The sequence below is a fragment of the Sus scrofa genome, chromosome 8, assembly GCF_000003025.6.
Source record: "Sus scrofa isolate TJ Tabasco breed Duroc chromosome 8, Sscrofa11.1, whole genome shotgun sequence".
NCBI classification, from domain to species: domain Eukaryota; kingdom Metazoa; phylum Chordata; class Mammalia; order Artiodactyla; family Suidae; genus Sus; species Sus scrofa.
This window is the reverse complement of record NC_010450.4, coordinates 34,429,185-34,573,363: the sequence shown is the minus strand read 5'-3', so window position 1 is coordinate 34,573,363 and position 144,179 is coordinate 34,429,185.

Below are 144,179 nucleotides of genomic sequence, written 5' to 3'. Positions count from 1 at the left end.
ACATTTTTTTTCCCACCCTTTGTTCTGTTGCAATATAAGTATCTAGACATAGTTCTCAATGCTACTTAGCAGGATCTCATTGTAAAAAGTGACAATTTTCATTGGCATTGATTAGCATGAAAGAATTCAATATAGCTTCAGGAATATAAGGGGAAAAATGATTACGAACAAATTAAATAAATCTGGAAAAATAAATATTTCTGGATTTCCTGTCCAATGACAATCCAGAGAATAGTGACTCTATCTACTTCTATATACAATACCTACCATATTAATAGGACTTGATAAAGATAGCAATAAAGTGTTTAGTTTATGTGAAAGCATAAAAGGAACTTCTCGGAGTGAATCACTTGATTCTGTATCTTAAAATTTTATAGAATATTGGGAGTATTATATCTCCAAAATGAACTTCAAAAATCACTGGCACCATGAATTTTAAAATGGTTTTGCATGAATTCATGCACGAGTCACTTAAAAAAAAAGTTGTTATATCAAGCATTTCATTTAAAAAGCAGCTATTTCCACAGAAGTAGAATAATCAGAACTGTGCTCCTATGAGAAGCTACAACACAAACACGGTATAGAACTCAATTTAATGTAGATAAAATAGATTCTGGCAAAAAACAAATCCACAAAGTCATCACAAAAAGTAAATATATGTGAAAAATGTTGTAATTCAGAATGTATATTTCTTATAGTGCTACTGAAAACATGGCACCACTTAGGAAATCGGGATTAAGAAAGAGTTTCTATGTTCATAATCACAATCAGGTTATGAATTCATCTCATGTCTGACAGACATAGAAGTAGAAATTTTTATTGCAAATATTTATTCAGAAAATAGAAAAGATGATCTATTCTAAATAAAATATAGAACATCTTTTGTTGATAATTAGGTAGTAGATTAAAACATCATAGGTATACAATTATGACACATAAATCAAATTAAAATAAATTTCAAATGATTAAATATTTAAAAAAATCTTTAATGCTACTCTGGCTCCCAATATGAATAGCCAGATGACAAAATTCCTTATTAAGAGAGAAGAGGATTTTCTAGTATTAAATCATAATATCATTTATCAAGTACATTTTGTTGGTTTATGTTATAAAAGAAATACAAAGTATTTTTTCAGCATGACATTTTTGAATTAGCCAAGCTTGGAATTTACACAATTATTTCAGATAGGTTTCCTGAGTACTAGAAATTATGTGTCTATATTACAGGAAACAATAGTCTTTTTTTCCAGAGAGGGTGATTCTCTAAAGACTGTTATTGAAATTGCCTTTAATTGAACTGAATAGTTTAGAAAAACAAGCTAATTTTCACCCCAGGACTGTTTGTGCACTTGTTATTCCTATTTAAAATGATATGAGTAACTTAGATGCCCTGTTGAGTATAATTGTACAAATTATTTATTTATGTTATCACAATTTCAGAAATTAATCTTTGTCTGGGCTATTGACTATCCATAAGTAAACACAAACTAGGTAATTCTAGAAATCGTTTATAAACTGGCCATTTACCTAAATACAGTATTGGAACAAGACCTATAATTCTTCTTTTTTAAAATGCATTTATTACACTTATAGTTGTACAATGATCATAAAAACCCAATCTTATAACATTTCCATCCCAAACCCCTAGCACATCCCCCCATCCCCCAACCTGTCTCATTTGGAAACCATATGTTTTTCAAAGTCTATGAGAGAGCGCCTGTTTTGCAAAGAAGTTCATTGTGTCCTTTTTTTTAAGATTTCACATGTAAGTGATAGCATTTGATGCTGGTGGTTCCCTGCCTGACTAATTTCCCTTAGCGTGATAATTTCCAGGTCCATCCATGTTGCTAAAAACGCCAGTATTTCTTTCCTTTTAATGGCTGAGTGATATTCCATTGCATATATGTACCACATCTTCTTGATCCACTCTGTCGATGGACATTTATTTGGGTTGTTTCCATGTCTTGGCTATTGTGAATAGTGCGGCAATGAACATTGGAGTACATGTATCTTTTCAAGTCATGGTTTTCTCTGGATAGATGCCCAGAAGTGGGATTACTGGATCAAATGGTAATTTTTAGTTTTCTGAGGCATCTCCATATTGTTTTCCACAGTGGTTGCACCAATTTACATTCCTACCAACAGTGTAATAGGGTTCCCTTTTCTCCACACCCTCTCCAGCATTTATTGTTTGTAGACATTTGATGATGACCATTCTGACCAGTGTAAGGTAGTACATCATAGTGGTTTTGAATTGCATTTCTGTAATAATTAGTGATGTTGAACATCTTTTCATGTGTTTTTTGCCATAAGACCTATACTTCTTCCATACTTTGAATCATGCTGTTTTCTGTCCTAAATTACTTTTGCTCCTATTCCTCTTCAATTTATATGTGACCTACACTCTGAATAATCCCCAAATTCCTAGAGCAAATTTGCTGCTTCTTTCTATATTGCTCCTATGGATATTTAATCATCATCTTAACATCTATCATGTTATATGGTTCTATTTTGTTTAAAAATCTGACTTTCTTAAGTTTTGACATCTTAAAGGCAGGAACTCTATTAAATAACATTATATCACCCAGTAAGGGGAAAATAAGATATCCATAAATAATGCTTATGTATCTTATTTGTTACAGTAATATAAATATGTATACACACACACACACACACACATATATATATATATATGAGAGAGAGGACCTCATAGAAGCTATTTTTAACAATGAAGAAAGAATACTAGACAGGTTTTGTAGAGCCCGAAGCTTCTATAAATTGAGGTTCTTTTTAAATAAAAAGAATGTAACATTATAAACAAAAATGATGAATGAGGAGTTCCCATCATGTCTCAGTGGTTAACGAATCTGACTAGGAACCATGAGGTTGTGGGTTCGATCTCTGGTCTTGCTCAGTGGGTTGAGGATCTGGCATTGCCATGAGCTGTGGTGTAGGTCTCGGACGTGGCTCGGATCCCGCATTGCTGTGGCTGTGGCGTGGCGGGTGGCTACAGCTCCGATTTCACCCCTAGCCTGGGAACCTCCATATGCCATGGGAGCGGCCCAAGAAAATGGCAAAAAAAATGAATGAAAACAGGTCATTAGAGCATTCTTTGAGCCATTCTTACTTCCAAATAACCAGCACTAGCACTCACTATTCATCTAAGGGACAGAAAATCATATAGGTATATTCCATATGCCAACTAAATGTGTATCCTATTCGATTTCCCCTCAACTGATGGCCAAAATGTCCCTGACCACTTCAAAGACACAACACAATGGGGGATGTGATGAAGGGATGGATAGAGTTGAACAAGATCATATTATGAAATAATTAAAGTTAAGACACTTCTGCAAAATTTACAAAAATAATAATTTATGCAAATGTATTACTGGACCACTCCTAAAGCTTTGGATGGGGCCACCGAAGGCTTCACAATGCTACCACCTCTAACAGAGGGGAAGTTAATAGACTTCCTGAGGAGAAGTTAGGAGACTTTTACTTAAGTTCTAGTGTTTTACTTACCAGTGTTAATTTTTTCTTGTTTTTCATATTTCATTTTTTTCTGTAGAATGAAAAATCCTAATGGACATTCTGGTTTTGGATTCTGCTATCACTTTATAAAGCTGTCATAGTATTTTACTATTCTTTAAGTTAGTTCATTCCTATTTGATAGATGAAAAAACCTGAGGCTTATAGAAATTAAGAAACAGGCCATGGCTACAGAGTAGATAGCAGAGTCAAATGGAGAATTTAAACCTAATGTGTTTAGTACAAAACATACTGCCTTTCATTAGTCAAACTGAAACTTTTATAAAATTACTTTGCAGAAAGAATCTGAACTAATGCAATCAACTTCACCAATTCTTTCAGGAAACTGAAATGTAGAAAGTATAATCGCTCTTTGTCATTCAAATGAATTGACTTACAAGCAAATACAATTCTTTGTAGCTGTTTAAAAACTGATGTTTATAAGGCATTACTGTAAAAATTGGATCATTTCCGTAACTCGCTATTTTAAATGGTAATAATGTGTCAGAAAAGTAATCTCACATTTCTACAAATGCAGAAATACATTATCATTTAAATGGTTTGCATGAATGTATAATCATTTGTTTAATTTCCTATTGTCACATAATCTATTTTTAATTTTCAGTAGTATAAATAACGATGACACTAGTGACAATGTTTTCAAAACATATCTTTTTAAGCCACACTTTTTTTTTTTTTTTAGATCCAAACCCATATATCAAATTGCTTTCCTCCTTCTCTACTTGGATAAAATAAGAGGAGTAGAAACTCAAGATGTTTGAAACCAATGAATGACATTCCATCTCTATCACTGTCTTCTTCCAGAATTTCTTCTTTGCTTCCAAGAATGAACCCATTACTATATTTTTATAAAAGCCAAAGACTAAAAAGTTATTAGAAATTCCCTTTTCATTAAATTCCATATGTACTTAAAATATGTTCCTGATTTTATTTTTTACATAGCTCTCAAAATTCTCACCTTCTCTCCACATCCACAGCTTCCACACTGAAGTCACTGTTAAATTTTGGTTGGTTTCTAGGAAATCTTGTAATTCCAAGAAACTTACAGCCATCAACTACTTCAAAATATAAACCACACCTCCAAAAACACATTTTTGAAACCCAAATGTGGTCATGCCACTTTCCGCTTAAAACCTTTCATGGGTTTCTTATTGTTATTAGAATGAAATAAATGCCCTGAGATAGCTCCTAAGTCATTGCATGTCCTGACTCCTCTACATCTCACCATCCCTCCTTTCATAGCACCAACCACCGCACTGTCTGCACCTCTCCGAGTAGTTTTGTTTCTCACATTCACTGTTCTCTCTTCTCTTTCAAAATGTACGGATACTTTGTTCCATTAATATTCTCTTTCATTTTGACAAAGAGATCAATGAACTATTGTTCGGCCCTCGACTACCATGAAACTGAAATTAGTAAGATGGAGACTAACAGGAATTGAAGAAACAAAGAAATCTAAATGATAGGATTTTAAATGCAAAATAAGAAAAAAAGTCACAAGTTTAAATTCCTCTTATATGAGCTATCTAAATAGTCAATGGTATAGTAGTAGAATAGAAAGATGGTTAGCAGAGGATGAGGGGAGAAAATGGGGAGCTGGTGTTCAATGATTGTAGAGTTAGAGCTATAGAAGGGAATAGGTTCCAGCGAGATCTGCTGTATACCCCAGTGCCTGTAGATGTTAAAAATGTATTCTCTACTTAAAAATTGTTAAAGGGGGTAGGTCTCATGTTAAACATTCTTACCACCACAACAAAAATCCACAGGGCACAGGGAAACTTTTGCAGGTGATGGATATGCTTGTTACCTTGATTTTGGTGATGGTAACATTAGTGTATACAAATGTCCAAACTCATCAAATTATATATATTAATTTTTATGGGCAGTTTTTTATGTACCAATTATATCCTGATAAAGCTGGAAAAAATAAAAATATTAAGAGAAAAATGAACATACTTAGAAAAAGGAAAGGATTCCAAATAGCAGATGGCAATGTGATTAAAATATTATAAGAGAATTCTAAGTGCAACTTCAGGGTTGGAAAAATGAATGAAAGACTGCTGAAGAAGTGATCTCTTGAAAAAATTAAAAAGAACCAAATTAACCCCTAAAGAATCAAAATATTTCACCATTTATCATTGAAAACAATGAAAAAACTACTGAGACCTACTTTTAAAAGTAGCATCAAGGCCAAACACCAGTTATTTCCAATATTATTTAAACAATACCAAGCCCTAAAAGATAGAAATACACAAACTACTGTTGTGGAAGGTTTGAGTCCACCAAAAATGCGTATGTTGAACTTCCAATCCCCAAAGAGGGTGGTATTAGGAGATGGGGCTTTAGGAAGGTGATTAGCTCATTATGATGGAACTGTTGTGAATGAAATTAATACTTTCACAAAAGAGGCTCCAGAGAGACCCCTAGCTCCCTTCTGTCATGTGAAGACAGAAAAAAAGCACCAGCTATGAACCAAGACGATAGCCCTCACCAGAAGACAAACATGCTGGCCCCTTGCTCTTGAACTTCCCACCCTCTGGAACTGTCTGTTTTTTATAAGCCACCCAGTCGGTGAAGTTTTGTTATAGAAACCCAAACAGAATAAGATAAAAACATTAGTAATAAGAAGAATTTAAAATAATTCAGGGATTTCCCATCATGATGCAGTGGAAATGGATCCAACTAGGAACCATGAGGTTGCGGGTTCAATCCCTGACCTCACTCAGTAGGTTAAGGATCTGCATTGCTATGGCTGTGGTGTAGACTGGCAGCTGTAGCTCTGATTGGACCGCTAGCCTGGGAATCTCCATATGCCATGGGTGCAGCCCTAAAAAGCAAAAAAAAAAAAAAAAAAAAAAAAATGTCAATTTCAGGGTTCTTACAAAGGATAAAAATTTGATACATGTATTTTAAAAATGATATAATTCAATGAATGATAGCTAAAAATGCTTTTGTTTTTTGTTTTTGTTTTGTCTTTTTAGGGCTGCACTTGCGCATGTGGAGGTTCCCAGACTAGGGGTCTAACCAGAGCTGCAGCCCTGGGCCTAGGCCACAGCCACAGCAATGCCAGATTCGAGCCACATCTGTGACCAACACCACAGCTCACGGCAATGCTGGATCCTCAGCCCATTGAGTGAGGCCAGGGATTAAACCTGAAACCCGTGGTCCCCAGTTGGATTAATTTCCACTGTGCCATGGAATAGAAATGCAAAACCCACAAGTATAGTATCAGTAAAGGGAATCTAACAAGATATCAGAACAATAAGCTATGATGAAAGTAGGGTTTAGTCTAAGAAACAGGGATAATAATAATTCAATATCAAGAAGTTTATAAAAATTCATATGAAGAAACCAAAGAAAATAATTTCAATAAATGTGAAAAGAAAACGTAAAGCCAGCTGATTAGCAACCTTATTTTATCGCCAATCTTGTTTCCCATTTTGTATACAATATAACTTATTCTTGAATTCCTGGGATTAAAACATGAGCATCACTGAAGGGCTGATTACCACTGTGAGGACAGTTTTACATGAGTGTGTGTGTGTGTCTTATTTCTTCTGCTTATATCCTTTACCTTGAGATAGCTCCCTTTTTTATTGATTTGCCTCAAAATCATTGTATGATTTCTTCACACAAAATCATCTTAAATTTTGAATCTATTACAAAATTAATTCTGCCAAATAAAATTAAATCTAAGAATCTTAAAACAGCATCCAGTGTTAATCACACAGAAGCAACTTTTCTAAGCTAAACACCTATTGTGTGTGTGTGTATTTAATTCAGTTTAACCCCGTGCTCAGGTCAAAGCAGTAAAATTTAGAATTATCTCAGTTCTCATTTAACATGTGGTTAAATATTTTTAACAATTAATTAAACAAGTGCATAAACTACATTATATCTTTCTCCTTTAACCCTTAATGTATTCAGAATAATTGGTGAACTGGCTGATTGTAATATGTATTTGCTCAGTATGAAATATCTATTTGCTTCCCTCGATATAGTAGTCAGCACTAAGATGATCTCAATTATCTGAGTCTCTTGGAATTTACATCTTTGCAGAGTCCCCTCCCATAGTTTCATTGATCTGTGTGAGCTTTGGCGTATGTCAGAAATGATCGTATGTCACTTTGGAGATTAGGTTATATGAAAGCCACTTAGATTCTGTCAGTCACTCATATTCTTTCTATCTTACAGGTCACTTTCTCTGGGCAAAACCGGATAGTTTATCTGAAGTATCACCATGGAGAGTCCCACATGGTGAAAAACTAAGGCTTTCAGCCAAGAGCCAACAATGAGTTCTCATAACAGCCATGTAAGGGAGCCTTTTTGCAAGCAGATCCACAAACCTTAGTCAAGACTTTAGGCAATGCAGTCCCATTGACAGATTGACTGCAAGCTCATGAAACACTCTTAGAAAGGACTGCTCAGCTAAGTTGCTCCCGGATTCATGACCCTCAGAAACTTTGAGAGAACAAGTGACTGTTATTTAAGCTATTAAACACTGGAATGATTTGCTCTGCCGCAATAGTAACTAATGTAATCACTCTAGTTACAAGGTAAAACAGCTATACAATTTGCATTTCCATCTTAAAGTGGGGATGATGAGAATAGGCAGCACAGTATTTCAGGATTAATAGAGGAAAGATCTTTCTAATTAGAATACATTTATTTTTAAATTGTAGCCCATCCTGCCTGTTTTATTAGAGTCCAGTATATTTCAAAAATATTAAAAAGAAGAACTAGAAGCAAAAGTTAATTGACTAAATGTTTTGCATTTAAAATCTTTTGGGTATTTTTGATTATTTGATATCCTTACAGCTCTTGGCATGTGAGACCAGGCCTTTGGCAATTTCATACATTATCAGCTTTCAGTGTTACCTCAAGAGTCTGGCAGGTCAGGCTACGGAAATCATTTTGAGCAGTTCTTAGCACCTCAATGATCATATGGCTTCTCCTTTACTGCACTTTTTTTTATCCTGCCACTGTGATATCAGTCTCTTTGTTTTCCTTCAGTAATTATAAGGGCTATTCCAGCTTCTGCTGGAGCTCAGACTGATTTTAATTCTCTTCCACATTCTGTTGATGTATCATTTGTCAGGTATTCAGGTCTTCATGGAATCAGATTCAAAGCCAGGCTCATGCTTTTATTGCCCAGAAGGATCCCTTTTAATGTAACAACACTTCATACGTTTTTTTTTAACGATCTTTATGTATAAATAATCCAACTCTTAGCATTCACCTTCAAAAGCTAGCAGACATAGTTGGGAAAATGCCATGTTGGGCAATAGAGATTGGATAATACAGATTTATTCTTAAAAATTGCTTAACTAAATTATTGATTCTGCCAAAATAGCGATTTGACAATTTTTTAAATTTTGTGTTAAGTGGTGAGTAACTTTGTCATTGAAGCTGGGAAGCATAGTTTTTCAATTTCACTATTCTCTAGTATATGAATTTGGTCAATCATTTACATTACCATAAACTTCCAGGATTTAGAATTTATTCCTGGGGGAGGGGGGTAATCTAAATTTTAGTGATTTATTTGCTTTTATTTATCTTTATATTCAAGAAAATGCATGGCATCCATGGCTTTATCAGCAGTTTTATTTATATAAGTATAATTCTGTTATAGGAGCTTCTTGAGAAAAAATATAAAGGGAATTTAGAAATAAAAAACCAACTGGCATGCTCTAGTGGCTGTATATAGGAATTTTAAAATAGGCTGCAATGCCCCCCTTTATGTAAAAAATTCATTTATTTGTAAGTTTTGCCTCTCAAAGACCTTTGATCTGAATCCTATTTCCCCTCTTGCAACTTCAATATGTATAATGTTGATTCATTATTTTCTGACATTTTGCTTCCTAGTGAGCAGGTGGAACTCTAAAATGGCATATAAAAGCAATTTCTGTTGGATTTCCAACACTTAGGAGGCTATTTTTCAATGACTCATTTGAATGCAGAATCTCAGGTTTGAAGCGCTGAGTGGAAAATTTCACAAAAGTATATACTTTTTTTTTTTTTAACCCTACCATTTGAAAGAGGTTTGATGATTTAAAAAATCTCTGAGTGTGTGAATGTAAATTTTTACTATGAGAATTAGAAAGTACTCCTAAACACATTGGTTAGTGTGAAGTTTAGGACTCCATCACTGTTGCCTGGAGCATGATCATTACTTTATAGTGAGTGATGCTGAATTTCATAACCTTACCCAGATTTCACCGCTTACTGAGGATATGAAACATAAACCAAATCACATTTGATTAAATATCAATGCTAAAATAGTTGTTGCCATTTAGTATGGTTAAGGAAAAAAAAAAAAAAAAACAAACCTTGGAATATGGAAATAAGGTAGAGGTGACACTGACAGCACACATGGCCTGGACCTAGCCAGAACACAGATTGGGACTTGAACCCGTGGTTTTAAATTAGAATCACTCACCTGGTGTCTGGAATCACTGAGGTTCAGGCTCTTCACGCCTCTACATAGAAGGAATTCAGTGAGAGACAAAGTGAGGCAAAAAATAGATTTATTAAGAGAGGACGCTTGCGAGAGATGCAAGTGGGTAGGCACGGAAGCTCTGCCCCCCAAGAATCTGGTGGGCTACAGTTTTATCATCCAAGGGGAGTGGGGTTGGAAGAGACCACGCCTTCCTCTTTCTTTGAGCAGTAGCTCCTCCTTAGTATCCAGTAAGGTGTGCATTCAAGTCAGCAGAAGGGTGGTCCTCAAACTCCTGCCCTTGGTCTGAATCTGAATGCAGGCCTCAGCCCATCCCCCACACAACACCCTGAGACAATTCTCACACCTCCGCTGGTCAAGCAAGCCTGCCTTGTTTTTTGGATGGCTTTTCTGAGCAATTTATTAACTTACAGTGATCTCCCCAAATCCCCTGAGTTTCCCTCTTTATCTATGGTCCCTTATTGGGACTTCAACAACTACCTATGCCTACCCCATCCCTATCAAAGGGAGGGTAGAATGTACCTTCAAACTCATTCTTGGGCATTGTTTGACAGGCCAACTTAAGGCTTATTTAACTCTCGAGGAGAATGTATTTGTGTTTGACTTTGTCATTTACTCTTGATTAGGACCCACACTCTATGGAATTATAAATTAACTTATAGATTTTCATCTGACAGTTATGCAAATGATTTGTTTCTGATAGAAATTTTAGCATCAAAGGTTAAAGTAATTAACTAGTTTATATAATGTAACAATTTTGTTCTCATATTTATTTTTTTTTTCATATTATTTTTAATTGCCTATAAATTACTGGATTTCCACAAGTAATATTGAATCAGCTTTCCTGTCTTGACAGTTTCTTTGTGGATAAGTTAAATAACTATTTGACAAGTTTATGAAATAAGTTCAATATGGTTCATTAAAAATTAGGAGACATTCTTCAGGTCATGCTACATCTATATAAGAATCTTTCTAAAAAAATTTGGAAATTATAATCTGACATTTTCAATATGATTGAAATTAATTTTAATATGATTCCATTAATTAAATCTGTTTACATTTGGTGCCTTTCTGAACTTTTTTCATTATGGCATCTTTTCACAAAATATGCATGAAATTCCATACTATTAGTAATGCAAATTGCCAAGAATATGGTTAACAATAGCAACCTACTGATCCTACAATCTTGGTGAAACATTCCCCACCAAAATGACTAAATGCCTTGGCTATTGCAGTGTATCCTTTAATGCTTTAACACTTGCCCATCAGTCCATATCATCCTACTAAGCATTTTTAAATTATTCCCACACATAAGCATTACCAGTGTCTCATTTTCCTCAGCAAGCAAGTTATGAGCAATCTTAAATTAAGTGATGTTGTCAGATATTACCAGGAATAACTGGTACTCCTGCTACTAATTATTTTTTAGTTTCCTGACGGGAAAAAGATAGATGCTTAAATGAAATACTGAGAGAAAACATTAATGAATTATTTACAAAAGTGTAGTCAGGGTTAAAGGAGACCAGGAAGGAGAGTCGAGGCACTCGATTACTTGCAGTAACAGGGAGACGTTACCTAAAACCAAATGGTAAGAAGGCAGGGAAATGAACCCGCATTTTCCCATGGTGACTGTCATTGGAAGTCAGAAGTCAAGGGCACTTAGCTGATGCCACAGAGGTGGGCTTCACAGGGCATGGCCAAGAATGGAGAGTGGAGATTTAAGGGAAAACAGAATATTCGGGACAATTCTTTATCATCTGAAGTTTGCAAAAAATTCCCTGGTCAGGGATGTCTTCATTTTTAATTTCAGGTCATCATTTCTAGAGAAGACCTAAGCTTAAGGTATAATTTGAGAGTCCCAACATTTGAACTATGACTACATGATTTACAAACAACTTGTCAATTCTAGAATGAATAGCATTTGATTAATTTTTTTACCAAGACAAGATGAAGTGTTTTGCATTGTGAGCCTGGTATAAAAGAATCAACCACCATTCTTTGACTTTGCATTCAGTCAAAGCAGCTTAATTGACAAGTATCCTTCCTCTGTAACTCTATATCTTAGAGAATTCCAAAAAACAGAAGGAACAGGGCAAAACTCCCCCATTCCTATTTAAAAAGGCTCTTTTCTTAGATGGGAATAAAATTTACCTAAATAGTGAGATATTTGCTGGATTGATTTTATGAGAGCCCTCGACTGGTTTCTGTTTCCTGAATCTTCCGTTCATTTGCCATTTGAACTTTTTCACTTTACTAGAATAATTTCTTCTTTTTAAAATTCTTATGATCGTGGTGCTCACTGATGTTAATGAGGAGATACCAGTGGGAAGATAATGGAGTTACAGTTTAAATCCTATGGCAAAAATCCAGGAAGTGTTGTTTGTTCTTTTTCCTTGTTAACTTGTATCTTCTCATATGGCCCATACTCATCCTACGTCTTTAAATTTTCTGTGATCTATTGCGCTCTAGGAGCATCAGGCTCAGGATTGTACTGCTAAGAATTATCTTAGACTCCAAAATATTCTTGACCCCTTAGTATATGCAAAGTTAATAGTAGCTTCATGAAATTCACACATGTGAATACACATTTCAGGATTAAAAAAACATATTCATGTAAGTTCTCTATAGTCAAATGACATGAATTAGAAAACTGAGTATTTCTTCTAATGTCTGTTTAATGGTCCTATAGTTCATTCCTACTTACCCCTCTAGCACGTTATGTACAAAGAAGCAAATACTTAAAACAAAAAAAAAGGGTTAAACAATTGTCATCTGTGAATTCAGGGGAGAATTTTGGATCAGTATGAGGGTTCTGTTTCCCTGATTGTACCCTTTGAATAAATATAGAGTACATATGAAAAACAAAGTCCCAATTCTCTTTTTATCATCAGCTGATGAAAGGATTGATCTAGATCTGTGAGATCTGTGTTGTATTTTTGAAAGTTGTTTCTTAAAATATTTATATCCATTATTAGAATTATTAATCTTTGAAGTTGTTTTTAAACTTTTTGAGAAAATGAAGCTGTTTTTACTTTTTTTATTGGTACTCTAAGAGCAGACTTCAAGATTCTAAAAGCTTTTTGCATTTAATATGGGCAGCATCATAACAAATATGATGCTATCCAATTTAAGCAAAATGCAACACAGGCTTTGTCATGTAGTAGGTATCCTTCTGGTGTCTCCTTTGCTGGTTCTAGCATCATATGTTCAATGCACAGGTGAGGTGAAGGTAGGGGTGGATGGGTCAGCTTTCCCTGAGTCAGTAGGTGAGGTGGAATTCTTCCTCCAAAACAGATATACCCACCACCAACTGCCAGTTGTATCATCTTGTTTTTCTTAGTGTTTTCATTTCCATGGGAAATAATTCAAGGGCAGTGTCTAGACAGAGAATACAAAGTTTTAAACCAACTTAATATTTGGTATTAGTATGTGATTTTCTTGTTTTATTCCCATTAAATCTGAGTTTTGAAAAAAGTTAGGATTAAGATATAAGGATTTGATCTTTCACGTAGAATATAATGAATTTCACAACTAGAAGAACCCACTTTAAAAATCCTCATTTCCCATATGCAGATTAAATAATGTAGGATCAATAGGCAAAAGGTGTCTTTATTAAGGTTTTTTTGGTAATGTATAATTAAAACTCATCCTAGCTGTTTGTTTTTTACAACTTTATTGAAATATTATGTACATACCATAAAATTCACCCATTGTAGTGTACAATGGACCAGTTTTCAGGAAACTTATAGGGATATGCCACTATCACTGCAATTTAGGGATTTCTTTTTTCTTTTTTTTTATTTAACATTTCCATCAACCACACAAAATTTCAATGAGCTCTTAACCACTCCTAACCCAGGCCCCTGGCAATTGATGATTTGATTTCTGTATCCACAAATTGTTTTTTGATATTTCTTCTAAATGGGCTCTTTGGTTTCTGGCTTCTTTCACTTAGCATATTGTTCTTGAAGTTTCATCCATGTTGAAACATGATCAGTATCCTGTCACTTTCTGATTGCCTTTTTGTAGATCATTCCCACAAACATGAAAACACGCTGTAATTTTCCCAGGCTTAAAAAAGAAACAAGCAGTAATTGCTCCCTTCACCCTACATTCTGTCCCACTGTTTTTCTCATCACACAGAAGTCTTCAAAAAAGATGTTGAGACTATTGTCTCCATTTTTTTCCTGTCCTTTTTCTCTTGAACCCCTTCCAATCTCGGCTTTTCCCCCACCCATCCAAGTAACTGCTGTTTTCACAGCATGCAATGAGTTAAGTCTCAATTTTTATTTTACTTTACAAATTTGTTCTTGGGACAACTAGAAAAAATCCTTTTTAAACATGCCTAATTTCATCCTTCCTCTACTTAAATTCCTCCAATTCATTATCATTTCACTCAGAGAAAAAGTTAAAACCTTTGTGATGCCCTATTATGCCCTATCTGATGTGAGTTCATGTTCTCTCTCCTGTTCCCATCCTCTCCCTCTCGCCCCTTTGAGCACCGATAAGAGACACAGTGGTCTTCTGGCCATTTTGGGAAGACATCATTTATGCTTTCACCTTTCAATTTGCTGTGCCCACTTTCTGGGAGGAAATTCATATATACACATGGCTTAACCCTTTCTTTTCATTATCTGTGAGGATTTCCCTGAATGTATATTGAAGACATTCCATTATCATGGTTCTTAATTTTTCTCCTTAGCACTTATCAACATCTGACAAACTGTATATTTTACCTATTTATGTCTTGTTTTTTTTCCCTGTCCCACCACCCGTATGCACACTCTGATGGCATATATTACTAGGCACTTAATGAACATATGATGATTGGATGAATAATTTCAATCTTTTTTTCCATTAAAAAGGTATTATTGAGAAAAAAAGAAGAAATAAAAGGCCCATGAGAAAATAATAAGTAATAGGATGGTGGAAGACTGTTTTCATTAATGGCACCGATTTTTCATGCTTCTCTAAATCCCCTCCTTTTGGCAGTTGCCAACCTACATTGACTCTGCACTTGGCTATGGGAATAGCTGTGATTGATGGATTAGTAGACTACTTGACATAAGCAGATACTAGAAAAGTACTTGCATGCTCTTCTTTTCTACCTTGCTCCACTATCCTCTCTACCAGAACATCCTCAGTCCAGCCAGTGGGAAGATGAAACATAGAGAATAGCACCAAGTCAATCCCAAAGCTCCAGCCTAAGGCTCCAGGCATGAGACAAATCCCAGCTAAGCTCTTCAAAACCATCTAGTCAAACCACTGCTGAGGACAACTGCATGAGTGAGCCAGACTGAGCCCAACTCATATAAAAACAACTGACTAGACAATTCATTGACTAAAGAGCAAATATAAACATTTATTATTTCATGACACTAAGACTTTATGTTGTTTGCTCTACATCATAATAGTGGAAATATCTAGCTAGCTATACAAGGATGATTTTATGCTAGAAGGTCTGAGATATAGCTGAATACACCACATATTGATGTAAAGATGCTGACTCATTAGATATGAGGATGTAAAGAATAGACATAAAATATAAGTTGAAACACATATAATATAAGTTGAAACACATTAAGCACAACACTTAAAGAGAGCTTTGAGGGCCATGTGATGAGAAAGAAGGAACAGACTGAAGTATTAACTTTAAAACTCATACGTAAAAATGGAAGTATCTATTTGTATATATAACTTGTTCAAAATATGTATACAGATATAAGTATATGCTAGAAGGTATACAATAGGTCTAAATGGACTCTAATGCTAATATATTAAAGTAATAACACAAGTACTTTTCTCCCTTATAAAAAGCAGGAATCCAGCCTTTAAGTATTCCTCATACTATTTAATCTTAAGAATTAAAAATGTGATATTTCTTTCTTTTTTTTTTAAGGGAGGAAGTCATCCAAAAATTTGATATTTCTTTATAAAACAAAGAAAAATGTAACAGATGATGGAAGTTTAAACTCGAATTGATGATCTCTTTTCTTAATCAAGGAAAGGGCATATACCAAAATTCCAAATTTCTTAAGACAGTAATACAGACAGAGAATTATGAATATAACAGCAGCATATGGGCAATGTCTTAACCAGAAAAATCTGCCAACAGAATTCTAATCTATAATGAAATGGCCCAGATAATGAGCTATCAACTATGGAAAGAAAAACACAAACCTATGCTTTAGTTGATTAATCTTTTTTTCACATGCTAATCAAGTTCATCTCTGTTTAATAGAACAGATTGCTCATTTTTCCAAGCCATATTCTGCTAATGGATGACAGGAGATAAATACTTGTCCATGATCTAAACCAACCTGTTAGCTACATTAGGAAAGGTATCGCAATTAGTGTGATTTGATCTCAATATGAAAGTTAAACAGGACAGGAGACAAATGAAGAAATACAGAAACTGGGATCTGTGGAATCCCTTTGAAGTCTGCTCACTAGCTCATTATCTTTTTGTCAATAAAGACTTTAGAGTGTTAAAATATTGAGAAAGCTAACCAAGACAGACCTTCAGGGCAGCGGGTGGAATCAGGCAGCAGTCGTTTTCTACTTTTATGGTTCGGGCATCCTCTCCCTTTGTTTGCAACTTCTTCAAATCATACTTAACATCAAGTATCAGAACAAACTAAAAATGCCCCAAGGTCTTAAATTTTGTCCAATTTACCATTTTCTCCCCAAATGGTGATATAGGTAAGACTTGCCTTTGGACTCATTCAGGGTTGCCCAACTCTTCCTTGGTATGACTTTTCTTTATTTTCATCCCCATAACAGTTATTTCATGTCACAGTTTTTTTCTGGGGGGTGCTTCCTGGGCCAGGAATTGAATCCTAGCCACAGATGCCACAGTTTCAGCACTGCCGGACCTTTAACCCACTGTGCCAGGGTGGGGATCAAACCTGCCACCTCGAGGCAATGCCAGTATATCATTTTTAAAAAGGTTATACATTCCAAATGGCCTGACCAAAAAAAAAAAAAAAAAAAAAATCCAAAGTAATATGTTTAGGGTTGACAAAGGTATGCTACTTTTCTAAATGGTTATGTTTCTTTTTAACATATTTGCACTTTGTTATTGGGCTCTGATGGGTTAACCTGAAGCATAAGTATTTTGGGAGGTATAAACTCTTTGGTGAAGATAACCACTTTGTGGCTAGGCAATACTTTCGTTGTTTTGTTTTGTTTCTCCATAACCAGAATGTCTAGCCATTTTAGAATTTGGGTAATTCTAGCTAATATATTAGCAGATATAACTCATTCCCAGTAAAGAATACACCTTAGGTGAAGAAAGTTCTTTAGAAATAAGGATAATACTGTTTTATTAATAGGCTCATTCTAATACTCTTAGAAAACAACTAAAATTTATGCTAAAATTTATCCTCTTTACATTTTTTACCTCAATTTTTCTTCATTAACACTTAATTTCATTTATTAACTTTTATAATTTTGCTTAGTAAAGAGATATTAAAAGAAAAGCTCAGAGTTTCCATTAATAAAATCATTTGTAAAATATCTCATTTATTTCAGAAATTGCTATTTAAAAATAAATCTCCAGAACAAAAAGGATATATGAGTTAAAAAAAATACAACTGATGAATAGTGATAAAAATAATCCAATTTTATGTACCTATGTGTATTTTAATCAACTGAAAACTACTGAGTTTTATAATGTGCTTATTTTTGCAAAAGAAAAGCACTGATGATCTAAGAAAGGTATGATAGTTATAAATACAATTGTGATTTATAAATACATAACTGTGATCTTATGTCTGTATGACAACTTATTATTGGATTGATATTCATTTTTGGATATCTACATAATGTAATGCAATCACCTTTTTATAATTCAGCACAATGTGCTTAAGTAGATTCTGAAAATGGATAATGTCTTGCAGAAAAAAAAATCTTACCTATGGAATGGAGATGTTCACATTATAAAAATGTTGTTTTCCACTACATGCTAGAAAAAAAGTATCTTTTATTATCACTTAAAAATTTCATCCAACATTTTTCATTTTTAATAAGTGAACTTTTATTTTTAAAAGTAATTAAAATACATGAGTTTGTGTGCGAGTGTATATTTTAAAATGCAGAAATATGTCCCCAAATCAACCACTTTTAAAGAGAACTTCTATAGTTATTGCAGTCATATGAATAAGTCTGCACTTGTTTAAACTCACTGCTGGAATGGTCCAGAAGGACAGAGCTTATGCAAATTGGTTGGAAGTATGTTTTAATTGGAAAGTATGATGAAAAAATAGGAATTCCTTTTGTCAAGAGAAACTAATATTTCAATGCACTTTAAAAATTGTATTAGGAAATATTTTTAAACTTAAAACAGGAATCGATTATACAGATGTACTCTCTATCTAGATTTGCTAGTGTAAACTTTGTATGCTATTTGATTTTAATTGTGCTTCCTTTCCTCATTTTTACTTGCCCGGTGTTTGAGCATGATTAAATTCAGTTATTTGTTACGGACTGAAGTTTTAAAACGCAAAACTGCACACTTTGTGTGTATTATATCTATGTCCACACTATGTCCATCTGGTGTTTACTGGTTATTTTTTGTGGGGGGGCCCACACTCGAAGCATATAGAACCGAGGCCAGGGATCGAACCTTGCCACTACATAGACAATGCTGCATACTTAATTTACTGCACGGCAGTAGGAACTCCTGGTGATGTAAATTGGTCAGAGTGTTGTCTGATTTTCCATGCAATAAGTGCCATTTTTTTCCCCCTTGTAACTACTAAGAAATCTGTTGGGAGACAAATAATCTTCTCTTCATCAAAATTTTACCCTAGATTTATCATCTATCCATAATTCTTTTCTAAATGAATTTTTAAAATGATGGTTGCAAAATGGTGACTTGTCTGCCCCATTTCTTCCTTGTTAATTAGTTGGCACTCCGCATTCTTAGTCAAGAATTCTTCTTTTTCCCTTTATCTGTCTGTCTGTCCATCTATCCATCAATTAATCTATCATCTATCCAACCTATCAATCATCTATTATAAATATAAACTCATGAAATCCTACTTTTCCAATTGTTTTTAATTCATCTCTTGACAATTTTGGTACTTAATCTGATGTCCCAGATTTTCCCATAGGAACTTCTTTAAACTAAATCCTGTATCCTTGTGACATGTGCCCATCAATTTTTGAGCACTTCTTTTATTTCTAGTAGAAAAAAATGAGCCCAGCTCATTTTGTACTTAGCCTGCCATAAATCTGAGAATAGCAAATTCTTCAAAAAGCCCTCGCACTTTTTAGCTGGAAATAATGTTAGAGACCTAGATCTGCGTGCTAGCTTTGCTCATTATACTGCAAGTATTTGCCCATTATTTGGACAGTACATCTATTAATCTAAACTCTGTAAACATATATACATGTGCACAGTGTTGAAGGATAAGTTCTTTTTAAAAGGCAAATCCAAATTCCCCATCAAATTTGAAACGAGCACATGTAAAAGATTTCATGTAATTTTTCAATAAATGAGGACACAATGTATTAAAATTTGTTCAAAAGAGAATTCAAAGAGCAGGGACATATAGAAAATAAGGACTTTTGAAGTTATTTACAAATAGAGGCAAAATGCATCTGCCAGTAGGGCAATAAGCAATTGCATTCTTTGGACACTGAATTTGCACTTTTATTGATAAAAATCATTCACATTATTATTAATTTTCAGCAACTTACAGATTTGTAAAATGGCTTAAAGATAAAGGCAGAAAGAGTTCCCATTGTGGCTCTGTGGAAATGAATCTGACTAGCGTTCATTAGGATTCAGGTTCCATCCCTGGCCTTGCACAGTGGGTTAAGGATCTGGCATTGCCATGTGCCGTGGTGTAGGTCACAGATGCCGCTCGGATCTGGTATTGCTGTGACTGTGGCGTAGGCCGGCGGCTACAGCTCTAATTCAACCCCTAGCCTGGGAACCTCCATATGCCACGGGTGGGGCCCTTAAAAGACACACACACACACACACACACACACACACACACACACACAAACAAGGTAAAGGCAGGGAAAACTTAGGTGAATGAATTACACAGGACACTCCCACTAATGTATTTTTTGCACATGGTATGCTCCTATGAACATGCCATGTGGGTGCTCCTGTCCCTCTCTCTCTCTCTAACACACACACATACACACACACACACACCTTTTTTGGCTTAGTCTTATAGCACATTTAAAATAGTTTCAATTTTAGGAGAAAATTCTCTCCAAGATCTCCCTGTGCTTCATTGGAAGCTGACTTTCATCCTGGGGTGAGCATGACAGTCTGTCTCAGCTAATAGGATAATTTCTCTCTTAAGCCAGAAATAAATACAGAAAAAGACATGGAAACCTAAATCAAACTGCTAAGACCAAATTCCAGGACTTCAGTTTGCAAACTGGTGGCAAAAATATACTCTTTCTCTTAGGCAAGAATGAGGAAGAATTTACCGCAGGCATCGCTGGCAGTGCGTTTGGGTCCAAAAGTACAGCTATTTGAAGAGTATGAATCCCATGCTAAGGCAGAGGAACCAAAATAGAAAAGCTTTAGTTCAAAGTCTGTACTACTTCTGATGATTCTATTTCTACTTATAACTACTCACTTTTAGAAAATTAGACTCTGGGTGGGAAAAAAATAATTGATATTGAAGTAAAAGTTTTTGCCACCTATTGTTATTAGATATTCCTTTTGTTAGTTAATACTCTGATATATTAAAATACTGGCTGTGATTTTTCTAAAGCATACTTTTAGTCAATGCATTTCCTTTGAAGTTTTGTGAAATGAAAATTTATTCTAGAATCAATGAACCTAAAAAATTTTTTTGAAGGTATTTAATGGGGAAATAAGCCCTTAAACTTAGTAACCAAAGTATACTGTTGAAATTCTCTCTCTCCACAATATAGAGAACATGAGATGAAAGGGCAGATTAATATATCTGTTATGAAACTTTTATCATTTACAAAAATTCCATGGAGTTCCTGTCATGGCTCAGTGGAAATGAATCTGACGAGCATCCATGAGGACACAGGTTCAATCCTTGGCCTCTCTCAGTGGGTTAAGGCTCCACCGTTGCCGTGAGCTGTAGTATAGGTTGAAGATGCAGCTTGGATATGGCGTTGCTGTGGCTGTGGCATAGGCCGGCGGCTACAGCTCTGATTTGACCCCTAGCCTGACAACTTCCATATGCCATGAGTGCAACCCTAAAAAGACAAATAAATAACTAACTAACTAACTAAATAAATAAATAAATCCACAATTATCTATTAACATACAGGAAATCATTAATGACTCAAGAATTTATTACTTACTGAGTCAACAGCATCTAAATTTTTGTTCTTGGAAATTTTTTAAACTTGATTTAAGATTCACTGGCAGCAAAATTCACTGGCAGAGGAATATGAGCAAGAGACTTGATATCAATTATACTTCTAATATGATTTGATGCTCTTCAAGAGAGAATTGTGCTAATTAAGATTATCATATTTTTCGCTCAAGTTAAGGCCAATCTTACATTGCTGTTGCTCTTTTCCATACAGTTTATAAAAGCATAAGCTCCAACAGAAAATCTTGCTTATAACTAGGGGTTTCCTCACAGAAATTAATTCCATTCTTGATTTGAAAAACTCAAATTATTATATCTAAGTTATTGCAAAGCTTTAGGCTGATTAACTGGTAAAAGAAAATGTGCCATGGCCTTAAAGAAAATTCTTTGATCAGAACTTTTTTTCCTTTAGATTCTACCTGTGCTACAAAATTTTCAGTGGAGGAGAACCGAATATGCTATTGACATTATGCATGTCCCATAAAAAAGCTACAGGATTAAAAATTCAAGTAAACCACAGAACTTAAAACTTCAGAGACACAAGATGAGTCTCATCCAGAACAGAAAATTCAGAAATACATAAATAGAACCAGAAAATGAATTTTGTAGAGCACAAATACTCAAATACTCTCTCTAAAACTGTAATAAACCAGGAGGCTAGAGTAGAATCTGGCTTTCTGCCAAAAGAGCTTTTCAATGCTCCTGAAGTGATTCATTTCCATACATGAAAGAAAGTAAAGAGAACATGATTTCCAGCCTTGGAAAGATACCATCAATGCATAGATGTTTCTATACTTTTTAAATTAAACCTCGTAGCATACAAACATATATCAGTAACAAAGGTCTAATCTTTCAGAAGAATTTTGGATGACATGGGCGGGAAAGCCTGGTTAAAATGATGCTTCACTAAAAGGGGATTACTTCTGGAGAAAAACATAATTCAAAAAGATACTTGCACCTCAATGTTCTTTGCAGCACTATTTATAATGTGAATGTCAAAGACATTGTAAATAACTGCCTAAATGCCCATTTATGGATTTGATAAAAAGATGTGGTATATTTACACAATGGAATATTACTCAGCCTTAAAAAAGAATGATATAATGCCATTTGCAACAACATGGATGGACATAGAGATTATTATACTGAGTGAAGTAAATGAGAAAGACAAATACCATATGATATGACATGCGTAGAATCTAATAAAATGATACAAAAGAACCTATTTATAGAACAGAAACAAACACAGATTTCAAAGACAATCTTATGGTTACCATAGGTGCAACTATTGTGAGGAGGAAAGAATTGAGAGGGTGGGAATAACATTACATAATACTGTATAAAAAGATGATTGATGAGAACCTCCTGTATAGCACAGGAAAATATACTCAATAGTTCGTACTAATCTGTATGGTAAAAAAGGTTGGATGTATTTATATGTATGACTGATTCATTTTGCTGTATACCTGAAATTAATACAACATTGTAAATTAACTATAGTCTAATAAAATTAAATTAAAAGAAAAAGGGTGTTTCCATTTTAATTTGAACTCCTTTTGTCCAGAAATGTACATTTTAGTTGCTAAGTAATGCTGACGTCTTTTGTGAACACCCGGAAAAGACTTGGAGCTGGATCTTCATCTTATTTCCTTTCTTGTTCCTTTTTTGTCTATTGAATTCCTAAAGAAAACATAAAAACACTCATTTTATTAAAAAAAAAAAACCAAGAAGAGAACAACAAACTTGATATACATGGTGTTTTAAAAGTTAGTCAGCTTTAATTCTGGTGAAGTACTCTCTTAGAAATGACCTAACTTAAAAAACAAAAAAGGAGTTCCCATTGTGGCCCAGTGGAAACGAATCAGACTAGTATCCATGAGGATGCGGTTTTGATTCTGGCCTCGCTAAATGGGTCAGGATCTGGTGTTGCCACGAGCTGTGGTGTAGGCCCCAGATATGGCTTGGATCCTGCCTTGCTGTGTCTGTGGCATAGGCTGGCAGTTGTAGTTCCAATTCAACCCCTAGCCTGGGAACTTCCATATGTGCAGGTGCGGCCCTAAAAAGCAAACAAAACAAAACAAAAAAACCCTATTCCATGACGTTGATATATTTATACTGTATTGAATTTAAGAGAAAGACTGTGAAACATATTTAAAAATGTTCATTTTATATGTGGTAAAATGTCACTGCAGTTATACTTAATGCTTTTGGACACCTATTCCCATATCAGAATTTAATATAACCTTTAGCTCATACTTTTTTAATTTTTTTGTTTATTTACATTTTGGTCTCTGAGTCCCAAGACCTTTATTCCCTTACTTCCAAGTGTATTAAATCAGCGTTTTCACTACATTGAATTATTACTGCCCTTTGGCTTCTCAAAGTTCTGATACATCCCCTGGGTGATCTTTAGATATCAAGGAGAATATAGACTCATCATTTTTTTTTAACAAGGTATGTTTTAATGGCCCTTACTTCATAATGTTTTATTTTTTGCCTCATATTTTTTCAGGTAGTCTGACTCTGCCTCTCTATTATCCAGTTTTTTCCTCTGTAAAATAAATATAATAACTGCCTTAGAGGGTTGGTGTAAGTCTCAGATGAAGGTACATAAATTATCTAGCACTGTGCCAAGAACAAAGTAAGTATTCTATAAAAATATATAGTTATTTTTAAATTTTAGAGGATTACTTGAGACTTGTATCTCCTACCAATATGTTCAGTAACATCTGATACAATGAGAAAAATGAGCTGATCTATTTGTTTTTAAATAACCAAAACTTAATTTTGAGTCAATTTAAAAAATATTTTAAATTAGAATCTCTCTAAAATGTAACATATATTTATATTTTTTCCTTTCTAAGTCAAACCACATATATAATACAGTAATTATATTTTTTTTTTTTTGTCTTTTTATGGCTGCGCCCGTGGCATGTGGCATATGGAGTGTCCCAGACTAGGGGTTGAATTGGAGCTATAGCTGCTGGCCTACACCACAACCACAGCAATGCCAGATCCAAGCCATGTCTGTGACCTACACCACAGTTCACAGCAATGCTGGATCCTTAACCCACTGAGTGAGGCCAGGGATCGAACTTGCATCCTCATGGATGCTAGTCAGATTTCATTTCCACTGAACCATGACAGGAACTCCTACAATTGTTCTTGATGATGAGATCTTCTATGAGTAAAATTTATGGATATTTTACCAGTTGCTTATTATGCCAGGCCCTATACAAAATAATTTCACACTTTTTCTCATTTAATTTTCCTCAAAAATGTACAAATCAGGTATTGATAACACAGGTATATATAACTGATTCTAAAATATTAAGAAGCCTGTTCAAGGTCAGAGACAAGGAGTAAATAGCACAGCCACATTTTAAACCCAGATTCATCCAATTTGAAAATTTGTAGGTTTGATTACTATGAGTAAGATTTGTTAAAATTTGTAATAAATAGTAAACCGTATTATTTTCATAGCACTTTCACAAAGTGCTTTCATCTATATGAGTTTTTATGGTCAGGCAAATAGAATTGTGCATGCTTCTTTTGCATAATGGGAAAATTGCAGTTCTAAGAGAGTATATGTCTTGCTAAATGTAAATAGTAACTAGTAGATATATCGTCACTTTTTTCCCCCAGTATAATATGTGGTCTAAATGAGAGATACATTGTGTTAGGATATGTGGATCCAGTTTTCACTGAAGTTAATGAGAAGCACTGACTCTTATTTGGTGCCCTACTCTTAGTGTAAAAACTAATTGTAAACTTGGACTGTATAGATACATTTATATAGTATGAGTTAAGCAAGTCCTTTCTTTGTTCCAAGGTACTAAGAATAATATTTACTACTGTTGGTAAGATTTTCAACAGGACACAGTCAATGAAGACAAATTGAGAACAGTGTGAACAATATAATCAAATGTTTGTAGCTCCTCTCACTGAAGAATGCTGGCAGGTACTGACGATACTCAGCTTTAGAGAATTTGGCAGCATGATTTCTGCTTTCAAGTATTTAAAAGTCTGGAACCCTGAAAGAGACATTGGAAGTGAGGCTCCATAGAGTTATGGGAATGATTAAAAGAATGGAATGGAGACAGACTTTGATTTCAATAAGGAAGAGTTGCCTGGCTGAGCTATTCAGCAATGTAATGAGTCGCTTATATGATTAGGAGGGTCTCAGCCCTGGAATGTTTTGTCTTTTCAATAAAATATGTTGTAGGTTATACAAAATTTAATTGTCTGTAAAATATATGCTTAGGTGACTGTGATTTTTTTTTTTTCTCATCCTGAACATCAAATTCGTGCTCATTACTTTCAACTCTCAATTCCCTCTAGAAATGGAAGGTAGGGAGAGCACATTAATAAAATCTAGAGAAAATCCCCAAATCTCATTTGAACAATTAAATTCCAACTTCCTTCCTTTATCAAATTCTTCCTGGAGTTGTTAACAAGCAGGCCTACCAGACTGATTTACATTTTAGAGCTTCTTCATTTTCTGGTTTAAGCAAGGATGGGGGAATGGGGAAGACACAAGCAATAGGAAAAAAACAGACCACAAAGATGTTATTTTTAAAGGGTTAATTTGTTTGCATATTGACTTTCCATAGTACAGAGTCTACATTTCATATATTCTCTATTTGTAGATATTTGAAAAGTTTCATAGAAATTATTTTACCCATTTTCCTCTTTGAAAACAACTCTTCTTTCATCTTTCCCTCCTCTGAATAGTTTTCTAGGTCATTACTCCTCAGCAGGTGATGTCATGTGTAATTTAATAAGAAAATTGTCCATTCCTTCATAAAGAAACAATGTTAAATTCCACACTTACAATTTAACTTTAATTTATATGTCTTTGTCTCCAGCTGAAAATACTCCATGGAAATACCTCTCAATGAGTGGTCCCAGGACCAGAAGCCTTACCATCACCTGAAGCTTTTAGAAATGCAGAATTTCAAGTCCCATCTTAGAACTTACTGAATCAGAATCTACATTTTAACAAGATTTCAAAATGATTTTATTCTGAATTAAAGGCAATTCTCCATGCCTATCCTCAGGTGCTTTCAAGGCTTCCAAAACTTTAATTTTCACTTCAGTGCTGATTTGCTTGTTTCAGTAATTTTTTCATTACAGAAATATTTTTGAAGACCGATTATGTGTACACTATTTCAAATGTTTCACATACGACACTTAAAAGTATAAACAAGACCCTGGCCCTCTAATAGTTTATATTATAGAAATGAACAAATAAACAAAGCAGTTTTAGATATATGTTGACAAATACTTGCCCGAGTTTGTGGTTTCCCTTTTCATTCTCTTAATACTGTTCTTTTTTTTTTTTTTTTGAAAGGCAGCAAAGGTTTTTAACTTTAATGAACCACTTAACAAAATTATTCTTTTATGAATTGTGCTATAGTGCTGTAGCTAATAAACCTTTGCCTAGTCCAAGGTAACAAAATTTTATTTCTTTGGGAACTGGATAGATTTGAATTTTACATTTAGACCTATGATTTATTTTTATTTATTTTTGTTTATGATGTGAGGATGCATGAAGGTTCATGTTTTGTTTTGTATATGAATATCCAAAATTCAACACCATTTTTTGAAAAGATCCTTTCTACACTGAATTAATTGCCTTTGAACTTTTGTCAGAAATTAGTTGTCCATAAATGTGTGGGTCTGTATTTGGATTTCTGTTCTGTGCCTTTGATCTATTTTACTACTTTTGCACCAATATTGGATTCTTTTGATCACTGTAGCTTTATAATAACCATGCCGCTATTCATAGAATCAGGAGTGTTAGCTCTCCAACTTTGTTATTCTTTTTCAAGAAAAAGATATTTTTTGTTTTAGCTATTATTGGCCCTGAGTATTTTGAATTTGAAAATCAGTTTGTTGGTTTCTATTAAAAAAAATTTAAGAACTTTGATTGGTATTGCTTTGAATCTATGCATAAATTTGGGGAGAATTAACAACACTGAACACTGAGTTTTCTGTCACATGAACAAAGCATGTCTCTTCATTTATTTAGGACCACTTTAAATTCCCCCAGCAATAATGCATAGTTTTTATGGTATGTGATTAGCATATAGTGATTTTATGTGAATATTTCATATATTTTGGTGTCAGCATAAGTGGTATTGTTTTTACTTTCAATCCATGAAGTTTATTACTAGTATATAAAAATACACTTTAGGAGTTCCCTGGTGGCTCAGTGGGTTAAGAATCTGGCATTGTCACCACTGTAGCTCTAGTCCCTGATGAGACATGGATTCCATCCCTGGCCCAGGATCTGCTGCATGCCATATGCGTGGCCTAAAAAAGTACTCCTCATTTGCATATTGAGCTTATATTCTGAAATGCTGCTTAACTCATTTATTTGTTCAATAAGCTATTATTTTTGCAGGTTCTATCAGATAGTCTGCAAAGATAATCATGTCTTCTTCAAATAAAGCAGTTTCATTTTTCCCTTTCCAGTCTGGATGTTGCCTGTCTTTTTTTCATTTTTGCCTGATGACACTGACTAGAACCTCCAGTACAATGTTAAATAAATGTGTATTTTTAAAATTCACTATTAAAAAACAACGCATACAATTTTAAAATGGGCAAAAGATTTAAACATTTTACTAAAATTGATATATAGATGGCATATAAATACATGAGAAGACAGTCAATATCATTAGTCACTTGGAAAATTGCAAATTAATCATCTAGTGAGCTATCACTGCATACCTATTAAATGGCTACAATTGAAACAATTGACCATTATAAGTGTTGGCAAGAATACAGAGGAAAGGAAAATCTGATACATTACTGATGGACATAGAAAATCACACAATCACTTTGGAAAATTTGACATTTTCTTAAAAAAGCTAAAATGCACCCACCATGTGATCCAGGTTATAAGTATTTATCACTAGAAAGCATATTTCTTTAAATGAATGTTCAGAGCAGCATTATTTCAGGAAGAATCAAACGCTCATCAACAAGTTTAGGCTATGGAGTTCCTGTTATGGTTCACTGGTTGACAAATCCGACTAGGAACCATTAGGTTTTGGGTTCAATCCCTGGCCTTGCTCAGTGGGTTAAGGATCTGACATTGCTGTGAGTTGTGGTATAGGCTGAAGATGTGGCTTGGATCCTGCATTGCCGTGGCTCTGGCATGGGCTGGTGGCTACAGCTCTGATTAGACCCCTAGCCTGGGGCAGCCCTAGAAAAGACAAAAAGACCAAAAAAACAAAAAACAAAAAAACAAAACAAAACCAAAACAAAAAACAAGTGATAGGCTAAATAAACTATGATATATAATAGAGTGGAATACTACTCAGCAACAACAAAAAAAGTAATAAACTATTGGCAGTTGAAAGAAAGTAAATGAATCTCAAAGTAATTATGGCAATTGAAAGAGCTTCAGACAAAAGAGAGTGTGCACTGCTTAGTGCTGTGTAGGTAAAACACATCTATTAACAGGGAGGGACTGGAGAGAACATTACAAACTGGCAGGAAGAACATTTTGGGAGTGAGAGGTATGTTTATTGTTTTGATTGTGGTGTTGGCTTACATCTATATACACATATGTATACAAAACCATGTACAACTGCAGTCAATTAATCTTTGACAAAGGAGGCCAGAACATAAAATGGGAAAAAGACATCTATTCAGCAAAAATTGCTGGGAAACCTGGAGAGCTGCATGCAAATCAATGAAACTAGAACACACCCTCATACCATGCACAAAAATAAACTCAAAATGGCTGAAAGACTTAAATTAAGACAAGTCACCATCCAACTCCTGGAAGAGAACATAGGCAAATAAAAAAAAAAATTCTCTGACATCAACCTTATGAATATTTTCTCATGTCAGTCTCCCAAAGCAACAGAAATAAAAGGAAAAATAAACAATGGGACCTAATCAAACTGACAAGGTTTTGCACAGCACAGGAAACCAAAAAGAAAACAAAAAGACAATTACAGAATGGGAGAAAATAGTTTCAAACAATGCAACAGACAAGGGCTTAATCTCTAGAATATACAAGCAACTTATACAGCTCAACAGCAAAAAAGCTAACAACCCAATGGAAAAATGGGCAAGAGACCTGAATAGACATTTTTCCAAGGAAGATATATAGATGGCCAATAAGCACATGAAAAAATGCTCAACATCCCTGATTATTAGAGAACTGCAAATCAAAACTACCACAAGATACCACCTCATACCAGTCAAAATGGCCATCATTAATAAGTCCACAAATAACAAGTGCTGGAGGGAGTGTGGAGAAAAGGGAACACCCCAGCAATGTTGATGGGAATGGAAGCTGGTATAACCACTATGGAGAACAGTATGGAGGTACTTGAGAAATCTATATATAGAACTACCGTATGACCCAGCAATCCCACTCTTGGGCATATATCCAGAGAAAACTTCCTTAAAAAAGACACATGCACCTGCATGTTCATTGCAGCACTATTCACAATAGCCAAGACATGGAAACAACCCAAATGTCCATTAACAGACAACTGGATTAGGAAGATGTAGTATGTATACAGAATGGAATACTACTCAGTCATAAAAAAGAACAAAATAATGCCATTTGTAGCAACATAGATGGAACTAGAGACTCTCATCCTGAATGAAATAAGTCAGAAAGAGAAAAACACTGTATGATATCACTCGTATTGGAATTTAATATATGGCACAAATGAATCTTTCCACTGAAAAGGAAATCATGGACTTGAATAATAGACTTGTGGTTGCCAAGGGGGAGAGGGAGGGAGTGGGAGGGATTGGGAGCTTGAGGTTAACGGATGCAAACTATTGCTCTTGGAATGGATTAACAATGAGATCCTGTTGTGTAGCACTGAGAGCTATGTCTAATCACTTATGATGGAACATGACAATGGGAGAAAAAATTATGTATACATGTATGTGTAACTGGGTCCCCATGTTATACAGTGGAAAACAAAAAGTGTGTTGGTGGAAATAACAATAAAAATAAATAAAAATAAATAAAAAAATAAAACCATGTATATATATGAAACTAAAACGATAAACTATGTATATGTATGTGTGTTATGTATTCATCTAAATGTATGCATATAACATACATGTTATTCATGCATATATCCATATATATGCATATATGTGGTTTCATATATAGTACACATCAAAATGTAAACTTCAAATGTTGGCAGTTTTATCATAAAATACTCTCATCATTAGATGACATAACACAGAGTAATAGATTTGGGGGAGCAGGGAAGGCTAAGTCAATGATTAACCATTCTGCTAAATCTGAAGCATGAATTGGAGCTAACATTTTGTTACAGAGTCCATTTTGTTCTCCTGAGCCTAAGTGCTATTACCTACTAGATATACCTGTCCTATAATTTGTATTCAAATGTGAATGGGTCATCTCCCCAAGAAGATTTTGGTGTCTCCATATTTTCTCATTAACAGTTATGTCTATCTATCTCTCCAATTGCTCACACTTCCATGTTGCTGTATATGAAGATAAGCAGTAAATATTGCTTGAGGAGCAGACAGAGAGAGGAGTTCTGAACTTATCCTGGAATTTCCTCACTATGACTCACCCCACTTTAATTCAATCACTAATTCTATTCATTCTACGCTGCAATGTCGTTCAAATATGTATACTACTCTTCTGCCATTTTCTACTTCTTTCATTCAGAACACTTTCCTTCCTATATTATAGTACCAGCTTCCTAACTAATATCATTATCTCCTGTTTTTCAGCCTCTGCAATCAATTTTCTGCCCTAAAGCCAAAATAATCTTTTGTTTTCTTTTTTTGCTTTTTTAGGGCTGCATCCATGCCTGTGGAGGTTCCTAGGCTAGGGGTTGAATTGGAACTGTAGCTACTGGCCTACACCACAGCCACAGCAATGCCAGATCTGAGCTGCATCTGTGACCTACACCATAGCTCAAGGCAGTGTCGGATCCTTAACCCACTGAGTGAGGCCAGAGATCAAACCTGCGTCCTCATGGATCCTAGTCAGATTCGTTTTCCACTGAGCCACTGCTGGATCTCCAGAATAATCTTTTCTGAACTGCAAATCTCATCATCTCAAGAGCCAGGGATAGTGCCTGGTATGTGGCAGGCGGTCAGTAATTATTTGCTGAATAAAAGAATGGATGAATGGCTTTCTCCAGATTAAAATCTTCAGTAGCTCAGCTTTGCACTCAGGTTAAAATTAAAATTATCATGCATAGCCCAGTAAATCTTCCCAATCTCATTTCTCCCACACCCCCATCTAAAGCTGATCACTATTTTGAACTAAAGCAGTTTCCTAAATGTATCCAGTTTTGTTTGGGTCCAGTCTTTGCACTTGCTACTCCCTGTGTTGTGTTTTCTCTCTTTAATGGCTTTCTCTAATTATATTTCAGAACTCATCTAAGAATGTCTCTGCCCCACCTACTCCTTGGGCTATTTAGATTCACCCATGTGTTCTCAGGTCATTCTGAGAATGGAGATCCTATCCTGGTAATTCATAAATCTCTGATTACACAAATATTTTAGAATACAGAGGCTATGCTTTATTTATTGTTCTGTCAGCACTGAATAGCCTCTGAACCATGTGCGGTATTGTATTGAAATTATTTTAATAAAGAAATGAATTATTTCCATCCATCCCGTAATCTCTCTGGTAAGACTGGTAGTTGGGAATAAGTTTGGGCTTGAGAAAAAGTGTATTTTACACTCCTCTATGGAATTACAGAATCTTTGCAGTTACAAATGGAAGGGAGCATCTACTAGTCCAGGGGGCTGGACGAATTGGGAAGGTGAAGCAACTAAGCCTGAGGAAATAAATTAACTTAGATTTGGAATTTTATCTGTTTTGTAGTATTGTTCACTCCAGTGCCTTAAACTGTTATCACTCATTCATTTATTTGTTCATTCATAAGTTCAGTTGGTATAGTACACACTCCATTAATTGTTAATTTCTTATAGTATAATGTCTAAAAACAAAGAATTGGGGCCCAAACTGCCTGGGTTCACCTCTGATTCTACTACATAATACTGTGTGATCTAGAACACATTGCTTAACCTCTCAGGTTCCTCTTTATTTATAAATGGGTCTAATAGTAGTAGTACCTCACAGAGACCTTAAAGGTCTCTAAAGGGCAATAAATGTTTTTGATGTAATTAGGCATCTAACCTGCCAAGCATTTTGTAAATAAACATACTCACTTTATTTAATACTTTTAAATACAATTGCCTGTCATAGATTCACACTCGCCCCCCATTCATTCCATCAATTTTCTCTTTGGATATAAAAATTTAGGCTCACAAAATAAGTGTATAGAACCTAAAGGGAGTCATTTTCAGCTGAATGAATTCAAATTCTCCATATGCACTAGGTGGAGAATGACATAATCAAAAGGGAAAGATTTTTAGTAGAAAACCTCATCCAGCCTCGTTCTCCATTCAAAACCTATGAATATAATAAATGATGCTTTCACAGCTGAAAATCAGCAGGCATTATAAATACTTACAAAGTGGGTTAAGAAAATGTTTTTCTTCTTATGGGAGCTGTAGTTTAAAAGGCCTAATGATGCAAATTATTATAAGTAGCTAGTAAAGGTTTCATTAGAAATACTGACCCACAGACTTAGTAGGTGCTCATTAAATGTGGTAGATTTTACTTTTAATGATTACTTACCCCCTTGTAATATCTACATATATAGTAAAGGAAAAGATGGCACTAAATATTTTGCTGAGAGACTCATAAGACTTTGAAAACTAACATTAATGTTGTAGTAGAATGTTTTGATTTTCTAGGCATGAATTCTGAAAGTTAAGTCTTATGCAAGCATACTTTTCAGCCACAAAATTATATTAAGAGAATGTCATTTTTAGGTAAATTATTTAAAAGCTCTAATATAATTTTCAAAATTCTGTAATTTTTAAAAGTATATTAATGAAGGTTTGATTAAACAAGGGACATTTTGGAAGCAACTAATATCTCAGTTATTGTTATCTTTTATTTATTTAGGATTTGGAGAAGAAATTTTTCAAAAAAGACTGTAAAGTCTGAGTTAAAATTCATCATGTTTAATGCAGACAAAAGCAACTTTTAAAAACCCAGCATGGGTTTGTTGGCATGGCTGTGGCATGGGTTTGATCCCTGGCCCAAGAACTTTTACATGGCCAAAAAAAAAAGCTCAAATAAGCTCAAATATTATTACATTTGACTCACCAATTTCATATGGTCCATGTGAACATCTTGGAAATCTATTCACATTAGCACCTGGAGCGTTTCCTTTTTTCCTTTTTCTTTCACGTTTTCAACAGTGGCAGGCATTCCAATGTGTGGCTCTTTCATAGTTGACCAAATCAGTGCCATATTAGTGAACACTGGGTTGTTATCAATCCTTTGACTGATCCTATGAAATTATAAATAAAAATTAACTACTAAATTCTTGAATGCATCTTAATCATATGCAATAATATCTGCAAGATGTACTCTTAGAAGTGGAGTTATATAACTATATTTTTAATTTTGTTAGAGAAAGATAAGATTATTTTAAGATTTTCCATCAATTATTAACTAAGAGTTATAAACTGAAACTGCAGCACAGTTGTGGCAGCATTCCCCTGGCCAGCACTTCTAACTCTTGTAGAAGTAACTTCCGGGTACAGCTGGAAGTCTCTAGGTTATACTTTATTTGACTTAATACATTGTGAACGTCTTTTCTTCAAAAGTAGCTAAAATTTCTGATAATTTTTTCTGCTCAAGTACTTGGTTTAAAATGAAACTTAAAAAAACTACTAAACTATTTTCATTAGGGAATACTTCATAAGAAACAGAGTATGCTTCCTATCCAGGCCACACAGGAACTCAAGCATAAATAAGCACTATCTAAATTAGGAGTTTGGGGACCTGTTTTTAGTAGATGAGGGAAATCAAAAATTAGGATATCTCTGTTTACATATAAAATGGCACATCAAAAATCTGTTAACTCTGTTTATATTGTCGATTTTAAAGTAAAGTTATTTTCCCTAGGTAATCATGAGTTCCTTTCAAATTATCACAAATTTTGACTAAATGGGTTCAAATTAATAATTTCTATTCATGGAACAGGCAAATAATATACCACATACACTATATTCACATTGACTTCTGAAGTACGGCTTCAATTATAAATTATATTGCATAAGATTCCAAGGAAGGACTTTTATTTCAAATGGTGAATTTTTTTGCATCTGATAAGGGGTGGGCTTTTTATTTATTTTTATTCTCTATCATCTTCCACACAAAGGATTGATGCTGATGAATTTGTAAACAAAACAGAAAATAATTTACAAGATACTAAATTATTATTATTATTATTATTATTATTTTGTCTTTTTGCCTTTTCTAGGGCCACTCCCTTGGCATATGGAAGTTCCCAGGCTAGGGGTCAAATGGGAGCTGTAGCCACCAGCCTACGCCAGAACCACAGCAATGCAGGATCCGAGCCTCATCTGTGTCCTGCACCACAGCTCACAGCAATGCTGGATCCCAACCCACTGATAGAGGCCAGGGATCAAACCTGCAACCTCACGGTTCCTAGTCAGATTCGTTAACCACTGCGCCACAACGGGAATTCCAAGATATTAAATTTTAATTCTAGAAAATAAATCTTTTTCATATTGCAAGGGCTCAAGAAATTAAACTTATTCAATATGGATGCTTTATGATGCTTCAATAGCTTAGTTCAGAAGAGTGCTATTTACATCCTCAGGATCTGTGTTCTAAGCAGCAAGATGGAGGAAGAATTGAAAATAAAATAGCAAAACTTACACCAGATGTCTTCTAAGAAAGTCTCCTGGAATCTGCTACATTGTAATCCCACTGGCCAGAAAATCTTTTGACCATGCTAACTAAAAAGAAAGGTTGAGAATTATAAATTTCTTGCCGAGTAGACATTTTCCAAGATGAATATTAATATGATTGAATAAATAAGCAAACCAGTATTGGGGGCACCAGCAATTTCTTCCCCATGTCCTTATACAATTCTTGAGAAAATATTACATGTATATAACTAACTGTATATTAAGGCCAGGTTTAATCCCAGAAAATAGCATCTCAAAGTAATCTTTTAATTCTAAACCAAACAAGTGTATCTTCCAAAATAAAGACAAAATGTTGTTTGACTCACAGTCTCTGAATTTCTGGCAAAAATAGGGAGGTAAAATAAAAAAGTTAAAATATTAAAAAGATAGAAACTCATGAGTGCTTCAAAAATTAACATTTTTGGTTAGACGTAGTCTTTGAGTCCGAGAAGACTTTCCATTAACAAAAGAACTTCACTGGGAGACACATGGCAGATTTAAACATATTTTATTATTTAATTCATGCTACCTTGATCGAATCAGGAGAACCTCCCAGGATTTTATAAGGTTTTGAGTATTTAGGTTCTGCTCTTGGCCGATAAATGTTCGGACTACAATTCCCACAAAAACCAAAGTGGTGGACCCATCTACGGCATAGTGCAAACAGGGAAATAGATTCCTCACAAATAAAGCCTTATAGGAATTCAGTAAGCCTTGATAGGTCTAAATGGGAGAGATCATTGCTTTTTCTTGTATATGGTCATATGTGTTTACTAAGAGGGTAGTTTTGTTTATTAATTTTGCATGGTCATAAAACACTTCAGTGGGAAAGAGGAAATATCTACCTGATACCGGTAAAGATATTCATCTTTATTGGTATTAACTGGCCAGGCACTGTGCATATCAACTGGTTCTTCACTTAACTATCTATGAACAAGATTGTATTACTTATCTATTCAAGAATACATTGAGCTTTTTGCTAAGCAGTAGGCATCAAAATAGCTGTGATTCCCACCTAAGTGAAAGAAGTCATCTGTTTTATTGGGCAAGAGATAATTTATCCACTCCTTCCCCTTCATTGCTTTATGCATATAGGCAAACTCTTGCACTAGATAAAATATTCTTAGTTTGAAGAAAATAAACCACCGTGGGGTCTATGTCACATAGACTATCTTATCCAGGAAGTTCTGGTAACATATGCATGAGGATATGGTTAAAGAGAAACCGTTTTGAAATATTTTACAAAAGTATGTGGAGAAAATTGTAGAAAGTTGTATGATGATTTCACTAGAATGGATGAAAATGTATAGGAAGCAATAAAGAGAAGTGTACTGAAAATCAATTTAGCTAAAGTGGAGAAAGTTGCTTGGGTTCAGAAAAGTATTTAGACAACTCAAAATTCGCTAAGCACATAAAAGTTAAATCAGAAATTATAGAATAAAATAATAGAAGAAAATGGAAAAATGTATGTGTAGGATAATATTATGAATGTTTCTACAAAAATAGTGGTAAAGGAAATAGTTAAGAAAGTAATCAGGAGGTCCTGTGGTGGCACAGTGGAAACGAATCCGAGTAGTAACCACGGGTTTATGGGTTCGAACCCTGGCCTCGCTCACAAGTCAGGGATCTGGTATTGCTGTGAGCTTTAGGTGTAGGTCTCAGATGCAGCTCGGATCCCACGTTGCTGTCACTGTGGCATAGCTGGGGGCTACAGCTCCCATTTGACCCCAGGCCTGGGAACCTCCATATACTGTGGGAGTGGCCCTAAAAAAAAAAGAAAAGAAAATGAGTAGACAAGATATATACACAAAGAAGACAGCAAAGTCAGTTTTAGACTTGTATATGCCTAAATGAGTTGTAGTTTGAGGAAAACTTTAGCAGCTAAAATAGAACTAAGTGTTCTTTGTATTTTGGGCAAAGTTAATGAAAGAAACATGATCCTCATTATTTTCAGACTGCATTACTTGATCTGTAGAAAGTCAGTGAAAACCAATGAGAAAAACTGTTAGAATTATGAGTTTATGAAAGTGACTGATAATGAGATGAACATTAATAAGCACACACACACGTGGCACGTGTACACAAAAATAACAAAAATGCTTTCTTATGTACAAGCAATAATAGAACAATGGAAATAGTAATTCTTTTATAATAGAAAAATAAATATTAAATATATATGCTCCAGTGAGACCTATAGTACCTGCCCATCTAGCATGACAGCCACTAACCATATGTGGCTATTTCAGTTTAAACTACTTGAATTGAAATACGATTTAAAAGTTAGTTTTTCAGTGACTCTAGACACATTTCAAGTGCTCAATGATCTCATGTTTTGTTGGTTATAGTTTTGGACATCAAAGATATAACAACTTTATTACTGCAGAAGTTCTATTTGACAGTGCTGTTTCAAACATTCAGCATTTCTTTTCTTTCTTCTTCCTTTTTTTCTTTTTTTTTTGTCTTTTTGCCTTTTCTAGGGCCGCTCCCACGGCATTTGGAGGTTCCCAGGCTAGGGGTCTAATCAGAGCTGTAGCCACCAGCCTACGCCAGAGCCACAGCAACGCGGGATCCGAGCCGCGTCTGCAACCTACACCACAGCTCACGGCAATGCCGGATCCTTAATCCACTGAGTAAGGCCAGGGACCAAACCCGCAACCTCATGATTCCTAGTCTGATTCGTTAACTACTGTGCCATGATGGGAACTCCTCAGCATTTCTTTTCTGTTTCAAAAGTTCTCTTAATTCCAATGTTTATTGTAAATTTTCTCCATCCTTTCCAAACCTCTGATTCCCTCTTTACTGCCCTCTCTACCGGGCAGATGATAGTTTTATACTTCCTACGGAAAAAATGCAAATCATCGTTTATATATTTCTTTCTCTTCTTATCCCAAACCTAGAAACTAAAGTGAAATCACAGCATCTCCTACTTGAAGCTCCCTTAATGCTTTAAGTTTGGCTATATTTCCTAGTGCCTACCAAGCACTCTAGAAATATCTATCAAATTCTAAAGTTGAAAGTATATCCCTTCATAGATAAAGTTTTTCTAGAAAATCTTAGAGGGATACTCCCAAATCACCACTATCAATGGGCTGAGCTTTAAAAAAATAAGAAGACAGTGATTAAACATGAAGTCTTTTTGATGGGACACAGATTATAGCCACTTACTCAACCCCTCTTTCTTTGGGAATGAGTTAGTAGACTAGCTTATGACCTGATCTTTAACATCAATATACATACTCCTCTCTTTCTCTGGCAAGCAACTGACACTAAAAAAGCTCTTTCTTCTGCAATCACAGTTATCAAAATCTTATACAGATTGGCTTTTATGTGCTAGACTCTGTCCTAGTTGCTAGAATGTAGTAATAAGAAATAAGGATTTTCCCAAAGAGGTTGTAGGATAGAATGAGAGACAACTAATGGACACACAAACATATATATAGATAATGAAAGATACAACAGATATTAACACATGTTATGAAGAAGATTAAATAAGATGTTCATAGAGATGCTCAGTGTCAATGGACAGGGAAGGTTTTAGAGGAGAAATCATCTGAACTGAGACCTGGACTAGGAAATGGAAGCAGCCTTGTGGAAAGAGCTTGAGAAACAGGAAAAGCAACTTCATAGGTCCTGAAATGGCAAAGTATTTTTCATGATGAAGGAGAGGAAAACAAAACCAAAACCAAAACCAAACCAAGAAAAATGCTAAAGTTACTGATGCTTAAAGATGGATGGGAAGAAAGAAGGAAGAAGTTTAGTGAAGCTATCAGAGGCCAGATAAAATTCTGGCCATTGTTAAGGAGTTGAATTTTATTTTAAGAATAATAATAAAAGGAGTGTGGGTGTTCAATGAAACTGTCAAGCTCTGATTTATATTTTAGAACAATCATGCTGGCTGACATTTGAAGGGGCAATAATGGTATCGTGGAGATCAAGTGATAAGCTATTTTATTTTATTTTATTTTTGTCTTTTTGCCATTTCTTGGGCCGCTCCCGCGGCACATGGAGGTTCCCAGGCTAGGGGTCGAATTGGAGCTGTAGCTGCCGGCCTATACCAGAGCCACAGCAACGCGGGATCCGAGCCGCGTCTGCAACCTACACCACAGCTCACGGCAACGCCGGATCCTTAACCCACTGAGCAAGGGTGGGGACCGAACCCGCAACCTCATGGTTCCTAGTCGGATTCGTTAACCACTGCGCCACGATGGGAACTCCCTGTGATAAGCTATTTTAAAGCTAGATGTTAAAGAGGATGGTGACTTGAACTATAGTAGCTTGACATTAGTAGCTGAAATCTTGAGAAGTGATAAATTTTGAAGATATAAATAGTATGACTTGCTGGTACACTGGAAAAATAGAAAAAACTGTAAAAATCAAAGATGTTAACTTAATGAATAATGGTATTTATTGAGTCAGAAAAAAACCTAATTGAGAACCATTTCGATGGGCAGTGTTAAGACCTCTGTTTCCATCATGTTTAAATAGAGATGGCTATTAAGGCTTAAAATTGAGTATTAACATTAAAATTAATTGAAATTAAATTAAGTAATTATATATATATAATGATGTATGTTTCAGGAATGGAAGGCTCAGGAGAGATATTAGAATCATATTTGAAGATGTTGAACTGGATAAAATAATTTAGAATGCAGATTTTTTTAAAAAAAGTAAAGTATCAAAGATAGTATTTTGGCTATCATAAGATTTAGAGACCTAGGAAGGACAAAAAGCCACTAGTAAAAGCCATGTGTGAGAAGGAACCCTATGGCCATAAAAAAGTGACTTTGCGAAAATGTGATATTCTGGAATTCCAGAGAAGAAAGTGTTTAAATGCGGGACTTGACACCTGTGTCAAACATTGAAGAGGTTTGAGTAAGATGCGTCAGGGAATTGACTGTTGGCTTTTCCAAGAGTTATTGAGATCCAAAACGACAATGACAGCAAAGGCAGAATACCTCTTGCATTATTGCAAGAGGAAAGACAGAATATGTGGCACAGATATCAATGGCTTGCTGGAACAGACAATAAGAAGAGGGCACCTCACCGAGTACTTATATTTTTCAATGAAAATTTAATTTCATGAAAATTTACCTGAGATTTAGGAGAACAGGAAGTAATGAAGCAGTAAGAATGACATTGTGCAAACAGTCATCATAGATTGTGGGAAAATAAAATTTTAAGGAAAGAACAGTAATGTTTTATGTTAGTGTAGATCATTTGATATTTACCATCATCACTGCCAGTGAATTCAGTCAAAATGTCTGTATATTTTTCTATAGTAAGTTTTGGCTAAATGGAAATGAGACCTGGGTTTAACTAGGGTTAACATTTTTTGTCTGGGGAAAAAGAACACGGAGAGATAAGGAAAGAGTTATAGGTTTGCAAAGAAACAGATGTAGGACAGGACCACACAGTTTGAGATGGGTTCTGAGGAAATTGTGGACATGAGACTGTAATGTGTCCTGGAAGAGTCATTGTGTTTATACTTGTCAGAGGGAAGTAGCAGTACCTTAAGATGAAGGGTGAAGATGATGACCAAAAAGAGAAAGTTTTGAATTGAACCACTGATATAGATATGGAGGGTAACATTGAAGGCAGGTAGATATTAATTGAGGAGATCAAGAAGGTGCCAGTTATACTTCAATGGACCTCAATGATCAAATTTCCATGGATCTTAATAGTGGGGCAGTAGAGGGAGGGTGTCAATGACCCAGGTGTTGGAGTCTTTAAGGAAGGATGGAGGACTAGGATGTCAGAAGGCTCAAATAAATGGCTTATTAGTGTTGTGGCTTGAAAACATTTGCTAAATTTCTGCAGCATCCTGAAAACTGTGGGGCAAAGTTTCAGAAAAAATGAATGCCTCTGTGGATGTATTATTAGTTTCAAAGTGATGATATATACTAACAACATGTATAAGATTTCAGACAAATGGAAGTAAGAAGTTAAGTGTTTTTTTTTTTTTTTTTTAAATCTAAGTATAAGCAAACATTGGAACTGCTTAGGAATTCAGACTCCACTTTCTTGATGTTTTCTTGGTAACAGATTATTATACAGGCTTTACTCTGATTCAACCTTCACTAAAAGCCTCTCTATGCTATATAGAGGCACCTGTCTGTCTTAGAAAGCATGAAATATTAAAATATATTTTTAATAGTTGAGGATGTTTCAGTGCCTGCAATTATGATTCTGAGCATGAATTTACTTATGAGTACATACTGAATCTGAATCAATATAACTTCAAAATTGTTTTCCTCAAAATATAGGTAATGTAATTAAAAAAACATATTTTTTATTATAATTTCAGTGAACCCAAACAAAACTCTAGATTATTGGCATTCCTGTTAATCTTTTAAATACATTGTCTTTGGAAACAGAGGCTCTAGAAGACAAGAGTCTTTTAAAAAGTTGTGAAAACTACCTCAATTTCAAGTACATTCTATTAAAATGTATCAGCCACAGCACATAGGGATGAAGAGTTGTTTTCCACACTAATCTTTTGCTTTGAAGCAACTTAAATTGTCAAAATATTGTTATATTTTACTATGATAACAAAGTAACTTTAATGTTTATTCAGAACAGTGATAGTGGTACTACCTGAACAAGAAATGCTAATGTAAATATGGTGGAAGCAACAGGGAAAATGCATGAGAGACTGGCAAACTCTTTTCATATTGAGATACAGAGATTGTCTTCAATTTGGCTATTTTGACAGGTTGAAAAAAATACTATTTCTAAAGTGTTTTCAGTATGTTCAATTTTAATGTATTTTTTTCATTACTTGATTTTCTCTATCTTTAGATTTCTCATTTGAATCAATACCATATTGATTGCTGTAACTGCCTTTCTTAGTGAATGGCCTCTTTTATTGGAATGTGTTCAAAATTCTGGTTTTTGGTTAATTTTTCTTCTAATTATATGGACTTGAACAGAATGAAAATTTGAATCTTTTACCTGGAGAATTATAACTTTACCCTTTTTAATTAATTATTTTGATATGCACAAAATAGTTTTCCAAAAGTAACTGGATTATTTCATTGAAAATAAAAACAAGTTTATCTCATTATTAAGCCTGGCTTCTTAATCACACCCACATATTGATCCCTACAATGTGTCAAGCACTATATCAAATACTTCACACATTAGTAAATGTATTCTCTGTGGTTACTGTAAACCAAGAAAAAATATTACCCACCAGCATCTTATATTAATAATTGTGTTGTACGCTAGAGGAAAAATTTTATGAGTATGCTTCAAAATAATTTGAGGAATTCTGGTCGTGGCTCAGTGGTAATGAACCCAACTAGTATCCATGAGGGTATGGGTTTGATCTCTGGCCTTGCTCAGTGGATTAAAGATCCAGCGTTGCCTTGAGCTATGGTGTGGGTCACAGACACAGCTCAGATCCAGAGTTGCTGTGGCTGTGGTTGCTGCATATAGGCTGGCAGCTATGGCTCCAATTCAGCCTCTGGCCTAGGAGCTTCCATATGCTATGAGTGCAGCCCTGAATTAAAAATAAATAAATAAATAAAAGTAAAAAGAAAGAAAAAAAAGAAAAGAAAAATAACTTGAAAGTAATTTGTTTTCTTTAAAAAAAACCTGTACATTTAGGCAAATTAGGACATTAGTGCATCTTAAAAAATAACACTAGTTCTTTAATCAATTAATAAGAATGCTTCAGAAACACTTAAGTGATTACTTTAAATTCCTGAATATGAAACCACTACTCAGAAAGGAAATAGTTTATTTATTTTTTTATTAAAGTGTAGTTGAGATATAGTATTATATTAGTCTCAGTTGCACAACATAGTTATTTGAGATTTTTAAAAACTATACTCCATTTAAAGTTATTACCAAATAATGGCTATATTTCTCTGAGCTATAAAACATATCCTTGTTGCTTATCTGATTTTCACATAGTAGTTTGTATTTCTTAACCCTATACCCCTGTTTTGCCCTCTCCCCTTCCTTTTTCCTACAGGTAACCACTAACTTGTTCCCTGTTTCTGTGAATCTCTTTCTGTTTTATTATGCACATGTAATCATTTTATTTTTTATTTATTTTTTATTTTTAAATTTTTTTGTCAGGGTTGCGCCTGTGGCATATGGAGGTTCAGGCTAGGGTCAAATAAGAGCTATAGCTGCTTGGCCTATACCACAGCCACAGCAACGTCAGTTCCAAGCCTCATCTGTGACCTACACCACAGCTCATGGCAAAGCAAGATCCTTAACCCACTGAGCAAGGCCAGGGATCAAACCTGCGTCCTCATGGATGCTAGTCAGATTCGTTTTCTCTGAGCCACCACGGGAACTGCTATTTTTTAGATTCCACATATAAGTGATAATACAGTATTTCTCTCTTTCCCTGTCTTTTCCCTGCTGCTGGCATGGGGACATGGTGATGGCCACAGCCAAGAAAGGCAAAGCAGAGCTCAGAAAGAAGGTACATCAAGCAGTGGTAATTTGACAACAAAAGTTATACTGGAGAAAGGATGATGTGTTCTTTATTTTGAAGATAATACAGGGGTCATAGTAAATAATAAAAGTGAAATGAAATGTTCTGCTGTCACGGGACTAGTTGCAAAGGAATGTACAGTCTGGACTGCATCCAATGATTGGTAGCATTACATGATTCTTTGGTGTATTTGCAAAAAAATAAAAATTGTTTACTCCTCCTCCTACCAATGTATATATATACTCACACACACACACACACACACACATAATATATATAAATAAAATCACATCTTATTTATCTACTCATCTGTTGATGGACTTGTAGCTTGCTTCCATATCTTTCCTATTGTAAATAATGCTGCTATGAAAGTTGGAGTGCATTTATGTTTTCAAATTAGTGTTTTTGATTTCTTTGACTATATGCCCAGGAGTGAAATTGCTGGATTATATGGTAGTATTATTTTCAGTTTTTTGAGGCACGTCCATTTATTTTCCATAATAGCTGCACCTATTTTCATTCCCACCAACAGCGTACAAGGGTCCCTCCCCTTTCTCTGCATCCTTGCCGACTTTTGTTATTGTGTCTTTTAGATGATGGTCATTTTGACAGAAGTAAGGTGATATCTCCTTGTGCTTTTGATTTGCAATTCTCTGATGGTTAGTGACGTAGAACATCTTTTCTAAAGCATCTATAGAGTCTATACTTACAAAATTTCCAAGTCAATATCTATCTATAATCCCCAAATCAATCTTCATGGTGCTTTAGCGAGCATTAACAAACATGCATAGAGTGGTGAAAAATTTGGGTTGCCCGATGCTTACCTTCCCAGCTAAAGTTGAACAAGGCAATTCTTTGCCATGACTTAATTCTCAGAATGAAAACGAGTTTTCTTTTTGTGACTTAGGGCAATCCTAGAATGCAATATTTCTATTATATATCATCTGAAAAAACTGGTCAAATAATTTAGATTAAAAATCAAGATGTTACTTTGCCTTGTGAAATGAGAGTCCCTCTGTAATATAGAAAAAAATACTAGGTCTAGTGTGATCTTCTTTAAGCTTGAGTATCCATTGATGCTATGGATTTTCTTGACAAAGAGTGAGTTTGCCCTCTCTAGAGGTCTGTAATCATGTGCTAAATTTTATGTAGTTATTATTGTGGAGCCCAGTCAAGAAAATGTTGGAGATTGGTTCAATAACTGACTTTAATCCTTTTCTATCCTGAAATGCTTATGATGTAAGTTCACTCTCTCCAAATTTAAATAAGTTACACCTCTGAAAAAAGAGAAATCAAGGATGAGGGCAAATAATCATGTTTAACAAAGGAACTGAATATAAAACTAATTTTTGAGCACTGAGGTCAAAGCGAGCTCTGTTTTTGAACTTTTTGAGTGATCTGAGCTATGCTTTAAGGTAAACGAAGCATTTAGATATTTTAGAAGGACAGCTATGTCAATCAAATGCCGCTACTTAGCACTGAAACATTTTTTCTTCTTATGCGTGGCTGAATTTCTAAACGTCTCACATTACATAGCTCTACTGATTTAAACCTGTTTCTCTGTGCAAGTAAGGAAAGCCATTTACTTTTTCTTTAAACAGAGCCACTCATGGGGTGGGAAAGCTCTCACAATTTTAATTTTCTTTTCTTCGTTTACATAGAGCCATAATCTGCTTGGAGACTTGTAGGCTCCCCATGGGCTGCAGACATAGAAAGATAATAAAAGCAGCTTTATGTTGAACCACTGCACAGTTATTTTAAAGAAAATCCATGAAAATCTCCTCTTCTACTGTTAATGCATTTTATTTTTTCTATTGAATTTATACAGTTTAAAATATAGTGAATTTTATACAGTTTAAATCTAGACAACTGAGAAATTTTAAGCATAAAATGATATACTTATCTATGAAAACAATTAGTAATATTCAAAAAATGTTAACACATTCAGCAAGATACCATCCCCTCAAATGATAAAATATTTATAACAAAATAATAAAAGTGAAAAGCAGGAAAGGACCAATTCAAATTAATGAGTGAAATGTGTGCTAATGTTGAGTGCCTACAAATGTGCCAGTTAATTTATGAACCAACCTTCACTGCAACTCTCTAAATGTACTATTTATTAGATAAATATTTATTGAGTGCCATTTATGTGCTGTGTTGGACTCACAGCAGTAAGTGAGTAATCCCTGTTCCTACAGAGTTCTAGGTTATGATCTCAGTTGTCCCATGATGAGATATACAATCTCAACAAATTTGAACCATTGCCTTCACTTTCAAAATAAGGAAAGTAAGGCTCAGAGAACATTGACATTTTCCTGATGTCCTGATGTAACACTGCCATGAGTGGCAGATATCAGAGGTGAGATTTAAACCCATTTGCGGGGAGGAGGACATTAGTCCAGCTCCTTTCATTTTTCCCTTAGTTTCGGGTTTCTTTTTTCTTTCTTTCTTTTTTTTTTTTTTTTTTTTTTTTTTGCTTTTGGAGCTTCCCAGGCTAGGGGTTGAATAGGAGCTATAGCTGCCAGCCTACACCACAGCCACAGCAACTCGGGATCTGAGCTGAGTCTGCAACCTACACCACAGTTACGCCTGATGCTTAACCAACTGAGCGAGGCCAGGGATCGAACACGCATCCTCGTGGTTCCTAGTCAGGTGGGTTAACCGCTGAGCCATGAAGGGAACTCCCTAGTTTGGGGTTTCTACTTCAGCATCATTTTCCTTTCTATCTTCCCTTTTGATTCTGAATTGGAAAACATATAATTCTTTTGAAATTTCAGAAAACATAATGTGACCATAACTTTGATTTTCCGTGAATAATTTGCCCTGAAAAATAGGAAATTACAAGTCAAATCAAAGTTAGATAAATTAAATAAAGATAAACATGAGGAAGAGAAAGTGAGTTTTGGATATGTATTAAACTTCACTGAAAAATTGTAAACACAGACTTTAAACTATATCCACTGTAGAAAAAGACAGACCTATGTGAAGTCAAGAAAGTGACAAGCACCTCTATTTAGTAAAAATTCTGACCCCTCAAAGAGAGGTTTGTTACAAATTCTAAATTGTGCTCACATTCAACAACTGAGTTTTCAAATACAGAATGTAATTCTATCCGCTTGTGGATTTGCAAAGTTCAAAATATCATTAAAAAAATAACCTGGAGTTCCCATCTTGGCTCGGTGGTTAATGAATCTGACTAGGAACCACGGGGTTGTGGGTTCAGTCCCTGGCCTCGCTCAGTGGGTTGAGGATCCGCATTGCTGTGAGCTGTGGTGTAGGTTGCAGACTTGGCTTGGATCCCGTGTTGCTGTGGCTGTGGCTGTGGTGTAGGCTGGCAGCTGCAGTCCAATTAGACCCCTAGCCTGGGAACCTCCATATGCCACGGGCACAGCCCCAGAAAAGACAATAAATAAATAAATAAATAAATAACCTAATAACTGTATCATGAAGAAAACTGCATCTGGGTTTGTATATATGGATGAATGTACCAAAGGAATTTGAAGTATTTGAAGTTATTTTTATTTTTAGCAGTTTTATTATCAGAAACTTTTATTTTAATTTTTATTTTTGCTTTTTAGGGCCGCACCTGCCACACATGAAATTTCCCAGGCTATGGGTTGGAAGAGAGCTACATCTAGCTGCCTGCCTACACCACAGCCACAGTAATGCCAGATCCGGAGCCTCATCTTTGACCTATGCCATAACTGTGGCAAGGCCAGATCCTTAACCCATTAAGCAAGGCCAGGGATTGAAATCGCATCCTCATGGATACTAGTCTGATTCATTTCTGCTGCCCCACAATGGGAACTCCCAGAAACATTTCTTGACTACACTCAGCTGAGTCAAGTGTATTTCTTTTGAAGGCTGACAGAATATGTCGCTTTGAAATATACTAATTAGGCATAAAGATTATCTTGAGCTTGAGGAAATTGAGAAAAAATGGGTACGTGAAAATCTTCCACCCTTTCTCCTATTCGCCTTCCTCTGAAAGCGGGACATATATTTTCAATGTTCCTCCTCCCTTCTCTCCCAGGATAGACAAAACTTAGACCCATCAGCCTGGACAGGGCACCAGCAGAATCTACGTAAGACACTTGACTAAGGTTTGCCCACAGTGGGCTCATATTTGCCTTCCCCTAAAGTGCTGCCCCTAGAGACTCCGGGATCTTTTCCTTTGTCTTCTTGCTTCTCTAAGAATTTACTGTGCCTATGCTAAGACACTATACAAATTCAAGTTCTAATCAAATCTTTGGTTACTCATTTCTTTCCCTGGATAGCTCTCAGGTATACATGAGTTATGGATGTTACTAAACTTTTGTTTGCTTTTACCTTGTTAATCTATCTTTTGTTAGAGGAGTCCCAAATGAGGATCGAGAAAGGTTGAAGAAAAACAATTTTCGTCTCTCCTGCACTTATTTATATTTAACTGACAACTCTTCTCAACAAAACTTCAGTGTTACGTCAATATAGCAAACATTGCTCCTCTAAGTTTCATCACAGGCCCTTCCAACTCTAGATACTGATTAAAGGAAAGACATTCTCAACATTAACTCTGAAAAAGAAGGAAGATTCTCATGAGTACATGTCGACATTGATATTGCCTCTGACATTCTCAATGACGAAGCGAAATATTTGTTACCATCTGGTATAGTTTTTTCTTTTTTTTAGTGCCTAATTTCATATGTTAGCTTATTCACCCTTTACGGATTCATGCATGCATAGAAACATGTGTTTAACATATTAACGTGTCCTCCTGTCTGCTAGGTATCCTTCTTTTGTTACAGATAGGAAACAACAACAACTAACATTTACACTCTGCTTATTATGTTTCAAGAATTATATATATATAAAATATATAATTATATATTAAAAAAATATATATATATATATAATTCATTTCCAAACCCTAAAGAATTCTATTGTTTAGAAATGAAACAGACAAGCCGTTGTGATTCAACATGGTGTGTTAAAATAGATATCTGTGGAGTTCCCGTTGTGGCTCAGTGGTTAACGAATCTAAGAACCGTGAGGTTGTGGGTTCAATTCCTGGCCTTGTTCAGTGGGTTAAGGATCTGGTGTTGCCGTGATCTGCGATGTAGGTCGCAGATGCGGCTCGGATCCCGAGTTGCTGTGACTCTGGCATAGGCCGGTGGCTACAGCTCCGATTCGACCCCTAGCCAGGGAACCTCCATATACCTCAGGAAGCGGCCCTAGAAAAGGCAAAAAAGACAAAAAAAAAAAAAAAAAAAAAAAAAAAAAAAAGATGTCTGTGGAGGGAAAGGATTTGGAAGAAAGAAGTGATTAATTCTCTTTTGGAAGCTGATTTGGAGGTTACATGAAGATTTTTTCTTTTTTTCTTTCTGTCTTCCTTGGAAAATGAGGGCATCGCAGGCTCAAAGCAGAGAAATAAAGCGGATTGTTTGAAGAACAACATGTAGTTCAGTACATTTGTTGAATAAAACATGAGTAGGTTATAAAAGGAAAATAAACTTTTGAGCTGTACATGAGTAACCTGGGTTTTTTCCCAAAACTGGTGTGGCAAAGTTTAGCCATTAAATGATTGTATAGGAAGAGGACACATGTTTTTGCAAGGCATTTTAGAACGATCATTCTGCTTATAATATGGTGAATTTAGGAAAAAACTGGTGCAGGAAATGAAGAGTCTACTGTTGTAACCAAGCTTGAAATGGAAATCATCTGACCAAAGGAAGCAGGAATGACCTAAGCAACTTAATTTTAGAGTGTGAAAGAGCTACATTGGAAGGACTTAGTGATTGTTTAGAAATGGGAATGAACAAGAATTGAATGCCAACTACATGCCATGCACTTGTCAACTGAAAAAAAAAGTACAACCTAAAAGTGGACATGTTTTTGTTCGGGGACATTACTGAGGACTATAGCCTTATAACCAGGAGGCAGCCTCTCATTTCTGAGAAACTCATCCAAAGAGGGAAGGGAGAAGCCATGATATATAGAAGTTTTTGTTAAAAAAAAAAAAAAAAAAAAGGAGTTTAACAACACAAGATTACTGATACTCATGAAGAAACATCTCAAGTTAATGATTTTAGTGCTTTTCTCTTTGTGGGAAGATGCAAGAGTCTGCATTAAAATTATTCCTTTGATATGCATCTTAAGTATCCAGGATCAGTATCAGGTTTCTATTCTGAATTCTCCTCAGGGCACACTGTGGGGGGCAGTTTGATGGCCTCTTCCAAAAAAAAAAAAAATGTATTCTTACCATATGATCCAACAATCATATATCACTCTTGGTATTTATCCAAAGGAGTAGAAATTTATGTCCTCACCACAGCCTGCACACAGATGTTTATACAGCTTTATTCACAGTTGCCAAAACTTGGAAGCAACCAAGATGTCCTTCAGTAGGTGAATGGATAAACTGTGTCATATCCCGTCTGTGGAATATTATTCAGCGCTAAAAAGAAATGAGCTATTAAGCCATGAAAAGACATGAAGGCAAGTGAAATCCTAGCAACACATTACTTAAACTCAGCAGTGCTTATTATTAAGTAAAAGAAGCAAATCTGAGAAGGCTACATACTATATAATTCCAACTCTAAGACATTCTGGAAAAGAAAGAAGTATGGAAATAATAAAAGTGTCAGTAGTTGCCAGGGGTTGAGGAGGATGGGAGAGGGGGTTGTCAGACAACACTTTTTTTTTTTTTTGTCCCTTTTGTCTCTTTAGGGCCACACCCGCGGCATATGGAGGTTCCCAGGCTAGGGGTCCAATCAGAGCTGTAGCCGCTGGCCTACATCACAGCCACAGACAGCAACGCATGATCCGCATCTGCGACCTACACCACAGCTCAAGCAACGTGGGATCCTTAACCACTGAACGAGGCCAGGGGTTTACATGATATTATAAAGGTAGATATATGCCATTACACATTTGCCAAAACTCAAAGAAGATACAATACCAAGTGAATCTAGGGTAGACTATGGACCTTGGGTGATAATAATGTGTCAATGATTATTAATTATTATTCATTGATTGTACCACTCTGGTCTGGTGCAGGATGTTGTTGGTGGCAAGGGTATGCATGTGTTGGAAAAGACAACAGATGAGAAATCTCTGTACTTTCTGCTTAATATTGCTATGAACCTAAAACTGCTCTAAAACATGAAGTCTATTAAAAATATCAAATAGTTTAAATTTTTTTGCAAAATAGATTTGCCAATATACAATTGCTTCCATTCTCTATTTTTAGAGCCTCACTCTGTTTATGTATAAATTTTGCTGTCTTTAACTATAATTTACCTAACTCATATTCTTCTAGCAAATAAGCAGCAGCCACAATATCTTAGCATAATGCACATTGCAGTGATATATTTTCAATTAAATATGATTTAAACTGAGGAAAGATTTTTTATTATAAAATTATATTTTTAAATAATTTACGTTTTAAATCTGTATTAAGTAGAGTTGATTTACAATGTTTTAATTTCTGCTCTATGGCAATATAAAATTACTTTTTAAATTTTATTTAGATTAGTATTATTCTGAAAAAAAATTTAAAACAGGAGATGTTTTCAAATAATGAACAGGGAATTTATCTAAAGATAGTGAGGAATTTTTTTTTTTTTTTGGTTTGTTTTGGTTTATTCACATGATATTCTCTCTCTCTCTCTCTTTTTTTTTTTGGTGTTTTCTAGGGCCACACCCGTGGCATGTGAAAGTTCCCAGGCTAGGGGTCTAATTGGAGCTGTAGCTACCAGCCTACACCACAGCCATAGCAATGCAGGATCTTTGACCCACTGAGCGAGGCCAGGGATTGAACTCGCAACCTCATGGTTCCTAGTTGGATTCGTTAACCACTGCACCAGGATGCAACTCTGACGTCCTCTCTTTATTCTTTTTTTTTTTTTTTTGGCTTTTCTAGGGCTGTTCCCTCGGTATATGGAGGTTCCCAGGCTAGGGGTCCAACCAGAGCTGTAGCCACCGGCCTACTCCAGAGCCACAGCAACACTGGATCTGAGCCGAGTCTGCAACCTACACCACAGCTCGTGGCAATGCCGGATCCTCAACCACTGAGCAAGACCAGGGATCAAACCCGCAACCTCATGGTTCCTAGTCGGATTTAACTGCTGAGCCACGACGGGAACTCCTATTCTTTATTATTTTCATGATAATTCCAAATACTATGACAAAGTATAAAGAAAAAAAGTAGCTTGCCTTGTGCCTTATATATTCACTTCTTACATATTCATCAGACTCATTCTGCAATGTTCACAGGATATGTTTCTGTTGTTCATTTCAGTTTAGGAAAGAGAAGTTTAGAAACATCAAAGACTTTCTCAAGGCCACTTCACGATACGAGCACGTGGAATAAATCCAGATTTTTACACAATCTGACTTTCTCTCTCCGGAGTTTCCCCTACCTTGGTGCTACATTTAGTAGCGTGGACTTCCTTGTGAGTATCCCCACCTGTCTGCTAAATGTCTTATCGCCATTTCTTCTTCATGTGTAATTCCTTAATGAGAAAAGAGAAGGCTGCAATTAGAAAAAAGAGATTAAAATTACATGGAATTGGAAAGAGAATATTCCTTTCCTTTCGAATTTCAGATTCAAGCCTTTTTATCATTCCAGGAAAAAAGAATGAAGTAGACTTAACAACCCAAATGTTACTTGAAATGTTCTCACAAAATTGTTCTTTTTTTTTGAGACTCAATTCATCACTTTCATTGTATATTATATTCTAGAACAGTGGTTTACAAATATTTTATGATTTTGTAATCACTGCAATTAAAAAATCTGGGTGCACACTTCAAACACCTATGCATTTATCTATTTATAAACAATGTACATGTTCTATCAAAATAAACATTATATGTATTATAACACACATAACATATACTTTAAAAGGTTAACATTAAATTATAGGCAAATATAAAATTTCATTATAACTCTTACATAATGAATGAAATGTGAATGTTGATGTAAATTTATTTATTTTTTGCTTTTTTTTTTTTTTTTTTTAGGGCTGCACCTGCGGCATATGGAAGTTCCCAGGCTGGATCGAAATGGAGCTGTAGCTGCCAGCCTACACCACAGCCACAGAAACGCCAGATCCAAGCCGTGTCTGTGAACTACACCACAGCTCAGAGCAACGCCAGATCCTAAACCCACTCAGCAAGGCCAGGGATTGAACGTGCATCCTCATGGATACCATTAGGGTTCGTTAACCGCTGAGCCATGACAGGAACTCCGAAGGCAGATATAAATTTATATATGCATCATCATGTTGCTCACTACTCAGTGGAAAACCAGTAGCCTAGAGACACGTTAACTATTTAATTCAGATAAACACAGATTTGTTCATTACTTATAAATTAGAAAGGAACAGGTACCAGGTATTCTAAGGGGAACAAACAAGCCTTTCCTTCAAAAGCATACCTTGGGAGGGTATTAAGTACATAAATATCAATTATATGAAATTTTGATAAGAGATATGAAAGAATCCAACAGCATGCTGTGGAGAGAGAAAGGAGTTGGGCTGAGAGGGGATCCTCATTCTGTCCTTATGCCACCCCGTGGTGATAAGGAACCTGTTCTTTACTTCAGGGTGAGTTTGCAAACTACATCAAAAGCTATTTGCCTTTAGAAAGGAAGGCTAGGCTGACAGCAATCCTTGCCGTTTCAAAATTAGGAAGGGAGCAGGAGGATGGCATAACTTGCCGAGGAAAATATTTCTCTGGACTGATTACTTAAAATACATGCTAGGAGTTAGGGAAGGAACTGGATTAAATACAAATAAAGGATGCAATATCCCTACTTTTCCCCTTTGTATACCAAACCTTGGCTAAAGTCTCAACACATACCTAACTCAGGCTCAGGGCACTAAGGGGTTTCAGAAACTCACATATTTATGATTTACAGATTTGCATTCTTCGTTTATAAATGCTGACATTCAAAGTTTTAAGCATCTTAAAAAGGTGTGTTCTATTCTCTGATATTGGGATTTTGATGTTCTGGCAGGGTCTGTGATGAAAGCTGTGAATTGCCAGATGGACCAATGCATAACTTCATGACTGACAGATTATCTTTACTGTGTAGATAAAATTTACCATTGAAAATGGGAACAAGATGCTTCTTGTTTCCTACCGATTTGCAAAACCCACTAGTGAAATCAAATTGTGAAATATTTGTATAGATCAGAAAAGGTCTGAAAAAGTCATAATACTGCTTGTGGGAAGATTTCTATTACCTAAATATTGACCGTGTGACAACGAGGCAGAAAAGGTAAGAATGTGTTTCTTAGAGAAAAATTCCCTTTGTTCACAATTCAATTTGAACAACTATTGCGGCAGAATAGAAACAGTTTGTTATATATTACGTGGCTCTCAGCCAGGAATGATTTTGTTTTGCTTTGTCTTTTTAAGGCCTCACTCCTGGCATGTGGAGGTTCCCAGGCTAAGGGTCGAATCAGAGCTGTAGCTGATGGCCTATGTCACAGCCACAGTGATGCAGGATCCGAGCCGCTTCTGCGACCTACACCACAGCTCACGGTAACACCGGATCCTTAACCCACTGAGCGAGGCCAGGGATTGAACCTGTCTCCTCATGGACGCTAGTCAGATTCGTTTCCGCTGAGCCACTATGGGAACTCCAGCCAGGAATTATTGATAAATAAATATGAAACTAGGATATTTGATTGCATGATAATAACCATGACACAGTTCACAGACCAAAATAATTTGGTTACAAAACTGTAGATTATAATGTCGCTTCATTTTCTCCTGTTCTCACATTAAATTTGCTGCCCAGGAAAGGCTACATTCAAGTAAGAGCCTCAGTTATTGTCTCTAAGTTTTCCAATTTTGTGTGAGATAGTGTGCAGAGTGAGTTAGAAGGAAGGAGGGAGAAAGAGAGAGAGAGAGTGAGAAAGAGAACTGAGAAAGAGAGGGAGTTCCTGCTGTGGCCCAGCGGTAATGAACCCAACTAGTATCCATGAGGGTCTGGGTTCAATCCCTGGCCACATTCAGTGGGTTGAGGATCCCGCATTACTGACAGCTGTGGGGTAGGCCAGCAGCTTCAGCTCCGATTGGACCCCTAGCCTGGAACGTCCATATGCCGAAGGTGTGGCCCTAAAAAGAAAAAAAAAAAGAGAGAGAGTGGGAACTGAGAGAGAGATTTCATGTCATTTCTTGGGTAGAAACTTCTCTGGGGGCAATCAAGCATATTTTCTGTGCTCTATTTCCATCTTCTCTCCAGGTATAAGCCTGATGGTCTTGGCTTTTCACATGTATAGATCTTATTAGAAAATATGCCAATGGATTTATTTACTTTCTTTTGTGAAAACTGATTTGTGGTAAAGTCCCCCGGTAAGGATATTTATAGTCTAGTTAGTCAACAAAGCACTAAGCCAAAAGGAAAAACCGTAGAAATGGAAATTGCAAATCAGAACCAGAGAGTGCTATTTAGAATAATAGCAACAAATGAAAGAAAAGAGAAATTGAATTGGACCAGACCCTGATCCAGGGCTGATTTTCTAAGTAGGTGTCCAGGGCACCAACAGAAAAAAGAGGATTAACTTCATCGTTGGAGTGATATGCAACCCCTTTTATGATAAAAATGATGCAAATTAAAGCTACACTGAGATGCCATTATTCACTCCTCAGATTTGTAAATATTCCTCAGTTTGGTAATGCACTCTTGGTAAAGCCATTAGGGACTTAATACTTAGTGGCGAGAGTGTAAATTAGTACAAGCCCTGTAATCTTAGACGTAGCAATATCTATCAAATTTTTAAACACACCTACTTTTGATCAAGCAATTCTGCTTCTGTGAATAGAGTCTACATATGTGGTTGTACATTGTGCAAAATGATATAAAGACATGTTTGTTTGTTGCAGCATTATTTGTAAATAGCCAAAGAATCAAACCACCAAATGGCCACCAAAAAGATACATCGTTTGTTACTGAAAGACCTGCCTTTTCTTCCTCTCCCCATTCAGTGCATGCTGATGTAATCCCAATTTTACTATTAATTCTATCCTTGAATAATGAGTATAAGTTTTAAGGACTCTGCCTAGACTTCCTACATATCTCATTGCTCTCTAGACAGAAACAAACATTGAAACTGTTAAAACTGCCAGAGAAAGTTTTACTTTAAGTGAGTTGGTCCAATGTTTTCTAATAGATCGCATTGCATTGTTAAGGCTTACAGTGTACTGAAGCATCGTTCAGAATGTGTGCCACTCAACAAAGTGGGATCCATGTGAAGGATGATTTTTAGCTGTGAAAGAGCAGAGATATTTTAACCAAATGAATGAATAAAATTTTTGCATTTAAATAATTATTGCCAAATATGGAAACTTTTTATTATACTGAAGTAGCTGATGAAATATTTATCCACAAAATATACTTTAAAATGTTAAACTCGATTGCTTACTTCCCTTTAAGCCCTCTTTAGTTATTCTCAGCCACCCAATATGTTATTCAGATAAATAGGATATAACATCTGTTTAAACACTGAATACTGTTTGAAGCCTGGATTTTTCTACAAAATTATATCATCTATCACTGTTAACCAGGTAATGTATATGTGGATTTTATTACCAGTAAAAAGCATAAGCTATTCTAATAAAATCTTCATCAAAAGAAGTTCTAAACAAAAAAGGACATTTTTCATGTTAAATCATCTCCTATGAAAGACTAGTTGATCATGATTTGAAAGTGACCAGAGATTTGAATTTCTCAAATTGTCTAAGCTGCCGTGATGGAAACTGAGAAGTGGATGAAATTGCAGGACTGAAGGAGCATAAAGTCAGGAAAATGGTATGCGCTTAGGCTTAGAGGTAAGATCTAAGAAGATGTATTGAATAATGAGAAGAGCCTTCTGGCTGAAATAAAGGGATTATGACAGTAAGTATTGAGAGGCAGGTTTGGAAAAGTAAATTAGGGTATGTTGTAGAGGAGTCAGATCTCCAGCCAAGGGCCCTAACAGAAATGAGCAGACAGGTCAGGTTTTCAAACAGGAGGCTGAGAGAAAGAATGTAGAGGGAATATGTTGCAGAGCAGATTAGAAGGCATGATTGGAGGCTGGGAATGATTTCCTCCGGTAATAATTAGAGATGATAAGGAATCTATGTTAGACAAAGTCATTACCAAGAGATGCAAGAGAAGAACAAGAAGCAAAGAAAAATATTAAGTGAATAGAATTTAAATAACTTAATATTAATCAAATAAGAAGGTGAAAGGAATCTAAACTGACTTTGAGGTCAGGAAAATTAGTAGCTACTGGGAGACTCAGATCTGTGGGAAAAAGATTGATCATTGGGCTTGGAGGTTAGAGTGGGAACGGTGTGTAGGGAGAGATTTAAAATGTTTTTAACTAAGGTTGAAATTAGATATGAGATCATACAAATGAAAACATCAGTAGATACGTCAAATGCGAAATTCAATTTTAAGAGACGGGCCAGGGAAAATTTTATTTCCCTTCCTTCTCTCCTTTCTTCTCTCCCGCCTTCTTGACTCCTCTCCACCAGATCATTCTGACTATTCTATATGCCCTCGAAGGTAATGTCATGCTGTTTTGTGGGATGACGTGTCTCGTAAATGTAGATGAAGTCAACGTGCTTGCAGGTGTTGTTCATGTCTTCTCTTTCTCTTGAAGTGTGTTTGCATCTGTGTGTGCATGCACCGGGTGTGTACACATTCGCAAAAAATTTGTTATAAGGATATTATGTGCAAAATGTAACATATGATGAATCCCTGCTCCGTTAATATGAAATGGCCTTGATTATGAGCAGTGATATTCTTTGCTCTAAATTTACCTTGTCAGATATTAATGTAACCACTTCTGCTTTAAAAAAATTGTTAGCATGATTTGGCTTTTTCCATCCCTTTCAATATATTTTGCCTTTATTTTTAATGTGATTTTTTCCCAAGGCTGCATGTGGTCGGATCTTATTTTTTGTGTTCAGTTTGACAATTTGTGCCTGTTCCTTGACATCGATTTTGTCCTTTTGCTAGTAATGTAATTCTTGATACTTTGTATTCTCAAGTTTGAAACTAGCATTTTGATATTTGCTTTCTATTTGTCTCATCAGTTGATTGCTTCTCTTTTCTCTTTTTTATCCTTCCTCTGGATTATATGTTTTGTTGTTGATAATTTAGTGGTTGCTTGAGGGTTTAGAGTATATGTTTTTAGTGTATCATATTCTACCTTATACGTATACCATGTTACCTCAATTAGCATCCAAAAATTTCTTATAGTATATATACTTTCATTTTTCCCCTTCCAGTGGTTATATGGCATTATGTTTGTGTATATAACAAACCTCAGACTCTATTGTCATTAGCTATTTTTAAAAAGTTAAACATTTTTTTAGGGGGCCATGCACATGGCAGATGGATGTTCCCAGGACAGGGATTGAACTCACGCCACAGCAGAGACCCAAGCCACTGCAGTAACAATGCTGGATACTTAACCGGCTGTATCACAGGAGAACTCCAGTTAATTTTCTTTTAAAGAGATTTAAAATAAGAGAAAAAATGATAAGGTTACTCACATACTATCTCAAGTTCTCTTTATCACCATGTGTAGTTCTAGACTTCCTTCTGGTATCATATTTCTTTTAAGTGCTTCTTTTAAGATTTCTCCACATCTTAAAAAATGAATTATTGGAGAGGAATTATTTTGTATGTCTGAAAAAGTTTTTATTTCACCTTTATTTTCAAATATTTTCTCTGGGTATAGAATTACTATTTTACTATTTAAGGATGTTTTTATCTTCTGGTCTGAATTGTTTATAATGGGAAATATTTTGTCATTATTACTTTGTTCCCTTGTAGATAACATGATTCTTTTCCCCCTAGCCATTCTTAAAGTTTTTTTTTCTTTGTAATTGGTTTTGAGCCATTTGGTTAGAACATACCTTGATGCATTTTTTTTTTTTTTTTTTTTTTTTGGTCTTTTTGCCATTCCTTGGGCCGCTCCCACAGCATATGGAGGTTCCCAGGCTAGGGGTTGAATCAGAGCTGTAGCTGCCGGCCTACACCACAACCACAGCAACATGGGATCTGAGCCGCGTCTGCAACCTACACCACAGCTCACGGCAACGATGGATCGTTAACCCACTGAGCAAGGGCAGGGATTGAACCCGCAACCTCATGGTTCCTAGTTGGATTTGTTAACCACTGAGCCACGACGGGAACTCCTGTTGTTCTTTTCATGTTTCTTTTCTTTGGAGGGTTTTGACTTGAATGTGTCCATTTATAATTTTCATCAAATATGTAAAATTTGGAGACTTTATTATTTATTAATTAATTTATTTATTTTGCTTTTTAGGGCCACACCCATGGCATATGGAATTTCACAGGCTAGGGGTTGAATCAGAGCTACAGCTGCTGGCCTACACCACAGCCACAGCAACTTGGGATCCAAGCCGTGTCTGCAACCCACACCACAGCTCATGACAATGCCAGCTCCTTAACCCACTGAGCGAGGCCATGGATTGAACCCTCATCCTCATGGATCCTAGTCGGGCTCATTAATTACTGAGCCATGAAGGGAACTCCCATGGAGACATTATTTTAATAAACGTCTTTTAAAATTCCTCACCCCTCCTTTGGGGACTTACTTTGTATTTAGATTAGGCTGCTTGCATTGCCCCACGGCTTTATTGTTGCTCTGTTTATTTTTTTAAAATTTTCTTTATATAATTTATGTTTCATAGTTTCCATTGTTATATTGTCAAGTTAACTACCTTATTTTTTTTCAATAGCTAATATTCTTTTAGTCCTATCCAGTGGATTATTTAATATCCATCATAGTTTCCATCTCTAGCAATGAGATTTGGCTCATTTAAAAAAAAAAAGTCTTCTGTGTCTCTGCTTAATATATGTATTCATTCTCATGGCTTTTGAATATATGAAACTCAGATGTAAGAATTGTGTTGTGATGCTTGTCTGATAACTCTAGCTTTTGATTCAGTTCTGAGTTGGTTCTGATTGATTAACTTTTCTCCTCATTATGAATCATGTTTTCCTCTTTCCATGATTGGTAATTATTTTATTAGATGCAAGATTATTAATTTTGCCTCTTTGAGGGCTGGGTATTGTTGTTGTCATAAACATTTTCTTGGTATTTTTCTGTGAAATGTTTAAATTATTTCTAGTTGAAATCTTTTGGGTCTTGGTATTTGTGTTCTTTAGGTGAGACAAGAGCAGTCATTATTGTTCATTTCTCTCCATTAATGGCAAAATGTCCTTTTGGTTTGCTATTCGCTTCTGCAGGAATTATTAGGATTTCTAGTCTGACTGTACAGCGAACCCTGTTCTTGTACCATGTGCGTTTTAGGTGCTGTTTCTTCTGATCCATCGGGTGGTTCTTTACATGGCCTCTGGTAATTTCTCACATACACATGTTGATCAGCACTATGAGTCTGCTATTGTTTTTGTCCAAAGGGGTACAACAGTGACCAAAAGTGTGAAAAAAAAATCTCTGACTTCATGGAACTTACATAATCATAAAAAAGAGACAATTATTTGCTTAAAAATAGCAACAAAAAAACCCCTAGCAAAACAAATTTACCAAACAGATGTTTAAAAGAGTGATTATTGATATCCAATCAGAAAAAAATATTAATAAACGATTAGACTTGAAATTAAATGAGCCAAAACTATTTTGGTCTGCCCCTTTTTGCTATATTGCACGTCTTCTCTGCAGAATAGCTCTGGAAACCTTTCTTTAAGATGCTTTGCGTGATAGCTTTCATGTTTTCCTTTCTTGTAAGTTGATTTGGAATATTACTTTCACTATTGCTCTGTTAGAAATCAGTCTCTCTGATTTGTAAAATATAGAAGCACAATTATTAAATACTTCAATATGTAATTTTTTTTCATCTTTTTTTTCCCTTTTCTAGGGCTGCACCCGCAGCATATGGAGGTTACCAGGCTACAGGTCTAATCGGAGCTGTAGCCGCCAGCCTATGCCAGAGCCACAGCAACTTAGGATCCAAGCCGTGTCTGCAGCCTACACTACAGCTCATGGCAACACTTGATCCTTAACCCACTGAGTGAGGCCAGGGATCGAACCTGCAACCTCATGGTTCCTATTAGAATTCGTTAACCACTGAGCCACGATGGGAACTCCTCAATATGTGATTTTTTAAAACACTAGAGAACACTGTCAGTTTGACAGCTGCACTCTGTTCAGCTCTAAACTTCTAAGTAATCTTCCCTACTAACCATAGCTGCCCTTGTCACCCTGAACTGTCGTTCTATCTCATCAACTCAGAGCATCCACTGGTCTCTCTATGGTTTTCTCTTCCCTGGAACCACAGCTTGGAAGCTTTCTCATAGAAGTATGCCCTGGGAATCATTGAGCTTATCTCATTTGTTTCTTATGTAAGGGAGCGAGTGTCTTTATTGCCTAATGTGCCGTGTCCTGAATACCGTTATTCTATGCAGTTTTTTCCTCATTATTTGTTTTTTTTAAAGTGGATTTGTAAATCCTTGTATGATAACCCCATTTTATCCAGAATTAGAAGTATCTTTTGATTTTAAGTAATAGAAATCTGCAGAAAGAAATAATTAAAAATGAATGCATATAGGAACACAGCATAGAAATTGAAAGCAGACTTCTTGGGTTTAAATTCTGACTCCATCAATATAACATTTAGGCAATTGTCTTGGGTGTCTATGGTCATTTAATTCATATAAAATAAGGGTTACACAAGTAACTACCTCATTAAGTTTATATGAGAATTAAATCAGTTAGCATATAGAGCTTAGAGCACTACCTATTTCATGACAAATGCTCAGTGAGTACTTGTTATTATCACTGTTAGTTGTAGTGCCAAGGAAGTGATTTTTATTATTATTACTGAAGGGAGAGTGCATGATAAGGTGGCATTAGGAACAGGAGAGAGGAAATGGAAATGCCTTGGTAACCAAGGTTACTCTCTTTTTCTTTCCAGCAGTGGATGTACCCCCGTCATTGTTTCTCTACAGTGTCTTTGTTCTGATCTCTCCCTCTGTAAACAGCTTCCTCTGTTCCACTTAGTGATTTCTGGTAAATACCCCTGACCTGAATTGGTAAGTCTTTGTATACCGATGCCAAGAAATAGACTGGCACTGTTGACTCTGCTGAAAAATACACATGGATGATGAAGTGGAAGGAGAATTATTAGAAAAAGAATATTGTGAGCTAGAGGAGTGTTTCCTATAAAGACAGAGTTCTGCTAATGATTGAGGAACACACTAGAGCTGTGCTTCTGAGCCTGTGTGAAGGGACTGGTGGAATATTCACCTTCAGAGACTTTGGTTTCCTCAAGTTGTGAGAACTCAGAGATATATGATTTGAAAGTGGTAAAAGAACAAGGCTTAATAGGTGAACTGGGAATATTCTGGAAGCAAAGCCCCCAGAGCTGAGAAACTGTGCTTTCTGTCTACCTAACAAACGCCTCCCTTCTTTTCATCATCACTAAATCTCACTGCAAATGAATAGGTGTCACTGCAGTAAAGCTCCATTTCTAACTAGCTGGCTAATTTTTCAGAGAGATGAGTGAAAGAATTCATGAGTAATAATAAGTGGCAAAAATTAGCTATGGTTTTTTGATTATGAAAAGCGATCAAATTTTCTTCCATTATTTGATTTAAAAACCTTGTTGATTGATCTTTTCAAAGAGAAATGAGCTGTCTTCAGTTAACATCAAAAGAAACAAATTCAATGAGGCCCTAAAACATTAATATTAGTCTTCTCAGTGTTTTTTATATTAGGTCCTATGTTTTAAAATGTCTTTTTGGACAAAGAAAACAAAAATAAAATAAAATGTCTTTTTTGGACAATTCATTTTATTTCAGTTTTTTTTTCTTTGTTTTAAATCTACCACATTATGTGATTCACAGCGAAGGCCATGATCTGAGCTTGGCTCACATAAACTTGTGTTCATTAGTGTTTTATAAAATTACATATTAAAGTATTTAATAAGTGTACTTCTATTTTTTACACATCAGAGAGACTGATTTCTAACAGAGCAATAGTAAAATAATATTCTAAACCACTCTACAAGGTAAGAATGGAAAACATGAAAGCTGTTATGCAAAGGATCTTATATAAACGTTTTCAGTTATTCTGTCCAGAGAAGATATGCAGTATAGAAAAAAGGGGCAGACCAAAACACTTTTGGCATATTTAATTTAAAGTCTGTTTATTAATATTTCTTTTCTGATTGGATATCAATAATCACCCTTTTAATCATCTGTTTGGTAAGTGTGTGTATCCAGGGATTTTTTTGTTGCTATTTTTAATCAAATAACTGTCTTTTTATGATTATGTAAGTTCTATGAAGGCAACGATTTTTTCCCCCACACTTTTGGTTATGGTTGTACCCCTTTGGACAGTATCTGACTCAAAGAAGATTGCAATAAAATATTTATTACTAAATGTTGAATGACTTTATACTTCTTGGAAAATCATAGAAACAGATTCCCTACTACACTTTCGGGAAAAAGCAGGGAGAGGAGAGAGAATTTCTAGCATGCTCATAAATGTCTTGAGTATGGAAAAATCTATAAGAAGTGCCTTGTATATTCATAACATAAAAACCTCCAGGAAAAAATATGTAGTTTTGAACCTAGAAGATAATCAATAACTACTTTTGATGGATTTTCGTCTAGTAATTCATGTCCGAGGGTGAAACACAAAGAGAATTTTGAGTGCTTTCCTTTTTCATAAGCTCCAAAGATTGATTCAAGGGCTAACTCCCTGGTACCTCTTCTTCACAGGTTTCTGAAGAGAGTGAAACAATCCAGGGAGTAGGAGTTTCACAATGGGATTTTGAATCTGATTGGTGGGCATTTCACAGCTTTTATAGGAATCAAGATTAATTTGAGTATACCCTATTAGGAACTAAGGCTTTTCTTTTCTTTTTGTGCCACTTTCAGCATAGCTTTTACAAATGTAAAAAATGTATATTGACTGAAGGAGTGGTAATGGTAATTGCACAGTAAGCTTCACTGTAATAGATTGGGAGAGGGGTAGAGAGCTGCATCCTTCACTATCTTAGGCAATCCAAGTGTCACTTCTGTTTGGCTTGTGGATATCAATTTTGTGCTTTCACTGAAATGCGATTAAACCTAAAGTTTGAGGCAGTTTTAATGTAATAGAAACAGATCAAGGATCACTATCCTTCATTGCTTGGTGTACAGTATCTTAAAAATTATGTTTCCTCATTTAAAAACTATATATATATGCATATATATTTTGTTTTTTTTGTTTTTTTGTCTTTTTGCCATTCCTTGGGCCGCTCCCGCGGCATATGGAGGTTCCCAGGCTAGGGGTCTAATCGGAGCTGTACCTGCCAGCCTACGCAGGAGCCACAGCAACGCGGGATCCGATCCGCATCTGGTACCTAGACCACAGTTCACGGCAACGCCGGATCGTTAACCCACTGAGCAAGGGCAGGGATCGAACCTGCAACCTCATGGTTCCTGGTCGGATTCGTTAACCACTGCGCCGTGACGGGAACTCCTATATTTTGTATTTTTTTTAAGGAGGAAGGATTTATCTGGCTCCCATTACTCCATGTTGACTAGAAGCAGAAGTTGGGGTTAGTTTTGAAGACTCAGTTATGCACTAGGTGGTATCAACACCTTGAAATTTGGAGTAATATCAGCAACCAATATGGTTGCTCTTTCTTGTATAGCCAGGATTCTTAAGTCAGGAAATCAATGAATTTGAGGAGGAGTGTATCCTCTCAATATTAACCCTATTGAGGCTCTAGTGTTTTACTTTCTTTCCCTGTAAACATTAGCCTAAGAAAGTCTATGGGAGGAAGACTTCTAGGAGAGGAAATATCAATGGCTACATTAAACTGGATTTGAGATAACCAGTTTATCTGGGCTGCCTTGGACTTTTCATGCTAGTGAATAAAGAAGCAAAAAGGGAGGTTACTGTACTGGTGATGACTATTGATATTTATTACTTTATTGATAGTGTGTTCCTTTTGCACAATAATTAGAAGAAAGAATATGTCTGTAATATAAAAGATCCCATGGGGCGTTTTTTAGTACTCCCACTTCCATGATTAAAGTCAAAGGAAAACTACAGTAACACGATTTGAGCATGTTTGAAAGAAGGTTTGGATCACTCTCCATCAGGCAAGGAACCCATGACAAGTCAAAGTACTCAAGTAAGGCAAACAAATACAGAAAGAAGGCAGTTAGGAATATCAGCAGCAGTCTGGAGTTAGTTGTGAAAAGAAGGACTATTATATTTATGAATGTTTCTTACTCCGACCTGGATAAACTTATTCATATATTAACCAGTTTTTTCTCTTCTCTTTTTCATTCCCATGTTATCTATCATAAGATGAACTAATAATAATTACTCTTAGAGCTCAAAATTAAAATCACAAGATATCAAAGGAGGAGTATGTCTCAGCTAGATAAAAAATGAACATCACCCAAAATTAGATAAAGAGACGTTGTGTCCTTTGGGGAGAGGTCACTGGCATATCTTCAATCATACAAAGGAGAGATGCAAAAGTTAGCAAAAGTGTGTTTTGCTATTGTCTTTATTTGAATGTTAAACATTGATAAAGGACATATGTTAAGCTGACAAAAGGTGTATTTGTATTGTGTCAACTCAGCTAAGCTGAGACTCCACTTTCCAGAATTCCTTTCCCTGCATTGTTCACTTTTAGTGTGGGCCACAGGAGATGTCTATGCAAGACTGGGAAGGTAGAAGGGCAACAGAGTCTTCCTGTTACCTACAAGAGGTCAGTGAAGTACAAGAGCCATTGGAGCTCATGCAATGTATTCAGCATCTGCTGGTTCTCCTTGTTGGTGTCAGGTAGTAGCCAGACCTGCAGTGACATCAGATCATGGCATATTTTACTCTTTAGCTTCTCCTACTTCTGGCCCAGATATGAGCTTAGTTAGGGGATGAGGAATGCTAGCATGTTCTGTTAAAACAATGTCATCTTTTTTTTGTCTTTTTTTGGCCTTTTCTAGGGCTGCACCCATGGCATATGGGGTTCCCAGGCTAGGGGTCTAATCAGAGCTGTAGCTGCCAGCCTACACCAGAGCCACAGCAACGTGGGATCTGAGCCATGTCTGCAACCTACACCAGAGCTCACAGCAATGCCAGATCCTTAACCCACTGAGCAAGGCCAGGGATCGAACCCACAACCTCATGGTTCCTAGTCGGATCATTAACCACTGAGCCACGACGGGAACTCCCAACAATGTCATCTTTAAGGCTGGAGACTTGGAGGCAAGGAAGGAGGTCATAATTTGTCTTCATAGATTCTTGTTCAGATGCAGTTTCCAGCCCATCTTCACAGGTTTTAATTTGTTGTTTCCTACACTTCATGTCCAGCTGAAAAGCAAAGTAGAAAAACACTGAAAAACAGAAGTTTTGAATGTCTTATGGGACTGAAGTGAAATAATTATGGGACTAAAGTGACAAAATTTAGAATTTGGGGGACCTCACCCACAAGGGTACACACAAGCAAGAGGAGTTCTATTAAGCACCATAGTCTGATGTCAGGGAACCTGCAAAGCAACAGTCATAAAAACTGTATGGTATTGGCACAAAGACAGACATAAAGATCAGTGGAACAGGATAGAAAGCTCAGAATTAAACCCACACACTACAGTCAACTAATCTGTGACAAAGGAGGCAAGAATATACAATGGAGAAAAGACAGCCGGTTCAATAAGTGGTGCTGGAAAAACTGGATGGCCATATGTAAAAGAATGAAATTAGAATACTCCCTAACACCATACACAAAAATAAACTCAAAATGATTAAAGACCTAGATATAAGACCAGATACTATAAAACTCTTAGAGGAAAACATAGGCCAAACATTCTCCGACATAAATGACAGCAACATCTTCTCAGATCCACATCTTAGATTAATGATAGTAAAAACAAAAATAAACAGATGAGACTTAATTAAACTTAAAAGTTTCTGCACAGCAAAGGAAATCCTAAACAAAACAAAAAGACAGCCCACAGAATGGGAGAAAATATTTACAAATGAATCAACTGACAAGGATTAATCTCCAAAATGTATAAACACCTCCTACTGCTCATTACCAAAAAAAAAAAAAAAAACAAAAAAAAAAACAAACCCATCAAAAAATGGGCGGAAGATCTAAACAGACACTTCTCCAAAGAAGACGTACAGATGGCCAAAAAGCACACAAAAGATGTTCAACATCACTCATTATTAGAGAAATGCAAATCAAAACCACTATGAGATACCACCTTACACCAGCCAGAATGGCCATTATCACAGAGTCTACAAACAGTAAGTGTGGAAGGGTGTGGAGAAAAAACTATTACACTGTTAATGGGATTGTAAATTGGTGCAACCACTGTGCAAAACAGCATGGAGATTCCTCAGAAAACTAAAAATTTAACTACCATTTGACCCAGCAATCCCAGTCCTGAGCATCTATCCAGAGAAAGCCATGACTCGAAAAGACACATATACTCCGATGTTCATTGCAGCACTATTTTCAATAGCCAAGACATGGAAACAACCTAAATGTCCATCGACAGAGGAGTGGATAAAGATGTGGTACATATACATAATGGAATGTTAGCCATTAAAAGGAACAAAATACCGGCATTTTTAGCAACATGGATGGACCTAGAAATTATCATGCTAAGTGAAGTCAGTCAGACAATGAGACACCAACATCATATGCTATCACTGACATGTGGAATCTGAAAAAAGGACACAATGGACTTCTTGCAGAACAGATACTGACTCACAGACTTTGAAAAACTTATGGTTTCCAAAGGAGACAGGCTGGGGGGTGAGGGGATGCTCTGGGGGTGTGGGATGGAAATCCTATAAAACTGGATTGTGATGATCATTGTACAACTATAAATGTAATAAATTCAATTGAGTAATAAAAAATAAATTAAAAAAAACCACCATAGGCTCCGTTGAAACTTCTGGAGTTGGGTGAGCCAGATGTAGACAAAGCTTACAAAACTAAAGCTTAGATTTAAGTCAGTTCAGTTTCTAACTGGATTACCATGATGTTACCCAACTCTAAGTATCTACTAGAAGATAAGGTAAACTATCCCTGGAGGAAAATCATATGATTCAGATTCATGGAAATTTTTATACACAAGGCTCAATGTTCAATCAAGAATGGAAGATTTACTTAGAAACAAAACTAAGAAAAAAGCAAATGATAGAAATAGATTCACAGATGACCCAGTTATTGGCATTATATAACAAGGATTTTAAAATAACTGTGGTAATGAATCTGACTAGTATCCATGAGGATGTGGGTTCAATCCCTGGCCGCGCTCAGTGGGTTAAGGATCTGGTGATGCCATGAGCTGTGATCTTGGTCACAGATGTGGCTTGGATCTCACATTGCTGTGGCTGGCAGCTGCAGCTCCGATTCGACCCCTAGCCTGGGAACTTCCATATGCCATGGGCATGGCCCTAAAAACACAAAACAAACAAACAACCAACAAAAAAGAATTACAGTTCAAAAGCAATATTTGAAAACTAATGTTATGAGCAAATTTTTTTTAATTGATTATAACCATCAAGTCAAAAATTTACAGGATCCTGCTCGCAGTTGTGTGTGGGCTAGATTGTGAAGCAGGGAAACCAAATATTGTCTATTACAAAGGTCTAGGTGAAAGATATGGAGCTAGGTGGTTGCAGTGGTATAGAGTGGTGAAATGTATGCTGAGCTTGGATGTATTTCAAAGGAGAGCAGGAAAGATTTGCTAATAGATTAGGGTATTAGGTATAGAAAAAAAGATAGCATACTGAGCAACTGGAAAAATCATACTGATTTTACAATGGGGACAATTACAGTGTGCTCAAACTGGAATTGGAAAATTTGTGAAGAATTTATTACAAATTAGTCACAGATAATCGGTAGGAATTCTATTAAGAAGAGGCATTACTACTTGAAACCATTAGCCACACACTATAATGATGTTGAATTGTTTTGCTCATAACCATATTGATGGAGTTCCCATTGTGGCGCAGCCAAAATGAATCTGACTGGTTGCGGGTTTGATCCCTGGTCTTGCTCAGTGGGTTAGGGATCTGGTATTGTCGTGAGCTGTGGTGTAGGTCACATATGCAGCTCGGATCCTGCATTGGTGTGGCTGTGGCGTAGGCCAGTGGCTGTAGCTCCGTTTTGACCCCTAGCCTGGGAACTTCCATTGCCATGGGTGTGGCCCTAAAAAGAAAAAAAAAAATCATAACCATATTGAATTGAGTTGCAAGCACCTCTGATCATAAACAATAATCAAGTAGATAGAGGGTTCAAAACTATATTCTAAGGTAATTAGAAGACGGTTAACTAAAAAACCACAATCTCTTATCTTGTGGAAAACTAATTTTGAATTGTGTTTGTTTTAAATGCCATCGATTCTCCCTCATTCTTATCTGGTCAGAGAACTTAAGTGGATATAATTTATCTGGTAGTAGAATTCTACATAGAAAGTTATTTACCCTCATCATTCCCATGATATTTATGGTCTTCTGACATCCACAGTGAATGGGAAATCTACTACTAATCTAATTGACATTCCTTGACTGGGAATCTGTTTTTTATTATTATTTTGTTTATTCCCTTTGAATTTATTCCTTTGAAATTTTATTAAAATGTGCCCGTGTTGGACAAATTTTATTTTTCTGTTTTGGGGTTGGAATAATTCTTAAATTTGTTTTCAATTCTTGAAAATTCTTAGTCATTATCACCTTATCCCGATTATCTGTGTTCTCCTTCTGGAATTCTGTTAGCTACATGATGCAATATTTCTTTTTTTTTTTTTTTTCACTCTGCAATATTTCATTCTAACTAGCAAAACTCTTGGAAATTTTATTGCAGCTTATATTTTAAAAAATCACTTTGCATTTCCCATTGTGACTTAGTGGGTTAAGAACCTGACATAGTGTTTGTGAGGATGGAGATTCAGTCCCTGGCCTCACTCAGTGGGTTAAGGATCTGTCATTGCTGCAAGCTGTGGCAGAGTTTGCAGAGGCAACTCAGATTTGGCATTGCTGTGGCTGTGGTGTAGACCTGCAGCTACAGCTCCAATTCCACCCCTAAACCAGGAACTTCCATATGCCACAGGGGTGGCTGTAAAAAGAAAAAAAAATCACTTGGTTATCCAATTCATAATTCTCTCTCATGTTTATCTCTTCTGATAGCTTACCCATTTATTGTTTTATATTTTGATAACTATATATTTTTATTTCTAGACACATTCCTAATCTTTCTGTTTAAAGTTATTTTTTCAGATTATTATTATTTTCTGTTGCAAGGATGTTAATCTTTTCATTTGTTGTACCTTTTGACTCTTGTGGGGTATTTGCCCCTTATATGGTTTTACTTTTTTATTGTGATTTCATCTTCTGTATGTTTTATCGTTAGTGGGAGAAATATCAGCCTGAATTTAACAAGAACTTCTAAAGTTTCATTTCGCGATCATAGAATTGAAGACAAAACTAATGAGCAAATTTAGAAAGAATAAGAATTAAATGGACATTTCTTCATGGTCCTTAATATTCATGTTCCACACTTTTGTGTTGTTATTGTATTTATTGTATCTTTCCACTCAGCATTCCAATCCCAGGAATTATAATATATTAACCTAGTATAAGTTATATGGATACCTTACTCAGAAAAGCATAGAAGCTCAATTGATATTCAAAGTAAAATGACATGAAACTAGAGAAGGTAGTATCCAAAAATTGGTATTAAAACAAAACAAAACAAAATGTTGTATTTCTTATCAAGCATAGTTTAAATAATGATATAATTATGAACAATGATAAAAGGAAAACAAAATTGTACACTCTTAATTCACACTAAACGGGAAAATCATTATAATTGAGATTTTTTTTAGAGAATGAATTTTTAGCCAGGGAAAACAACATATCTATTAACTTCCGAGAAAACTTAATATTTCAATAGTTTAATTATAGGTGATAATATCCTGAATAAAAATGGAGACTTGATTATAGAAACCGGACAGATAACAAGAAACTTGTATCAGGTACAAGGTTGATGAAAACACCATTGAGTGGGTAGGGTGACTACAATTTGATCTAATTAGTACCTGAGAAAGAGGGACCTCTGGTGTTGTCTACGTGTCAAACTTGGAAGACATGCACTATGAAAGAATTTAAGTTATGACTCTTAAAAGAAAAAACAATTTTGTCAGCATTTGTGCACGAGTGTGTGTGTGTGGTGTGTTTAAATAATGAAAGTGATAGAAATAAAGCAGAAAGCAGTAAGTGTATGCATACATTTAGATGGTGAAGGGATTGTTTCTTAGTTGTATTAACCACATTTTAAGTGCTCAGTAGCCATATGTGGCTATGTGGCTCCTGTTTACAGTGATAGATATCATTTCCACCATTTCAGAAAGTTCTGTTGGTATAAAATTAAGGATAGTTTTCAGGAGAAAAGATTTAGAGTAGGGAGTTCCCATGTGGCTCAGTGGAAATGAATCTGACTAGCATCCATGAGGATGCAGTTTTAATCCCTGAGTGGATTAAATAGTCTGCCTTGCCATGAGCTGTGGTGTAGGTTGCAGACACAGTTCAGATCTGGCATTGTTATGGCTGTGGTGTAGGCTGGCGGCTACAGCTCCTGATTTGACCCTTAGCCTGGGAACCTCCATATGCCATGTGTGAGGCTTTAAAAAGACCAAAAAAAAAAAAAAAAGAATAGAATATTGGCAGAGATGTACTTGGAACATAGAAAAATGAATTACCTGGGGTCTACCAAAAGAAAAGAAGAGAGTAAAGAACAAAACTTTATTGAATGTCTATTTTCTATGGGATGGAAAAAAAGCCTTCTGTAAATCTATTAAAAGGCAATATGTATATTCATCATTCTTATTAGCTATGCTTAAAGATTAGTAGAGGTAGAGGAGCAAGGAGGAGAAGAAATCTGTACCTTTATTAATTTAAATCCGGTGAAAATACACTTGAGATAAAAAATTGAGTCAAATTAAATGGTTATTTTCAGGAGTCTAATTTTAAAAGGTTTAAACTTTGCTTTTATTCAGGATATTCAGAATAAACTCTGAACTTTCCTTTGATTAAAAAAATCCTGAAATTGAACAGAGAAGAGGGGTCTATGCTTTCATAGTCTTTCTTTCTGCATGTCCTTCTCTGCAGTGTCAATAGAGATTTGAGACAATATCATCTATAATCTTGGTTTTAATCTAGTGATTAAGATATGTCTTAGAGACTACAAAAAGACAGTAAGGTTGATTTTTATTTTTCAGTGAGATGATTCTTAGATTCTGCTGCTATTTTTTTTTTGTATTGGATAGTTATAAAAATACCAGTATGGATTAAAAATTTTATTTGGAATAGAAGGGCAATGGGATCCTACTGTGTGTGATTGGGTCACAGGAAACTGTGTGTGTGTCGGGGGGTCATTTTGCTGTAGAATAGAAATTGAAGAAACATTGTAAGTCAATTATACTTTAATAAAAAATAAAAACTAATAGTTTACATTTTACTAAAAATTTTAAATGGTTAACAGTTCATCAAATGAAAGTGTTTTTTGCTTTATTTGATTACATAACAATGACCCAAATATGTAAATGTGTGATGTGTGTGCTGGTTTATTTAGGAAATAATTTTGAACTGCTAAACCATGTTTTAAAAATGGGTATATAGGAATTTCTTCGAGGCGAAGCAGAAATGAATCTGACTAGGAACCATGAGGTTGAGGGATCAATCCCTGGCCTCGCTCCGTGGGTTAAGGATCCAGCATTGCGTGAGCTCTGGTGTAGGTTGCAGATGGGGTTTGGTTCTGACATTGCTGTGGCTGTGGTGTAGACCAGCAGGTGTAGGTCCGATTAGACCCCTAGCCTGGGAACCTCCAAATGCTGTGGGTGTGGCCCTAAAAAGCAAAAAATAATAAGGATAATAAAAAAATTAAAATGGATGTACAAAAACTAGGACTTATAAAATGAATAGAAATATTTGTTAGTTCTGATGCACAGATGGGCAATAGATATGCCCTCAATAGATTTTTTTAGTTGTTTTTTTTTTTTTCTTCTCTGTCATTCATTATCAAAGCTAAACATACAAAATGTTTTGTTTCACTTTGGGTTGCTGAATTGTCGTTTTTTTCTTTCTTTCAATTATTTTGATGCTGATTCTAATGTTTTTGTTTTGTTGGGTTTGTTTTTAAGAGAATGTGTCTTGAGCTCCTGGACCTCCTTCTAGAAACTTCATGACAGTTCTTTTCATTTGGTAGCTGAGGCTGCCTACATGCTGCACCAGATGTGGTGTGGTTGTTGCTGTCAGCCCATCTATATATAGCTCAGCTGAAATATTCATGCTTCATAAACTGTCATATTCTCTTAGGATCCACTGTCTCAAAGTGTACATTCACATTTTATGTGTGGACTAATGATCCAGTTATCTCACTCCCCATTAGAGTCTTGAGCTAAAATAAAAAGAATATAAAATTCTTTTCCAACCACTCATTCATTTTTTTGTAGAATTAGAACTATTTTAAATGAGTGGAACATACACTGTATAATCCTCAAGATGTGAACAAAAATTAAGACATAAAATCCTTTGGTAATTTTTGAAGGGATCTTCTTATTTCCTTATTCTAACTTCTATTTTTTCTTTAAGTATAGTTAGGTTAAATTCTTCCCAGTTTTTTTTTTATGGGTTATTGATGATAACTGATGGTTCTGGGTTCATACACTTTAAGTTGGCTTGAGAGAAATTTAGCCTTCTCCTTTGGTACAGATGTCAGACTGCGAACATGTCTGTGTGGTTCATGTTTTCAACAGACATAGGAATTTTTCTGAGTGTTTTTTTTTTTTTCCATCACAGAACTCTTTCATGAACTCTTGATATCTTCTCATAAATTTAGTTTGTTGATTCTTGAAGTCGGCTTAATATTAGATTTATTTTCAATAATGAAATTTATTTAATGATCTCTCAAACACATTTTTAGAGTTAGTATTTGACATAGTCTGCCCCCTTTTTTAAAGGAACCATAGCTCTATTCACAGACATTAGCTTTTAAATTTATCTTAACCCAACACATCTAGTTTAAGTGGAAATAATATTAATTTCTACAATGTTTAAAATACCCAAGAGTAATAGGGACATTCACTATAGATGCTTAGATATAGGACATCTTTGGCTAGCATTAGTAAGTACTTTGTCAGCTCTTAGATAACAAAATAGTAAAGGACTTGGGTCCCCAATATTTTTCCTGAAAAAAACTCCCTGCTAACTTATAAAAATTATGTGCCTCATTCCATTTCCCTACCTATCCTATTTATCTTTAACTGAAAAATTTAGATTTCAAGGTTTTTCCAAATAGAGTATATATTCTATTCTACCATTTATTAACTAAGTGACTGTTAAACAATCCTTATCACTTCATGGTTCAGCAGTTAACGAGCCTGACTAGGATCCATGAGGCTGCAGTTTCAATCCGTAGCCTTGTTCAGTAGATTAAAGATCCGGTGTTGCCACGAGCTGTGGTGTAGTTGCAGACATGGCTCAGATCCTGAGTTACTGTGGCCATGGCATAGGTCAGCAGCTGTAGCTCCGATTCAACCCCTAGACTGGAAACTTCCATATGCTGTGTGTGCGTGCGTGGGTGCAGCCCTAAAAAGGAAAAAAAAAAAAAAAAATTCCTTATCACGGAAATGGGGATGATTATACCCAACCCTTGAACAGTAGTTGAGAGGATTAAAAGCAAAATTTTTAAGCCACTTAATAAAACCCCACCTAAGGCTTTATGAAGAGGAGCATGGTAAGTGTCATCTCTCTTCCTTCACCACTAACACTCCCATTTCAGAGCAGTTATAAAGCTAAGCATAGTGGACTCAGAAACATAAAAAAGCTCCTTTCCTGAACTACCCTACTTGTGTCAGCTCACTGATATTTGACCTCAGCCTCCTTGGTGGCAGAGGCTGCGGTTAATTTACTTTTAATCAGGATCCACCTCCTGGCAGAGAGACTGACACTAGTAAGCGTAATAAAATAGGTTCTCATATTTAATCAAAGTAAACGCTCATGCTTAAATGCTTTTGGATAGCAATTTATATGTCTGAAAGTGTACTAAAGCCAGGCTATGGACGAACACGGAAGGAGGGCTTCTGTTTATCCACACGATTGTCTTGACTTTCTGGCTCTAGTTGAATTGTCTTGCTTACAGCCTCAAGATATCATCTAAGACATATTTTCTTGCAGAAGTTTTAGGACTGGAAAGTAAAGGTGGCACTCGTTCCTCCCTCCTTCCCAGCAACACCCTCACTTGAACCTGGGGAGCGTTCATCATCCTTCTCACCTCAGAACTAAGTAAGCACTTTTGATTGTTTGGGTCTGTCTCATGTCCTAAAAGATCAAAATTTGGGTTGCATGTGATGCGTCTCCAAATTCTCATCTGCACCATTTCTACACGATGTTATCATTTTTAAGATGAAGACAATTGCCACCATTAGTTTCCAGCCAGTTATAATATCCTTGAATCCCTAAGGCATAGCTTCAGTCTGTTAGGTACGTGTTTAAATGGGGATGCACCCTTTTACCCAGGGAAGTCTCTGTAAGGCATTGGTCAAAGAATAGAAAAACTGAAGCCATTCCTAGGTCAAATTTTAGTTTAATAACTCAAATGGTATTATTTATCCTAAGGGCCTGTATTTAGGTTTCTCTATAGAAAGAGAGCTCATATAGAAATTAATGTTATATCTATATATGTGTCCATCCCAGGCATGGGCAGAAGACTGATGTATTAGCTGGAGTAGGCAGGAAGCATACAATCCTCCCTTCCTCTGTTTTTTGTCCTATTCAGGCCTCAATGGACTGGATGAAACACACTTGCATCCAATCTACTTCACTGAGTCACCACCTCCAACGCTAATCTCATCTAGAAACACCCAGAGATCATGTTTGATTGGAGTATCTGCTGGCTCAGTGAAGTTTAAGTGTAAAATTTACCTTCACATCTATTAAGAGTCCATACTTCTGAACACTAGATTGTGTTTTATTGGTAGCTCCACGTAGGAACACAAAGGCAAATTAGTGGAAATTGAACCAGCTCACTTAATATGTTTTCTCAGTTCTTCTTTAATAAGGAATTAAATGAGCTAGTACCTAGTTCAAGATCACTTAACATTTTGTGAGACTCTGTGGGCCACAAAATCTTGGAAAAGAGGTTAAGTTCTTTAAATGGGAAGATAAATAATATGTACATAAAATTTCTAGTTGAAAGAGCTACAACAGAGGGAAATATGCTATTCCTATATTTTTGTTATCCTACCTAATGAAAACAAACAGATGACTGTATAAGTTACTCCTATTATATAAATTTTTCTGTGATAGAAAACTTCTAATAGAATATTTTATTTTATTAAACTCATTATGTGATTGATGATAGTAACTCTTTCAAGTTTAATCATCAGAAAATACTATCTATCTTGTCCTCTTAGGCACGGAAAAACTCATCAGCTTGTGACTATTTAATAGAAGGTAACCTTTATATTAATTGCATGAATTTTGCTGACAGCTACATCTCAGAAGTTACTGAATAGGCAGGGGTCAGGGACATGCTCTAGGCAGAGATGCCAGGAATAGATTTTGGCAATGTGGCCCTCCTTCCAACTTGTTAATGTGTCCCAAAGTAAGTTTCTAAGTTTTCTGCTATCCTGTGTGTACTCTGTAGATAAAAAATCCTTGCAATTTCCTTTGGACTTTGTGATCATTGTCTTCTTGACAGCTCAACAGCTGTAATCCTCCCTAATCTCCCATTTTAAAAATAAGCCAGAAGTTTCTTCTATGTATTTTGTCACCTATATTGATTTGCACATGAGTAGAAAAATAAGAATGCACTTATTTCATCTGCCCACCTGACCTGCTAGTCCACAAGTTCAAGTTAACTCCCTGAAAATTTTAACCTCCCTGTTGAAGAGGTTAAGAGAAAAGTGTGCTATCTCATAACCTCTTCAACAGGCAGGCATTTTTTCTAATTTTTGGACCATTTATTTTATTTCTCAAACATGCCTTGAGAACCTTCTCAATACCAGACTTAGGAGTAGGCAATGAAATCGCAGAGCTGAATACACATGGTATAATCTCATACCCAAGAATTTTACATTTTATCTTATGGGCTCTAAGGAGCTCTTGATGAAATTTTAAAATAAATTTAGATAGCTTAGATAGAAGTATGAATACTAAATTGGAGTTTGGACTGGAAGCGGTGCTAAAGGCTGATTGTCAAGGCAGAAGACTAATGAATAGTCTAGGGAAAAAAATAAGCTTGAACAGAGGCAGAAGGCTTGGAGACAGAAAAGAGTTATTAAATCTAAGACATACTTCAGAGTTGAATCAAGCAGAATCTGGTGATTTCTTGAATATAGGGGATACATATCATGAGTTTGTAAAAAGTCTGCTGAGGTTTTCAAGAGTACACAAATATAATATATTCAAGGACAATAGAGGAATTAATTAGCAATCACATGAAAAACAACTTTAGCCTTTTATTGATTGTTAGCATTTTACAGTGGTTTCATATAAAAGTTTTGTTTTCAGGAATCTGCTAACAGTCACTGAAGTCTTTACTCTTGTTCTATCTTCTAGGAATATTAAGGAGGCATCTACATATTAGGGTAAAGCATTTTTATATGGGAGACATAATGTGCAGAGATTAGGGTAGCTGGGATCATTAGCACTAACTATAGACCCAAAGTATGTTGAATCCAAATATGGAACCCAGAATAGAAGTGCAGTTAGGAACTATTGGGGCAGAGGGGAGGCAAGAGAATTAAAAATGGCTGTTAAAATATAGAGCAAAACTGCATCTTTTAATAAGACTGTTCTGGAGTTCCCTTCGTGGCTCAGTGGTTAACAAACCCAGTTAGGACCATGAGGAGGCAGGTTCGAGCCCTGCCTCACTCAGGGCCTTAAGGATCTGGCATTGCCAGGAGCTGTGGTGTGTTTCACAGATGCGGCTCCTATGCCCTGAATGTGGCCCTAAAAAAAAAAAAAAAAAAAGACTTCTGAAGATAGCTACCTCTCTAAGAAGTTAGCATTCTAATAAGGTGTACTTTGACAACAAATAAACTAAAAGCTGTTTTTAAAAATCATTATGTTTTCAACTAACTTTGTTATATATATACATGTATTTTCGAAATCTATTGCTATTTGGGGGGGCAGCTTTCTTGGTGGCCACTTTTTCTTTGTACTCAGTATATATTTATTGTTATTATTCACTGAGGTAATGCTAATAAAAACAATCTTAGAAGCGATGGGTTTATTGGATGGTTTTGCTGACATGGATTTAAGTGGGGATAGATTTTGTGGGATGGACTGGCTAAGTACCTGGTATTCCTCCTCCTCCCACATGTTAATGTGTTCTCAGATCAACTGCAGAAAAGAAATATGTGCTCCAAATTTTAACTTGGATAAATAACTGTGGTTAATGAATAAAAATGAACCGACACTCATTACAGAACCCCACTCTTATTTATGTTTTTTTGGCTTTAGTTCAAAAAGCACATAACTCGCTTCTCCAAGAGGATGGTGTTGCCTCTAAATGGCAGCTCTTATCTTTCTTGACCTGGTGTGGTAGGAATTTCTGTGCTTTTGTTCATCGTGAAATGTGCAATTCTCTCCCATTAACATCTGTTTTGAGTCTCTCCTTGGGTTGCTGCCTCTCAGGGCTGCCTGGTATATTTCTAAGATGAAGGGTCTTAGACAGGTTTCCACTTCCTATCTACTATTGACAGTGGATTTAGGGAGCAACACCTCCGTGGTGCTGTGAGTCCTAGACATTTTGCCCTTAAAAAGTTTTAAATGCTGGCTTTAGCAGAATATAATATGCAACATGACTTCTCAAGATGGAAAATAACTGTGAGACCCAATTCCCTGGCTGTAGACTACAAGGCTGATGTATGTTTTTATACTTTCTAATATAGACACTTTGGTGGATTGATTGTATTGGTTGTCCTGGTTAATGGCTTCCATATATATAATATTTGCTTTGTAATTTTGATCATGTCTGATGGGGTTCAGAACACACTACCCTAAAATATGGCATCTTGGGCAAAGTGAGAAATGGCAGCTGCAGAAAGGACTATCTGTCCTTTCCCTCTCCCCTGAATGAAGCAGGTCATAAGACCCTCTTGTGAGACCTACACATAGGAAAGAACCATACTTGACTCTGAAGATGGAGAGATGCTGAACGGAATCCAAACAAATAGGACTTGCTAAGTTTCCTCCAGTTTATTATTCTTGGTTCATACTCTTTCATCCTAACACATTTTCCCATGACTTTCCATTTTTTTGTTAAACCTACTGTAAAAATGCTCAGGTTTAACCCTTTCTTTGAGATCTCCTGTGTCATATAACACTTATGTAATAAATCTGTAAGTCAGTCTAAGAAACAGGGCCCCCATCAGAGAACATAGGAGAGTAATAGGAAAAATAAGTTTTCTTCCCCTGCATCTCATGCTTAGAATCTGAAAGAGCTATTGCTTTGACTGTTAGATTGCAATAGAACTGATGGCATGCCATTTCTGGGATGAGGTACCAAAGGAGTCACACCATTGCATTCTCTCTATGCAATCCTTGTCTGTGACATGATACAAAGCTTGGTCTAGACTGTTGGAGAAGCTGAGACCACAGGGAGAACAGATGGGAAGCCACGCTAAGGTCATCCTAAATTATCAAGCCCTCGGAGTCTTCCAATTACTCACAGACAAATGATTAATTTTAACCAAGATAAGCTAAGCCTGGACCAGATCAGTAGCATCACCCAGCTAACCTATGGACTCATAAACAACGATAAATGTTTATTGTCAAATGCCATTGAGGTTTTCTGGTAGATTGTTGTAAACATGTCTTATAAAAGATAATTCATAAAGGAACTGAATATGAATTATAAATCCTAAATATCAAATATGTTATATGACAGTGTGGGCCTTTAAAAAAGTTGAATTTACATTTCATTTTAAGTCTTGTGTGGTAGTAATTTTATTGCTAAGATCAAAAAATTGCATCCTTCCTCTAATTAGCTTTATTTATTTATTTATTTATTTTTTATTTTGTCTTTTTGTCTTTTCTAGGGCTGCACCACAGTATATGGAGGTTCCCAGGCTGGGGTCTAATTGTTGCTGTAGCCACCAGCCTACACCATGGCACAGCAATGTGGGATCCCAGCCGTGTCTTCACCTACACCACAACTCACAGCAATGCTGGATCCTTAACCCACTGAGCGAGGCCAGGGATTGAACCCACAACCTCATTGTTGCTAGTTGGATTCGTTAACCACTGAGCCATGACGGGAACTCCCTCTAATTATCTTTAAAAGTCTCAAAGTAAATATGGGGGTGGGATATGGAGAGCCCAACATGTAATGAGAGCTGCTGTTTGGATTATGGACCTCTTCTAAAATTTTTTAAAAATTATAACTGATTTATAATGTTCCAATTTCTTCTGTATAGCAAAGAGACCCAATCATACATATATAAACATTTTTTTTGTATTATCTTCCATCATGTCCTATTCCAAGAGATTGGATATATTTCTCTGTGCTATACAGTAGAACCTCCTTGCTTACCATTCTAAATGTAGTAGTTTGCACCTATTAACAGCAAACTCCTAGTCCATCCCACTCACTCCCTCTTGGCAACTGTAAGTCTGTTCTCCATGTCCAAGTCTGTTTCTATCCTGTAGGTAGGTTCATTTGTTCCATATGCTAGATTCCACATATAAGTGATATCATATGGTATCTGTCTTTCTCTTTCTGACTTATTTCACTTAGTTGAGAATCTCTAGTTGCGTTCTTTTTGCTGTGAATGGAATTATTTTGTTCTTTTTTATGATTGAGTAGTATTCCATTGTGTATATATACCATATCTTCTTATCTATTCATCTGCCAATGGGCATTTAAGTTGTTTCCATGTCTTGGTTATTGTGAATAGTGCTCAGTGAACATAGATAGGGGTGCATGTATCTTTTTGAATGACAAATTTTTCACGGTCTCTTGCCTCAGATGATTGTCTTGGCCCTTGTTGAAGTGTTTTCTCTCTGGTCTCCAGGGGTTTAGTGCCAGTGCTCATGCTCTGCTTTCTCTGTTTTCCCTTCAGTATATTTATTCTGATGGATTATTTCACAACCATCAACTTTCCAACAAATTTCTGTTAGCTAAGTATAGCCCAGGGGAGCCCAGAGGCACTTTCTAAAGTTTTTATTTATTCTACATTAATTACACCTAGAAAGCCCCCAATATTACTGAACTTATAACTCATACGTGCAAAAATAAACACAACATATTTGAAAATTTGGACTTAAATTATCTTCATTATATTTTCAAGCTAACGACATTGTGAGATATACCATTATACTTTTATTAAAGAATTATATGTAAGATATTATGTCATTTATGTAGTTAAAACATTAATTACAGACATACATTCCCCTTTTAGAACCAGGAAACCTTATCCTCTAATACGTTATGACCTAACTGATTCCAAGATACTTATTTCTTATCATATGTTTATCCTTAAGTGTTCTATAATTGGAAAAATACCATTTATATGAGGAATGGTAGAACGTCTCCCTTTAATCTTTTATCGATGAATATTTTTTGGATCTGGGTTGTTAAATACCATGTGAATACTCAAAAAATACTTGACTGAAGGGTTTCAGTAAAAGTTTTATTCTCCTGGCCATCATTAGATTTAATTTTGGTTGTAGGACTATCATCACTCGTGTTGTCTAGGCGGTAAAATCTCTCTCTGTATCACAGAGGAATGGGTCTTATCACGTTTCTAATTGGTTTTCCCCAAGAGGTCAATTTTTCTTACCTCAGCAGTCTCCATCAGAGTGTATGTCAAAGCCCATCTGATGACTATTGTGCAGAAAGGAAATAGAAGTCCATAAAAACATCATCATGCAATGTAAACACATAATATACTGTTTATTGGGGAAATTTTTACAAGCAGAGAAGTGGCAGGACACATATAACCCCATAAGCTTTAATCATCCATTAGTGATATGTGTTTAGATTTATACTATTTGAACCAGACATACCATGAAAAATGTACCAGCAAAGGGACCTCTCCTCCCTAACTGTAGATACTTAAAGCAAAAAAAGATTAAGAAAGTATCAGCAATTATGTAATAATAGAGCTTCCCTGGAAAGGAAATGGCCTTGTGAGAAAGAAAGATGCCTTCCTTTTTCAGCCTGTTCTTCCAATACTTAAATAAAGCTGGCTAAATCACCTCTTTAATAGACTACAGGGTAGGGGAAGAAAACAAGCCTCTCTTTCTGGATTACTTTCTTTTCAATTTAAACCATGGAATAAATTTCCCCTGTCATATTGTAGTTATGCCTTTGATAGGGATGGAGTAGGATAGTTACATGGATAGTTCTAGAAGTCCCAGTGAGGGACCATAGATAGACAGGAAAACCTAGGGAATTTTGGGAGACCACTGTAAGTTAACAGTTTTTCAAGAAACCATCAGAACCAGGCAGGCTTGCTTGACTAGTGGAGACAGAGATATGCCTAAGGTCATTGGGTGGGGGGGTGGGCTGAAGCCTGCATTCAGGTTCAGACTAAGGGCAGGAATTTAAGGACCACCTTCTGCTGATTTGAATAAACACCAGGACAGTCCTAGTTTGACCTTATAGGGTCAAATACTCTCTTACTGGATACCAAGGAGGAGCTATTACTTGAAGAAAGAGGAAGAGGCTGTCTTTTCCCACCCTCACTCCCCTTGGATAAAACTGTAGCCCACATAATCCTAAGGGCAGAGCCTCTTTGCCTGCATGCTTGTATCTCTCACAAGCATCCTATCTTAATAAATCTATTTCTCTTGCCTATCACTTGTCTCTCATTGAATTCCTTCTGTGCTGAGAAAGGAAGAACCTGAACCTCAGTAAGTCCAGACACCAAGTGAGTGATTTTAACTTAAAAACTGTAGTACCGAGTCCCAATCTGGGTTTTGGCTGGGTTCAAGTCATTAGTGCTGTCAGTTTCACCTTGACCATCTCATATGAAACTATAAAGGCAGATGACCTAAGATTTTAGGAAATTGCCCCAATAGCAGTGTTATAAAGTATTGAAGAGTAAGGGTGTTAAGAGGAAAAGTAATAAGGAGGCAAGAGGTAAACAAAGGGCTGTGGTTCACTTCTCTCTTATTACTAGACAGATGCTCCTGGGAAAGGAAAAAACACAACAAAACAAAACAAAACAAAACAGGTTATCCAATCAAATCTCCTTGTGAACATGCTGAAAACAAACAGTGCTGTGTGCTAGCAATAAAGTACTCACCTCTGGAATATTCATAGCATTCCTCATTTAAGGATTGCTTATCGTAAACAATTTTAGAGTTTATGGATTTATGAGCCATGACTTCCTAGAAAAGCATCATGTAAGGTGTGCAACATCCTGAGTATAAAAATAGCAAAGTTTCATAACTTAAATCCTCCCCGAAGGGTGAGGGAGTTCACATGTCATTTACTTTACCCATCATGCGGAGCCCAGTGTGGTCCGTATAGAAAAGGAAATAGTGGGGAGCCACCCTCATTGTCCCAGACTTCTTCCTGCTTGCTTTGTGCCTCTCCATTGCTTACAACTTAGAACTAGTAGGGAACTTGATCCAGGGGAAGATCTACCATTGCATAATTTTTATAATTTGATCCTTTGTTCTGGCTCAAGCAGGAAACCGAATAAGGTATCAACCTCGTATTCTATTTCACAAAAAGGAAAGTTTTCCTTCTGGTTGCTTGGATCTTCCACATGTGTGCCCTTGACTCCTCAGGATCCTCACTCTTACTCTCATTCCCCCGCCCACCCCCCGTACTGTTCCTTTAAGGTGTTACTTTGGTCTCTTTGGAGGAGGGGGGGGATATAAATCATGCATGAAGAATCACAACACATCAGCCCTCTTATCTCTCCTAGTGTCTTGTTTAATCGGCAGCTCAAGGCACACAGTACACTAATGATTTTATCCTCTGAACAGATTTCTTTTAAGGGAGGAAGAGTTCTCAACTCTGGGTTTACTGGTTCCACTTTAAGTGGGGTGGGGGAGGGAGAGAAGAAACTCAGTGAATAGGTGTGTGTGCCCTTGGGCAGGCACAAGGAAAAAAAAGGCTTTTGTTCCAGGTAAATTTGAAGTCAAACACAGATTGTTACCAAAGGGATCAGTTTCCTTCTAAAGAGCTTCCTATTAATCTAAATGAGAAATTCATTTATTTAAAACACAACTTCAAAAACGATTTTAAAAAATGAATATACTGGATCTTTCTTTTCCTTTGGAAGATACATATCCCCTCATTTCCTTTTCATAAAAAGAATGCTTTAGGAGTTCCCTCGAGGTGCAGTGGGTTAAGAATCCAGCATTGTCACTGCTGTGGCTCTGGTTACAGCTGTGGTGTGGGTTTGATCCCTGGCCTGGGAACTTCTGCAAGCCATGAGCACTGCCAAAAAAAAAAAAAAAAAAAAAAAAAAAAGAGTGCTTTAGGTAAACAAAAATGAGATGTCACTAGATCCAAGGTACTTTTCTCCCATTAGTAGATTCCTACCTTTTACTTGTTTGTTATTTTAGGGCAGCACTGCAGCATATGGAAGCTCCCAGGCTAGGGCTTGGATGGGAGCTACTACTGCTGGCCTACACCAAGGCCATAGCAACGCCAGATCTGAGCTGCATCTGTGACCTACACCACGGCTCACAGCAACAATGGATCCTTAACCCACTGATGGAGGCCAGGGATTGAACGTGCATCCTCATGGATACCAGACAGATTCATTTCTGCTGAGCCATAACAGAAATCCTGTAGATTCCTATCTTGTTTGTAGAAGAGGGGTTGAAGTATCCACTTCTCTTTATTTTACAAATTTGTGTATAGAGGACCTTGAGTAAAAAATCACAAAAATTCTGACACCAGAGGCATGGCTTTTCCACACTAAACAGCCCTCTACTTCTCTGCAAACACTGATTGGATGTCCTCCAATTTAATTCAGTTCTGATTAACTACCTGGGACAACACAGACCCCACAGGTTAAGGGCTCAGTCCCATGAGACTTCTCCTGCTTTAGACACCCATTCCAAGTAGTGAGTCCTCCGATTATTCACACTTCTTCTGATGTGGCCACAAATCAGGGGTTCCCAAGACCCACACTTCTTATTCCATAATTTGTTATAATCGTTTGTTCTGGAAAACACTTTTCTCACTAGCATCAATTTAGTATAAGTATATTATAAAGGATGCAAGAGAACAGTCATATGAAAAGGTACATAGCATGAGGCCTGGAAGGTCCTGAGTGTGGGAGCTTCTGTGCCTGTGGAGTTGTGGTTTGATACCCTCCTGATATGTGTATATGTTCACCAACCTGTAAGCTCTTCAACTCCTGCCATTCAGGGTTTTTGTGAAGGTTCCTTTACAGAGACCTGACAGATTAAACCATTGGCCAGTGATGATTAACTCAATCGTTCCCCTCCCCAGAGGTCAAGAAGGCAGGACTGAAAAATCCCAGCCTCGCATCAACTGATTGGTTCCTCTGGCAACCAGCCTCCATTCTGGAGTTCTATAGGGACCCATCAAGAGACACCTCATTGAACTTCCCGCGTGGCTCACAAGAGACACCTCATTAACATAAACTCAGAAGTGGTGGAAAGGGGCTTATTATACATAACCAAAGATGCCTCTCTCAACCTTATCACTCAGGAAAAGCATGAGAGTTTTAGGAGCTCTGTGTCAGCAACTGGGGATCAAAGACCAAATAGATATTTCTTATTAATTCACAGTATTACACTGGGTGTGCCTTGGTGTCAGGCTGTTTCCTGACTCTCAAATTGAAAAGAAGAATCCCTTAATAAATTCAGCAAAGTAGCAGGATATAAGATTAACATTCAGAAGTCAGTTGCATTTCTGTATACTAGCAATGAAATATTAGAAAAGGAATACAAAAATACGATACCTTTTAAAATTGCACCTCACAAAATCAAATACCTCAGAATACACCTGACCAAGGAGGTAAAGGACCTATATGCCAAGAACTATAAAACTTTAATCAAAGAAATCAAAGAAGATGTAAAGAAATGGAAAGATATTCCATGTTCCTGGTTTGGAAAAATCAACATTGTAAAAATGGCCATACTACCCAAAGCAATCTACAGATTCAATGCAATCCCTATCAAATTACCCATGACATTTTTCACAGAACTAGAACAAACAATACAAACATTTATATGGAACACAAAAGACCCAGAATCGCCAAAGCAATCCTGAGAAACAAAAACCAAGCAGGAGGCATAACTCTCCCAGACTTCAAGAAATACTACAAAGCCACAGTCGTCAAAACAGTGTGGTACTGGTATCAAAACAGACAGACAGACCAATGGAAGAGAATAGAGAACCCGGAAATAAACCCTGACACCTATGGTCAATTAATCTTTGACAAGGGAGGCAAGAACATCAAATGGGAAAAAGAAAGTCTATTCAGCAAGCATTGCTGGGAAATCTGGACAGCTGCATGCAAAGCAATGAAACTAGAACACACCCTCACACCATGCACAAAAATAAACTCCAAATGGCTGAAAGACTTAAATATACGACAGGACACCATCAAACTCCTAGAAGAAAACATAGGCAAAACACTTTCTGACATCAACATCATGAATATTTTCTCAGGTCAGCCTCCCAAAGCAATAGAAATTAGAGCAAAAATAAACCCATGGGACCTCATCAAACTGAAAAGCTTTTGCACAGCAAAGGAAACCAAAAGAAAACAAAAAGACACTTACAGAATGGGAGAAAACAGTTTCAAATGATGCAACTGACAAGGGCTTAATCTCTAGAATATATAACAACTTATACAACCAACAGCAAAAAAGCCAATCAATCAATGGAAAAATTGGCAAAAGACCTGAATAGACTGTTCTCCAAAGAAGATATACAAATGGCCAACAAACACATGAAAAAATGCTCAACATCGCTGATTATAAGAGAAATGCAAATCAAAACTACCATGAGATACCACCTTACACCAGTCAGAATGGCCATCATTAATAAATCCACAAATAACAAGTGCTGGAGGGGCTGTGGAGAAAAGGAACCCTCCTGCACTGTTGGTGGGAATGTCAACTGGTACAGCCACTATGGAGAACAGTTTGGAGATACCTTAGAAATCTATACATAGAACTTCCATATGACCCGCAATCCCACTCTTGGGCATCTATCCGGACAAAGCTCTACTTAAAAGAGACACATGCACCCGCATGTTCATTGCAGCCCTATTCACAATAGCCAGGACATGGAAACAACCCAAATGTCCATCGACAGAGGATTGGATTGGAAGAGTGGTATATATACACAATGGAATACTACTCAGCCATAAAAAAGAATGACTCATGCCATTTGCAGCAACATGGATGGAACTAGAGAATCTCATCTGAGTGAAATGAGCCAGAAAGACAAAGACAAATACCATATGATATCACTTATAACTGGAATCTAATATCCAGCACAAATGAACATCTCCTAGAAAAGAAAATCATGGACTTGGAGAAGAGCTTGTGGCTGCCTGATGGGAGGGGGAGGGAGTGGGAGGGATGGGAGCTTGGGCTTATCAGACACAACTTAGAATAGATTTACAAGGAGATCCTGCTGAATAGCATTGAGAACTTTGTCTAGATACTCATGTTGCAACAGAACAAAGGGTGGGGGAAAAAATGTAATTGTAATGTATACATGTAGATAACCTGACCTCCTTGCTGTACAGTGGGAAAATAAAAAAATTATAAAAAAAAAAAAAGAAAAGAAGAATCCTTTCCCCACCCTGCCTTATAGAGCTCTATGAAGAACAAGTCAAATAATGTCCAAGCTCTTTGGAAAACATACAGTGCTTTAAAATGTAATGGTCATGGATATATCCATAAAGTCAATATCAACTGCAGGATGTCCTATCCCTTTATATCTAGAGATGGTTAATTAAAATTCTAGTACCAGAGTTCCTGCTGTGGTGAACGGCATCGGCCAGGGCTCAGGTTCAATCCCCTGCCCAGTACATTAAGTTAGAGGATCCAGCGTTACTGCAGCTGTGGCGTAGGCTGCAATGGTAGCTTGGATCTGATCCCTGGCCTGGGAACTCCATATACCATGGGGCAGCCAAAAAAAAAAAAAAAAAAAAATTCCCAGGATTTAATTCCACAGAAATTCAAAGCAATCTCTAGGATTTTCCCCAAACCTCAAGGGTGACTATCTCTTTGAGCCTTCCCCTGTTACGGCAGTCTATTTTTTTAAATACCATGAAATTCAGGCTCTTTTTGTATTTTTCATAATACTAAGTAGTAAGTCAAGTCATAACCAAGCATTCACAAGTGTGTTAGGCTTTAGTGAATACTTGATTGTGCTGATCTCTTAAATAGGGTAAGGTTTACATGATAGCAATCAAATCACTTATAATTCAGCACCTTCATCCCTGGTCCTGAAGTGTTCTGATTACAAAGTAAAGAGGAAACTCCACTGATTATTTCTCCATGTTGTCCTGTATCTCATACACTCTTTTTAGCTCTTTTCTTTTCTTCCCGTCTTCTTTGATGGTCTCTTTGTCTCCTCCAACATTTCAGAAGCAGAATAAATTGATCTCCTCCTTTCATAAAGAACACTTTGCTCAGAACTGTGTCCAGTCTCTTGGGATAGACCATGATGGGGGATGATAGGAGAAAAGGAATGTGTAAACATGTATGACCGGGTCACTTTGCTGTACAGCAGAGATTGGCACAATATTGTAAATCAACTATACTTCAATAAAAAAAAAATAAGAACAGTTTGCCCATATTTCACAAGAGGCTTATCAATGTGTTTTCCAAGCAAATACATTTCCTTCTAAGAAATAATCATTAGAACTAGCTCTTAATAAAATATTTTTTAATTTATAGATAAAATTTATAGATTCAACACTAGGAGTTGAAAACTACAATCTTTCTGCCATATTTTCTAATCCTCACAATAACCCTGTTAGCTAAATGGTTATCTTCATTTTCCTTCTGAGGACATTGAGTCACAAAGAGATTAAATTCCTTGCCTTTTGGCAGACAACTCATAGATGGGGGAAACCATTTCAACGCTAAGCAACCTGATTCCTAGTTTTTCCTCTTAATAATCACACTAATGATTTGTGCAGAATTTATTAAACATTGGTATTTTAGAATGCAAATACATGTTTTTTCTTAAAGATGAATAAAATATAACATTTATGGAGTGAAGAAGAGTTTATTAGGCCCATCTCAGAAATAGAGGTTTACTGCATGCTAAAGATACTAAGAGGTATCTTAGTGCCTCTTTAGACCTAGAAATTTATTTTTACTAGCTTCTTTTGATGGAGAACCTGGACATGGGATTTGCTACTGTTGTTCTATTCAAAACAGCAATTTGAGAATTCTTCCTTTAATATTGTACACTGACTACCTTTAAGAAAGATTGTCCAGGCGTTCCCTGATGGCTCACTAGGTTAAGGATCTGGCATTGTCACTAGTGGCTCTTGTTATTACTGTGGCCCAGGTTCAATCTCTGGCCTGGGAATTACTACATACCCTGGATTTGGCTAAAGAAAAAACATTAAAAAATTATCCAGTTGATTGTTTATAAGTATTTCATTTTAAAAAAGTCTCAAATTTATTAATGGTTTAAAATATAAACATAGGAGTTCCCCATCGTGGTGCAGTGGTTAACGAATCCGACTAGGAACCATGAAGTTGCGGGTTTGATTCCTGGCCTTGTTCAGTGGGTTAAGGATCCGGTGTTGCCATGAGCTGTGGTGTAGGTTGCACACGTGGCTCGGATCTGGCGTTGCTGTGGCTCTGGCATAGGCTGGCAGCTACAGCTCTGATTAGACCCCTAGCCTGGGAACCTCCATATGCCATGGGAGTGGCCCAAGAAATGGCAAAAAGACAAAAAAATAAAAATAATAAAATATAAACATAAAATTAAAACAGATTTCTCTTTTGTTTTATTTAGAGGATATTAAATTACTCTCATGAATGATAGACTTATCTGACCCAGAAAATTATGGTGTTTAGGTTTTAAAACACTTAGCAACTAAATTTCCATGTTATGTCATATATATGTTAATAATTTACATGAAAATTTAAGGTCAGAAAAGCTGACTCTAGAGTAAGGTCTTTAGTTTCATAATGCTTTGAGATTTAATTTGATCCACAACTTGTCTTTTTCCAATTGGTCTAAGCTGAATACTCAACTAAAATAAGCATAAAATTTCCCTTGTAGATATGTGTGCTAAAGTCAAGGATGAACTGAAGGACACATGTATAGATTTTGTCATTTGCTAGGTTCTATTTTTAGAGCTTGAAAGAAACCAAAGAATATTTACTAGGAACATTATTGATGAAATTTAAAAAATTATGTCAATAAAATTTTTATATATTTTATTGGTAAAATAAATATTAATAACATTTTCAGACAGATTGTTCATTTTATAAGCTATAGATTTTATTTTATTTTATTTTTTGGCCATACAAGTGGCATATGGAAGTTTCTATGCTAGGTATTGAATTCTAGCCACAGCTGCAACCTATGCCCCAGCTGTGGCATGTCAGATTCTCAGCCCACTGTGCTGGGTCAGGGATCAAACCTGCGTCCCAATGCTCCAGAGACACCACCAATCCCATTGCACCACAGTGGGAACTGCAGAACTACTTCTGTTTTTGATCTCTTGTTTTATTTTCCCAGTGGAAGTGTAATTACTTTTATGCCTCATTGATAGAAGTGAATCGAAACCAAATCTTCTATACAGGAGATGGTTTCCTCCCCTAAAACATGGCTTAAGGAACAAATTTGTTATTTTTCAGAAACTAGCTCTACGACTGGTTCATAACAAATTCAGCTGAATATCTCAGTAAGTAGATATTTTACATTTTTTTTAAAATCTTTTTGTCTTTTCTAGGGCCACTCCCGCGGCATATGGAGGTTCCCAGGCCAGGGGTCGAAACGGAGCTATAGCCGCCGGCCTACGCCAGAGCCACAGCAACGCGGGATCCAAGCCGCGTCTGCAACCCACACCACAGCTCACGGCAATGCCAGATCCTTAACCCACTGAGCAAGGGCAGGGACCGAACCCACAACCTTATGGTTCCTAGTCGGATTCATTAAGCACTGAGCCACGACGGGAACTCCCACAAATGTTTTTTCTGTGAATGAGTGAATACATTGGCTAATGTTTTGTGGGTAAACTGAAATATAATTGTACAACTAAAATCACCAGACTCAGTGGAAATGTTACAGTTTCTATGGTATTTGGATATATTCTATATTTAGATAGGTCCATTGGCATTTTGGAACAAATTAGAGCTTTGTAATCTTTGTAATCTTTGGAAGGTCTAAGAATTGAGCACTAATTATAGAATTGGAATATTAATTCCTACCACACAGGGTTATGGAAGAATTCAGTAAGACTGTCTTATTTAATACAATATGTGATATTCATGTTTCTCATGCATATTGAGTACCTACTTTCTCTGGTATAAAATTCATATTCAATAATTTATAGTTACATTAATTCCATAATTTCAATTAATAAATATATATCTGTTAACTATGTGGGAGGTTTGGGAGAAAGAAAGGTGGTTCAGCACTGCTCATTTCTGCAGACATTTAGAAAGTATATTTTCATTATTTTTAATCATCCAATAAAATTTTTCAGCCTCCTCTGGTTTGGGGCTATAGGGATCCTGGTTTCTTTATTATGAGGCTGTCAAGTCATGATGTTGTTATAAAGATCAGAATGGGTAATGTAAATTTAAGTGCTTAAAATAATGCCTGATGCTATTAAATACTATAGAGGTAATAATTATTAATATTTTAAATTTTATTCTAAATGAATTAATTAAATTTTTGAAATATTTTTAATGCAATTTTATCCTATGCAGCCTTTAAAATGATGACATAGACAATTATTGATGTTAAAAATATAATATATTAAGTTTTAGGAGAAGATTTTAAAATAGTATACAGAGTATAATCCTACTTTTGTGGAAAATAATTTATACATACACTATATATGTCCAAGAAAAGTCTGGAATTATGTCAACTAGATAATAATAGTGATTATATAGAGGTGGGTGGGACATTTTTTGTATGTAATATATTTTTAATATAAAATTACAATTTTTAAGCAGCTTTTCCAGAGGAAAAGATGCAAGTTTTTTTCACTCAAGGTCTCCCACTGGCAACTACAGGACATATCAGGAACTATTGCTGAAAAAAATTTGTTTAAAAGTGTTGAAATCCCTCCAGCAAAATTACCTTTAGCATTCCTCATTTAGTATACTTTGAATCTTCAATATGAGCCTGAAGGGCAAGCATTTTTATTTACATTTTTAAATTTTATTTGACAGTATCCTGATTTATATTAAGTTCTATGGTTTCTTTGAGGCCTTGGGCCTAGGGATTTGTGCCAATATGCAGAAATATTATGCAGAAATATGAATTAAATGCAATGTGTAAAAGACAATCATTACAAGATTGTTTGTTTTGCATATACTCCTTTGTAGCAGGTGAATAGGAATTAGGGAAAAATGCCTTGTAAAATATGATCCCAAAATATCATTTGGAAGAGTTAAGATTTTTTTATGGAATGAAAGGTAAAGGTGTTATTAATTGTACCAAACCATAAGTTGTATGGTACTGTTTATTTTTTTAACTTTATTATTATTATTATTATTATTATTTTGCTTTTTAGGTCCGTACTCATGACATATGGAGTTTCCCAGACTAGGGGTATAATTGGAGCTACAGCTTCTGGCCTAACCACAGCCACAGCAATGCAGGATCCAATCCACATCTGTGACCTACGCCACAGCTCACGGCAATACCAGATCCTTAACCCACTGAGCAAGTCATCAGGGATGCTAGCCAGATTTGTTAACCACTGAGCCATGATGGGAATTCTGGTACTTTTTAATGTAAGAGTACTTTTAAAACATGTATCAGTGTCTAAGGACGACTTATTTTGAGAAAAGAGTAAAACTCAGATATCAAATCAGTAGTGGGTAATTACAGTGGAAATTACAATGCAGTTGGTAGACTTTTTTGTTTGTTTCTGCTATCAGTATCTTTCCCAGGGACTTTGTCTGAGATCTATGGGATGATGCGAGTATATATTTATGCTTAGTTGGACCACAGACGTAACAATTTCTGCTATTTCTTTTTATTTGTATTTGGTGGCCGTCTTGAAACTGTGGTAGCCAAGATTACTTCATTGTCACAAGCTGAGCTAAGTTTATTTGTATGGTTTTATTTTTTGTTTTTCCTTTTTATCTTTTTTTTCGGCCACACCTATAGCATACGGAAGTTCCCGGGCCAGAGATTGAATCCTAGTCACATCTGTGACTGCCACAGCTGTGGCAACACCAGTCCTTAAGACACTGTGCTAGAGCAGGAATTCCCCAAGTTGAGCTAAGTTTAAAAGCAAGTCACAGCCTCTAGGTAATGGGGAATTTAGATATCACTAGCACATTACCACTACTTATTGTGATGCTTCCTCCCTTTACCGCGACATGGTGCCGTCATACTTTGTTCACGTAAAACAGCAACTGCTTTTGATAATAAACATTGTTCTGTGGATTGTAGGGCAGGCAAATAAACTTCATTTAATTACTCAGGGCTTCCACGTCAACCCCATATGAATCATGAAGCACATAGCGTGAGTAAAGAGCAAAATGTTGACTTCTGGTTGCCAAAATTTTTTTATTCTTGCTGCACCTTCAGCATATGGAAGTTCCAAGGTTGAGTCGGAGCTGCAATGCCAGAGCCATAACCCACTGAGTGAGGCCAAGGATCGAACCTGCATCCTCACAGATGCTATGTTGGGTTCTTAACCCACTGAGCCACAACAGGAACTCCTGGTTGCCAAACATTTAGGTAGGTCCTTCAACAGGAATTTTTTCTGAGAAGACTTCGTAACAAAATTTTGCTTTCTTTTTTGTTCTTCAACAAATGTAATACCGTGGATTGATAATCATTTGCAAAAGTAACCATAGGAAAAACATAGTTTTCTTCTTTTTGATCAAAAGATACATACGTAGCTCACAAATGTATCTGCTAACAACATATTTCCAGGGGAAATAAATAAACATTATTATATTATATATACAATATATACAGAAGGCTATACATGAAAGAATCCTCTCTATTAACTTTGCTCTTCCATACTACCATTAAACTAACACAAAGGATTAAATAAAAATTAATAAATAACACCAGAGAATGCATAGAAGTAATAAGCCCAAGAGATTCTCAATTTAGAAAACATTTATTTCCTGTGTAATTTCTTTCTCTTACTCTTTCTGAGAAAGTTTAATTACTTAGTATGAGCTAGGCATTATGTTAGAGGTTGAGAAAGGAAGATGATGACAATAAGAATGAAAAGAGGTCAAACTCTACTTGGAAAGTCAATCATATACAACTTAATTACATTACAATTTGATAAGGGCTACAGTAGAAATGTTAATAGCGTATAACATAAGCACATGCAATAGAGCAAATAACCCTGCTAGAGGAATTTTGAAGGGCTTCACAGAAAAGGTGATATTTATTTATTTATTTAGTCTTTTTAGGGCCATACATGCAACATATGGAAGTTCCCAGGCTAGGGGTTGAATCAGAGCTGCAGCTGCTGGCCTATGTCACAGCCACATCAAGGTAGCATCTGAGCCATGTCTGCAGCCTACACCATAGCTCGTGGCCATGCTGGATCCTTAACCCACTGAGTGAGGCCAGGGAACGAACAAACATCCTCCTGGATACGAGTTGGGTTCTTAACCCAATGAGCCACAATGGGAACTCTGAAAAGGCGATATTTAAATCTCGAATAATTTGACTCTACCTTAGAGCACACTATTTTCAACATCTGTATTGTTACCATCCGCATCCTAGATAACATCAAGTATTGATGAGGCTCTGATACTAGCCCCTTCACTGATCTCCTTGCCTCACTCTTGCCTCTGGAGTTCTCTTTGCAGAGAAAAATAAGACCTCTTAAAAGACTAAGCCATGCACAAGTCTCCCAAAAGAGTATAAAAATGCATGTCTCATAGGCTCTCAGTATTTATTGAATGAATAAGTAAGTGAATCAATCAATGAGTGGGAATTTGCCACTGACCCAATTAGAGAAGGACATTCTAAGTTGATGAGAACATATGCAACAGATCATACTTGTGAAAGATGAAGATGAAATTTAAAATATTTATCAAATATAAGATGATATCAGCACTGATCAGAATGGACCTCTGACCAGTTAGATTGGACACTGACCAAACCATCATATCAGTGCACACCTGACAAATATCAACCTAGTTGAGAGGAATGATTCTGGTGATGAGGACTAGTTATCCTATCTGGGATTTAAGTAACAGGCATAAGAGGAAGATGAAATGGAGAAATAGATTGAGTCCTAAGTTCAGAGATCTTTATAGGAAATTTTAAGAGAGCTGATTAGTAGAAGTTATCACATCATCCAAAAGGCTAGTGGACTTCTGACTTTTAAAAGTATTTGCTCTATACGTTCATGTGTTTAAAATTCTATCAGAAACAAAAATTGAGTAAAGTTCTCAGTGTTAAAGGTGACTATGGCTTGAAAAGCCATATTTTCTCTCCTGTTATAATTAGAAACTTTTAGACTGACAGTAACAGAAATCCAACTTGAAATGGCTTGAGCAACAAGGAAAATATTTTTAGAGGATACAAGTTTTCGTCAAAGACTTCAAGGACAGAGTTGCAGCTGTGTCTCAGAAACAATTGAAAATAAGCCACCAAGTCTCTCTGTGTTTCATATTGCTTTTCACCGCTGGCCTGCTTCATCTTTCATCTTCAGACAAGCTATTTTCCAGAATAATGGCAGAAGAATAGTGCCACCAAGGTCTCTTGAGTCTAAAAGTCATCTCTTGCAGTAACAAGTCAGAGCCCCAAACTCCGAATTTACATTTCCAGAGAATTTCATTGATTGGCTCAGGCAGATCAGCTTCCTAACCCTGGACCAATCAGGTATAATCAAAGGGAAGGAGTGGATGGATTGCAATAGGTATATGGCTGGAAAATCAACTGTGTCTAGGCAGCAGGGTCACATTTTCTGAATGTGGAAGGTGTAATTGTAACTCCCCAGAAATGAGTGGATATAGATATCCGTTGAAATTGGACAGTAACTTTCTGAGTTTTATTATCAATATCTGGTAAAATCTCTTGTGTTTAGTAGATGCTCAATAAATCTTTACTGGATTGATGGAGTTTTATCATTGCTTCTCCAGTAACTGCAAATGAGGAGAGTACTGCTTGACATCACAAATATAATGGGTAGCAATACATAGTAATACTTCATAATGGAAACTATTTGTCATATTGCCTAGTTTCTAATCCTGCATTTTTTTTCTTAATAGATGTGCAAACCTGAGCAAGTAGTTTTCCTCTCTGTAATTTAATTTTCTCTGCTGTGAAATGGTCATTATAGTATTAGTACTTCATAAGTCTGCTATGAGTATGACATGAGATAAATCACATGAAAGAGCTGGCAGGCTGCAAATGTCCAATAAAAGTCAGCAGGCATTTAAAATCGCTATTGGGTATTTTAGTAAAAAACAAAAGGAATAGAAGTTTATTTTTTGTTTAAATTTTATTGGCTCTTATAAAGTCTTAATGAAATGTTTGCTCTTTTAAACAATTGTAGTGAATATGATAATTTTGACAGCACAAAGTTGGCTTTTTTGAAGTTATCCTTGGGATGTTGTGGCTAAATTTACTGATTAATTTTTTAAAATTCTCTATTTAGGAGAGTGCAATATGAACTTGTTGAGTGGAGAGACTTGAATTTGACCAGGTACTAATATTTTGGTGAGGGGAATAAGATCTGTGGACAACTTTGGTTTTTAATGCTACTGCATTTTATTGTTACTGTTTTTCAGTTGTGCTTTGTTTTGTTTCATCTTTACACAAATGTCTGTTTGGGGACAGCTTATGCTTGGGTGCACTATATCTTTCCAGAACTCATTTCAACTCCTTGCACTTCTTAGTTGAAAATGGTCAGAAAGATCAATAGGAGAAACAGTAACTTTTACAAGGAAGAGGTTTTTATGATTCATATCTCCCTTTTCTTTTAGAAGAGGCTATTCTAAAAAGCTATTTTGGGATTTCCATTCTCAGTGCACCACAATAAAGTAAACTTCAGGAAAGTTACAAAACCACAGATAGTCATTACTTTTTCAAGATCAATAACTCAAATGGGGCTTCATATTTACAATGACAGAAATGATACCCAGATCCTACAGTGCTAATACATTATTACCTCTGTGCCCCATCCAGATTAATTGATGAGATCCTGGGTATCTACACTTAAAAGGCTCTGCATAAAATGTATTAAAAATTGGATAGACCCAGGGTCATTGGCATTTTGTCTAGAGGACATTGGACATGTTCTAATTAATCCATCAAATGCAGTATGAAGCATAACATTACATATGAACCAGGTAACTGAGGGCTTTGAGTCTTTAGGAAAAGACGGGTTAAATGAGCACCATGCTTTCAGAACCCTAGGCTTTAAATGAGGAAACAGAGATGAATTTCAAATAAGTATTTTAAATGAGGCTTGAATAGCTTCTCATATGAAAAGGAAGCCTAGGGGGCACGTGGGGCCTGGGTAAGGACTCATTAATTTGTAAAGGTAATGGTACAAAAAAGAATACATCTTTTGACAATTTTTGTTAAAAGGTCTTATTGTATGTATTTGAAAGAATTTGGTCCAAAAAATAATAATAATAATCAGCAGGAGGTGTTTCAAAAAGGAAAGGATCTTAACAAATTAGTGCTTATAAAATTCTGGGAAGGATGGGGAAATCTGCAGCTAGCCTTTAGATTTGCCGCTGGTTTTCAAGGAATCAGAAGACTGCGGTCATTTCTGAACAGCTAGACTGCCTGCATACCTAAGCAGGTGGATGCCCAGGGGAATGTCCAAAATCACTGCTAAAATCTTGTGTCTTCTGGAGTTCATTTATTGCCTGCTAGTGCCTGAATAATGGTTCCTGCTTTTCTTCCTCTTTTCATACCTCACCTGGGTCCTCTCATGATCAACCTGAGTGGGAATCTTTTTGAGAAGCAAGTATCAAAATGTAGCTCTCAAGTATCTACTCCCAATAATGTGGAGGAGTGCAGAGAAGAGGCGGGGATAATGCTGAGATGCCAACAAATGTCTGACCACAGACAGTTAAGTTCAAATTTGTTTTAGATTCATAAAAAATTTCAAAACAGAATGGTAATGAGCATTGAATAGATACCATTTTGGATACTGTATCTAGGAGGAATTCTTGTTACATGTTTCTCCCCTATCTATGTTGCTTATGGCCTGGTTATTTGTGCCATTTTTATGATGATAAAACTACTGGTTTTAAGTTTGTTACTTATACGGTCTCATGCCCATATTTAATCTTTCTGTATTTCTACATATGAATCTTTAAAATGCACAAAAATGTTAATTTTATTAGAATGTGATGAAAATGAGTTCTATCAATGTCTATAAAATTCCACAAATACTAGATGATGAATAATTTTTGAAATCTTTCTGCAAATATCCTCATGCTGTTTCCCCCTTTTTTATGTTAGAAATATTCTATGGAGACATTCGGAATGCAATTGTAAAGTAAAAAACCATATGTGGAGTGCTCCTTATTTTAATGTCTATTATTTGAATGAGAACAGCATAAAGAGGGCTAATAGAAGAATAGTTTTCAGTTACTGAAGTGTAGATAATGTGATTTAAACAACTGATAAATACTCAGAAGTAGCCTTAGCATATCCTCTGCACCATTTCCTATAACCATGAATTATGTTCTTTACAATCATATTGGAAAAATTCAGGTCATGATGGTTGTTTGTTTAAAGTAAAATCCTGCAGTAGAAAAAGCAGGGGTGTCTTATTAATTCAGAAGTGCACATCTCTATTGTAGCTCAGTAAATGCCTGCCAAAGGAGGAGATTAAGAGGTCGCTATAGAAAAGGCAATTTTAATTTAGTTGTAGGTCCATCACTAAATAGACTAAGAAAGAATCAAAGATGAACAATTCCCCCAGATTTGCTGCATGATAATGATCTATAACTTTATATGTGATTGTGGATGATGCTGATATAACAGAAGATAGCAGTGGGAAGTAAACATTAAAATGTGGATTGCATTATATTCTTAGCACATAAACAGGAAGTCAGATTTGAAGTATGTTTACACACTGATAGTATTCCCATATGTATTTATGAAATAGATTATTAGAATCTGATAATTGCCTCTGGAAGATTAATAAGTTCAGCATTTGAATTAGTCTCATGACCATTATTGTAACATTCACCATCATTAGTTTATTTTAGAAATAGTATAAGCCTAATTAATTAGTTTTTCTTTGTCTCAATTCTTCTAAATCAGACTGTGAAACTGCCATGCTAGTCTCTGTTTTTACCTGTTTACATTAGCCATTTAAAAAAAATGTGATATGAAAACTTCTCTGTGCCTATATTCTAAAATATCCAATTAGATTGGTGTGGGTATTTTTTTTTTTAATGAGATAGATGAGCACATGTTTAACAACATTTTTGGGCATATTTGGCATTTTTTAAGCTAACTAGCAAAAAATAATTTAAGTACTTAGATCTTATTCAACAAGTGTTTATGGCAATTCAGTTAAATAGCCCTGAAGAATACAAAGTCAGAAGACTTGAAATTTCTTCCAAAGGTGTATGTATATTTATGCATGAGTTCCCCTAAGTGGAAAATCCTACTTTTGGTGCTTTTAACTCAACTTTTCTAATGAGTTCTTAAGTAATAAATTTGACAGAATCATGATTATTTATAAGAAATATCAGTGAGAGTTTGAAATACAATTGACTCTAAACCTCTTATTTAATTAATATTTCAACAAGGGTTCTAAAATGTGTATTAGTCCTCTCCTTTGATAGTCCATTTCACTAAACATTTACCAATTTCCTTCTACTTAAAAAGATAACTCCAGTTACTTCCTTGGATTAGTCTTCACTTTAAATTTGTTATTATCACTTCCTTCACAAGGCATCTATTTTAGAGTTGACCATCTTGTTCTCTGTTAACCTAGTCTAGTCATCAATGAATTTTATCCCAAGCTGACTTTTAAGAGGCAGTGTGGTGTAGTGACTAAGCATTAGTGTGGTGTTGATAGCACCTGGGTCAGGGAGCATTGTGTCTCAGAATCACCAGCTGAGTGGCCTTGGACAATTTACTTAAATTTTCTCCTTACCCATAAAAGAAATGAATAACACCTGCCTTACACAATTATTGCTAGGATTAAATGGAAAAATGCATACGAAATATTCAGAATAGTGTCTGGCACAAATACCTATTCAACAAATGGTAGTACTATTTATTATCACATTTCATACTTGTTTACTTTTGAAAGAGAGCATAGTGAAGCTACATTTCAAATACAAGTTAAATTTTATCAAATAATTATTTATCATAGAATCAAAGATCAGTGACTCTTGCACTAATTTAAGCTTGTATACCTCAGGTACAAGAATCAGTAGGAAAGAAAGAGGTGGGATTAATCAAATTCTCCAGGATTGCTTGTAACCCACTACTCATTACAAGCATGACCTAAATGGTACACATGCGAACTATAAGTCAAGTATAAAGATTGGAATCACTAATTTAACCATCATGGCTATGTGTATTTCTGATTTTTTGAGTTAGTATAAAGGAGATATTTGCTATAATATTTCTGAACAAAAAGTTCATAGAAATGTGTTTTACCTGCACTGCTCATTCACACAAATAAGATTCCTATATCAATATTTCCTACACATCAGAAGGAGCTATTATTTCATAATATTGCAGTGTGTTCATTCATCGATTATATCTTATGGAAGGCTACTTAATATTGATAGTTAATCTCAGACAAAATATTTCAACTCATTTGCACTTTTTAATTATTTTTCCTCTCAATACAACTTGGTTTCTTACCCATAACTGAGTTGAAAAGAAAACCAAATAGAAATTAAAATCATGGATATTCACTTTAAATTTAAACAATGATGTTTGTCAATTTTTTGTTTTTGTTTTTGGTCATGCCCCGGGAATGCAGAAGTTCCCCAGCCTGTGCCACTGCTGTAACCAGGGCCACAACAGTGACAATGTAAGATTCTTAACCCACAAAGCCATGAGGGAACTTCTACTTCTTAATAAAAAAGTAGGGAAACTTCTATATCTTAATAAAACTGAAAAAATTTTAATTAAAAAAATTAAATAAATTGTATTAAAGTCCCCCAAAACATGGGTATATATATAACTATTTTAAAATTATGTATATATATATTTTTACAAATTCAAAGTGTGGGAATATTATAAACTACTTTAAATATCTTTAAAATGCAAAAAATTATGTTAATTTTATTAGAATGTGATGAAAACGAGTTCTATCAATGTTTATAAAATTCCACAAATACTAGGTGATGAATAACAAAAACTTGCTATGTATCCCTGTTCATTTTCAAGAGGTAAAGAGATACTGGCCAGTTATCTGCGGAGCTATGGTCAGGAAGTTGTGTAGCCTATTCTACAAAATTAGAAGCTAAGAAAAGCATCCATTCATTAGCTCCTGGTACTATGGGTCAGAAGTCCAGCACAGCACCAGTAGTTCTCAGCTCTGCGTATCTCAAAACCAAAGCCAGGTGTTGAGGGGAGCTGAGTCCTTGTCTGGAGGCTCGAGAGAAATATATGCTCCTCAGGTCATTCGGGTTGTTGGCAGAATCCTTTCCCTTATGGTTGTCCTGACTGACATCCCCATTCTCTTACTATCTGCCAGGCTCCATTTTCATCCCCTACAAACTGTCTGCCTTCAAGTGTGAGCCGCCCCATATTCAAAGCTGGCTACAGAGAATCTCCTTTGCAGTGAATCCATTTCACCCTTTGAATCTCTGACTTCTTCATCTCTGACCTTTAAACTCGGATTTAAAGGGCTCTTGTAAAGGTCAGGCCACCAAGGCAATCTATGTATCTGAAGGTTAAATGATTTTGGACCTTCATTTCATTTTCAAAATCTTTTCACAGCAACACCTAGATTAATATTTGATCAAATAAGTGGGAGACATTGTAGGTACACCCGGGCAACAAGGATTTGGGAGGCTGACTTCGAATTCTGCCTACTACATGGCATAGAGGCAGCCGGAAGAGTTGGAAGCTGGAAAAAACTATCAAGTGACTTATTCCTAATGCCACTTTGTGAAGTATGTAACATATTTACATGGCTCAGTGTCTTCCTTTAATCTGAATGCATCACTATTCATTCCATATTTTGTATTATATGTAATCAATATCGTATTTTTGTGGAAAGAGAATGGAGAATATATTTGAAAAGAAGACTCTATGACTCCATTTTTCTTGAGGTTATATCAAGTGGAAAATAAATGGTGTTAAGAAAGCAGAGAAGGAGCATTAGGCACTTTTTTATTGGAGAAAAAAATACATATAAACTGATTAGCAAAGGATGCAGGTTGGGCTTCTCACTTACACTCTTTGAAAGTGAGATAAATAATTACCTAGTTGGTGCAATTTAGTTATGAACTTTATTGGAGAGAGAGATTTTATAAGAAAATAATTGTACTTCTCTATTCCTAGGGTGAAAAGTTATTTATTGACTGTTGGGTAATAATTATCAAAGCTGAAATAAAATACAGTAAATTAAAATATTTGAAAGTCCAGTCTTTTACAGTACCTAGAAATTATGTGAATATTAACAAAATAAGAATGAAATAAATATGAGGTCTTTGAAAAATGTACTGGACATATATTTTACACCATATAGCTTTCCAGGGAAGGGCAGAAACACTATCTTTGAGCCCTTGAAATGCTCATTTATTCTAGAAAAACACTGCAAATTACATTTCAGCTTTGAGTGTCTAGTGTCTTTTTCAATTTAAAAATCACAAAACTGCATGCCTCAGTGACACTGCTCTGTTGAAATTAGATACTGTGAAATTTTTACGTTGAAGGAGACTTTGTGATTGATGGATGTGCAAAGTATCATCTTTCCATAAGGCTCAATCTTTCTTTGGGAGTAGAATCATATTAGCAAGCATTATGCTCAGCTGATAACTTTAGGGAAAAAAAACCTGAACTTAGGCTCCCTAAAAGTAGTGATGCATTTCAAAAAAACAAACATTCTGAGGGGAAAAAAAAAATCAATTAGTTTTTCCAGCAACTCTATAAACAAAGAAGATGCATAACTCACCTAATAATAGTTTGTGTGTGTGTGTGGAGAGAGAGAGAGAGAGAGAGAGAGAGAGAGAGAGAGAGAGTGAGAGAGAAGGAGGGAAGGAGAAACACATGCTAAGCACATGGGTTTTATGTATCTGTAACTGAGGCGAGTACCCAGAGGACATCACCTATAGTATTGCTTTTTGGTTATGTCATTTGTCAAAATGATGACCTTCTTATGTGGGTGATGTATTGCTTTTCTTGGGAAGATAGACTTAGGTACTGAGAAAAAAATGCAGTTTTGGTTTTTTTGTTTTTGTCTTTTTTTTGTCTTTTTAGGGCTGCACGCACAGCATATGGAAGTTCTCAGGCTAGGGGTTGAATTGGAGCTGTAGCTGCTGGCCTATGCCACAGCCGCAGCAGCACAGGATCCAAGCCACATCTTCAACCTACACTGCAGCTCATGGCAATGCCCGATCCTTAATCCACCGATCAAGGCCACGGATCAAACCTGAGACACAACAGGAATTCTGGAAAAAAATGTAGATTTTGATATGCCAAATAACACTATTTGAATTTATTTGGAAAAATAAATCGATGAGAAAATGTAAGCTCTAAGAAAAATATTTATTCTTTAAAAAAAAAGATTGCTCTCCTCAATTAAATTGTAAACCAGAGTTCCAGCTGTGGCTCAGTGGTAAGGAACCCAACTCATATCCATGATGATGTGGGTTTGATCCCTGAGCCCACTCAAAGTTGCCATGGTTTGTGGTGTAGGTTGCAGAGGTGTCTGGTGTTGCTATGGGTGTGGTGTAGGCAGGCAGCTCCAGCTCTGATTCAACCCATAGCCCAGGAACTTCCATATGCTGTAGGTACACATATATACATATGTGTGTGTGTTTTCAGGACTTTAAAATATTTAGTATGATCTATATTGGACATTGGAGGCAAAGAAAAGCTAAAGACGTGGGCTCAGAAATTTAGAGACTAAGTTGTGACTGTGAGCTTGTCATCAGCTAAGGCTCTCAGCAAGTTGATAAAACTTACTGAGACTCAGTTTCCCTCTAATAAAGTGAGGCAAGTCATGCCTTGTGCATAGGAGTGTTGTGAGGATTCATTCATATGGTCAGAAAAGAGTTATCAACTGCCCACTGACTCAAGGATGACCATAAGCACCAGGGAGGCAGAAATGAGCAAAACAGATAAATTTCACTCATCTTAGTAGGGTTATATTCCAGCAGGTTAAATATGGTGATAAAGTCTTTAGCACAAATGACTGGCATGTAACTGTCATTTAGTAATGAAAACTTCAAAGATTTCATTAGCTTTTAATAAATATATTATCTTAACAATGAAAAAGAAATCTACAAACCTATGGGGAATTGTGAAAAATTTCACTGAGGCAGAAAAGACTTTTTTGTTTAACACGGAATAAGCTTCAGGATTTTAACGCCTTTTCCAAATCAATGCTTTGAAAAGCATTCAAGTTTGGGTTCTTCACTGCCCTCCAGTTACAGCAGCATCACCGTAAAAGCACCTGCAAGTATAGCACCAGAAGAGAAGTGACTGCAGATAATAAACAAGAATGTGAATCCTCTTCTCTATCTTCCCGTCATGTCTGTATCAAAATCATGTTGATGTTCTTCCAAACACTGGAGGGAAATTTACATATTAATTGAGGAGGAGGTAGAAAGATGCCCCCATTGCCGCCATAAGAAAGTTTAGGGCTTAACGTAGCGATGGCTCTCCTGTGAGAATTTGCTTAGGATGCTCAAGCATCAGTATTTATCATTATAAATGTGCAAGTCTGGTCTCATTAATCAAGCTGAGATAAACTGATCACTTACTTTATATCTTGGATTTAAAATAACTAGTATTTTAAGCATTCTTTTGGGTCTTGTCAACTTGGAAAGGCCCCTTTTGAAATTTGCAAAGCAATACTACATGCAAATTATTAGCATCTTAAAAAACATTTCAGGAGTTTCCTTCATGGCTCAGGGAAACGAATCTGACTAGCATCCATGAGGATGCAGGTTCGATCCCTGGCCTTGCTCAGTGGGTTAAGGATCCAAGTTGCCGTCAGCTGTGGTGTAGGTTGCAGATTCGGACCAGATTTGGCATTGCTGTGGTTGTGGTGTAGGCCAACAGCTACAGCTCCGGTTCTACTCCTAGCCTGGGAACTTCCATGTGACTTGGGTACGGCCCCAAAAGACAAAAAAAAAAAAAAAAAAAAAAAGAAGCTTTTCAGAAGACATATTTATTCTATATCAAGAAACATTCAACAAGATATAGCACAGTTCACATTTAAGAGATCACAGTAAACAAAAGCCCCTAGATACATCATAAAGATAACATGGATTATCAGCATTTAAATATAGCTTAGGAAACCCATACTAGTCTATGCTGACCAACACTGAGTATCACATGACTCTCCTGCAGTAATGTTAAGATGCAATAGCCACAGACAACAGGGGAAGACTGAGTTTTAGGATTTGGCTTGCTGACAACTATTCTTAAGTGTGGCCTGCCTAGAAGTTTGCTGTGTAGCTGTTGTATGTATTTGTGTTAAGTGAGAACAGTAAGATAACTTTGGGGTATGCCTGGGTTATGTGCTCTTCACTGTTAGTATGCTTCACTAGTAGTAATTTGGGTTTTAGAGGGAAGTATTACCATTTTTAAGACTCTAAGGCAGGATTTCCCATTTTCCTTTTCCATATGAATAAAACCAAAATTGCACATCAAAGGAATTATTGTTCAAGTAACGTATAAGAGCCACAGACGCAAGGACTTGTTTGCATTGGTTAACGCTCTATCCCCAACACTCAGTCCATTACCTGATATAGTTGACAATCATTTAGTGCTTGTTCAGTAAATGGATGAACAAATGACTTTTAAAAATAGTTAGGGAGTTCCCTTCCTGGCTCAGCAGTTAATGAACCCAGCTAGGATCCATGAGGATGCGGGTTCAATCCCTGGCCCCGCTCAGTGGGTTAAGGATCCGGCATTGCTGTGAGCTATGTTGTAGGTTGCAGATGCGGCTTGGATAGCGTTGCTGTGGCTGTGATGTAGGCTGGCAGCTACAGCTCTGATTTGACCCCTAGCAGCAGAAAATAGTTAAAGTTATCCTGATAATAGCTATCACTTAGTAAGTAATTACTATCTGCCAGTAGGTGCTGTTATGAATCCCGTTTTATAAATGAAGATATGGTGGTCCCAAGGATTCAAAAACTTCATCAGGTTCACATAGTAAATGGTGATGCGGCAATTCAAATCCAGGTAATCTGGTTCTAGATTATGTGCTCCTAAACATGGACTGATACACTCTCACTAACTTAATGGGAGTTAACCCATTATTGTTTTCTTCTAGCCAATCTTTCAATCTTAGTATGTCACAGATTTGGTGTCAAACTTTCTTCAACTCTCATTTTGCATATCCAACCTCTTTTCTGATATAAAATGTACAGGATGTCTTTGAATTTGTATCCCCAACCTACTGATTAATGCCTCATCTCTACTTGAATGTCTCACAAGTATCTCAAACCCAGTAATACAGAAAACTTCTTGATACCTGGTCTCAGTAAAAGGCACCAACCTCCAAGAAAAGAACCCAGTATTCACCCTTTATGCTGCAATACCTCTCACTTCCCTCATCCAACCCATTGTCAAGCCTTCTTAATTCCCTACCCTAAATGTACTTTTAGCATGTCTCAACTTCCCTTCCCTTTAATCAAGGCCACCATCACTCTTACTAGTTACCTTATTCTGAAAAACCTCCTAAAGTGGTTTCAGAGCAATTTTTCTTGTCGCATCTCAAAACTGAAGCAAATAAACACCAAATCTGCTTTTAATATTTTCCTGTCCTTTATGGCTTCTTCATGCTTTTCAGATTGAGGTCAAGATCCTTAATGGAGCCTAAGTATTCCTGCCTGACATGTTACTACTTTTCTCTCTCTCTAACCTTATTTCTCTCTTCCCCACGGCTTTCTGTCTTACAACTGTCTTGAATAATTGTCAGTTCCTCAGATGCACCATGCTTCCTTTCACTGAGAGACCTTTGTACATGCTCTTCCTCTGACTAGAATTCTTCCAGCTCCTTTCTCAAACTGACCTTGTCAATAACTGCTCACCCATTCATCTTTCTTGTCCCTGATTATATGTCACTGTCATGAAAAATCCCTCCCAACTCCAATTTAGTTTACGGCTCCACTGTTGAACACCCTAATAAGACCCTGCACTTTTTTTTCCAAATAGAAATCATAATTTTAATTTATTTTATGTTTATTTTCTGTACAGAGATGTTAGCCACATGAGGGTAGGGTCAGGTCGTCCTAATTCATTGCTATCTAATACAGTGCCTGGCTAACAAAGATATATGTTTTTGATGTGTGATGCATTTTTAACTGAGAACAAATCAGGACAGTAGCAAGTAAAACCTATGCAACTGTTGCTGAATAATTACTGAATTAATTTACCTAATTTTCAAGTAGCATCTTTTTTTATCCCATAGTTTGACAAAATTAAGAAATTATGTTTCAAACCACAGACACCAAAAGAAAAAAAAAATAGAGGAAAAGAGAGAAAGACCAATAATTTTTAGCTCGTGGACAAAAAAGACAGAAATGGCACCAGTTGCTCCTCCCCCTGAGCTCCCACTCCTGTTTCCCAAGTAGAACATGTTCTAGTCTTGCTCCAGCTGGATGTGGGAGGTGAGGAGATTTTAAGACCCCTCTTAGACCAATGCTTGGCTACAGCCGGTTCTCTGTCGTTGCTTTGCTTATTTTAAAAGGAAATGTTGCTGGAGTTAGAATCAGGTCTCAGCGTGTCAAGGGGAAAATAAGGTATGATCCACGACAGCCTCACCCAACAGCTCAGATATTTAACACAGAACATATGCAATGGTTTTCTGCCCATGTTTTCATCTTGTGCATTTTGCAAAGAGACAAGATCATCTTGCAGAGGAGCGTGAGGGATGAGAGAGATGGTCATGGCTATATTGGAAACTACAATCTGTCGTCAGCTTCAGAGAATCCTTCTGATTTAATTCTCTTTCTAATTAAAGAAGAAAGAAGAAAAAGATAAAAAATTCATCAGGTCGCTCTTATGAAGGAAACTACAAATGTTTCTAACTCAGGGGGGAATAGATCTCTATCCACTTAAAATTCCCAGAGGCAAGACCCTCAGCCTAGAACAACGGCAGGCCTAGGCTGACTTTGGGCCTTTCACGGCACAGTCTTCTAATAACTAAAGCGAATGTCTTGGCAGCGATATTTGCAAGTGCGTGGATATAGGCTGACTCTGTCAAATCACATAACTGTGTATTAGAATCACACTTCCAGTCTGAATCCACATCCTGTATTCTGGGCACAGAGTAAAGAGAGAAAATATGACTAACTGAGACACAATTGTTGCATCTTATAAACATTGGTTAAATATTTTCTGCCAGATAATATAAATTGTATTATCCCTTTTTTTTTTTTTTTTTTTGTCTTTTTGTCTTTTTAGGGCCATACCCATGGCACGTGGAGGTTCCCAGGCTAGGGGTCAAATCCAAACTGTAGCTGCTAGCCTACGCTAGAGCCACAGCAACACGGGATCTGAGCTGGGTCTGCAACCTACACCACACAGTTCCGGATCCTTAACCCACTGCACGAGCCAGGGATGGAACCTGCATCCTCATGGATGCTGGTCAGGTTTGTTTCCTGCTGGGCCATGACAGGAACTCCATGTATTATCACTTCTAATAGACTCAAACTGACATTGTTAATTAACACTGAAAAATATTTTAGCATGATGATTGTAGCATGATGGTTAAAGATGTGGGCTTTGGAATCATGCTGGGTTTAAATCTCAAATTTAGCACAAGTCTAAACTTTGATGTTGTTATTGAAGCTTTGAAATGCAGTTTTCTTAGTGTAAAATGATAATAGTATGTCTCAGAGGGTCTTTGTAAGTTAAATGAAATAACATGTAGAATATTGTGTTTACTGAATAGTACAGGAGCTAAATGAATATTAATTCTTCTTATAGAGAAAAAGCTATTATTATTATTACTATTGAGATTTCATTTTCTACCCTTTTCAAGAAATCTAGAGTGTAAGTGTTTACTGCTAAAATATGACTTTAATCTGAAAAGATTATTTCTATTCCCTGCTATGATTGATGTAATTGTCTTCTCATTTGCTTTTTATAATAGTAAGAGAAATGCAGAGAAGTTGAGTAGCTTTTCTAGGATCAACCAGCTAATTAATTCAGGAGCCACAAATGGAGCTCACATCTCCTATTTCTGGGTGCCATGCTTAACACTACACCACTGTGGCCCTCACGATGTAGATTATAATTATCTTTCGTGTGACAGTAAATATAATAATATACACTCTCTTAAATATTACATTCTTCCCGAGTATTTTTTTTTCTTCATAACCTTAGAAAGAAGGTGAGAGAGAGATTAATTTATTGTTGGATTAATGAGAGGTCAGTGCCTCAAGGAAAGCTAAGAATCAAGTGAAGGTCACTAGCCACCTGATGATCAAATTGAAAACAGAGCCAGTCAGCCTTTTGTGTTCTCTTCACCTCCACCCCCCTGCCCCATCCCAGGCTGCTGACGACAACATAAAGGCTTTGTTTAGAACTTTAGACTTCTCAAAGCTTTAACATGCATTTCCTCAAACAAGGTGTTAACAAGGTCCTATACCTTTAGGGTAGAGCTTTTCTTGCAAATTAAGTCCCAAATAGTTCAGAAACAAAAGGCAAACACTGTTTTTAATAAAAATGCAGGCATCCTAGTTTCTGTATCACCACACTGTGAAAGAGGATGATGAAGCTCATTATTTTGCTGACCAAAAGTCATTAGGATAATTGCATTGAACTCTCAAATTTAAAGTATATCATTTTGTAGAAATATATAGAGTGAATGATTTTTCAAAGATTTAACTATAATCTCTAGTTCAGGATACTTATGTGTAAAACATATCAATTTCAATATGTGAAATAATTTTCTTAAACAGGTAGGATTTTTAAAATGGGTTTTGGTGGATAAAAATTAATAAAATAATTATTCTTTGGCTCTGTAACTCTGAAATTTGATAGTAGTACTGAAAACATGAAGGGAAACTTAATCTGGTTGTGAATTTATTCTTACAGGCAAATAAAATCTCTCTCTTTACACACTTTCAGTAGATCAGTGGAACTGAAATGAATAATTCATCAATACCTTTCAGTGACCAGATTGCTCAATACCATAATATATTTGGAAGTAAAATAAAAATGCACATGTGTGTGTTTATGTGGTTTGAGAGGGTTGTTTATACATAAGTAGGCACATACACACAAACACACACATACACTCACAATCTTCTAACCTAAAACCTGAACAAAAGAGTTGACAATTTTTTTATAAGAACACAAAAAAATAACTTCTCTGTTTTTAAATAAATTTAAATAGAGAATAAGACCACTGCAATCACCAATATCTAATTATTGATTTTGAAAGTTTTTTCAAATACAGTTTTCCAGTGAAGACAAAAAATAATTGCCAGTAGAATAAAGTCATTTTTTTTTAAAGTGAAAACTAAAAAATTATTTGAGACCAAGCCACTGACATCTTTTTAGTTTCAGTTGGTAAACTGTGTAAGTAATACACTATTATATTTTCATTATTTTTGCTTCAATTTTCTACTGCAATAGCAGTCTCATGGAGTTTCCACTGTGGTGCAGCAGACATGAATCTGACTAGAAACCATGAGGTCATAGGTTTGATCCCTGGCCTTACTCAGTGTGTTAAGGATCCACCATTACCATGAGCTGTGGTGTAGTTCACAGATACAGCTCAGATACTGCATGCTGTGGCTGTGGTGTAGGCTGGAAGCTTTGGCTCAGATTAGACCCCTAGCCTGAGAACCTCCATATGCTTCTGGTGCGGCCCTAAAAAGCAAAAAAAAAAAAAAAAAACCAGTCTCACATGGCAGTCCTACTACTAATCTATACCTTCAGTACTTCAGAGTAGTATTTTTTAAAATTTCTCCTGGCTTATAGTTTATATTCAAATGTAAATTGTTTAGTGAATTCTGCTTCTCTTTTCCATCTTCTAAATTCTGCTGACTCTTAATAACAACTGCTCTAGATCCAAATTTTATGCAATTTCTGTTAGTAATTTCAACGCTTTCTCAAGAAACCATCCTCTTCAGAAGCTCATTATTTTTATTGCTTTGCTTTGACCATCTTCAATTTAACCACATTTTCATTTGATAAAACACTCTGAGAAAATAACTATTTTTTGTACTTAGAGATGTTTCTAAAAGGTTTTCTTTAAACCATGGATTATTAGAGCTCCTAAGGTGTCTTGGAAGCCATCTAGCCAAACCTATGATAGATACTTTTTTGGGTGCTAAACCTCTCTTTGTCTTTACCATAATAAACCCATGATTTAATTATTATAAATTTCTTTTATAACTGGGGTAACAGAGAGTTATCTAATTTAATACTTAACACACTCAGTAATGACTTATTCAACATTCTATTCTGTTTCAATTATTTCTTATTGTCTTCTTATTTCTTGAAGGCACACATGATCATGTACATAATGCTCCAATATTAAAAGGGTTAAAGGATTTGATCAAGATTAAGGAGTTAGTTTTTTGTTTGTTTGTTTGTTTTTTTTTTGTCTTTTTGCCTTTTCTAGGGCCGATCCCCGGCATATGGAGGTTCCCAGGGTATGGGTCGAATCGGAGCTGTAGCCACTGGCCTGCGCCAGAGCCACAGCAAGGTGGGATCCAAGCTGCGTCTGCGACCTACACCACAGCTCAGGGCAACGCCGGATCCTTAACCCACTGAGCAAGGCCAGGGATCGAACCCACAAGCTCATGGTTCCTAGTCGGATTCATTAACCACTGTACCACAACGGAACTCCGAGGAGTTAGTTTTAAAGACAAAGATCAGATGCCGAGATGGACATCTCCAAGTTCAGTTCCGAGGAAGCATCAGGCACTGTGCAGGACATTGGAGAACAAAGATAAACAGCACACATTTCCTGCCCTTGAGGGCATCTCCATCTGGTGGGAAATATAATCATACCATTAATAAAATATGATATGTGGATAGCGGAATCTATGGACTCACATGAGAGGGGACTGCTGATGCCTAGAGAAAGGTGGAGAAGCTTTCACACAATAGGAAACATTTGAATTGGCTCTCAAAACCATGAGCATGAACATGAGGTGTGCAGAGAGAAAGGAAAGAGATGATGACCTTGTGTGAGCAGACAATGCAACAGTAACACGAAGAGAAACCAGGAAAGTAACTTGGGAAAGGATTATGAAATGCTTTATGTGCCAAGTACAAGCCAGGAGTTTTGAGCTTTAGTTAATGGAAATGGAAAGCATCATACTTCTTTTTTTCTTTTTTTTTTCCTAGAAAAGTAACATTTTATCATTCATGGCTTAAAAGATAACACTGACAGAATTGTGAAAGATTGGTGTTAAATGACATCGATAAAATTAGAAAAACTTTATGGGACAAAGCCCTAAGGAATATATATACCAAATAGATGAAAGTTTTTTAAGCTCTTACTCTAAAAAAGACCTGAGGTTTTTATTACACATTTTTAAATATATTATACAAGTAAATAATTTTTATATATTTAAAATATATATTTTTGGTTAAATTTGTATTATTCTATACAATGGAAAGCTCATTTTCCTAGAGTATGTAAGTAACCTCTTAGAATACATTTCTAAAATTAAACTTAAAGTTAAAATATTTTAAAGAATATGACTCTCATATGTAACTGTGTATATATTTATATATTTCATAAATTGTAAAATTTTCTTGATGTGAAGTGTTTGAGCATGTCTTTAAAATTTCTTGCTACCTCAGTAGCCATTGCTCTAACAAGCAGATTATTCCTTTTTGTCAAGCAATTATGACTCATACAAATATCCGAGCATTCTATTAATTCAGTATAACTGACAGCTACTTTAGGTTAAATTCTGTATCAGATGCTTGACAAATATTTTAATTTAGCATATTTGCTAAAACAATCTAAGAAGGACCTTAGATTAAATCAGCCTAATGATTCATTCAGGCTAGCATTTAGATTCTGATATTGTCACCAAATGACACCTTATTTTTTTTTTTCCTTCTTCACATCAATAGGTGAGTATACTTATCAAAAAAATGAACATTAAAGTTTCCCATGTACTAATCACTAGGTTTGTCTAACTACCTATTGAACATAAATATAGAGTAGAACTTTAGTTGAGAAAGCTTTGAGAAGAACACGTAATTACTTTCAAGTGTAAAAGTAATGACAGGGAAGTGGAATAAGAGTCATATGGATCTGTATTATATAACTAGGACTGACAACTTTAGTTTGCCATAGGAATTTTCAAGGTACTGAAATTTAACTGAAAATATTCAGTGGATGGTTAATGGGGGAAGTTATAATTTGGCAAGTGTCCTTAGAAAGAATTAAATGTTAGATAGTTTGGGACAATGGTTGTCCAATAGAGAGAAAAGGCTTAAGGAAAAATAGTGTACAGTCATGCTTTGCTTCATTGTGCTTCACTTTATTGCCCTTCATAGATATTGCATTTTTTATAAATCAGAGGTTTGTGGCAACCTTGCATCTAGCAAGTCTATTGGTGTCATTTTTTTTCCAGTAACATTTGCTCACCATGTCTCTATGTCACATTTTGCTAAATCATACATTTATATTTTTATATTATAAATTATTAAATATATTATATTAATATAAATTATTATATTTTTCATTACTATATTTGTTTCATTATTATATTTTATATCATAGATTATTAAATATATTATATTAATATAAATCATTATATTTTTCATTATTATATTTCATTATATATTTTTCATTATTAAATCTGTGATCAGTGATCTTTGGTGTTACTACTGTGATTGTTTTAGGGCACCACAAAAAACACTGATGTAAGATTACAAACTTAATGGATAAATGTCTATGTTCTGACTTCTCCATCTACCGACTGTTCCCCATCTCTCTACTCAGGCTCCCTATTCCCTGAGACACAAGAATATTGCAGTTAGGCCAATTAACAATCCAAGAATGGTTTCTAAGTGTTTAAGTGAAAAGAAGTCATACAACTCTCACTTTAAATCAAAAGCCAGGAATGATGATATAAAGTGAGGAAGATGTGTTGAAAACCAAGAGAGGCTGAAAGCAAGGCCTCTTGGGCCAAACAGCCAGGTTAAAATGCAATGGAAAAGTTCTTCAAGGGAAGTAAAAGTGCTGCTCCAGGAAATACATGAATTATACAAAAGTAAAACAATCTCATTTCTTGCTTGGAGGAAGTGTAGTTGTCTGGACAGAACATCAAACCAGCCACAACATTCCTTTAAACCAAAGCTTAATCCAGAGCCAGGCCCTAACTCTCTTCAGTTCCATGAAAGATGAGAGAAGTGAAGAAGCTGCGGAAGGATAGTTTAAAACTAAAAGAGGTCAGTTCATGAAGTTTAAGGAAAGAAGCAATCTACACAATATGAAAGTGCAAGGCGTAGCATCAAGTGCTGATGTAGAAGCTGGAAAAATGTATCCATGTAATCTAGCTAAGATAATTAATGAAGGATTATACATTAAACAACAGATTTTCAGTGTAAATGAAACAGTTTTATATCAGAAGAAAATGCTGTCTAGGACTTTCATAGCTAGAAATCAAATCCTGGCTTCAAAGCTCCAACAGACATGGTGACTCTTGATACAGCTAATGCAGATGGTGACTTCAAGTTGAAGCCAATGCCCATTGACCATTCCAAAAATTCTAAAGCCCTTAAGAATTATTCTAAATTTACTCTATTTGTGCTAAGTATAACAACAAAGTCTAAATGACAGCATATCTGTTTACACCATGGTTTATTGAATATTTTCAGCCCAGTGTTGAGAGCTGCTACTCAGAAAAAAAAGATTCCTTTCAAAATAGCATGGCTCACTGACAATGAGCTTGGTTATCCAAGAGCTCTGAGGAAGACATACAATGAGATTAATGTTTTCTTCGTGCCTACTAACACAATATCTATTTTGTGGCCCATGTATCAAGATGTAATTTTGACTTCAAGTCTCATTATCTAAGACATACATTTATAAGACTATAGCTGCCACAGATGGTGATTCCTTTCATGAATGTGGCCAAATCTTTCTGAAAAGGATTCATCATTTTAGATGCCATTAAGAACATTAGTGTTTCATGGGAAGAAGTCAAAATAGAAGACCTCTGTTTATAGAAGTTTGGAAGAAGTTGATTCTAACCCTCATGGATGACTCTGATGGGTTCAAGGCTTCAGTGGGGGGATGCAGATGTGGTGGAAATAGCAAGGGAACTAGAATTAGAAATGGAGTCTGAGGATGTGAGTAAATCGTTGCAATCTCATGATAAAACTTTAAGGGATAAAGCGTTGGTTCTTATGGATGAGCAAAGAAACTAGTTTCTTCAGATGGAATCTACTCCTGGTGAAGATGCTATAAAGATTGCTGAAATGACCACAAAGGACTTAGAATATTACATAAACTTAGTTGATAAAGGAGCAATAGGTCTGAGAGAATTGACTTCAATTTTGAAAGAAATTCTACTGTGGGTAAAATGCTATCAAATGGCCTTGCATGCTACAGAGAAATTGTTTATGAAAGGAAGTCAACTGATGCAGCAAACTTCATCATTGTCTTATTTTAGGAAAGTGCCTCTGCCAACCCAGCCTTTAACAACTACCACCCTGATTAGTCAATAGCCATCACCATTGAGAGAAGACCCTACACCAGTCAAAAGATTACGACTCTGAAGTTTTGGATAATGGTAAGCATTTTTTTGCAATAAAGTATTGTTAATTAAAGTTTGCACATTGCTTTTTAGACATAATGCTATTGTACTCAATAGAATACGGTAATGTGTAAACATAATTTTTACATGCACTGGGAAACCAAAAATTTATGTGAATTTATTTCAAAATACACTTTTTTTTTTTTGCAGTAGTCTGGACCCAAACCCATATTATCTCCAACCTTCGCTTCTATATATGGTTCAGAAACATCTGTCGAGGAGTTCCCGTCGTGGTGCAGTGGTTAACGAATCCGACTAAGAACCATGAGGTTGCGGGTTCGGTCCCTGGCCTTGCTCAGTGGGTTGACGATCTGGCGTTGCCGTGAGCTGTGGTGTAGGTTGCAGACGCGCCTCGGATCCCGCGTTGCTGTGGCTCTGGCGTAGGCCAGTGGCTACAGCTCCGATTCCACCCCTAGCCTGGGAACCTCCATATGCCGCGGGAGTGGCCCAAAGAAATAGCAAAAAGACCAAAAAAAAAAAAAAAAAGAAAAAAGAAACATCTGTCGAGATTATTTTGGTATCCCTAATCCTCTGTTTTCCAATCACTTGTGAACCACTTGAATTGGTCTTAATTTTCTACTTCTTTTAGAACTTTTTTATTCTCTGACACAAGTAATGCATTACAATAATTTTAAAAGGTTTAATTTTTTTTCTTCATATTTAGTTCAAGTTTAGTGTTTTAACAATAGTGTTTGGGAGTTCCTGTCATGGCTCAGTGATTAACAAACCCAACTAGCACCCTTGAGGATGCAGGTTTGATCCCTGGCCTCGCTCAGTGGGTTAAGGATCCGGTGTTGCCGTGAGCTGTGGTGTAGGTCGCAGATGCGGCTCAGTTCCCATGTTGCTGTGGCTGTGGTGTAGACCAGCAGCTACAGCTCTGATAGGACCCCTGGCCTGGGAACCTCCATATGCCGCAGGTGCAGCCCTAAAAAGAAAAAAAAAGAGTATTTGGGGTTCTGGGGAAAATCAAAGCTGTTCTGAACCCCTGAAACCACTGGCCACATGTAAGCTTTATGTTATTGTGATCAATTATACCACTCCCTAGATTTTGTCTTTTCAAGAGTCTTAATTTTTCAGGTGTATTCATGTGGAAAGCTTAATAATAGGTATACTTATAATTTTAGGAAGAATCTTTAATTTTTAAAATTTTTTATTATCCCAATAAAATTTCACTTTATTTCTGGTTCAGAAGACAGAAGTTTTAAACTTAGGTCACATAAAGTGAATTCTTTACTATAAGCTGTCTAATTTGATATGTCTCTAGGTGACCAAGGCAAGTACTAAAAGAATCATAATTTTTGAAACAAATATTTAATAATGTGACTTGTATTCTGTCACGTGAATTTCCCATAAAGAAAAATCAAAGAAGCCCTTTTAATTAAAGTCTCAAATCATTACCACTGTTTAATATAATTAAATAAATAAACCCACAAAAATGAATTGATTAGAAAGAAAATATTCTTTTGTATTTGCAACATGAGCTCTGAATTAATCCAAAATCATGAATATTGAGCTTCATTATTATAATTCTTCAATTAAAGATGTATCATCCATTAAAAAGCATCCTAGCCTTAACATTCATCACTGGTTATTTCATCAAACAATACATGATGAAACTATTAGGTTAAACAAATTAAAATTAACTCTTCAAAGAAGCGAATATTTCATTTGTTAGGAATTAGCCTGTAACTACTGCCTCTAAATTTTAATCTCATTAATAAGACTGAAGTGCCAGTAATAGGCTTTAGGAAAGATTTGTGCTAAATATATGATTACATTAGGTTATATGCCAACTGTTTATAAGCTTTAAGTTTATTCTGTTCTTTGTTTACATGTGTGCACATCACATCTATAGTGTTAAATGATGTGCCTGTTGGTTCAGTTACTTAAAGAGTGACAAAGATACAGCAGCAAAGATAGAAAGTTCTCTAGGTTAAGGAATTCCACTCTAAGAGAGCCTAGAATTCCAGGCTATAGTTTTCTGCAAAGAATGTGAATTATTGATACTACCTGTGCTCTTCCTCTCCCAATTTTATTTGATATTTTTTTTTTTTTTTGCCCAAGTCAAAATAGCATCTTAGTCCATTAATTAGTCTCTAGAAATCTGTGTCAGTGTAATTCTTTCCACATTGTCAAAGAATATGCCAAATTGATAGGTATTGAACTTGATGAAGCTATTTGAATTTTAAAGCAGGTTAAAATATCATAGGAAGGAGGGTTTGACTTTCAGCTACCACAGAGAAAGAAAGCCATATAGCATTAAGTGTAGTAGGAAACTGATGAAAGCTCTTGCTGGCATTTATGAACCCTGCTGAATAGGTTTGCACTTGGCACTATACATAAAATTTAAACAGGCTAATCAAGCCATTTGAGATCAGAGTTTTTTTTAGCATGACTGTAATTACTAGGCTTTAAATATTAAGGATCTTTTGGGGGAAGTTGAAGTTTGGAGACTGGCTCAAGAGCCAGGCCAGGTGTGGGAGAAAGAAGGATGTAGATCCGTTTACATGCTGATAATCTGTCTCTTAAACCCTCATCTCCCTTTGTGCCACTTGCTGAGTTTCACAAATGATGTCTCCACACTTCTACACCCCTGTTTTATTATTTTCTGGGAGTTTTAGGACCACTTTAATATTCCTATTACTTTATTTGTGTCTTTCCTAAGACAATTTCTTCTTTTTAAATCTCTTATTATAATAATTTGCACATTTCTTTTATACTTCCTCAACTCTCTTGAAGACAGTGAAAATGTTTAATCATTTTTATATACCACATAAACCTTACTGCTTGTCTTTTTACCCATAGTTATCATTTATATGGTGAATAAATTCAGTGAAGTGGGAGATGTATTCATAAGATATTGAAGAGATGTAGTTAAGAATATTTGGGAACTCCATGTAGGCACATCAGAGTTGACTTTGAAATCAGTACATAAGTTCATGATGAGCACAATGAAGCACTTATCACCCGGGTCATTAGCAGATTTTAAGTGGAAATGTCAAAGTTTGGGGTGCTAGACTACTTTGGTGGTAGCTCTTTATGTCTCAATTTTGAGGAAAAAAGACGGTAGAAAGTCATGAACAAAGTGAAACCTCCCCACTGTAAAGTTAAATAGAGATGATCAAGATTTATAAGATGGACAAATCCTGAATAAGATAGAAGCATCTGGCATAGGCCAGCATACAGGCATGTGAGTGTCTTAGCCAGATAGGGAAAAGCAGAGTTCTAGTGAAAGAAAGAAACAAACGTTTGAGTGACAGTCTAAACAAGATCAAAATGGATTTTTAGAAGAGTGAGATATTTTAAGACCTAGCAGACAGAAGAAATATATTGAGCTTTGCATCTAGTGTTCCAACAGAGCAGACTAATGCCTTGGTGAGATAGAATCAACAATCACCTCTAAATAGTTTCCCATATAGATGTTTGCTTAGAAATATCTTTAGGAGCTCTGTATGTTTAGGGGAACTGTTGGAAATTTCAACTGCATTTTCTCCACATTATAATGTAATGATATATTTTTTACTAGGAAAAACATAGCTGCTTAACCACAAGCTAAAGTGAATACATCTCAGAAGTGGTGAAACCAGTGTTTACATCCAAGGCAGTTAACCGACTCTCACTTAAGATGACATGGCAGATCAGAAACACTGAACAAGCCATCTGCTAAAATTTCTAAATGCCACATAAAAAGTGAACTCAAATAATGAAAAATTAATTAAAAAATTGTGAGAAGATTTTTTAATTATATCCCTCCTGCTATAAAATGCCATGAAAATATATAGATAAACTCCACCATTTTGAGGTAGATTACTTAAAAACAAAAAACAAAAACAACAAAAACCTCTCCATGGAAGAAAACATATTGATAAATTGAACTTCATCAAAAAATAAAGTCTTTTTCTTTGAAAGAGATAATAAAAATGAAAAAGTGAGCCTTGATTGGAAAACACTTGATATCTCACAAGCTAGTTATTATGTTTATTTTAAAATAATATGTGAATGAGGGAATAAGAGACTAAAATTTCAATTATAAAAATGAGAAGTATCTTTATATTTTTCATGTAATGCTTTAATCCCTGAGCACTTACTTCCAAGTGAAGTACTACCCAAAAGCATATTTAAGAAAACTAGAATGGGTACATTTAAAAAATCGTGTTACCTATATTTTTCATATTGATTTATAGGAATTATTTATGTATTCTGAATTAAGTGGGGTTTTCTGCATGTATGTATTGCTAGCATAATATGTGTATTCTTAACGCTTTCTTCCATTTGTGTTTTGCCCTATCATTTGCTTCATGGTATCTTTCATTAGCATAATTTTAATAGCTAAATTTATCAATTTGATAAATTGACTTAAACAAGCAACTCACAAAGCGATGTGTCTGAATGACCATCAAACATATGAAAAGATGTCTCATATCATTAGTCATCATGACAATAAAAAAAAACTTCACAGCATTTAAATAAAGTTTAAAATTGCTGAGGTGGTAGAGCAACTAGAATTTTCATAGTCTATTGGTTAGAATGTAAAATAACTATTTTGTACAAGCTCTACGGTCATTTCTAAAGCAAATACACCTGTCCTAATGCTCAGCTATTCCTATCTTAGGTACATACCCAAGAAAAATAAAGGTGTATGTCCACAAAAAGACTTGTAAGTGAACTTCCATAACAACTTTATTCATAATAGTTCAAAACTGGAAACAACTCAAATGTCTCCCAATCAATAGACTGGATTTACAAACTATAAGATATTTGTAAAATGAGTTACTATTTATCAATAAAAAAAGAACAGTGCAGTGATATGCCTAGCCACATAAATCCATTTCAGATCACCATGATGAGACAAAGAAGCCTGACAAAAATGGACATACTCCACGATCTCAGGTATGTAAAGTTCATGAGCCAGCAAAACATTGATGGAGCTGGTAATCAGAGTAGCGGAAAGTGGTTGCCTCTGCATAGTAAAAGGAGAAAAAGATTGATTGGAGAGAGGCCCCAGGAAACTTTTCAGGATGATGGAAATCATTTGAGGTTTTTTTAATAAAAGTGCATACATTTGTTTCATGAACTAAGTACTAAAGATAGGTAGAGTTTACAGTATATAAATTGTACATCGATTAAATATTATTAGCTTTTTTAAAATTAAATCCTTTTAAGAGTGAAGTTTAAAATGGATGGTCTGGTAATTACACAGTTTAAGAGTTGAAGTGGCAACAGGGGTATATACATGTTTTTCAAAGATCACCTAATATTATTTACATGCTTGTGTTTGAATCACATACTTTAAGATACAGAAAGAAACTTTAGTATCAACTACCCTCGTTTCATAATTTTGTAAAAGTAGAAAATGAAGTCCAGGGAAGTTAATTGATTTGAACCAAACCAAATATTAAATTAAGGCAAGACTGGGACCCTTATACATTTCTTTTTGTCGTCATCGTTGTTGTTGTTGTTTGGCCACACCTAGGGAATGGGGATGTTTCCAAGACCAAGGATCAAATTCGTGCCACAGCAGTGACTGAAGCCACTGCAGTGACACCAGATCCTTAACCTGCTGTGTCTTGACTTCCCTTATCTGTATCTGTTTCCATTGTACCATACTGTGTCTTTTGATGCCAAGAAAAAAAAAAAAAAAAAAAAAAAGGAAAGAAAGATGAGAAAAATTTTTACTGATTGTTTCTTCTTAAGATATAATTTCACATGTATTTACAGCAATTTTATGAGAAATGTATACCTTAGGCCTTGATGACTACTTGCAAGATCATTTCAATCAAAAGTGAAAGCTGCAATAATATCAATTATTCAAAGTAAGTGTATAGATGGAATCTAAATTTATAAGTAGAGAATTTCACATGAAAATGGTTTGCTCTATTACCTATAGGAAATGTATATTCGTGTTTATGCTTTTATATTTTCTGGTATTAGATATTTTTTAAATCATACCTTTGTGAAAAAGCTAATTTCATGCTCAGCATGGAATCTCATTGCAGGTATTGAGTGTAATTGTATTATTGTAGTGAAAAGTATGAAGTATGATTTCTACTATAAACAATAGTACACAAGTACTCTAATCTAGCTTAAACATTATACTAAATAGATGTAAAATCTATGAACCAGCTAGGAGGAAATGACCTGGGTTCTGTCCCTAAAAGGGACAGGATTTCTCAAAATAAATAAATTCATAAGTAAATGAATTATTATAATATTTTCAAAATAAAAACAAAAATTTTTTTCTCATTTTTGTACTGGAAAGAAGTTAGAAAAATTCTATTTAATGCTTTTGAATAATAAATCATTCCTAATTTTAAATCCCAAGTAAAAGACTTCTAGAAAAATAAACTTGCAATTTTTGTATCTTCTATTGGTAGCATTTCTTGTGCTTAAACTCAAAAGAATGTAATTTTAATGTATATACTTAAAGAATCAGTAAAAAAGATCAAGTATTTTTTTCCTTGCAAATTGATTAATTGCTTCATATAATGCAAACTTTTTTCTTTCTCCCATCTTCATTCCCACTCATTTGTTACAAATTTCTTCAGTTTTCTTTTTCTGTTCTGTTCTTTATACATTATTCTTTTCTTAATTGTATGATTCATATGTATCAATCTATAATAGCCTTTGTCATATACTGTAATTCCGGTTCTAGCCTTTTTCAGTATGCTACCAATTTCACCTTAACTAGATTTTAAGATCCTCAGGGCATGTACGCTATTTTTTTATTTCCCTGAAATCTTTTAATTGCTCCACATAACAAGTTTGCATATGCATTCTACTCTATCTTACTTATCACTAACAAATTCTCATTGATGAATTGTTCAATGTAGGGATAATCTAATTCTGGAGCAATGGATTTTCCTCAGGAATGTTTCTTAAATCTGTAATTAACTAATTTCTTTCTATGGTTCACTCTCAGTCATTGCTACAATCATGGACCATTTAAAAAATACTACACTGTGATGATGTGTGCTGTACTCTAATTAGTTGCATTTTATTTATTTATTTATTTATTGTCTTTTTGCCTTTTCTAGGGCCACTCCTGTGGCATATGGAGGTTCCCAGGCCAGGGGTCTAATCAGAGCTGTAGCCACGGGCCTACACCAGAGCCACAGCAACGCAGGATCCGAGCCGTGTCTGTGACTTACACCACAACTCATGGCAATGCCGGATCCTTAACTCACTGAGCAAGGCCAGGGATTGAACCCACAACCTCATGGTTCCTAGTCAGATTTGTTAACCACTGAGCCATGACGGGAACTCTGCATTTTATTAATTAACATGACGATATTAATATTTTTGTATGATTTAGGGATAATCTTATCAGTACTTTTAGAATTGTTCAATACTTATAACACACAATTGGTTCAAAAATAATCCACCTGATGTCTCTAATAAGATCAGATGAGCAAAGCTGTCAGAAAATAAAAACATAATGGGCATAAAATGTTGCTTGTTCACTAAGAATAGAGAGAATCTGAGAAGTTATCAAATTATAAACAAGAGCTAAATTATAACCAATGACCATTCAGATAAAACCAGATAGGTTGGTTCAGAGACAAATCTACGGGAAAGAGTTTTCAAAGTATGAACTACTTTTCAAAAGAATAGTATTAGACAGGGTCCCTTAGTAAATAAATAGGACACTCGTATCAAGGTAACTTGACAATTTATTTACAAACATTTAATTTATAAAAGGAGTCTATGCAAATGAGGGGTACTGAAGTGTAAGCTTTATTGGCTTTTAGGTTCTTTCATCTTTGGAAGGAAGCCTATGTGTTAAGAAGGCTTCCCATTGTCCCATGTAACATATTCACCTGCAAGTCCTTGAATAAAACTTAGTCATTTGCAGGCAAATGTCTGTATTCCTGATGATGATGGTTACACTAAAGTTAAGACTTACAGGGCGAAAAAGATGTTGTTGAAGTTGGAGTGGACAACGTGTACCAAAAGAGCCAAATTTTGATTTTCACAACTTAATTCCATGTATTTACTCCACAAACATTTCTTGAATTTTTACATGTGCCAGGTAGTCTTCATACATTTTTATTTATAGTACCCACATCTGGGCCTATTATGGTATTTCTAATGAAATCGTGTGTTTATTCATATTAGTCTTTGGAAAAAAATATTATTTTTTACATTTAGCTAAAATTAACTAAATTAAATGAACCATCTCATTTGTAGAATTCATACTGTTAACAATCACATTAAAACCAGGGGAGAGAAATTAAGACATTATAAAAACAAGTTAGAATACATTTTATTAAAACTATTGCAAAATTGGAAAGAGGCCAAAATTGTATTCCCAAAATAGAAATGACACAATCTGAAGATGGTTATAAAGAGAAAGATGGCAAAAAATGGCCTCCTCTATTCAGTTATTCTATCCATAAAACAAGCCAGTTCCTCTTAAACCAAAGTGAAATCTCCCATTAGTATAATTGCGATAAAGAGTAAAGAGGAGCAGGTTCTGCTCTGGGGAGAAATCCTAATTTGGTTTTAGACATGGTGAATGCTGGGTCCCCAAAATACTGCCAAAACAACATGCTAAAAGGCACTGATAAAGGAAATTGAAGATGATAAAAAAAATGGAAAGATATACGATGTTCCTGGATTAGAAGAATTAATATCGTCAAAATAACTATTCTACCCAAGGCAATCTAAAGATTCAGTGCAACCACTACTAAATTACTAGTGGCATTTTTCACAGAGATAGAACAAAATTTTTTAAATTTTTATGGAAACACAGAAGACCCTGAATAGCCAAGGCAATCATGAGAAAGAAAAATGGAGCCAGAAGAATCAGGCTCCCTGACTTCAGAATATACTACAAAGGTACAGCAATCAAAACAGAATGGTACAGGCACAAATTTAGATCAGCAGAACAGCACAGAAAGCCCACAAATAAATCCGTGAACATATGGTCAATTAATCTACATCAAAGAAGGCAAGAACGTACAGTGGAGAAAAGACAGTTTTCAATAAGTGGTGCTAGAAAAACTGTACAGTAACATGTACAATGAAACAATGAAATCAGAACACTCTCTAACACCATACAAAAAAATAAACTCAAAATGGATTAAAGATCTAAATGTAAGGCCAGATACTATAAAACTCTTATAAGAAAACATAGGCAGCATACTCTTTGATGTAAATTGCAGCAATATCTTTTGATTACCTCCTAGAGTACTGAAAATAAAAACAAAAATAAACAAATGGGACCCAATTATACTTGAAAGCTTTTGCACAGCAAAGGAAACCATGCAGAAAACAATTGTCTTTAGAGTTACTGAACCATCTTATAATATCAGCACTGAGCACCAAAGCCGGAGATTGGTCAAAGATTAACCAACAAATAAATCATAGCTTGAAATTCTCCTCATAATTAATCCAACTGAAACAGAATTAACTAGTAGAGTTTGATCAACCTAATCAAGAATGTGAATATTTTATATAAAGAAAATTAAACAAATTTTTCCCTATAAAACTCAGATTCTTCATAACATACTTTTCTAGTGGGTAGGTACTACTGCTCTATTTAAACTTGGCTTTAAATTACTTATTACATTAATTACTTATAACATAGAAATGTAACATTCATGGTCATTTGTCATATGGGTAAATTGTAAGAGCTAAATAATATTGAGATTATAGGATCCTAATGTTTATTGAGCATTTATTATGTGCTAAGCACTTTATGTAATCTAAATATCTCTGCAAATTAACCACTACCAGATATATTTTTACAAAGGATAAAAATCAAATTCAGAAGCTAACTGATCTAAGGGTGGTAAATGGTGAAATAAAGATATATTCTAATTCCAAAGTCCATGTTTTTGCTGTTTCATCTAATTTACATGTGTGAGTTTTGCATTTTTCTTAAGAAACAAAGAGTCCACATCATGCAGCTAAATTACATGCCAGCAATTGCACCAGAACATGATTAGGTGAATGACTGAATTTTCTTCTGAGATAACATAAAACAATTAACATTTCCCTGAGGAACCGAGGACACTCTGTCAATAAAATACTTATAGCTTTTACCTGAAACTTATATGTGAAATTACCAAAAATGTATGATAATCTAAAATAATTATAATAATTTCAAGGATTTAATGTGAATATGATGGAGCTATGGGTGAAGTTTACCAAACCTACTTATGACACATGTGGGGCTTGCATATCCTATAGTTAATACCTGTTGGTCCCTCTCCTAATCAGAACTCAGAAAGAGGTCTACCTGGAAAAAAAGGGGATAAGAACAAGGAGATGGGAGATAAATTATCTCCATTTTCATGAATGAAAGAGAAAGAGAGAATAGGAAGCATTTATCCACCAAGAAAAGGAATTACATAAAAATCATAGTTCTTTGGAACATTTCTGAAATCCCTATTTCTTTGTCATTTCACTATAATGACAAATAAATAAAATAGCTTTTTCTGTAGTCTATTTCTACAATGTTTTTAGGTGAGCACCTCATTCAGCTTCCTCACCTTGCATCACATGCATGCAGATAATAATAAATTTACTCAAGAACAAGATTACTCTTTCCAGAGTTCTTTTGTGGCTCAGCACTTTAAGGATCCAGTATTGTTGTCACTTCAGCTGTTAGGGTTTCTCTTCTACTGTTGTGATGTGATTCCTGGCCACCTGGGAACTTCTACATGCTGCAGGTGAAGCCAAAAAAAAAAAAAACGAAAAAAAAAAACCTTCCTCTTTCCTGTGGGGAACCAATTTCATCTGGCTCCAGTATATCTTATCCTACTCTTCTAAAAGCCAGAATGGTCATATGACTTCAGCTCAGCCAATTATAGAAACATTTCCACAGGTCTGCATAATTGGTAAACAGGATCATGACCCAAGACAGGTAAACCAGAATTCTTAAACTTTTTCTGTAAAGTTGTGGATTTTTTAATTTTTCTATCAACAGTTGCTACTAATTTGGAAGGATGTAAGCCAAGGTGTACACTGCCCACCATGCAGAACAAGATTTGTGAGCCTTATGACTTCTGTCTTAACTATTCAATCCTACAAATGTAGCAGGAGAGTAATAATAGACAAAATGTGAACAAATGCCAATAAAACTTTATTTATGAAAACAGATAGCAGGTCTGATTTGAGTTGTCCTTTGGAGATATCTGATATTCAATCCATGCAGCAAAGAGACAGCTCTTGAATATATCATTTGATCACCTGCTCCATTTACATCTGAAATTCATGCAAATTGATATAATTAGAGCCAGTGTAGAGACTCTGATAGAGGTTGGATGATGTTATTCGAGATATGTATTAGTTACCTATTGCTGCATAACAAATTCCTAAAAACTTAAAAGCATGAAAAAATACAGTTACTTCCTCCACAGTGGTTTCTGTATGTCAAAAATTCAGAATTACCTTAGCTGGTGTTTCCTGCTCAGTGTTTCCCTTGAGGCTCATGTGGGGCTGGAAGATCTGCTTCCAAGCTCACTGACATAGTTTTCTGGTAAGTTTCCATTCACTGTGGTCTGTTAACTGGAGACCTTGCGTCTTCCCCAGGTAGCATTTCCGTAACAGTGTATCTGGTTTCCCCAGAGCAAATGACAGAGACAGGTGAACAAGAAAGAGTGCTCAAAACAGATGTCACACTTTTCCGATAACCTAATTTTAGAAGTAATACAATCACTTGGACTGTACAATCACACAGACCAACTCTGGTACAATGTAGGAGGAAACTAATTGAAAGTGTGAATTCCAGCAAGCAGACGTCATTGGTGGCCGTCTTGGAGCCTGGCTACCATGAACCTAGATGAGCCCGTGTTTGGCTATGTCTGAATTCTTTCCTGCATTTTCAAATTAAAGGAAAAAAAAAACCTTTTTCTTTAAGCTTTTTTTGTTCTTAGTAATGATTCAAGTTTTTGCCTGTCTTATTCTATAACCCTAAAGACATTCAACCTGGGCATGGTGGTTTGAAGAGAAGAATGTGATCAAGAAACCGGGATGAGCAGGGGCACTGATGAGTGTGTATTATTCTCTACAAGTAGTTGTGTGGAGTGGAGGCATTAAGAAATAAGGCTTTGTCAGCTCGGAAAAGAAAGAGTTCCTGCTAGCAAAGAGGAAAAAAGAAATGTTTCATATTGAGTTATCGCTATCAGAGATGAAACAATGGAAATACAATTAAATAAAGCCCCATATCAAGTATGTTTGTTTTCTCACAAAGGCTTAAAGAGCAGAAAATAGTAGGGATCTGGAAAAGCATAGTTCAGACAAATTGTACAAGATAATGAGACTTCACTGGGATCTAATAAAAACAGTGAAACTACTCAAGAATATTTGATTATTGGAAAGTTTGGGTATGAAAAATGTCTGTTTATTATTATGATATAAAATGCATTTGCCACATAATAGCTACAGCTACACAGTGGCTCATATTTTCTTAGGAAATTTGAATAAATCACACCAACCCAGCCCAGAATAAAATACAGTTACAAAATAGAAATACCATTAGGATTTGTCTTATGGCAATAAATCACTTTAATAAAACTACTGTTTAAAATACAGGATGAATATCATAAGGTTTTCATTTTTTTCCCCCTGTAAGTCATTGAAAAAAACATCTTGAATAAATTACATTTTGAGAGATTCTAAACGACTGAGATATCAGAGTTTTATTATACTGGGAGATGAAGAATTTTAACTGTATATAGATGAGGAAAACGAAGAGCACTACTAATAAAATTAATGCAAATACAAATACTCAGATGTTTGCTCCTGGTTTTATTAAGAACTGCAGATCAGAGGATATATTTATAAACAGTCTAAGCAAAGCCGATGTGCTTCTGAATTCTGTAAAATTGTTTTATGTGCATTGCATATGCAGATAAACATCAACATCCTGGACTAAAATGGAAATGGCAATTTTATCAGATAATAAAACAATAGGTGGAGTTCCCTGATGGCACAGTGGGTTAAGAATCTAGTATTGTCGCTGCTATGGTGCAGGTAAAATCCCTGGCCCCAGAACTTCTGAATGCCACTGACATGCGGAAAAAATAGTAAAATAATAGAGAAAAATATGATACCCAATTTGCTAAATAGTTAAACATAATAAATTATATAAATTTTATAGTACCAGCAGAGTAAAACATTCTTGATGTGATGGTCTTTAGTTGTAAGTAGTTTACATACTATTTGCATAACAAAATTCCTCTTGTTTTCATGAGAATAATTTTATGGTTGATAGGTTCCTGATTCAAACCACAGCTGAAATTGCACTGCAACATCTTCAACATGGTTGTGAAGTAGTTTTCTATTGAAACACACACATTTTCAGTGCCACCTATTGGTAGAAAGGCAAGATTTACACAGAATTATTTATTTTAAATATCTGTTGTAATGGTTAATGTGTGAATAGTGAACAAAATGTACATAAAAAGTATAAACTATTTTGGGATTATCTGCTAAATTAGTATTGGATTTGCAAATTGATTTATACGTATTAGAAATTGCTGGCAATTTATGTAGTTAAATGAGTAAGGTAAATAATTTTTTCACAAGTTTTTATAAAAAATTACTTTAATTTTTGTGGTTTTCACATTTTTTGCCCTGAGAAATCTAATATAAAACTTGAGGTAAATTTGGTTGATTTGTTTTAATTTGTTTGGAAGAAAATATAACTACTGTTTGATTTCACATCCAAGTATTTTTCAAAGGAATATGATTTTACTTCTTTGTTTACATAGAAATTAGAAATATTTAAATTAAAAATAATCTTTGACTAAATATTTGGAACTCCAATAAAAATTTATTGTTTAGGATTTATATGATGTCAGAAAAATCATTTACCATGTTTTAAATAAAATCTAATTGCATCATTTGGTACAACATTTCATCTGATATTTTATTCTTATTTAATCATTTTTAAAGTCACACTGATAATGCATAGAACAAAGTATCAAATAAAATACAATAATAAGGTATTGGTAATTTACAGCAGGTAAAATGAGATGACATTTTTCTTCTATTTTTGATATTTAAGAAAATTTTTCAAGGATCATAAGCTGACTTGAGAATTGAAGTAAAACATTATAAAACCTAGTAAATCTGTAGTCATTTAATAAAAATGGGAGTAATTATTGAAATTATAAAATTATAAAAATCAACTTAAAATAAGAGAATAGCTTGTCTCCTAAATTAGCTAGTACTATTAAAAATATCTTTTTTCTTGCCGCTTGATCTCTAGAAATTAATACAGCATTACATTTTCCAAATTTCTAGTGATCCAATGATAGATAACAATTGTTTTATTAATTATTGTTAATAATTATTACAATCATATAATTAATTTAGTAATTTTTTATTGAATTTACTTGAAATCAAAGTCCTAATCTCTACCATTCTTCTACCTAGATCAGAAGTAATTTCAATGATGAAAGATGAGCTGTTCACTGAGACCTTGGTGAGTCACTGGTGATCCCAAAAGAAGGAGGAATTGAGGAGAGATTGGAACAAGTAGGGCTCTAGAGCCCACATCTCTGCTTCTGTTTTTACTTTTACAACAGTAGTGGGCTTCACCACTATCCTGACAAAGATCTCCTGTAGGGTGTGTAGACCCTAGGCAAATATTTTTGTGGAGCTCTTTATATATTAAAAAAAAAAAATGGTTTGAAATATTGTACGTCATAGCCCAGGTCCTTGAAGATTTAGATGATGGAAAAAAAGGTACCAATGTATTTGTTTATTTTCCAATTAGTTAGCATAAAAATTCTTCATAGTATCCAGGCACTGTCACTTCCTGTTCATGACCAGGAACCATCTTTTTATTTTCAAATGCAACATTTCTGGCTAATTTTATTTTTCCAATCAAGAGGGAAAACACAACAATCCTTTATCAATCACAATGCTGTGGCTTGTCAGAAAGTATTTTTTATTGAAACGATTGTGTCCTCTTGCCTCTGCAGTTTTGCAGTGCATTTACGTAATGCTGATTCCATCCTCACTCTTCACATCATCTGTCAGGCCACTCATGACTCTGAGCATTTAATGACTTTTTTTTTTTTTTTTTTTTCTGTCTTTTGTCTTTTTTGTTGTTGTTGTTGTTGTTGTTGCTATTTCCCAGGCCAGGGGTTGAATCGGAGCTGTAGCCACCGGCCTACGCCAGAGCCACAGCAACGCGGGATCCGAGCCGCGTCTGCAACCTACACCACAGCTCACGGCAACGCCAGATCATTAACCCACTGAGTAAGGGCAGGGACCGAACCCGCAACCTCATGGTTCCTAGTCGGATTCGTTAACCACTGCGCCACGACGGGAACTCCTTAATGACTTTTAAATTCGAATCTTATCCCGATTATGCAGGAGAGAATTATAATTTGGTTTTTTTGGTCATGTTAAATTTACTATTTGGAATGCAATACTGTGGACATGGAATAATACATTGTTCAACGATGTCACATCTGGAACTTTTTAGGCCATATTCACTAGGATATGAGTTACCGACGTTGACTACACCTCTGTCTTCCACACCACATCACCAACTGCAGGCATCCCTGACCTTGTGTGCATCACCACTCCTCCTCCCCTACTGGCACTCCAGCCCTTCTGTGGATTTGGTAGTGTCAGTCAAGCTTGTGAGAATGACTGAGCTTACATTCTCTGAGGGTTTTTAAAACCTGTGCACCACATGTAAGTGATATCATATGATGCTGTCTTTCACTGTCTGATCAATTTCACTTAGTATTTTAATCTCTGGTTCTATCCATGTTGCTGCAAACGACATTATTTCATTATTTTTATGACTGAGTAATATTTCATTGTATACGTGTACCACATCTTTATCCATTCCTCTGTCAATGAACTTATTCGCAGAACAGAAACAGACACACAGACTTTGAAAAACTTATGATTATTAAAGGGGACAGGTGTGGGAGGAGGGATGAACTGGGGGTGTGGGATTGGCATATGCACACTGAGGTGTATGGAATGATTGGCCAATGGGGACCTGCTAGAGAACTCTACCCAATAATCTGTGATAATCTATATGGAAAAGAATCTGAAAGAGAATAGATATGTGTATATGTATAACTGAATGAATCACTTCGTTGTACAACAGAAATCATCACAACCTTGTAAATCAACTAGCCTTCAATAAAATGTAAAACAACAACAATAATAACAACAACAAAACCTGCGAACCAAAGCTCCCTTACTGGGCATAATTTTGAAACCCTTCAGAGAATAAGTTCAGCCAGACAGGTTCACCCAGAAGGCTGATGATTGGTACAGAGGAAGTTACTATCCTGGAAGCAAGGGGGGAGAATATGGTGGGTACATGGTAAATTATGCCTCCCATTAACCTCACTGTCCCTAGATGCTGAGGATGGAGTCAGTACTGTGGTTATAACATGGACAAGTGGTAAAACTCAGGTCCACACCTGTGGTTCAAGGATGAGGGAAAGGACTAGGTGGTCCAGAGCCTGAGCATAACTTATGTCCAATTTAAGTGAACCTCACCCCAAACCAGTTTATCATTCTGGCAGTCCAATCTTGTTTGTGATTCAGAGAAAGAGGTGTAATATCTAGGATGAGTGCTTGGGCTACCAGGCCACCCTACTGGAACCGAATCCCAGCCCTGAGACCACATGACAACTCTGGGCTGTGTCATGGAGTAGCAGCTCAGGCATTAGTCGACCCCAATTTGATGGGGTTGAAATGAGGTTAAGTACCATGCTTACTTCCTCCTGCCCACATGACAGTACCTTCCATGTAGTCCCCTTCAAAGGAGTGATCCCAAAGCTTGAGTTCTCCTGAATCACAAGACCAGGGCTGAGTCCCTGCTTGCCCTGGTCTAAGGACTCTGCACACCCTGTCCCATTCAAGTCAATGTGATAGACTTTTTCCCATCAACACGACCACTACCAGCTCAGTTCTATATGTTTAGGATGCAAATCTATTTGAAAGGCCATATCTGTGTCCTGGATGCCCCTTACAAACTTTAATCAGCTCTTCTAACTTCTGTCCATTCTGGGTGGTTCCTATCTAATATGTTAGAAACAAAGGGGTATTATTATTATTATTATTCCATTATCTTTGTTTTGCTTTTATTAAAGACAACCTTTTAGAACAGTTTAAGGTTCACAGCAAAATTAAGGGGAAGGTACAGAGATGTTCATATACTCCCTTTCTCTATACATGGTTAGCCTCTCCTGTTATCAACATCCCCCACCAGAGTAGTACACTTGAGACCAGAGATGAACCTACATTGTCTATCATAATTACCCAAAGATTATAGTTTGCGTAATGATTTATTCTTACCTCCCATGAGTTTAGACAAATGTAAATGTCATAGATCTGTCATTGTGACACTATACACAGTCTTTTTTATTGCTCTAAAAATCCTCTATACTCCACCTATTTATCATGTCCCTTACATTCCAATCAGTGGCAACCACTGATCTTTTAACTATTTTCATAGTTTTGGCTTTTCCAGGGTGTAATATACTTCTTGAAATCACAAGGTACATAAGTTTTTCAGTTTGGATTCTTTCACTAATGAATATGAATTTAATGTTTGTCCATTTTATTACATTGGTTTATTTGCCTATTTTTTCACAAATGCAACTTTTTTTTTTTTTTTTTTGCTTTTGCTTTTGCTTTTTATGGCCACATTGTGGCATATGGAAGTTCCCAGACTGGGTGTCAAATGGGAGCTGCAGCTGCCGGCCTATACCACAGCTCACAGCAATGCTGGATCCTTAACCCACTGAGTGACACCAAGGATCGAACCCACATCCCCATGGATACTGGTTGGGCTTATAACCCGTGAAACACTACAGGAACTCCACAAATGCAACACTGTCTTGATTCTTGTAGCTCGAAGTCTAGTAGTGTCAGCTCTCCAACTTTGTTCTCCTTCAATATTTTATTTGCTAGTCTGAGTCTTTTGCTTTTCTACATAAACTTTAGAATCAGTTTTTTGATAGTCACAAAATGACTTGCTAGGATTTTGACTGAGATTGAATCTATAGATCAAGTTGGGAAGAGCTGACATTTGACAACATTGAGTCTTCCTAAGCATGAATGTGGAATATGGCCTCATTCATTTAGTTCATCTTTGATTTCCTTCATTAGAGTTGTGTAGATTTCTTCATATAAAATATGTTCAAATATTGTTATGGCTATCATTTTTTTGGTAGCTAATGTAAATGGTATGCTTTTTATTTCAAATCCAATTATTCATTATTGGTATATAGGAATGTCCTTGAGAAATTGCTATGGGGAACTCAAAACTAGATACAGTCTTCTTTTTTCTAGATTATTATTATTTTTTACTTCTCATTCCCTTTTATTTCTTTTCTTTGCCTGTCCCTCATTAGATCATGAGATCATGAGAATCATAATATTAGCGCAGGAAGAGACAGAGAAAGAATTATTTTGGCTTTTTATTACCTAACCTTGCCACCTTAAAATCAAGCCCTGAATTAAAACAATAGAAAAAAAGCAAAAACAAAAAGAAAAGCAAAGCCGTGTTTAAATAGTGCCTGCCAAATCATACACAGTTTAAAAAGAAATGTCATGAGTTATTCACTGGTCAACATTTACATAGTAGTTAATATTTGTTTTCAGAAGTATGCAGAAAAACAGGATAAATGCAAATTTAAAAAGACAACCACTACAAAAGGGTATTTTTAATTATCATACTTATTTACACAAAGAACATCACTTTAGAGTATGCTTGTGTGACATGAAGAAAAAGATCATGTGGGCAAAAAGGGGCTAGAGATACAAGTCATCTTTTTTTTTTGCCTTTTGTCTTTTTAGGGCCGTACCCCTGGCATATGGAGGTTCCCAGGCTAGGGGTCTAATCAGAGCTATGGCTGCCAGACTAAGCCAGAGCCACAGCAATGCCAGATCCAAACTGCGTCTGCAACCTACACCACAGCTCATACGAAGGCAAATCCTCACCCCACTGAAAGAGGCCAGGGATTGAGCCCGCAACCTCGTGGTTCCTAGTCGGATTCGTTTCTGCTGCTCCAAGACAGGAACTCCCCAAGGTATCTTTTACATAGAGAATATTCTAATGACTAGTCCAGGAAATCTTCTTAGATACTCCCTTTTCATATTTACATTACTTTCAAATTTAAACTTAAAAATAATACAGGTATGAAGATGTAGAGCTGAGCATGGTATAAAAATAAAATGGATTTTTATTTGTATGAAATCCTTGTTTTGACTCACAGGGGAAATTTTCATGTAATGAAGACTTACTTATCCAAACCATCTGTTGATTATCCAACTTATTAAAGATGGTTTATGTTTTAAATGCATGTCAATATAGCAAAAAATGAGTGTAGGTTATTCCAACAAACATCCTTTGCTGAAAATAAGTAAGTATAGACCTCTCTCTCTTTCCACATTATTATTATTTTTTTCTTTCTGTGGCATATGGATGTTCCCAGGCTAGGGGTCAAATTGAATAGGAGCTACAGCTGCCCACCATAAAGTGCAGATCCGAGCCCCATCTGTGACCTACACCACAGTTCACAGCAATGCTGGACTCTTAATCCACTCAGTGAGGCCAGGGATCAAACCCTCATCATCATGGATACTAGCGGGGTTCATAAATGGTTGAGCCACAATGGGAACTCTCTCTACCATTGTGAGATGGACTCCTGCAAATTCTATTGAGTTTTGGGCATGGAAATATTTGGGACAGAGAAAATAGTGCCTTAATTCTTTCTGCAATTAATTTTTAAAAGTAACTAATTAGGGTGATTTTCCAACATTTCTTCCCATAGGATTTTGGATTCTTATCTGCTAAACTTACAAAATATGATGAACTTACAAAAAATAGATACTGATGTTAATAAGGCATTATACGTAATGCATATAAATATATACTTGAGATAAATCAAGTATTCAACTTCTGTATTGTTAAGGGAAGAGGAGTTATAAGTTTTAAGGACACTCAAAATCACAGAGATTTAAATTCTTTACAAATGGATGGATAGAGTCAACGTATTCTTTATAGTACAAAAATACAGGGAGAAACTCATATGTCCATCTACAGAAGGACAGATTAATAAATTAGGGTATATTTATAAAATGAAACACTATGGAGCTATGGCAGTAAATAAACCTTTGTCACACATCAACATGAATCATTTTTTAAAATACACATAGAGTTGATCAGAAAGGTCAGAAAGGATATAGAGCATTTTCCTTATATAAAGAAAAACTGAGCAATAGATTGCTTACAGATAGATCAATAGAACATTAAAAAGAAAAGCAAAGAAATAGCAAATAAAAAATTCAAGATATTCATTTTCTCAAAAAGTATAAAGGCTGTTTATATTTTGTATATATAAGATATTTCTCTCCTACACACACACTCTTAAAAATTATTTTGGTGAAAGATAAGGCAACTTATTATGGAAACTAAGGGAAGAAACAGTCTACCTTATGGCACAAACAATAAATAATAACATTAAATAAATTGGGATATAGATTTTACTTAGGGATTATTGTTGAGGAATGATTCTAAAATTAGAATTAGAGAATTAATTTAAAATAGAGAAGGTAGACTAGGTTGGCATTCGTTAAAAAGTCCTGTGTATGCATTATGGCCTGAAGACTTTCCCTACCAAATTCTGGTTCCCATCTTCCCTTTCTTATTTTCCTTAGGTTCTCACATTCCTAAAACCATCTCAGGGTCTGGTTCCCAGAAGACCCAATTCTTGTATCTTTTCACTTTTTATTATATCCATGCTGGAATCTTCTCTTAAGCAGACTTCTGAAATAGACTTCTAAATGATTATCCTCTGATTACTTTCTGCCATTTCATTCTAAACTACTTTCCACATTCAGTCATAGCTATCTTTTAAATGCATGCTTACTGGATCAAGCTGAACATGTAACCCTTCAGTTGTTTTCATTTTTTTTTTTCAGGACAATATCTTCAATCTTTAATACTTTCTAGTTTTTTATTCTTTGAAAGTACCACACTTCTATAATTTCAGAGACTTAATAGATTCTAATTCTTCTACTCTGTATACTTTCTTTTTTCTCTTCATACTTCCTTTACTCAGAGAGATCAAATTTATCTTTTAGACTTCATTTTGATGCTTAAATACAAAACAACACAGCAACAAAAGTTCCCACTCTCCTTTCCCCCCAATAATTTGTCAGATCCCGTTTTTATATGTGCTTATAACTTTGTAGTTATTTAGTGGTTATCATAAATGTATCTAAATGATTAATATACTCATTCTTCACTTAATATCTTTCTCCTTAGAATGTAAACTCTCTGAGGTCAGGGACAAATCTGTTTTTTTTTTTTTTTAAATCAACTCATCACCTGTAGTTATGATAATGCTTTTTGAATGTGTGATCAATAAATTTTATTTGAATAAATAAATAAATAAATCATGGTTCCCAATTTTTACTGATTCCTTAACAAGATACATCTAACTCTCTCACCTTCCAACATTTTGTATGAAGTAGACTTAGAAGAAACTGGAATTCTTTAAAAGTCAGGAAACAGCACACGCAAATGCGACAATTTGAGTGGATTGTATTCAAGGCTGTTTAGAGAGGTATTGACAGGGTTTTAGGAAATCAACTTGGAATAATTCAGTACCCTGTCACTAGGCATGGGGGAGCCAATATCAAACCCTCCTCAGAAGAGACACAGGAAGGGAAGTATTTCCAAAACCTGGGAGATTAACAGGAGAAATCTGCTCTACAGATGTTGTAGCCTGTGGTGGAGGAGAAGCCATCCTACCAGCCAGAGAGTCTGGGGAAATGGACCATATTCACTCCAACCACCCCCATCAAGTCTTGTGTACATGCTTCTATCCACCCAACCCAACTGGAAGGCAGAGAACAAAGGAGCCCTGTTGATTCAATGCCTTTTCATTCTATGCCTTTTATCTGTCTCAGAGCACACAGCAGGAGGTGGAAAAGTGACTTCAGATGGGCAAATGGAAGAAGTTCAGCACAAATACCATTTCCTGTTAAAAATGTTATCTCTCATTATGAATAGATTCACATGTATTCACTACTGAAGATAATCTTTGTTAAACTTGATTACCACAGGGATATTTACCTGAGTAGTTTGTTATTAAAATTTAAATTCTTTTCAATTACTATTTCAGTATACTTTATACTACAATAATTTGTAAAGATACTGTAGTAGTCCTTTGCTATATTGAAAATGGTTGCCTTTCAAATCAGCAAAGGGAAGGAGACAGACAAAAATTCTCATGAGTAAATATACATATATACATATATATATATAATCCATGTATCCAGAAAAAAAAGATAGTAACAAATCTGAAAAAGTTTGAGTATATATGTTTGACTTGAAAAATACCTTTTGTGTGTGTGTGTGTGTGTGTGTGTGTGTGTGTGTGTGTGTGTGGTTTTCAGGGCCACACCCATGGCATATGGAGGTTCCCAGGCTAGGGGTCTAATCGGAGCTAGGGCTGCCAGCCACAGCCACGCAATGTGGATTCAAGCCCTGTCTTCACCTACACCAGAGCTCACGGCAATGCCAGATCCTTAACCCACTGAGCAGGCCAGGGATCAAACCCGCAATTTCATAGTTCGTAGTAGGATTCTTTTCTGCTGCACCACAATGGGAACTCCCATGTTATTCTTCTAATATTTAAAGGTTGTGGTCTTTTTTAATATAAAGAAAAATGGCATGGTTAGCAAATATTCAAATGTAGAAGCAGCAATTTAAAGTATACTTGAGAGTAAAAAACTAACAATAACTGTCCTCTATCTTCATTTGAATACCAAGATGGCAATATTTATTTCTCTGTAGTTCTTCTCTATATTTTTCCTTTGATGTTTTATTGAGATCGACCTTCTCAAGTGCCCACTATGTCAAACCGTGGCCCCTCATGAGGAGACCTAATACATAGTTCCTATAAACTGGAGGATTTCAAATGTTCTTGACCAACTCATTAAGAAACATATTTTTATTTCAATGTAGACACACATATATATTTAAACTCAATAAGTTTTATAATCAGTACTTATATTCACTTTGTAATGCACTCTGATATTTTATATTCTATGCTACTTTATTCTTTTACAAACTTTAAAAGCCTTATGATTTAGAGGCAGTTTGAAAAACAGAGCTAAGGACCTAAGTTGAAAAACATTTGTTAGTGCAAAGGCTAATAACAGGAAGGAATGCTTTTATTCTTTAAAACATTTATTAAGATTCATTTGTACTTATCTTTGGTCTCTCTCTTTCTCTCCACCCCCATTATCTGTGTACAGATTTTTATCATTATCCTCTTAAACATAAATTGTTTAATTTACTTGCATTTTCTGTCTTAGATATAGCCACTCTAATCTGTTTTGCACAAGCAGCAAGTGAGATATTTTTAAGAAAACAAAAACTTAGACATGCATTCTACTGATGGGTGTCCCTTTCTTTCTTCATTTCCTGCTCCTTCCCACATCCATCCTTCCTTCCAGCCATATTAGCTATTTATAGTTGCCAGATGAGGCTATTTTAAAAATTGCATTACTGTAAATATTGGCTAGGATTCAATCAGAGAACCACAATAACATGCATACATGATATGAAAGAAAGCATTTATTATAAGTATTAGGCTTGATAAAATTGTGGGCAAAGTTGTGAAGTAAAGTTCTAAAGGATATAATCGGGGACTGGGTCAGAGAAAAGTCACTAACCAGGGACCAGGAAGGAAAACTGGTGAAGAAGTCTGTGGAATGAATTGTTTTTGTACTTTGTGGTGAGTATGAAGTTATCTTGGTCAGACAATCAAGAGAAAAGCACCAAGTGAAATGTGAGACAGGAGGGGTTTAAAGACAAATTGGAACCCTTGATAAGAAACTGGTATCTTCAAGGACAAATCACAACCTGCCTCTAATGCTAGTGATACAGGCACTGCTGAAGAAGTGGTTCACATTCTCCTCAGAATGAACATGTGTTTAGCTCAGGACTTGGAGAATCTGCTTGGGTTTTTTTTGTTTGTTTGTTTTTTGTTTTTTGGGGTTTTTTTGTCTTTTTGCCTTTTCTAGGGCTGCTCCCATGGCATATGGAGTTCCCATGCTAAGGGTCTAATTGGAGCTATTGCTGCTGCCGGCCTATGCCACAGCCACAGCAACGTGGGGTCCGAGCCGCATCTAGGACCTATACCACAGCTCACTGCAATGCCGGATCCTTAACCCAGTGAGCGAGGCCAGGGATCGAACCCACAACCTCATGGTTCCTAGTCAGATTCATTAACCACTGTGCCACAACAGGAACTCTGACTTGGAGAATCTGAAGTCCTGGGCTAGAATCTGAAGGGATCCAACAGGTGGTAGAGGAACTATGGGTCTATGAGCTCATCAAGAATGTGCCAAGTTCTGGTGGTCAGGGGGACTTGCATTCATATTTGCAGGTCATGGCTACTGCTTCAATTGTATCTTTCAAATCTCACTTAAATCACTTCTCTCCAATCCTAAACATACAAGGAATGTGATTCAGCGGAATGTAGTTCCTATTTAACTAGATGGGCATAGTACAAATTCACCACACTTTTTGTCTATTCTTTTCTCTCCCTAGAGAGTCACATCACCTTAACTCTATCATTCAATTGAGATAGGAACTCCTTCTCCCAGATAAACCTTTTGTTAATCCACAATGTGTTATAAATGTCTTTCCTTACCAATGCTGTAACAAATTTTGCAAATGTCTGTCATGATATTTACTATATTCCATATTTCTAAATTATCTAATTTTACTATTTTTTTGGCTTTTGTCCTTTTAGGGCTGCGCCTGTGGCATATGGAGGTTCCCAGACTAGGTGTCTAATTGGAGCTCTTGCTGCTGGCTACAGCCACAGCCACAGCAACACCAGATCTGAGCCATGTCTGCAATCTACACCACAGCTCATGGCAACACCGGATCCTTAACCCACTGACTGAAGTCAGGGATTGAACCTGCAACCTCATGGTTCCTAGTCAGATTCGTTTCTGCTGCACCACGATGGAAACTCGCTAATTTTGCTATTTTAAACATCAGGTTTTGTCCCTTAACCCTAGTACATAAAATCAGTCAAACATGATTCACTGAGGAAATAGGTGAATAACACTGATCACATCTTACCCTTTAGGTTGGTTTAATTATCTGCTGTCCCACTATATTTTACTCTTCTTGAGAGAAGGGTTGAGTGGTTTATTGGTATCTCTATAGTCTCAGCCCCTATTACATACCAGAGATGTTTGATATGTTTAATTTTGTGCAACAAATGGATTTATTTTATTTTATTTTATTTTATTTTTAGGGCCCCACCTGCAGGATATGGAAATTCCCAGGCTAGGGGGAGAATCTGAGCTACAGCTGCCGCCCTTTGCCACAGCAATGCCAGATCCGAGCCATATCTGTGAGCTACACCATAGCTCATGGCAACACTGGATCCTTTAACCCACTGAGCGAGGTCAGGGATCAAACCTGTACGTCTTCATGGATACTAGTTGGGTTCTTAACCCACTATAGCCACAAGGGGTACTCCACGAATGGTCTTATTTACATCACTAGCTTTCCTGCCAACAGTGGAAGAAGTCCTCCCAGACAGATTTGTATATTTTCCACCTGTTCATACTGCTAATTGTTCACATAGTCAGAGGGCACCTAATAAGTATTGGTTGACAATGCTTCAAAGAGTTTTATTAAAATCAATGTGTGAATTATACCTGACAATTTCAGATGCCTGATGTATTCATGGGTAGATATTTTATGAATGGCACAAGGGATTTTAATGCCTTTGAGATGTGACTTGTTGGAAAGCCAAGTCATTGATCATCTTTATAATTCTCACAATGAATGACTCTAACTCATGCATAGAGGAAGTTACAGTTGCTGTCACAAAACTATGATCAATCATTTAAGAATTAATTTCAGTTAAATGTTCGTAGATAAATTAGATCACTTTTGCCATTTGGATATCTGTTTTGCCTCATCTCTTTTATGACTTCTCTTATATTTTTGTGAGGCATGTAAGCTCTCTGTCTACAAATTCACTGAGTAAAACAGACCATTTGAGACATACTTATATGTTCCCGTCTTAGGGAGAAAAATCATTAAACTATTCACCAGCTGAATGCAATTTAGCACCATGCAAGTTTACTAGGCAACACATTTATTCAGTTGAATACACTGTGTTCTGATTTCTGACATCAGAAGCCAAATGATTTTCACAGTCAATAACAATTTACAGATAAAGATCAATCCGTTTTATTCGACTGGATTGCAAAACACCTTACAAGTATTTATGTTTTGAATTGTGGGTTTTTTTTTTCCCAAGTAAACATGTTTAAAATCTCAATTTGATTTGTTTGTACAATATTTTAAAGCTATGCTTCCTCTCTTACCTCTTTTTGCAGGAACTTCTAGCCCATCTTTTTATTTATCATATCCCCTTTATTTTGAATTTTTTTGGTTTATACTTCTCTTTAATCAAAAAATCCCATTTAGGATCTTTTGAAAAAAGCTTATACAACTCCCATTTCTGACCATATAAGACTATTTTACCAGACCAATCTCCCACTGAAAGCAGCAACTCTAAGTGATATATGAAATACAAAAACCAAAACAACAAAATCATGGATTGAAGACATCAGCGAATAACCTATATAGTCAAGACCTGAGTGGCCAAATTCCAAAAGGACAGAAATGTCTTAAAATCAGCTGGACACGGTATTGGCTAATTCCTAAGTGATGCAGAACCTGGAAGTTTAGCAGAAAACAGTGGCTTAGCGTGTTTGTCAGCCTCCCAGGACCAGAAGAACAAAAACTGGAATTCTGGGTTACTAATGTAACTAGGAATTAGGCAACCCATGCATCCTGGCCTACTTTCCTCCTCATTGCACTTGAAGATTTGAAGATGAATGAAAGGCGAGATCAAGAAGCCAAGTATAAGGGAAAACAGAGAGGCCAAAAGTTAAGGAAAGCTCTTGGCAATGTTGCTGTGCTGAAGAGATAAAATTGGGAGTTCAGAGCCAACCAAGGGGAAAGAGCTTTAGTAAATACCCCAGGCTTTCAATTGCAACCTCTGAAAGACAGTCTAGGAGTAAAAGCAAACTGGAAATAGATCAGACCTCCATAATTTAAAACCCTGTCTCAAATCATTTACTCTCAGATTGGTGTGTGATAGTCTGGCTCTACTTGATTGGCTTTCTGAAGAAAATTCTCTGCAGGAAGATTATATCATCTAGAGGTTCTACAAATTCTTTTTATACAATAACCTTAAATCACTAAGTCATGCCTAGAGACAGGATCAAAAAGAAAGATGAAAAAATGGACAATTACAAAACCCCTGTAATCCAGATATGGAAATTTTCAGACTTGATCATTAAAATAATTCCAATTTGTAGTTCAAGAAAATAAAGACAATATTGGACATTGCTCCAGAGTAACAGAATCTGCATATAGGCTCAAGTGGAAATTCTAGAACTAAAAAATGCAATGGTTAACATCAAGAAATTAACAGATGAGTTTAACTGCTGATTAAAAGAGTAGAAGAGGAGTTCCCATTTTGGCTCAGTGGTAACAAACCTGACTAGTATCCATAAGGAGCGAATTCAACCCCTGGCCTTGGTCAGTGGGTTAAAGATCCGGGGTTGCCATGAGCTGTGGAGTAGGTCGCAGATGCAGCCCAGATCTTGTGTGGCTGTGGCTGTGGTGTATGCTAGCAGCTGCAGCTGTGATTGGGCCCTAGCCTGGGAACTTCCATATGCCATGGGAAACCAAAAAAAAAAAAAAATGCAGAGAGAAGATTGTTGAAAATTAGGACCATAGAAAATATCCGGGGAGAAGCATGAAAAGGAAAGAAGGAGGGAAAAAAAAGGCAAACAGAAAAGAGTGTAATAGCTACATAAAACTTAGTGAAAGATCTAACATATATTTTTCTCAAATCCAAGAAGAAGTGAAGGACAGGAATAGAGCAGAAGCAATATTTAAAGAGACACTTCTTGGAATTTCCCAACACTGACATAAGACACTGAGTCACAGTCAAGTAAGCTCCAAATAGAGGCTCATTTCAGAACTATTCCAGGCATGTTTCATGTACTCTTCGCAGCACCCACTTGGGATGTTTGATATCTTCATTTATGCAATTCCTTTTTTTAATCTCTCAGGACTTTCTTTCCAATGACATTTGCAGCTTCAATGCATAGATAATGTGCACAGGAATAAGAGAATTGCCACAATATGACTGACCGACAAAAATGTGACTGCTTCTCACTGTGGACAAGAATAAACGCTTTGAGATAAAGCATGACATCTCCTTTATGTAGCTAATTGTATAATAATCCACTGTGGCACAAGGGAAGAGGAAAATTGATTCCTAACCTATGATGGTAATTAGCTTTTATGCCTGAGAATAAGGATTTATAACAGCTCTTAACAGCAGTCTGAAGCCAGAGGGAAAGAATTATTA